Source organism: Coenobita brevimanus, chromosome 66 (assembly GCF_032717465.1).
Source record: "Coenobita brevimanus isolate Jiangsu-jjx chromosome 66, ASM3271746v2, whole genome shotgun sequence".
Classification (NCBI taxonomy): domain Eukaryota; kingdom Metazoa; phylum Arthropoda; class Malacostraca; order Decapoda; family Coenobitidae; genus Coenobita; species Coenobita brevimanus.
The window spans coordinates 3688090-3832268 of record NC_137019.1 but is presented as its reverse complement, the minus strand read 5'-3'; the positions used below and the strand labels follow the sequence as shown (position 1 = coordinate 3832268).

The 144179-nt window shown below is 41.5% G+C and overlaps 2 protein-coding genes and 1 non-coding gene across 6 annotated transcripts in view; all 3 read right to left on the bottom strand.

The window, feature by feature from the left end:
• Nucleotides 1-25149: 25149 nt before the first annotated feature.
• orion (chemokine-like protein orion) lies at nt 25150-114100 on the bottom strand. The gene is made up of 15 exons (XM_080276788.1): nt 113965-114100; nt 92415-92575; nt 84050-84174; nt 78319-78339; nt 70294-70410; nt 68111-68263; nt 59005-59151; nt 56331-56501; nt 53067-53202; nt 50976-51148; nt 46236-46517; nt 40011-40139; nt 38931-39067; nt 32318-32459; nt 25150-28290 (listed from the first exon to the last, which is right to left on the bottom strand). The coding sequence occupies exons 2-15, from the start codon at nt 92521-92523 to the stop codon at nt 27862-27864; spliced, it is 2271 nt and encodes a 756-aa protein (XP_080132914.1). The 5' UTR covers nt 92524-92575; nt 113965-114100; the 3' UTR covers nt 25150-27861.
• On the bottom strand, nt 76041-76159 carry LOC145405394 (5S ribosomal RNA). The gene has a single exon (XR_013898346.1). It is a non-coding gene; the product is annotated as a 5S ribosomal RNA (ribosomal RNA).
• Nucleotides 114101-123171: 9071 nt separating the features above from the next.
• LOC145405374 (inactive phospholipase C-like protein 1) overlaps nt 123172-144179 on the bottom strand; it is a 454317-nt gene continuing 433309 nt past the window's right edge. For 3 of the 4 annotated variants that reach the window (XM_080276781.1, XM_080276779.1, XM_080276780.1), the window contains exons 18-22: nt 143206-143292; nt 135183-135368; nt 131916-131990; nt 129839-130081; nt 128933-129313 (exon numbers count right to left, since the gene is read on the bottom strand). In XM_080276781.1, the coding sequence (XP_080132907.1) occupies nt 128933-129313; nt 129839-130081; nt 131916-131990; nt 135183-135368; nt 143206-143292 (972 nt within the window). Of the gene's footprint in view, nt 124432-128932; nt 129314-129838; nt 130082-131915; nt 131991-135182; nt 135369-143205; nt 143293-144179 lie in introns of those variants that run through there. The other variant, XM_080276782.1, reaches the window with a different exon arrangement.

Below are 144179 nucleotides of genomic sequence, written 5' to 3'. Positions count from 1 at the left end.
TTCTGAGATGCCCTGGGTTGAAAAACGATAGAAACCTGACAGGCAAATTGGTTCTTGCTCATGCTTAGGAAAATAGGGCAAATGACTGAGTGACAGGAAGAGATATATCAAAATAGTTTAGTCTATGGGCACCCTAGGATCTCTCCCTACCTATCTATCAATCTATCTATAGCCTGACGCCCTAATCCATATAGTTATAAAATTTCAAACACGTGGCACATTTTCCACCAAACCAATAACAGTATAACATATTCCAATTCAACATATAACTATAGTCAGTTTATTTCCATCTGACAAAACAAGGCAACTTTTATAACTTCAGTACTAAATCACTGATGTATAAAATTCAGTATGCCTTAGTGATGGGATACGGATGAGTCTCCTTGGTTACTAGTCAAATTAACTCTCCAGTCTGACTACACTTGGCCATAAAGCTAACGGTTATGAATCTCTGTCAGGTGAAGCAAACTGACTATAGAATAAATCAACAGAAATAAAGACACCAAAAAAACACACCCACATCAATATATAAAACATAGTCAGCCACAGGAAAAAAAATATAAAAAACATAAACCGTAGTAACAATAAATGTTCGTATATATGCAGGGAAAAATCTTGTTAATCTCTCACCTAAATGAAGGAATCAATTGCTATGTTTAATGAGGGGAATAAACTCAGAATGATTGTTATTCTTGGATAAAAATGAAGGGAAACGACTCAAGTTGCTCATCAACCTTTGACATAAATGGTCGTTAACTAAGGATGCTTGTTAGTTTTAAAATCTCAGTGCTATTTAGGACAATACATTTTTCTTTTTAATGCAGAGAAGCAGAAACTGAAGAGTGCAAGAAATAATACACAAAAGAGAGCCAAATGCAAGATATCTTACATCTGAAATTCCTGCACACATTGCATTTACAAGACTGGAGGTCACAGGCAGAGGGAAATAGAGATTGAGAAAAATAAATTCAAGTTGAACTGTGGCCAATTACAATCAACCAAAGAAGGACAAGAGTACATATTTTTTTCAGCATATTTTTTCCTGTGGCTGACTGTGCAGTACATCACAATGACATGGTAATAATAATAATGCAAATATAACAAGAAAATGGGCATAACAATTGGCGTACAAATACAATAACCAACATCAACAGTTCAGGAGGGATAATATATACAAAACACCCATTTTTATTGTTGGGTAAACAAGCACTATGGCTTTTTTGCAGAGTCCTTTTATTTGCCACAGTTATTTACGATCTTTTGGGCTGATAATACCTGCTGTTGTGGTGGTCCCTGGCTCATTTTAATTACTAAGAATCAGAGTCAATGCTGGAGAAACTAAATACTCGAATTTAATCATAGAAAAGAGGCAATAGGAGCTTCAAAATTCTTACAACCAAGATTATCCTCTAATATTCTTCAGACGTGTGTGTGCATCTTTCAGGAGTTTACTCTCGAAAATGACACGCATATAACCTTAGCAAAGTTTCATAGCTCATTTAGCCACATCTCATTCAAGAAGGTAGATGATCAGTACACAATGATAAGCTACAACCAACTGACACTGTTTTACTTAGGCAGCAAATACTGTACTGGCAAAAATGCTGAAATTGATGCTATGTTGGTTCAGAGAAGTGGTTTGATTACAGAGCCAGGAATACAGGACCACAGCAACAGCAGCCCACAATTTACTAAACCAAAATACAGGGCTGCCCATATATATCTGGTGTTGTCGGCTCAGTCTGCGGGTATGGGGCAAGCACGTATTTTGACAACTTAATTATGCTCCGTTTAACTGGGTATTAAATTACCATCATTCCTTTGTAAATGCTAGTTGAAACATGACTAATATGGTGCTAGTCATGAAGAAGTGCTATGGAAAGGATGTTGGGCCACAGTGCTATCTTATTCTGCCAGTGACGTGAGGGAAATAAATCTGCATTAGGACAAAAATCTTGTCTCTTTGTGTCATGTTTGTGTCATACCTTGTGCCATGCTTTTGTGTGTCATGTCTGTGTGTGTCGTGTTTCTGCATGTCATGTCTCAGTGGCTGTTCAATTTGTATATGGATGAAATTATAAGAGAGGTAATAGGAAGGAATGTGAATATATTGGTATCTAATGAGGGAGGGTAAGATGTGGAAACTTCCTGAGCTGTTGCTTGCTGATGATACTGTATTGTGAGGAATGTGAACTGCAAGGCTTGGTGCATGAGTCTGAGGATGTAAGAAACAGAATCCTAAAGAGAATATATGTATGGGTAAAGTTATGGTCCTGAGGGAAATCACAGCATACAGAGTGAGACTGGATGGTGAGGAAATAGATAATGAAGGTGCATCCAAGTACTTTAGAGTGATGAGTGAGGATGGAAGGATGTGCTTGAATGGGTACAGCAGGGTAGAAAGGTTGCTGGATCACTGAAAGCTGTGATAAGACATTGAGAAATGAGGCTTAGATCCTGTTGGAAGGGCACAAGAGTGAGAGCAGTGGAAATGACCTGAGGAATGTGTGGAGTTTTATGGACAGACAGATATACAAATGAGGAAGTGGAAAAGTGCTGTGGTGCTATTAGGAGAAATACTTTGAGATAGTTTGGCCATGTAGAGGATGGGGAATGAGAGAATGACTAGAAGGTATGTGTATGATGTGAAGAGGAGGGGAGACCATGGCAGAGACGGAAGACTGGAGTGGAGAGATACAAGGGAGGGAGGTGTGAGTTGGAGAGAGGGCAGTCAAATAGCAGATAACAGAATGACATGGAGTTAACTTGTTTGTGGCCTCCCCTTATGCAATTGAGATGTCTGGCAATAGATAAAAGTCAGTGGAGGGTAAAAATCTATTCTTACCAAAATGAGTGAACTTGAAGCAATTACTGAAGAAAATGCAAGAGGAGATATTAAATTACTTGATAAAAAAATGCAACCAATGGATGCAAACAAGCAATCACTATCAAGTAAGAAAGGGTTATGGGAAACAGAAAATGATGCAGGGTAGTGATGGTAAAGCTGACTGAGCCTCCACCATATCAATCATCAAATAATCAAAATCAATATAATAATCATCATTCATTATTATTAAAATCATCACTGCAATCGTCATCATCATCATCCCAGCCTTTCCTTCCCACCTAAGGATGGGGTAAGGTATGGTTCAAAATGCAACAACAAAACACATGGGATCAGACATGTTATATATGAACCACCCTGTATTTTTTAGCATCTGTGGCACATAACCAGGACTTAACTGCATCTGTTTGTGATGTACAGGTATGTGCAAAAGTATGCCAACAATACTCTGCCAGCACTAACTTGTATTTCATATTTACCACTCTTCCCCAAATGACTAGAGGGTAACATTCCTTCTGTTGCCTGTTTTCCTGATGCCTGGAACAGACACCTTCATATGGCAATGATCAGATATTGAATGTCAGATTAAAATAACAGCCTTCAGTTCCTTTACTATCCCCATACAGGAGAATGGTGGACTAGGAAAGAATAGTAACGTTGATGTGCAGTCCTTACCACATAAAATATTTCAAACAACACCTTCCATTCCTACAGCTGGCAGAGAAGTGTCTACATACTTTGCTCATGCTCAGGACAGGATTTATGCAAAACATTTCATAGTCAATGGTTGTGTACGGCTGGTCAGTTGTCTATAACCTTAGTCGCTTTACTCGAATCTGGCGAAGATGTCTTCGTTCAGAGCTGATGGCAGCAGGTAAAGAAACTGGTTGTTTGATACGATTACTAATCAAAGTGGACATCTCGTGACTAACATGAGTGACAAGCCAAGTGGCTTCTGGCTACCCAGGATATAAGTTACTACACTTGGTGGTAATATAAAACTAGACAGTCACGTGGTGGTGTAAAGAGTTACAGCGCTCCAGCTGGATGTGGCAATATCCGGTATTAAATTAGTCAGTAGCTAGTCCCAGGTCTCTTCACAAAATGGGGAAACAAAAAATTGGTGAATGACTGGGTGGCTGTGAATGTGAGGTCCAGCATCTGATAGATGTGAACAAAGTGTGCAACGTCTGGCTTGCAATATCCACTTAAGAACGTATGCCCAATCCTTGAGGCATTGCCTAGGCCGTAAAAAATAAACAAAAAAACTGGCCATCAAACACAACCCCCTCATAGAGCATTCCGCTCCCTTACTGTACGGCCACAACGTGGTTATTGCAAGCAAGGCCTGAGTGCATGTTTACCTATATAACCATCCACCTGTGTGCCACTTATCCTTCCAACATATGCAATGATGGACTCCTTCTCACTGTCCGACAGCCCCCATTACCCACGTCAAAACGAATATGTATCATGGCACACAATGGTGGGTTGTGTGTGCTGTAAAAGTATTGACCCAACCCCCCAGGCATCCCCAATCCCCCAAAACCCCACTAGTAGCAAAGGGACTTGGGGCCACGCTACACGACAGTATTATGGCAACTAATTCGGCACAAAATTTTTAAAGCTTATTTTTACGAAGCAGACTTTTCGTTCATTTACTCCCGGCGTAAAACTTTAATCTCCTTGGTCTGACATGGCGCATATTTTTACATCCGTACTTAGCGTTCTAACTTCCAGCATAAAACTTTAATAATTTATACATTACTCTGCTGCCTTATGTATTATGGTAGTTATTCCCACACCATACTTGTTACTAATCTTACTCAACCTTGTAGCATGCTTTTATAAGTATGTCCAATTTCCATCTGACGTTAAGAATACAGTGATCACTTTTCCTGCCACACACGCTTTCATGGAACAATAAGGTTAACTGTATACAAAGGGGAATCGACAGGGTCGCGGTTTGTAAACAATGAGCATACAACTAGACAGTCACGTGGTGGTGTAAGGAGTTACGGCGCTCCAGCTGGACGTGGCACTATACGGTATTACATCAGTCAATAGCTAGTCCCAGGTCTCTTGCAAAACAGGGGAAACAAAACATTGGTGAATGACTGGGTGGCTGTGAATGTGAGGTCCAGCATCTGATAGATGTGAACAAAGTGTGCAACGTCTGGCTTGCAATATCCACTTAAGAACGTATGCCCAATCCTTGAGGCATTGCCTAGGCCGTAAAAAATAAACAAAAAAACTGGCCATCAAACACAACCCCCTCATAGAGCATTCCGCCCCCTTAATGTACGGCCACAACGTGGTTATTGCAAGCAAGGCCTGAGTGCATGTTTACCTATATAATCATCCACCTGTGTGCCACTTATCCTTCCAACATATGCAATGATGGACTCCTTCTCACTGTCCGACAGCCCCCAATACCCACGTCAAAACGAATATATATCATGGCACACAATGGCGGGTTGTGTGTGCTGTAAAAGAATTGACCCAACCCCCCAGCCATCCCCCAATCCCCCAAAACCCCACTAGTAGCAAAGGGACTTGGGGCCACGCTACATGACAGTATTATGGCAACTAATTCGGCGCACAATTTTTAAAGTTTATCTTTGCGATGCAGACTTTTTGTTCATTTACTGCCGGCACAAAACTTTAATCTCCTCAGTCTGACTTGGCGCTAATTTTTTTAAAAAGCATACCGGTACTTAGCGTTCCAACTTCCACACAGGGGAATCGACAGACTGAGGTTCGTAAACAATGAGTAACGCCAGAACTGCAGGGTCGATTGGTGTGGGTGATTTAAACGGACAACATAGCGACAATATACACAAGTATCAAACAACTGGCCATAAAAAATCTGTCCACTGTGCATCAATTACAATACAAACATCAACATAATAATCAAGCAATAATCATATGCATATTTCACTTGGGTGTCTTCTAGGTGGCTCAGGAGGCTTGCTAAGAAATCATGTTAGGAAATCACCCCAGCCACAAAGAAGACAAGCCACTTTGACTGAACTAACACCAGACACTGTTCAATTGAGAGAAACACTACTAGTAGTCAAAGGCATCAAAAATAACATGAGGAACCTTTCCATCACAAAATTCTTGCAGTATACCAGGTATCTACCTAGCTAACACTTACTGCAATATATCTACTATCTATGTGTATCTGTGTAGTGTTTACCTATCTGTGTACTTTATCTATCAGCTTGAAATACTGCTGAGCTGAGACAACACCTTAGCAAGGAAACATGCTAATCATGAAGTGCAGGGGAAAGGTTTCAAAACTATCTGCTACTGGTAAACCTGGGGAATTTACTTACTGTACTCTTGTTACTCTACCCAGACATAAAATAAGCATCTAAGCAATAGTTTATCAACCAGAATGCTAGTCATGAAGAAGTGCAGTGGGATGGATGTAGACATGTAGTACTGTGTTATTCTACCACAGAGATATATGAAAAAAGCAGGTGAATGGACAAATCCCAGGCCACGTTACGGTGCAAGAAGTATGATAATTGAGCATAGACAAATATAAATAAGTTAAAAATCCATCCAATCAGCCATCATCCAATCCCACGTCGCCCCACAGAGGAGCGTAGGAACCCGGGGCTAGGCAAGTTCGTCCTGACATTTAAGATGAAAATAAGTTAAAAATAAAGCTCATTATTATCCTTAGACCCCTAATGCATCACTCTCAGTTGAATAAAACCATCTGGTGTTAGTTGGAATAAAGACAGTTGCTCTCCCACTTACGAACAAGAGCTAAGAAGAATTGCTGTTGAGATTAAACACTTATTGGCTTGAGATTTCATTCGGCTGTGTGGTTGCCAGCCTGATAGTGCCAGGGATTGACTCCTGGCACAGCATCATCCTAGCTTATCATCAATCATCGTCGTCGTTGATTGGCCAGTAAAATCAGCACCTAGACTAAGTTAACTGGTCTTCTATATCCTAGTGATGGAATGATCTAGTTATGGAGCCTAGTACTAACTATTCTATCATCAATCATCGTCGTCGTCATCAATAGGCAAGTAAAATCAGTACCTAGACTAAGTTAACTGGTCTTGTATACCCTAGTGGTGGAATGATCTAGTTATGCAGCCCAGCACTGCCACTGATCATAATTAAAATCATCATTAGGCATTATCATCATCATTCCTGACTCCTCTTCCCACCCAACGATGAGGTCAGGAGTTCTCTATTAAAATATCGTAAGTAGGGGAGCAACTGTTATACTCTGTCCATCTCAACTTGGCTTAAAAGTGATCTGGAAAGGATGCAGAGCCACAGTATTGCTAGCCTTGTCTTACTCTGCTTCTGGCCGATGAAATTAGGCTGCCAAGGACAAAACTCTCCGCCAAGTCAAGGTGGACAAACCAAAAATTTTCTAACTCACATTTCAGACGAGTGGTTGTAGCTGTAGTTGTAGTAGAAGGAACTGAGATGTAGAAAGGTTATCAGGATCAACGGCGCTGGGAACCTCTATATCTATCAGAGGTATTTCCCGAGTTTTGAGGCCACTGAGTATTTTTCAACATTCACCACACAATCTTGTATCACCCTATGAGCAGCGAAGGAGCCCAGGGCTGGGTAAGTTGGTCCCGACATTCAAGATGAGAGTGACCAGCCACACTCATCCCCAAGTGGCATTACGTTAACAATAAACCCCAACCACCCTTCGGTATAGACATTGCATGATGAGAAAAATTGAGCCAGCACCGCCGGCTCCAGCAGGCAGCACCACCAGGATCAACTCCAGCAGGCAGCACCACCAGGATCAATGCCAGCAGGCAGCACCACCAGGATCAACGCCAGCATGGCAGCACCACCAGAATCAACTCCAGCAGGCAGCACCACCAGGATCAACGCCAGCACGGCAGCACCAACAGGATCAACGCCAGCACGGCAGCACCACCAGGATCAACGCCAGCACGGCAGCACCACCAGGATCAATGCCAGCACGGCAGCACCAACTCAGCAATCGCAGGAACAGCAGCCTGAGTAACACAGATGGACCCTGAAAATAAGGCAAGGTTTTAGGAGATAATCTCAAGTGTGTTCAAACTTAATCCTTTTGTCTGTGGAGGAGTTCAATATGGATCTTAATTAACCCCTAGTGTATTGGTGCTGGATGGGGGGGGAGGGCTGCCTGACTACATTTACACTTCTCAATGCCACACCTATCCCACAAGAGGAGAATGATGGACTACAGAAGGGTAACTCAGCCTGCAGTCCACTGGGATAATGTTCTGCTGTGCCTGGGGTTGAACTACTACTAGTACACAAGACTTAAGATAAACAAATCCATTTTACATCATCTGTCTGGCTCAATTCCTTGGTTATAGTCCCTCAAGTACTTCCTTATTCCCAGCAGAACAAGAAATTCCGACGGCTCTGCATTATTTACCGAACTCTTCATGACTGGCTTTATTCCTGTGTTAATCTTTTGTTACAACTCAGCACTGAATAAGGACAGATGGCAGTTTAAACAGATAGATAGTGGGAAACTGGGTAGTAGATAGATTCCTTCACAATGATGGCCGTCTCCTAATATAAATGAAAGAGTCTGGTGGTAGTAAGTATATTATGACAAGAGCAGAAGGCCCCATACAACAGGTCCCTTTGGCAAAATTTAAAAAAGTCACAATTGGACGCTTACCTGAGAGTGGAAGCAGATGGTTGGTATTACCATGATTGGGCAGCTGGTTGGTATTAATTTGGCAACTGGTTGTGGCTTTCTTCTCCCCTTTCTCTGTCTCTGTTGGCAGTTTCCACAGCTGGGTCAATTAACACACCTGAAAAAATAGTACACATTAGTCCTTTCCTTCCAAACCTTGATTAACCCCTTAACCGCGAAGCGTCACTTTCGTGACGCTTGGGAGCAAGGGATCATACCGCTGGGCGTCGCTTTTGTGATTCTGTGTTATTTTGAATTCACCCAGGCTTCCAAGTGGGGGCTTGTATCATCTATCAGTACTGCCAATGTCCAACACTAGTCAGCACTCCTAATCTCATCTGTACTCCCATCCATTGTTGACAATTTAGCCATTTCTCCCTGTTCTTGACTCCCCTCCCTACCCCCCTTCCATTACCCTATCCTCTCGCCTGCCCGGCCGTGCTACGCTAATTAAATCTTTCCTGGAATTTTTCACTGATTTCATCCATTGAAATAAGCCCTATGCCCTATTCTTATACCAAATAATATATACAAGAAAGAAATAAGGTAAGTGAGAGTGCCATACACCTGGAATTTGCTAATTATCACCTGACAACACCTCACGTGCACTCGTTCGCTAATTTTCGCTGTTTATTTCCCCTTGAAATATGCCGTATAATCTATTTTCATAATAAATATACATATAAGGAGGGAAGGGAGAAGCCTAAGTGATATTTACATTCACCTGGAACTACCTAATTTATAATGTACTGTCTAGATTTCCTGCCAATCATTTCAGTGCTATACATAGCTGTTTCAAGAGCTAACGTTGGTAGTACTGAATATCCCCTAAGTAGGCCTCTACCCCGGCCCTCCCTTATCAGTTCACTCTCATCTTCCGAAGTGGAGGTACGTCTGTTTCCTCTTGCTGACTTCAGGGACTTTTTCACCCCCATGCAAAGGGCCCTGTGACCTTTACCCCCTACTAAACCTCGTGTGGAAAGAGGTAAATGGCTGACAATTGATAAAAGAGTGACTACGATCTTTCTATTGAGTAAAACAGTGCAAGTGGAATTGTAAATAATGTGTAAACAGCAAGTGAAAGTAATGAATGTAAATATACGTGAACAATGGAAAATAGTTTTATAAGTTACTTCAAGTGACAGTGCATAACACAGTGTAAATAAAATAGAAATGTAAATAACGTAAATAAAATAGAGAACGTAAATAGAAATGTAAATGAGTAGTATTATAAGAATATGAGTATATACCCTAGGAGTAATGAAAGTGAAAGTTTCACTCTAGCATGTCTGAATACTATGAGTTATGAGAGTGAAGATGAAAGTGACATTCACTCTCAATGCTAGTATACAGGACGAGAAAGTGAATGCTACGTATTTTACTGAAAGAAATTGAATCCCTACAGTGACAATAAACTAATACTACTGAAGGAAACTTATGGATAAAGACTGTAGATATATATAAGTGTTATATAGTAATAGAAATATAAAGTGTGAGGGGTTTTATGAATAATAAATGACAGAGTACCAAGAGCGAACTAGCGCAAGTGCGACGGTCAGACGTACTCGTAATTTTCATTGCTTTCACAGTGTTTTTTTTCTTGGAGTATGGATCCCAAACTACTTGAAAATCATAGAGTAGTGTTTATAGTGTTAATATCTGGCTGTGGTAATCATATTACGGGTTGTCGGGAAGTGTAAAGTGGAGACTTCATTACCCAACTTCAGAGGTCTCCACAAGTCCTACAGTAACTGACAAAGGCTCAACAAACATTCCAGGAGAAAGCTGAAGGTATGTGCCATAAGAATATGTAATTTTAATATTCTAGGACTAATAACTGATTTTTGGCAAATATTTTTTGAGAGTCTGTCGGAGCCCGAATAACCCCGCGGCACACGCAAAACATCGGTAAACATGCCCGCGGTGTAGGGGTTAAGGAAAAACTAACCAAACCAAAGAATAACCAACCACAATGCAGGCAGAATAATATATATATATATATATATGTGTGTGTGTGTGTGTGTGTGACAGACCTAAACAGGGAAAAGTATTTGAATCACTAATACTTGCAAAGGGTACCGACAACATAATGGAAAATGCGAAAACACAATCTAGAAATTAAATTTGTAGGTACTGATCTATGCTCCTACAAAACTGAGGTTATACCAGCAAATCTTTTCATGAACTTCCTTTATAACAACAAAACTACTATAAATGACCGTGGTAAGGATTACAGCAGCCTTAAATATACACTCATGGAAAAACTATTGCAGCAGCTGTAACCTACACATACAGACTACGTTTACGACAGCCATAACCTAACCAAACCACACCTATTTCAAACCTAAGTGAACCACCAAATATAACCACAAAATTCTAGTGGTTTAAGCTCAATTGCAGAAGAATTATCCAAACAAAACCTAACCTATTTCTAACCTAACTATATCACCAAACATGACCACAAAATTTTTAATGGTTTCAGCTGAACATTAGCAGTTTTAACCACACAACTCTAGCATTCATTAAACAGCAGCCTTTTATCAAAGCTTAGTAAGTGCCATCATTGTAGTCCTTGAGTGTGTGTATAATTTCAGTCACCATATCCCAAACCACTTCTAACCTAAACTGCAGGTCATTACTTAACAAAGCAACAATTAAAACCTAAGTACATATGTGCACTTTCCGTGCATTTCTCAGTCACCTGACACTTTCTCCTAGGACATTTCCGTGGCCACTGTAGGCTACGTCATTCACCCCGTGGGGATATTATTTCTACAACAGGGATTCCTTTTAACCCCAAAGAGTCAAGGACGAAAAGTGTAACCAAATGTAGACATAAACCAAAGACACTTGAAAATACTTTAAATTCCATACCTAATCTAACCTTGCTTACTCTTTTTTCCTCACCTAATGAGTAAACCAAAGGAAAACTTCCTTACCTGTTTTTCTGTACTCACTGACGATCGCAGACGCTTTCTTCTTAACTAACGACCGGAAATCATTATATTTTTTTCTCACTTCATCTCTGTCTCGTATAACACCACCCACTCCGTTCACTGCCGGTTACTGCTTCCCAAGCATTTCTTTTGGTCTCCACAGTAATACAGCCTCCCAACTTGCCAATGATAATGCCTTTTCTTTTCTCTACCTCCTGAATCATCCAAAAGATTTCAGAATCTGTGAAATTTGTTCGCCTTTTCTTTGGTGTTGGGTCTTCCATTCTTTTTTCGATGCCGCTTGCTTCTCTTCGGTTGGAGGAGTGCGGGGCTGCGGCCTGCGGGCATGAATTTGTTTACATCAAGCCAGCTGATATTTCTGAGCACAATGATTGGCTGAAGCTTCGACGGAGAACGTATCCTGCATTGTGATTGGCCAAACGGACCATCGGCTGAGCAGGGAAATTTTCCCCTAAAACACAGCGAGCTCTTCCCCGCTCGTAGCCTTACGGTCACTGTACGATGGTGAGAGAAATGTTTGTGCATGGCAAAACACTGCCCATCGTACAGGGACCGTAGCGGCGATGGCCTTATGGTAACCTTGCGGTGACGTGTTAGTGCATCCGCCTCTCTACGGCTACGCTGATGGAGCTGAAAATTTTTTATTATCTACAGGGGTCGGGGAAGAGGGGTAAATTATCCCAAATTGGGTAAATTTAAAACTTTTGGGGGCTAATGCGTGTGGTATATTTTTCACAAAAATGCTGTAAGTTTTAGTGAACAAGATGTAAAACCACTTATCATATATACTATACCATATGCAGCAGTTTTAGGAGCAAATAGGCTTGATTTAATTTGAAGTCTGGGGGTAACTTCATCTACTCGAATAAATTTGGGGGGATACCTTAACAAAGTTCCCCGAACTTTGGAGGGACGAACTTTTTACATATTACTACATACAAATTAAAGCATTTTATAAAACTATGTTACACTGTGTAGTATTTTGGAGAAGCTACATGTGAAAAAAAAAAATGGCTATAATCTCATTTTATCCCCTTTTAGATGTAAGGACCCGAGGCTAGGCTACCGTAGACCAGTGCCCAGTGGCAGATGACCAGTCTACTCTCCATGATAATATTACAGGACACTCACACACACACACACACACACACATTTAGAGCGGTCCTGGCTAGAGGACGATGGCCGATATAACCAAGGATGGTGTGTTTCTCATCGTCTTTGGTGCCAACGTATGTGACTGTGCAGACCAATCCTGGATCCGCAAATTTTGTCACACAGTCGGCATGTCACACCTGGGTTTACTGGGAGAACTCTGCTTTGGTTGTGCTTCCATTGTCTATGCTCTTCTCTGGCCAGTTTCCTTGCTTCTTCGACGTGAATGGTTCCTTCATTCCAGAGGGCTCATCGTTGTCCTCATTCCAAGGCACTGGTTTCAAGATCTTTCGGTAACATTTCTTCAGAGTTGTCCTATATGGTCTTTATATCTCTTCTGTCCCCCTGGGTTGTGGCGTGCTGCAGGGGGTTGGCCATGAAGAACCTGTGGGGAAGGCGGTGCTTGGGCATGCAGAACACGTGTCCAACCCATCTTAGCTGCTTTTTAGCCAGTATGGTTTCTATGCTGGCTGGCTTTGCCTGCTGGAGAATTCGTGAGTGAGGGACTTATCTTCTGTTGTGAGTCCTAGGATGCACTGTAGGCATCAAGTGTGAAAAAACTCAAGCTGTTTGAATTGACGCCGGTAGGTAGTTCAGGTCTGGATCTGAGATGTTCAAAAGCGACTGAGGTGTGGTTGATTCGTGCAAGGACTTTTGCAACAATGTTTTTGTAATTCTAGGTGTTTAAGGGTCGGCCTCCCGTCCCTAGAACACCTAGTGAATAGCTGGGTTCTCTTTCTAGACCGGAGCTTAGACAAATAAGAGAGAGGCAGGACACAAAAACTCAAGGCAACACCTTACATGTGTATTACTAAATCTTACACAGGAACGAGCAGATGTCACGTATACAAACAAGCTGGACAGTTATAATTCTGGGGCTGCAGATATTGAATGATAGTATCACGCAGGATACTGTACAGGACCAGATTGGTTTAGGGGAACAACACTTGAGCTAGACACTTATGTTAGTGGGGGAATTTAGATTACCTTGGCCAGTGGTGGTGGTTGTCTGATTTCCCAGAGTAGCGTTAATATTTTACACTGGGCCTAAGCGTGACCTTACCGAGACGTGCCGTCACTGTTGTATAAAGTGTTCACTGTACCTTGCCCGTAGATCACTATAACACTACTTTACTATGTACCCGGGTGGAGCTGGCGGTACTGGAACTTCAGCTTAGGGGCCTAGGTATGGTCTTCACGTGATACGGCGGCACTGTACACTGTGGCAGGCCCGTCCTTCACTGTCTTACTATTGCACCATCTTTTCCACCACTTTCTTTTATGCTCTGATCACCGACCCACTTTACTCTGTCACTCCTACGCTGTCTATATGCTGTGTGTTCACTTTTACTCACTGTCAGGTCGGACGTGTTACGGTCAGGCGCAGGGGCGGCGGCGGAGTCTCAGCCTCCCTCCTGACGGGGCTGGGATCCGCCAGGGCCGGCTAGGTCCCAGGGCTGGGGGACAGTGCATAGGGGCGTCCTCTCTCGTCCAAGGCTGCTGGGGGCGTCGGGGCCGGAGGCTTCTGGGCTCGGGGTGGGAGTCTGGCCCTCTGGGCTAGGGCCAAACAGTTGCCTGAGCTTCTGAGTCAGGCGCCTGATGGAGGATAGGGACCTCCGGCGTCTGGGTGTGGGGAGGTCCCGCCTGGGAGTCTGAGGGGCAGTTGGGAGGCTGCGGTCCCTGCAGGTCAGGGACGCCGTCAGAAGTGAGCTGTGGTGTCGGCTGGCGTTGGGGTCCATCAGGGGCATCTCCACTGGCTGCAGGGAGAAGAGCCAGGTGGTGGTCACAAGGCTTCTCCAATACACCTCCAGGCTGGGGGCTCCCTCCAAGTCGTGGGTAGGTGGACCGGGCTCAGCACCTGATGAAGGAGCGACTTCAGGCCGCCTCTGGTGGTAGGGCCTGGCTACTGGCCGTGGCTGTCTCGGGACATATTTGGAGCGGCTACCGGCCGCCTCCTGCAGGAGGGTAGAGCAGCTGCAGGCCGACTTTCTGGGGGCACCTTCAGAGCGGCTTCCAGCTGTCTCCTGACGAAGACGGGAACGGCTACCGGCCGTCTCCTGATTGGCCTCCGGAGCAGCTTCAGGCCGTCTCCTGTAGGAGGGTGAGCGGCCACAGGTCATCTCTCCAAGGGCCACCTTCCAAGTGGTTTCAGGCCGTCTCCTGACAAAGGCAGGAGCGGCAACAGGCCGTCTCCTCTTCTCCTCCAGGGTGCCTTCATGCCGTCTCCTTGTTTCCTCCATAGCGGCTTCAGGCCGTCTCCTGTAGGAGGGTGAGTGGCTATCGGCCGTCTCAGGGGTGCTGTTAGGAACTGGAGAAAGTCCGCCCCCCCCCCCCGCCTGATCTGTGGGCAGCTCGTCCAGCAGGTAGTCTTGTATTCCTGCTATGGTGGCGGCGGGCGAGCTCCGTGTCATAGGGGCGCATGGCTCGGGTGGACTTTTTTGTTTATCTATGAGCACAAATCCAAGGTAGGTAAACTCTCCACCTGTTTTACATATTCGCCATTTATCTGAAATTCAAAACCTTTTGCTGGGTTGTTTCTCTGAGATATTATTTCTAACTTATTGACATTTATTCTGAGTCCCATTACAAGGTGTATGTTGGAGACAATGGTGAGGCTCTGTTGTAGGGATTCTGGGTTATGTGCAAGGACATCACAGACCGACGGGTAGGTATAGGCCTCGATACAAAGGGTTCAAGTAGTCAAAGAAGGACACTGTTCCCCTGTAGACGGCGTTTGTAGGGTTCTTGTGAGAGAGAAAAAAAATGTAGCTTCTGATTGGTGGAGATGGCAACTTATATCCTACGCCATCACATTCACGGGAGGATCTTCTTTGCTTGCCTGTCTGCTTCCTTTCCAGTCTGCTTACCTTCCAGCCGGCTGCCCTTCTGTCTGTCTGCCAATCTGTCTTCCTACTTGTCTTCCTTATGGCTGCCATCCATCTTACCTGCCTTATTGCCTGCCTGTCTACCTTTCTTCGTGTCTGCCAGCCTGCCTACTCGTCTTGTTTGCCTGCCAGCCGACATTCCTGCTTGCCATCCTGCTAGCTAACCCGCCAGCTGCTCAGTCTGCCTGCCACCTGCTTGTTTGCCTACCAGCAACCTTGCCTGCCTCGTATGCCAACCTGCCTGCCGGCCTGCAAGTCTCATATGCCAGCCTGCCTGTCCATCTGCCATCCTTACTACCTGTCATGCTGCCTGTTTTCCTGCCAATAGGGCTGGAAGGCTGTTTGCCGTGCATCCTGCTGTCTAGTCTGCTTTTCTATCTGTCAAACAGATTTCAAGGCGAACAGTAGGTAGGAAGGGTGTCAGATAGGAAAGCAGGTTATAAAGCAGGTAGGTGGTAAGGCAGGTGAACTGGCAAGCAAACAGGTGGGCGGGCAGGCTGGCTGGTAACAGGCATGCTTGCACGCAAGAAAAGAAGAAGAGTAGGTAGGCTGGCGGGTAGGGTTCTCAGCAGATAGCGTGTCATGAAGGCAGGCAAACAGACAGGGAGATAGAGAAATGCAGGCTGACTGGCATGCACGGTGACTGGCTGGCTGGCTGGCAGGCAGGATGACAGCCGGCGACTTTTAGGATGGCAGCCAGGTAAGGGGGCAGCAGGGTGCTAGGTAGGCAGGCCATATGGCAGGCACACAGCGTGGCAGGATGGCTGGTAGGCAGGGTTTCATGCACACAAGAAGGCAGGTCAACATGATGGCAGGCATTCAGACAAGCATACAAAAAGGCAGGCAAGCAGACAAAAAGGCAGGCAGGTTGGTGGATAGACAGGCATGGATGCAGGCTGAAAGGCAGCCAGAGATGCACAAACCATTCCAGCAGATGGCACTTTGAGGTTTTTATGAAGAAAAATGATATAAATTGGTCGTTTCTGAACAGTGAAGAAATAAAGGCTTATATGAAGTCATCACACACATAGTCACCCTGCTTGTTTGTGCCGGGATGCCAACCACCCTTAACGCTTGACACCACCCTACCTGCTTCCCTGTATGCCATTCTTTCTGTCTACCAGTCTGCCATCCTGCCCGGCAACATACTTGCCTGCTTACCACCCGGCTTTCTGCCTACTTGCATTGTTTGTCTACTTGTCTGTCTTTTTCTAGCTGTCTTCTTGCTTCCCCACCTCATATGCAACCTGCCTGCATGGCAACCAAACTTCTGTTATCATACCTGCCTACCAGCCTGCAAGTTAAACGAGGTGTAAAAACACCTGTCTTCGCCCTTCCTGCCTGCTTGCATTTTTCGTCTACTTGTCTGCCTGCTTCCTCACCTCATATACAACCTGCTTGCTTGGCTACCAAACTTATACTACCGTACCTGCCTACCAGCCTGAAATGTAAACAAAGTGGATAAACACTTGTCTTCACCCTTCTTGCTTGCCAGCCTTCACGCCTACCTGTCAGACACCCAGCAAAAGAGGGCAGATGCAGGCTCAAGCAGGCTGGCTGGCTCGTGGGCAGGAAATATGGCAGACAGGCAGGTAGATAGGTGGAAATAAAGCCGGGCCGGAAGACTTGAAGGCAGGTAGACTGGCAAGCAGGCAGGTAAACATGATACCTTGCGTGCAGGGAGGTAGGCTGAAAGAAAGCATGTATGCATGCATGTAGGATGGTACGCAGGTAGGTGGGCAGGGGGCTGGTAGGCAGGTTGCCTGACATGAAAGATGGCAGGCTGGCAGGCAGTCAGACATGCAGGTATGTTGGCAGGCAGTCAGACATGCAGGTATGTTGGCAGGCAGACTTATATGACGGCAAGCACACAGGATGGCAATCAGGTAGGTTGGCAAGCATGCAGAAAGGCAGAAAATGTTTCCAACAGTCTGGCAGGCAGGAAAGCAGGGCGGCAAGTTGGCAGGCAGGTAGACAAGGAAGGCAGACAGGCAGGCAAGCAGGTAGTTATGCCAGCAGTTACGAATGCAGACAAACATACTCTACCTCTGAATGTGGTGAAGTAACAATTTTCCGACCTCTCCATCAGTCATATGCAACTTATTTCACTCCTATCTTCATTTCGTTTCTCAGAAGCCATCTAAAATGCAGTATAGTGCCCCCGTGAACACCCAGACACCCTCACAAGGAGGCCACAGAGGAGAAGCAGCAGCGTGCGCCGGCCGCCGGGACTCGGTGTGACAATGGCCTAAGTCAGCCAGGGCCGCACGCCCCTATGACCGGGAGCCCACTCGCCGTCACCATAGCAGGAATACCACACTATCTCTCGGGCGAGCCTTCACCAACCAGCTAAGGGGTGGAGCTGCCTATCCAGATCCTGCCAGCACCCCAGAGACGGCCTGTAGCCACTCACCCCTCTTTAAGGAGATGGCCTGTAGCCGCTCTGAGGGTTCTAAGGAGACAGCCTGTAGCCACTCTCACCTTCGTCAGAAGGCCTGTAGCCGCTATGAAGGTGTCTTTCTTGAGACGCCCTGTAGCCGCTCCCGCCTTTGTCAGGAGACGGCCTGTAGCCACTCCAAAGGTGTTCTTCCTGAGATGGTCTGTAGCCGCTCAAACCCCCTCCTGCAAGAGACGGCCTGTAGCCATTCCGAAGGTGTTCCTCCTGAGACGGCCTGTAGCTGCTCACCCCTCCTGAAGGAGACGGCCTGTAGCCGCTCTGAGAGTAACGAGGAGACGGCCTGTAGCCGCTCTGAGGGTAATCAGGAGACGGCCTGTAGCCGCTCCCGCCTTCGTCAGACGGCCTGTAGCTGCTCAACACCCCTCCTGAAGGAGACGGCCTGTAGCTGCTCGCACCTTCGTCAGACGGCCTGTAGCCTCTACGAAGGTGTTCTCCCTGAGACGGCCTGTAGCTGCTCAACACCCCTCCTACAGGAGACGGCCTGTAGCCGCTCCGAAGGTGCCCCTGGGTTTGCTGGCAGTCACCCACTCTCTCAGGCCACGGCCAGTAGCCGGGCCTTGGCACCGGCCTGTAGCCATGCCCCTAGGAAGCCACGGCCAGTAGATGGGCTCTACGGCAGGAGACGGCCTGTAGCCGCTCTGCCGCCTGTAGTTGACGCCTGTTCCCCGACCCTTGACACAGAGGGAGTCTCAGGCGTAGAGGAGTATTGGAGAGGCCCTGTAGTCTCACCTGGCCTCTGCTCCCTACAACTGGCTCTGGAGGAGACCCACCTGACGGACCTTGACACAGACCTGTGCTGCAGCCCCTTTCTGCTGGCGCCGCCAAGCTCTGGGGACCGCAGCCCTCGGGAACCCCAGACCACCCCCCGAACTCCCGGGAGGGAACTCTCCACACCTCGACGGCGGAGGTCCTCATCCTCTGTCAGGAGCCTGAACGACAGTTTCAGGCAATTGTTCGGCCCCAGTCCTGAGGGTCACACTCCTGTCCCCAGCCCTGAGAGCGCTGGACCTTTCTCCACCCACAGCCCTGGACGAGAATGGACGCCCCTGCGTATGATCCCGTGCCCTCTGAGTACGGAGGTCCCTGGTTGTGCCCAGCCCCGTCAGCAGCGGAGCCGTGCCGCCCCTCCGCCCGCACCCCTGGCGCCAGACGCTGACCGGAGTGACCCTAACTGTGCAATATCAGTGATCAAACAGTAGGCCTACCTAGGCAGAACAGTGAATTGACCTTGTCGGAGAAATCAGCGACAATACCCAGTGTTGGAGAGAATAACAGATACAGTGAACAGTGTACAGAATAAAACAGTGACAAGCTCAAGGTGGTAGAGAAAGTGATAATAATTAGTCAAAAGCAGAATACGAGTGGAGGGTAATAAAGTAAATAAGCTGCCATCAGAAATCATCTCGTACTACCATAATCAAAATCAGACCCCAGTGCCTTACACCACCCTCCCCAGAATGAAATAACCTTAACAACTCCACACGTATAGAAACCCTGGACTTCCCTAATTGAGAACTCTCTGCCTTAAATGCTATTCACTGTCACTCCAAAACAATATCCTGCGAGATACTACTAACCATATCTAGATATAAGAGTTTATAATCGCCCAGTATACTTGTGTCTGTAACATCTATTTATTCCCCTGTCGAACTAAGCAATACACGTGTAAGGTTGTTGCCTGGAGTTTTTGTGTCCTGCCTCTCTCTTATTTGTCTAAGCCCCGGTCTCGAAAGAGAGCCCCGCTATACGCTAGGCGTTTACGGAACGGGAAGCCGAGCCTGTAACACCTATCATTACACCATCTATAGGAAGAGTTCGTGTTACCCTGCCTACTTGCAGCTTGCCTGTTTGCCAGACTGCCTACATGCCTGCCAGACTGTCTGTATGCCAACATGCCTGCCTGCTTTCCCGCTGGCCGGCATACCTGCCAACCACCTAGCTACTCTACCTGCCTGGCTACCTTTCTATTTGCCTGCCAGTGTGCTTGCTTCCCCGCCTCACCTGTAAACCAGCCTGCCTGTCTGCCATCCTTTTTTGCCTGTCACACAGGCCAGAAGTCTAGCAGTTAATCAGGCAGGTAGGCATGCAAACAAATTGGTAGACAAAAGGGTGGCAGACAAACAGGAGTGTAGGAAGGCAGATAGGCAGGCTGGGAAGAGAGCAAGAAAGGAAGCAGGAAGGTAAACGAGCAAGCTTACTGGGTGACAGTCATGAAGGAAGGCTGGAAAGGAGGCAGGCTGGCCGGTAGGCATGCAAGGTCGCAAACCAAAGAAACAACAACTCTTCCTAAAGATGGCGCTTTTGAGGCTTTGAAAAATATGAAAAAGTTGATCATTTGCGCTCGGTGACGAGATGACAAGTTGACGTCATTACATTAACAGGGAGAGTGAGTCTACCTGCCTGCCAGCCACCCTAACTACCTTTCTGCTAGTCATTCTTCATTCCTAACTTCTTGCCAAACTGCTAGACATCCTGCGTGCAGGTCTGTCAATCTGCCTGCCTGCCACCCTGCCAGTCTACCTGCTAGCCAACCAGTCCACTTGTCTGCCTACCCACCTGCCTTTCTACCTTTCTGTCTGCCAGCCTGCCTGCATATCTGCCTCTTATGCAGACCTGCTAACTTAACTTTCACCGTTCCTGCCTGATAGCCTGTCTGCATGTCCATCAAATAGGCCTGAAAGCTGTTTACCGACAACCCTTGCTCTCTGCCTTCTTATTAGATAGACCAAATGGAAGGCAGGAAAGGTAGGCAAGAAAGGTGGCAGAGAGGCAGGAAGGCAAAAAGACAGCAGGCAGGTCGGTAGGCAGGCAGGCAGACTAGGAAGCACACAGGAAAACAGATACTGTAATTTTGCACCCAGGTAGGTAAGTTGGAAGCATTAATGCATGCAGGAAGGAAGGCAGACAGGTTGACATGCAGCCAGGCTTGCAGGATGGCAGACAGACAGGATGACCATCAGGCACAATGGCAGTTAGGGTGGAAGACAGGCACACTGGTAGGCAGAAAGGGTGGCATAGTGGTAGACAGGCAGGTATTCATGTAAGCAGGGAGGGTGGAAGTCAGATTGGCAGGAAGAAAGGCAGCAATGGTGGTAAGTAGACTGGAAGGCTAGATGGCAGCCTGGTGGAGAGATGACATCACCACACACAAGGTGTGTGTTTACCAGTCTGACATCATCACACTCATGGGTAGAGTCAGTCTGCCTGCTTTCCAGCTTGCTTGCCAACATGCTTTTCTGCTGGTGTGCTTTCCTCCCAAGCAAATAGCCATCCTGCTTGCCTCACTGCTTTCCTGCTTACCAGCCACCCAGTATGCCTCCATGCATACCTGCCTGGGATATTTCACCTCCAACACATCTTCGGGGGGGGGGGGTTCCACTTCCACCAATTCCAAAGGAATTTCAGCATTCCCACAATTGGTTCCCCCTCTCTGAATGCGTTCCTCTGGGGGGGAGGGGTTTGTCCCATAAGCACCCCAGGGGGACTTTCTATCTTCCATACTCTCCTCAAGAAAGATTTCTCCAGCCTCACCCAAATCCCTCCCAGAATGGAGCTTCCCTCTGTAAAGGGGGGGGGGGGATTTCCACAAAAGAGGATGCACCCCAACCCCTAGGGGAGGCTTCCCCCATAGTGTTGTCCCAAAGGAGGATTTTGCCTCTAATCCTTCCCAAGGGGGGTTTTCCCCAACCCCCTTACCCCAAGTAAGTTTTTCACTCTCAAACCCCGGTGGAGTGCCTGACCAGCAGTGATGGAGTCAACATCTCTCTCCACCCATGGCCTCCTCTCTGCCCCAGCCTTCGACCCATTGAGGAGGGCTAACACTGGCAGTGAACGCCCACAAACCAAAACCATCACGGGGACGGTGAAGTAATACAATGTGAAGGCAGGGTACAGGTTCATCCGGCGCCAGGATACCGGTACTGATGTATTCGTGCACTGCCTCAGAATTGTTGCACCCACTTCATGACGCCTCCAGCGCTCGTTAGGCGAGGGAGAGACGGTTGTGTTCCGTCTCCACCAGTCACTGAGGGGTCCCATGGCTAAGGACGTCACCGGGACAGGGGGTGCAGCTGTGCAGGGCTCCACCCATGCACAGCGGCACCCTACAACCCGGGGTTGCCGGCTCAAGGACCGTCGATGTACCGGGGAGACCAACACTGTCATCACCACATGCATTGTGACGGAGAAGGAGTTCTGTGGCGATGACAGGGATGCATTGCTCGTTCTTCTCCCTCAGATATTTGAGGAGAATGGGCTTTCACACCTTGTCATCCCTCAGAGCTTCGCTAGTGATGCACAGCCAGCCCGTAGTCAGAAAGCGTCGTGCCCTGGAGCTGCAGCCTCCCAAACCCCGCACAACACCGCAGAAAAGGCTGCAGCTTGACACTCCCCTTGACAAAGCGACGGCTTCCTCCACTCCATCCCTGCCCTGCCTATGGACATCGATCATGACAACATTCCTGCCTCTCACTGCCCGATATCAGCAGTAGTGGAGAGGGCTGCTTCTCCCGTCCAATCCATCCACCAGGACGCAGACGTCTCTCCACTCATGGCACCACCACCCACCTCTGACGGCAATCTGCCTGCCACAGCAGACCTCCAGACCATCATGGAGGCAAGTGCTTCTCCTTTGCCCACACCTCTGACTGAAAAGAACAAGGGGGGGGGGGGAAGACAACTAAACAACATTCTGTTGTTTCGTGTCTCGACCTGCCTCCATCCTCCGCCACACCTGCCAGCGACCTTACATCCAGCCTGTCCCCGCCTACCAGCGCTGACATCGACATCAACTGGAGCAAGTTTGACATTGACAAACTCGTCAACAATTTTCTGAAGAAAATCAATGACGAACAACTTGGAGTTGTGTAACGGCCTCAAGTAGCTCCCCCTGATCATCAACTTCAACTTCTAGAAGCCTACTAGCTCACGCTAGTCTTCTTCTTCACCTCAAGCTTTCACCTCTGTTGGGCCCTCTGGCCCAGTCCTCCTACAGAAGGAAAATCTACAACAACAACAACTCAAACCCCTCAATGGAGAAATTCCTTCCCAAGGGTTTCACTCACAAGAGGGTTTCTCACTGTCAAAAGGAATTCCTGACCCCTGGGGGGTTTCCCCCTCACAAGGGGTGGTTTTCTCTCCTTCACAAACCTCTAAAGGGAGGTTTTCCACCACAGACTTCATGGAGAGCTTTCGCTCCCCACAAACTCACCCAAAGTGGGCTTGTCACTCAAAGAAAGGATTTTGTCCCTCCCACATACCTCCTTCCTACCAGTGGGGGGCTTTTCCCCTTGGGTTGGTTTCTCCACCAGACTCCCCAGTGAGGGGGAGGTGGAATCCCCAAATTCCCCAAAAGGGTTCAGCCACCCTAGTGAAACCCCCCCAAGAGGAGTTACTAAGCAATCAAACCCATTTTTGTTCTGACCATATATAACAGTTATCACAATACAGTATTATTAACTCTAAGATTGATGTCTGGATGTCATCATATGATATCACTCTAGGGCTGACCAGGTGCCTACCTCACATTAGTAACCACACCTATACTCCTCTCATGCATCTAACAACATATATTTTTTAAAACAATCCATGTTTTTTGTGCACTTTCCCCTCCCCTGCTTCCACATTCCTAGTCATATTCTAGGTGGCATAGGATTAAAACCTCCTTTATGAGGAGTTACCTACCCCAAACCTTCCTAAGGGGAGTTAACACCAAAACTCACTCTCCTAAGCTTCCAAAACTGGGGATACCCCCTCCTCTACCTCCTACTTTCCCTCTTCTTCCTACTCCCACTTTCTTCCTCTTGGTATAATGACAGTCATACCATCCCTCTCCCTATAGAATACCATAACTGAAAACCAGCATGTCAGTAAGACTTACAGTCGTGGGCAGTGCAAACGAAGAAGGACCTTGCGCAAGCGCAAAGCGCAATCCACAGTTCACTACCTTGCACAAGCACAAATGCGCAATCTGACAAATATTTAGCTTGCGCAATGTCGCAAAGCGCAAGCGCAAACCATTTGCACATATTTTTCAGAATTACCGAAAAATATTGAGATATTTAAATAAACCAGCATACCTACTTATTTACTTTTATTTTTTATTATTGTTTTCTATTATTTGTAATTTGCGCAAGTGCGCAATCTAATATTTAGCTTGTACAATGTTGCAAAGCGCCAGCACAAATCATTTGCATATATTTGTGGGAATTACTGTAAAATATATATTGGTATAACTAAATAACTTACTAAAGTAGCAACCTGCCCACCACCCGCGTGACTGAGGTAAAAACAGCCTATATTTACCAAGGCATTGGCAAAGATCACGTGATTACTGTATCATCAACTCTCTCTCTCTCTCTCTCTCTCTCTCTCTCCGACAGAGGAGGGAGGGAATGGAGAATAAGAGAGAGAGGAGGGATGGAATGGAGAATAAGAGAAAGAAGAGGGACGAAGTTTATGCCTTATCTCCTCATTCAAAGGGACGCTCCTTTGCCATTCCCACGTATTTATTCTTTCTTTCTCTCTCTCTCAGAATAATGCTCTTTATCTCTCTCTCTCTCTTGTCTTGTCAAGACAATTTATTTAATAATTCAATATAGATATACAACAGCATATGTAATTCGTTACAAAAAATAAAAAAAATCATGAAAACAGAGTATTTAAATCAAATATCCACAGCCTAATAAATTATTAGGCTGTGGATGTTTGATTTAAATAATATGTTTTAATGGTTTTTGTAAGGAATTGCATATGCTAATCTTAATAATTAATGTATACTTATTATCATTTACTAATAATAATAATTTAAAAATATTAAAAATACATTATCTGTTGAAGCATATTAATGCTACTACCCCCTTCCCTCCCGCTTCCCCCCACCAAGCACCAACCCACCCTCGCGACCTGCCCCAGCCTCCCCCATCCGTTGTCCAGCCATGCGGGAAGCTCCCACCACGTGTCCCCTGGAAGACCACGTGTCCCTTGGATTGCATAGTGCGTTCCTTTTCATGTGCGCAAGCGCAAAATTGCGCATGGTCTCATGCGGTGCACAATGCGCAAACGATATCACCGGAGCGCAAGGGTGCGCAATTGCGCATTGCGCAAGTGTTTGCGCACCTGCCCAGCACTGAAGAGTTACATACGAAAAAACAAAATGATACCAGTATTTTATATCACAACATTGTTACTACATTTCTTTTTATCAAACTGATTTTATAAAGGTATGGTTATTACTACATTTTGTTTCTATGTATAGTACATGAACTTCATCACAGTCAAGAAAAATTGTGTACAGTACTTTAATTTTTAAACAAAGTCAACAGAAAACTGAAACAAACTTGATACAGCATAAAAGCGTTTCTATAAAAGTTTGGTGATCCCTCAGTTTTCACAGTTACAACTTTGTCAGCTTCATTTATCCATGGGTGAGTATAAAATCATAGTCTAAAGTGTATTTTAGACTGATTTAACTATCTGTCACAAAATAACCAGAAAAAAGAGTTTAAACAAGTAGATTCTAATGTCTAATGATGCTCTGGGGCATTACAAAGAATTTTAAGGCAATCACAGTCAAATTAAGGCTGAGGGAGTTCTTTCAGCTGTGTTTTAATTTATTGCAGATTCTTGTTATTCATAGGTGTGTCCTTTCCCTAACACCCATAAAAACACAAGATGACTGTAAAACTGGATCAATGTAAGTACTACTGAACTATCCACTAAAACTTATTGTTATGTATGGCAACACAGTGATATATTAGACCATAATATCTGTTTTTGTATCAGTCCATATTAGGTCCACTGGAGAAGCAGAGCTTTCCCTCAGAGGGAGACTGATAGCCATAATTAACCTTCCCCACTGTCAATGTACACATGAGGAGATGTCTGTAGGAAGCACGATACACATGAAAGCAGAAGTAAGTGTGTGTGTCTGTGTGTGTGTGTGTGTGTGTGTGTGTGTGTGTGTGTGTGTGTGTGTGTGTGTGTGTGTGTGTGTGTGTGTGTGTGTGTGTGTGTGTGTGTGTGTGTGTGTGTGTGTGTGTGTGTGTGTGTGTGTGTGTGCGTGCGTGCGTGCGTGTGTGTGTGTGTGTGTGTGTGTGTGTGTGTGCATGTGTGTGCGTGCGTGTGTGTGTGTGTGTGTCATCAGCAGAACCAACAGGGTGCAAATACATATGCAAGTATAAGAAAGGACACAAAGTATTATCAACATATGCTTAACAGTATCTGCCTGCCAAGGCATGAGCTTCAACACTGCACTCACAGCACACACTTAATGAGTACACTACCATCAAGCCACTGCAGATCTAGACTATATTACAGTATATCATCATTCACCATCATCAACCACACCTCCTTTACCACCCTAGGGCAGAGTGAGGAGTAGCAACGTCCAGACAGCCAAAGTTTGCCCAATTCAATGGGTATGGCTTCCATTCACCCACCATTCAAGCCACTGAAATCCTGGCTCCATCAGATAGGCCAAAAAATTTCACCACATTCTGTAGCTTCACATATACCTATCTGCCAGAGCCAATCCGAATGCTGCCACATTAAAATTGGGTGCCGGTATATGAGTATGTTAACTGCTACCAAGAAAATAACGTACATGAGAATCTTACCTAAGATCAAATGTGGCCTATATGAATTAGTTCAGTGGCCCCTTGGGTAAAATATCATTCTGCTGTGCATATAAAACTACCATAGTTAGTAAAGTTGTGACCAACCTCACAAGCGATGCAGTCATATCAGGGGTAGTTCAGCCCCTTGTGATGTCATGTCTGGCTCAGTGCAAGCACAATCTCATCATATTCAGTTCTCACCACTTGCAGCCAAATGCTCGCTGCTGGTATGTGGGTAATGATGCACTGCTACAGCTGATTCGAACTGAGTGTGATGGCATCATGCTTGGCTAAAGCAATGATTCATGTTTCAGAATCCTCAGCCATTACAAGCGTAGTCAACACTTCACATCAACTGCTCACCAGGCAAAGTTATTAGATGCTCATCTGCTGTTTAACTATCCCAACACTGTGCAGCTGTTCAACTATCTGTGTGTTGGCAAGTGTGTAGGGTACTTTTAAGTAAAGGCATGAAAGAAAAAAGGGGATGATTTTGGTTGAGTGATCGGATGCAATAATGCCTTCAAAAAGTAATTGTTTTCTATTACCTTCATAGTGCAGTTTTTTGCAGGATGAACCAGGAAATTTTTGAGAAACTTCAGGAGGCTATTCTAGGATATTTTTTTACTATTATGCCATATAAACATGATTCAATTTTCAATTATTACTGAGATACACTTACTGATGACCTTATGGGTTAATCATGAGGGATACTATTTTTGTCCATAAGGTAATTAGTGACTGTACCTCTGTAATAGCTGAGATAATGTGGAACCATGGTGATAAGCATTTATTATTTACTAGAAACTGTCCCTAGACAAACCTGAATTAAAAAAAAAATTAATAACAGGACACCCTGCACAGAAAGGTAACCTGTCAGTAATAATGAGGCACCCTACCCAAGGACCCACTGTATCAGACAAATTACTGAACCATACATCTAGTACATTACAAGTAAAAAAAAAAAAATCTAAAGTAGCAACATGCTGCACTTTGTTACATTATAAGTCTTGTGTCAGGGTGAAACCTGATAATTACTATGCATCTCAAATGTTCTCATAATTGAATTTAAATGCTGGAACACTGAAATTATCAGCTATGTCAAACTGCTATATAACTCTAAAAAGGGACACTCTCCATCACCAATTCCTATCACTCACCTAAGTACGATAAGCTAGCACCATTTCCTGCTCCATTATTCACTTCAGTACAATACCACATTACATCTAGCAACTTGTTATAAGAATCAAATTACAGGGCAGGAATGTCAGGTAAACTGACAGTCTTGGTGGTATCTTCCTCTATATTCATATGTGCTGTTGTATTGTAGGTAATCACTTTAAACCCTAGAAAGCCCCCAGAGCCAATTTGCCCCTTATGGAAAAGCTCAATCCCAGAGAACCATGAACTGGGTGTTGGGGCAACAGTCTGGGCATCAAAGAATGGGACTGTGAGCTGCGCTACATCCTTCCAGGGATCAGTGGGGACAAACCGCATGAATGTGTCTGGTTCACTGTCAACTCTGGATAATGATGGGAATCGTGTTGGGTCATCAGCAAGGTAGAGCTGAAACTCTCTCCTGGGATTCTTTGCCATGGCTGGAGTGTTATCATTGCTAATCCAATAACTACGATGTGGAACTAATTCACCTGTGGTGAAGTTAGCTGGTGTTATCTGCACCTGTGGGAAAACAACTGTCATACGTCAGGGGGTAATTAAGAATAGTGTTGTAAAAAAAAAAAAAAAAAAAAAAAAAAATGTATATAGAATTTTCTGCTGGCATATCTGAGTAATATGTCATTACATGGCTATACTTTGAGCTGTTTAGAGAAAAGTTACTGGAACAAATATGTAATAAAGGAACATAATTTACACAGAGTACCTACATTGGTTTATAGATCTTTCAAGCCACCAAATGAGGGTTTTATCCTGAAAACTATCACATTTCAGCATTATGAATAATATTCAGCATTATGAATAATACTCAATTTAGAAGGCATGTAATTCCAGACAATACTAAAGGCAGAAGAGTAACACTTCCACCTAGACCTCAACATGCAAACCTGACAATGAGATAATACCAGCATATAACCCTCCCCTTGCTGTTGGAGACGTATGTCCTCATGTGGTGGCACTGACATACTGTACCTGGGCAGCTCAAGTGCCTGGTTCTACAAATGTCCTTAATCTACTTCCCTGTCTCCCAAAAGAAGGAGGACAGATGGCAAGAGGGGGACAGCTTCAGCCTACAGCCCACTGGGTTCCCATTTTGGATGAACCTGGGGCTACAACTACTACTACAACTAACCCTCCCCCTTGCTAAAAATGTTGGTCTGAGACACCCTAGTTAATTGCAAAGCAGTCAGTAGTAGCAGTTGTAGTTCAGCAGTAGTTGTGACCCCAGGTTCATCTAAATGTGAGCCCAGTAGACTATAGGCCGAATTTGCTTTCTTCCTGCAGTCCACAATCCCTCTTTCAAGGGATAGTGAAGGAGCTGAGGGGCATTTGCATAACAAGGCAATAGAGCTGCCTAGCTATGTCAGTGCCATTGTACGAAGGCACACCTCTTAAAAAAAATAAATAAATAAAACACCAGTGTTTTATCATACATGGCTGGGAATATAGCACCCTATCTTGCAGAGCATATGAAACTGGGAGAGAGTATAGAAGTGAGAGAGGGGGAAAAAAAAGCTAGTTACCTATAAGATACATCACTGGATACACCCAGCTGCATAGTACTTTAGCATAAAAGTATAATTGCAGGACATGAGAAGAAGATGCAAGACTGGAAGTCAACAAGAAGGAACACTATGATCTTTACATGGGAACAGTGAAAATCCCACAGTGAATATGTAACCTGCATATAAGGAAAGGTGGCCAAAGCTGCATAACACCTAAAGCTTGCTATAAAAACAATCATAATATAATTGAATGAAAATTGTTACCTAGTGAATTCATTCATTCATTCATCATCCAATCCTACATTGCCCCATGAGAAGCGTAGGAGCCTGGGGCTAGGTAAGTTGGTCCTGACATTTAAGATGAAAGTGACCAGCCTCACTCATCCCTGAGTGGCATTATATGAGCAATAAATCCCAACCATCCCTTGGATATAAACCTTCACCGGCTCAATCTGACTGGAGCGCCATAATTACCCACTAAATCACCAGGCGCCAAAATTTGGTTATATGGTTACCACCCAGCGCAGTAAATGGTTTCCTGGTATACAGGAAACCATCTGGCATGTCAGTGTAGAGCCACCCACAGGCAGAAGGAAGAGGAAAGAATGAAGGAAAGAAAGACAGAACAGAGAGTGTAAAGTCACCCATAGGCAGAAGGACAAGGAAGGAATGAAGGAAAGAAAGACAGAAGAGGATGGAAGGAAAGAAGGATGGAGAAGAGGAAAGGGCAGACCCCCGAGAGCAGCACTACATTGAGCGAGTGGATGGTGAGTGCCCCCGCCTACCACAGGTTACCTAGTGTAACTCATGGAGAAACAGAAGACTAGGCCACAATGTCATAGCAAATCTATGATATGAAAGGTGGCTAGCTAAACTTTCCCAAAGTTCCCCAAGGAACTAGAATGAATACAATTTAAAAAATTAATCAAGAGACTACAAACTTTAGGACCTGGGTAGGTGAACAATGGAGAGGAATGCCAATGAGCATGGAGAAACAAAGAGTACAATGGGAGCCAAGAAACAAGAAGTCTGGGTCTGGATAAAAAGAGTCAGGTCCTCCTCCAGAACTACACATTCATATAACTCACCTGAGGAACACAGGAGTGAGAGGGAATGAAGAGATGAGAGGAGAGACTGTGTTAGTACAAGTTCAAGGAGAGGGAGAACAAAGTTTGAAAGCCATATCTCAGAGCTAGTGGCTGGAAGTGCAATGTGGACTGAACAGTATAAATCAAAGACCAAGGGCAAAAAACTGTGAGCACGATGATCTTCATATCTAACAGACTTGGTAAAGCTATGTAACTCTGGCTTCATATGGTTGAGGCAAAGGTCAGGTAGTTCTGACATCTCTCAAAGCTGAAACAGCATTTATAACAGCACAATGTGATTCACTACTCCAAGGTCCCCAAACAATTTAATTATACTGTATTTGCTATTTAAGAACTAATTGAAATTACATCTGGTACTTACTTTCTTCATTTCATTACCCCTGAATTAAGTTTAAAAGCCATCTTTTTCAGCATTTAATCGTAATGAAGTCCAGTGCTTCAAACTAGCAAATTTTCAATGCACTTTATCCACCGCAATGATTGCACTCTCTCTCTCATAACATTTTTTTTTTAGGCAGGCAAATACTGTATAAGAGGCTCATTCTTAAATCCTTTTCCCTTAAGGTTTCACCACAGTCAGGATATAATCTGTTAAATCAGAAAAATTTAAATATGCAACCAGTTATCCAGTATGGCTTGATCACTAGATCAGTGCAGCTGAGCAACTGATGCTGACAAAGCATCACTCTGGTGAGAGAGCAGCATTTAATTTTCAGCATACGTTTCTTAAAGTTCAAATGCTGAGGAATTTCTGATATGTAGTATATAACTGACAAACTGAAGTTTGTATGAACGGAGTTCCATTAAAAATCCATCAATTTATGATAGATATTTTGGCACTAGTCTGGGGCCCTCAGAATAGTGACTCACTCTGAATAAAGGATGCAGAAACTGAACTGGTGATTATAGGCCTCAAATGTAGTCAATCTGTTCTATGCCATCTGATCTTGACATATGATAGTGTCACTGTCGTGTCAGTTGAAGTCTCTTGGAGTTCATTCAATGAACAACTGATAATCAGTAAGATTGGGATATGTATCCAAGTAAATCTTCAGTACAGGAATTAACACCTTCTTGGATGCCATCCTGGAAGTTCCAGCCAGAGAGGAATCCAAGCAACTACACATCAGTCATGGATCCAAGCATAGAGGCAAAATGATGTGAGTCTTGACATCACAAAAACTCCCCAGACATGGGTGTGCATCCGCTATGACACCATCTTAAAAGCCTTGACCAGACAGATCTAGCCACTATGGTAAAGCCAAACTGGCAATGCACCAGAACTGATGCCAAGATAAGACAAGACTGGCAACTTGCATAGAGAAATGCAAGAGACATCCCAGGACACAACAGGAAGCAAGTCTTTAACAATGACCAACCAACATAACAGCAGGAAGCAGCATCCCAGGATAAGATTGAAGAGGGCATATATATGCCCTTGATTGGCTACCCATTCTCTCTTGGTTCAAAAAATAAACACAATAAAAATAAGGAAGTGAAAATTAGGCATTAATACACATAAAATATATAAATACAAACAAAAATAACTATTAAAGATAAAAAAAAAAAAAAATCCAAATAAGAAACTCTGAGAATGCTAGATATGCAATGAATGCTTAAAAGCATCTGGGAGTGGAAACAGAACCATGTGATCCTACAGAAGGAAAAACAAATGAACTGAAAAAGATGACCAGAGCAAATGCAGGAATGCCTTACCCACGCCAAGTAAGAAAGCTAAAGAGGGGAGGGGATGAAGTGAGGAGACAAGGGGAGGAGAAACTAATAAGAAAGAGAAGCCTATGCCATATTTACTTCTTTCAAACACACCCAGAAATAATCTTACACAAGTCATTAACCTATACATACATTTAGAAAGCATTAAGTTACCTAAGTTGCTGAGAATATCCCTTCACTTACCTCAAGATTAAGATGTGTTCCTAGCATCCTGAAGCGCACACCAGTCACAACATGTCCCAATGGGCCCACCAGTCGATCAAGGTCAATGCTGCGATCTTCGAATGACAATTTCTTGTAGTGTACTCCCTCAGTATAGGCTGTGCTGTGTAACAGTGAGGATTATTGTAAAGGAAGAAGCAGCAGCCATCAGCTCTCACACTTTAATATACTGTATATCTCTATCAAAATAATGTAAAAGCATTTAATGGCCTCTTACGATTTAGTACTTGCACAGCTACAGGAACTGTAGTGAATTCTGCATTTAAGGAATACTGTATTAAGGAAAATCAAAAAAAGAATATTATTTTGATATAAAAATGTAAAATCAGCCTACCATTTTCATGCCATTTCCCAGCTTTAGCTATCTATCTGTCTATATACCTAAGCTGCTTCCCCCAAGAAAGGGAGGTAGCCGAGAAAGGACAACATACTCCCAATTTACTCATCCACAGAAACACATTCATTAGCTTTAGCTAACAAACTAAAATCTTACAACACTTCTCCTAAAACCTTTCAAAAGAATTCATCCTTGCTTTGATTAGGTGGTATGCTATACAGTCCTGAGAGGTTTATAGATTAGTTGTCCCTATACCTCTGAGACTGTAATCACAGACTGCCAAAAGGTGCCATGGTGTGGAAAATTTGTGAATTGTAAGATTCCTTAAGGAAGCAGTGCAGCTTGGATGCTTGCACCATCTGTTTACTTAATACATTTTGAATGGCAAAATTTCAATGTAAATACAATAATAATGCCATAAATGTGTAACCTGAATCAGTTTTTAACTTTTATATTGTAAATCTGAATTATCACAAAAAGAGCTGTCATACCTCAAGGATTTGCTGTATAGTCAGTTCAGCACAAATAATGGCCATGATCTTTTGATCAGATGATCTTTTACAAAGATCTGTGTTTACACTTCGACTGGCAGTTGTAATTTTTTGGCTCTGTGTAGCCAGACTGTGTTTGCAGACAGACACCAAACAGCCTTAGATGTGCTTCAAATCCCAAACTCAAGCCTAAACCCAACGAAAATTGAAAGTTTATAGACAAAATGTGTGGCTTGGTAGATATTTGATGTGCTGTCGAAAATCAAGCAGTCCAAATTTAATCACACAAAATTTGAGAATCTACTGTACATATGTGTCCTGTCAGAACGTAGTGCCTTGTAGCAATGGTTTATGCCAAGCCCATCTTGTCGCCCTGGGTTACCAGATTCGCTCAGCAGAACAAGAACTTCGATAAGAGAAACACTGGCTGGAAGGCACTTCATCTGTGTAATCTCCTCCTGATACCTTACAAATACTTATAGTGTATACTGTAGTACTATACTCCCCCGGGTGAACAAACCTCAATCCCATCCTTACGAGAAAGCACCATTTCCCATCTCCTCTGCCCAGTAGAAGCTCTCCATGCTTATATGTCAGCTATTCACCCTCTGAACTCTGCTGCATCATAGATATGGCCTGAATCTCAGAAGCTGTACCACATCTCATATTTCCTAATTAAAGCATTATGTAGGGTTACTGTATTTCCTTGGCTAATCCTGCTGCTACTCCAGAAGCCCATAAAGTTCATAAATTAAATTCCTCAGTTTCCCAATAAATTTATATAGTTTACCTAAGCCTGTCTGCTCAGCTCAAGACTACATGGTAGCGGTTTCAGTGTGCCATCAGAAAGATCCCCTTTATATTTTTTAACATTATCTGATGACATACTTCTGTTTGTGCCAGGAGCTGTATTAAACACCTCATCAGTAATTTTCTACACATGTTTATCTAAATTTTGCATTACCCCCTAAAGGGCAGTCAACGTTCCCAAATGTCCGCTAAGGAAAGGGTGGTTGATTTTCCGGAACCCATTCTTATTCTGCGGGACTGTTTTATGAAATAAATGGGAGATATGGCAACAGTGCCTGTTAGGATGTGAATATATCTCACGACACCACCTTGAGTCACTTCCAGTTGATGCAAGTGGCCGTAAACAACAGTGGAGGTGTGTTGTGTGCAAGAATTCAGTGAGACACGCAAGCAATTACAGAGATGTGACAACGTGGTGCCCTGGGTGTGGTGTGGGTCTCTGTATCAATTGCTTTACAAAATACCACACACTAAAAGACATATCAGTGTGAACAGTTGTAAAATACAGTTGTACATAATATTTACATACGTAAGATTAAAACTGTAGAGATGTAAGATAAGAAAAATTTTACATTATAATAAGGTGTGTGGTGTTCAACATGCAACACAAAGACACAGAACAGTGTACATAATGTAAAAATAATATGTTTTAGGATGCTGTAACAAGTAAGAGCAGAAAACAAGACTGTGCCCGCCTGCTCTCAGCCGCATGCCACCGAGAGTGACCGTGACACACCACCACCCAGCCCGTGCGCAATTTGGAGAAACATCAAATTCTTTGTTTTTTCAGCTATTCTGATCCATTTATGCACGTTTTGCCTGATTTCATAACACTTTATTTTTTCTACAATAATCCATCCCGCAAGGATGTTAAACTAGAAGGCAGCCAGCCATTTAAGGATTGAATTGGCAGTGCTTAGAACAGAGATTAATAAATAATCCAAAGTACAGGGTGAGCTTTATTGCTAATTTGCCATTAATTTTCGTAGTTAAGATTTCAAATCCACCAAGAACAGAATGGATATCATATTTTCAAAAACCATAATCCCTTAATCTACGTGCATCCATGGATATCAGATAAACCGGATGTAGACATCTTTCTTAATACCCTCCTGTATGCAAGGTTTTTGGCATTTGCTCAAGATCACAGGGTGGGGGGTATTATTATAATACAGTACTATACTATTAAAAAGCAAAAAAAATCTTCATATGGTCAATTATCTGAGTTCGCATGAACCTCCTCCTGCAGGTTGGTACTTGTAGCTGCAAGGCGTTGAATTCTAAAAGGACTTGTAAATTGGCAAGTTTTAGTACACCGTACTGTAAAACCTTCTATTTACAAACATAGGAATGTTGCTCCTCACACTGCCCTCAAAAACTGTCTGTCCCCCCACCCTACTTCACATTTCTTCATGCCTACTTGTGGACTGTCATGCATCCGAATGGATACTGGCTAACAAACACAACTGAGGGTGCTTCACACTGCCTGGTGGAGTACTGTACTGTACACAGTAGAAATGTTCTTAGGGTATCAGGACGAGGTTACACAGATGAAGTGCCTCTTGGCCAATGCTCCTCATGTTGAAGTTCTTGTTCTGCTGAGCAAATCTAGTCACCCAGGCCTTAGGGTGGGCTTGGCATGAATCATAGCTACAGGTGCTACATTCCTAAGGCTCACAAATACAGTCTTATTCTGAAACCCATCAATATATAGAAAACTAATTAAAAAGATTAACTATCTATCTATTGCCAGACTCCTCGTCCTGTAAGGGGTGGCCACAAACAAATCGCCTCCATATCGCCGTGTCCCCCGCCATTTCACTGCCCTCCCCCCAGCTCACACCCCCATCTCTCATATATGGTACCTCTCCACTCCATCCCTCTCTCATTCTCGGCCTCCCCCTCCCTCTCCCTCCCTCCACCTCACTCACATACACTCACCTCGTTAATCTCTCGCTCTCTATCCTCCCCACATGGCCAAACCACAGTGTATTTCTCCTAACACTTTCTATCACATCCACATCCACAGCATAATGCTCCATATCTTCCTCATTCGTCAGTCTGTCTCTCCAAGTAACTTCACATGCTCCTCTCAAATAAATTATTTCCATTGTTCTCACTCTTGATTTGTGTCTTTCCAACAATGCCTAAGCTTCACCTTCATAGGTTAGAGTTGGTATCAGTACTGTACTATCATACAGTGACTTTTTAACTTCCATGATCACTTCCTTAATCTTTTCATTGCTTTCAAAGAATCAGCAACCTTTCTTCCTTGTTGCACCCTTTCAAGCACTTCATCCTCCAAACTTCCATCCTTACTCATCACACTACCCAAGTACTTAAATGACCTTACATTTTCCATTTCCTCACCACACAACCTCACTGTGCATTCAGTGACTTCATTTCTCTCGAAGACCATAACTTTACTCTTCCCTACATTCATCCTTAGATTCCGTTTCTTACACACTCTCCCCAGCTCATTCGCTAGGCCTTGCAATTCCCCTTTGTCTTCACCCAACAATACAGCATCTTCCAAGCATGGCCCTCTTTCACTATGGCCCTGCCCTACCTTGTACCTCTTTCCTAACCCCATCTATATACAGACTGAACAACCATGGAGACATGACACATCCCTGTTTCAAATCCAACCTTCAGATAGAAAAATTCACTTGGTTCACTATCTACACGCACTACAGCCTTAGCACCCTCACACATACTCTACATGGGATTCAACAACTTCCCATTTACTCCATATATTCTTAATATTTTCCATATTCCTTGTCTATCACTCTGTCATATGCTTTCTCCAAATCCATGAAGGCCACAAACAACTTCTTTCCCTTCTCAAGAAACTTTTCCCATTGAATACTTCATCTACACAACCTCTTCCCTTCCTAAAACCTTGTTCTTCTCCAAGTAATTCATCTGTTATTTCCCTAACTCTGTCAATAATTATCCTACCATATACTTCTCCTGCTACACTAAGAAGACAACTGGCCCTATGATTACCACACACTTGTTTTTCCCCTTTTCCTTTGTACAAGGGAATAATTTTACCTGACTTCCAGTCCTCCAGGACTCTACCTTCCTCCCAGACCAATCTGGACATCTTCCATATCCATTCTACTACTATATCTCCCCCATGCTTCAGCATTTCACCACACACTTCATCAATTCCAGGGGCTTTCCCCATTTTGACTTTCTTCATTGCTTTCACTACTTCCATCCTTATGATCTCCTCCTCCTTTCTCATCTCCCTACTTCTCCCAGCCATTTCCCAGTCACCTATACTTGCATCATTTTCATTCTCTATGTGTAACAGTTCCTTAAATTGTTCTTTCCATCTGCTCATTTTTTCTCCCTTCTCCACCATCAATCTACCATTTTTACCCGTTCCAGCCCAAGAGAGGGCTTGGGGACAGATATTGTTTTCACCTTTCTCTTTTTTTTTTTTATGCAAGAAGGAAGGAACCAAAGGCCAGGAGCCCACAAATCGTTCCTTCCAAGAAAAAACAATACAAAAGAGAGCCAAATTCAAGATCCGATCATTTCAAGATGGCCGGACACACTGTCTAACTCTCTTTACCTCCTTCCAGAACATTTCTTACATTCCCTCCACTTTACACTCAAATTCCTTCCAAATTCCTCATCCACTCTCATCTTACTCTCTCATACCAATCGTTTCGCATCTCTCCTCCTCTCTACATACAACTCTCTCTTCCATCTCTTAACTTCCTCCACTTCTGCTTCCCATCCACTCACTATATGCTTTCTTCTTTTGTGCCACAGCTTGTCTCACTTCTTCATTCCACCATGCTGTTCCCTGCACCCCCTTACATCTTCTCTTCACCACACACCACCTCACATGCTACACAGATTTCTCCAGTGAAAATCTTGCACACACCTTCCACCTCCTCCATCTGCTCCAAATCATATTTACCCAATTGCTCCTTCACTCTCTCTTATATTCTGCCTTTTGTTCATCCTCTTGCAACCTTTCTATCCTTGTTGTATGAACAATTAGAAAAAAAACGGGTCTCACCTTCATCACTTATACAGGATATCAAGATGCAATGATACCTTGGGCACACAGAACTGAACATAAACAAGGATAAAGCCATAATCATGACTAGCTAGAAGACACGTATTAGTTTCTTGCACCAAGAACCCATGTCGAGTGTGGTGGTCAACACATTCAACCTTGACTATAGGACCTGTTTAAGGTTAGACTTGAGATGCTGAAGTACTATACGGTCTTAAAGCATTAAATGGATGGAGGATGAGGGGTGTCCTGAAAGCTTTCAAAGTGGAAACAATATTAAAGATCAAGGTGCCTGGTTTCAATATCAGAGCGAGGTTCAAATTTGCTGTGTCAGTGCTGATGCCTCCTACCCTTCCACCTAATACTGGGAATGAAAAATTCACAGAATTCATATGACTAGTAATACTGTATGTGAATGTCAACAAAAAAATAATTAAGCTACATGGATGAATTATTACCTTTAAGTTACCTCCAGAAGTCTCATCAAGGGAAGGCATCATAAATGAACTCAAGAGTAGTAATAAATGCAGTGTCTAGACAAATTTTCCAATGCAGTGAAAGGAAAGCAACCCTTTTCTGAATTATCACAGGTGAGCATCTCAACATCAGTAACTTATCAATGTGATAATTACTTAATCTGCGCAATTCTTTACACAAAGTATGTACATGATCCTTTCTCAAGGCGATGTACTAAGGTACATCCTTCAACAATGTAAAAATTGTAATATGTTACTATGATTCCCACAATGTTAAAAAAGAAAAAAAAATCTGCAAAAAGATCTTGAAGGCTTTATATTACCTCTACAGTGACAACAGTCCAACTCTGTGTCAAGCTGGGGTGGAATAAAAAATACAAATCAATCCATACATTTCATCCATTATCAGTCCCAATACCTTATTATGCTGATTGGTTCCACAGGCACCCAGTGTAAAGAGGATGTGTTCACTTGACCTTGAGGAAGTGCCTGGCCCTCCTGTATCTGAATGTGAATTACTCGTCGCTGCTTCATAAACTTCACACCAGTGACGATCTGGCAAATGCATACAAATCAGTTTCAGTAGGTATAATCTTTAACATGTTCTGTAAATTAAGATAGGTTTTTCTATTTTTAAAAAAATGAAGCAATCATACATCACTAGTACAGTAAAGTCTGATTATTTTACACACACACACACACACACACACACACACACACTGGTGAGAGGGCAGAGAGGATAGAGGTCATTACAATACGCACTGGCCACTGATGGTCACTACTGGCCACACCTAATAATATCCTCTCCTTGTCTATCTCTCTATCCATTCTCTCCAAACAATATCAAAGTAGGCTACTCCTCCTAACACACTCCTGAACATCTACATCATCATCACAGCACTCCCCAACTTCCTCATTTATATATCTGTCTCTTCACATAACTCCACAAGGTCCTCTCAGATGTCTGTAAATAATTTTCACTACTCTCACTCTTGCCTTATGTTCTTGGAACAATGTCCAAGTCCCATTTCTATACATTAGACTGAGGGTCGCAATGCTGTACTGTAATGACTTTTTACTTCCATGCTCACTGTCCTGTTCCCTATAACTGTCCTCATTGTACCTTCAACATTCCTTCCTTTGCTTGCACTTCATCCTCTAAAATCCCATTCTTGATCATCACACTAACTAGTTACATGAAAGCATTCACATCCTTCATTTCCTTGCCATTCTGCTTCACTAGGCAGATCCATTCAATCCCTATCTCTTCCCTGTATTTCTGCATTTCACCACAAATTCCATCAATCTCTGGTGCTTTCTTCATTTTGGTTTTGTTCACTGCTTCACACACTTCATGCCTCATGATGTCTTCCACTGTTCTTGCCACTCTTTTTCTTCCAACCAGTCCCCAATCACTTATATTAACAATACTTCTGTTTACCAGATTTAAATAGAGAAATCCTTACTCATACTATCCAAAAATAACTTTCATACTAACCATGTTCCTCTGCGTATCGCTGAGTACTGGTGTGAGGCTGACGTAACGGTCAGTTGATGGAGATGAGGGATCATCACACAGGCACAGACAGTATGAACAGTGGTAAAGAAAGCGCCACCATGAGTCTACCTGTAAACATACAGTGTAAACTGTATGACAATGGTGGAATTCGGCAAGAATACAACTTAGCTTATAATACAAGAAAACTGTATTTTATACAATATTAGAATGCACTCAGAGAGTGCATATCTCTGCCAATGCCACTGCCATTAAAAAATATCTGGATCCACCACTAAATTTAATCCTTCCACAAAATTTCATCAAAATTTGTTCATAACTTTTTGAGCAATCCTGCTAACAGATCCATGTATACTGGATCCGGATCCTCCCCAAAATGTAATAAATTCTTTCTTAATCCATGGCCCACCTTTCCATAAAATTTCATTGAAATTCACTGAGAACTTTTGGAGACACTGTGTGGGATACTCTGGATCCAGATCTGTATCTGCCCCCAAATTTAACTGTTTCTTCCTTGGGCCATGGCCCACCTTTCCACGAAATTTCATTAAAATCCGTTCATAACTTTTTGAGTAATCCTGCTAACAAACAGACAGACAAACAAACTGACAAACATACAAATGCTGGCAAAAACATAGCCTCCTTCGTGGAGGTAAAAATGCAATATCAAACACAAGTTTATTGCATAAGCAAAAATAATTGTTTTCATTCATGGCAACTAAGTTTTTGAGGCACAGAGGCACTAAGGTCGCATTCAACATCATTTAGGCATCAGAAATGGTGACATGAGGAACTATGCCAGTCTCAGTGAGATAAGAAGTAGGTGCTCTTTTTCTGGTTTCCAATTTCACTGAAATGTTTTATAAAGTATGATGGCCCTTGTCTGGGGTTGCCAATCTCTCATCTGTTCTTTGAAACTTAAAGGTGTCATCACTGCACTCAGGTTACACAGCTGGAAGGAACTAATGTCGAACCATTCTCTAGTAACCATGAGTAGTGCCACTGTTGCTTTGTGCAGGACAGTCATGCCTCATGCAAAATGGGGAGGTAAAAAGAGCAGCACACTCTCTAGCTAGAATTGTTAAATCAGGTGCTTTCATATTTTGTTTGCCATGTGTAAAAAATGAGGTTTTGGCAACATACAGTAAAAACATTTCTTTTTTTTTAATTCTACAGTTCCTCCTGTAGAGGTACTCAAGGAAGAGCAACCATGAAAATGGCAAGAAAGCAGAATAAGGAAGTCTGAAATGTCATGCACCTGGAGGGAGGCTAAAGGGTTTATGTCTCCAGTAAGCTCACTGTAAGAGGATAGAAATCATCATACTCTGTAAGGCTCAGCTCATAATCATCTGAACCTATCAATGTTGGGCAACAGAATGCAATGCCAAGAGGAATCTGTTCAGCCAACCAAAATTCTCAAGGCCAGCCTAAGCCTGAAAAAACTCAGATAGAAAATACTAGATACTTATTTGTGTGGCTAGGGTATGGACTGGTTGGAGGAAGTTCAGGGAGCTGTTGCCCATCCTGACACTGAGAGGGCTCTCCTTCTGTGCTATGGGGTCCTATTATGCTGTATAAGTTAGGACTGCAATGCTGTATGGTAGTGAGGCCTGGGCATTAAAGGAAGGGGATATGCCTTGGCTCAAATGTACAGAAATTATTGATTAGATGGATATGTAGTGTACCCTATAATGAAAGGCCAGGGGGAGGGGGGGTTAGGACCAGGGGTCCCCAGGCCTGGGCCCCCCCCTTAGCTCTCTAGGTCCTTGAAAAATTTATATATGTTTATTTCGATAACAGCAAAACATGAAAAATTGGCAAGTACAAACAAAGAGTAATACATGAGCCAGCAGCTCTCTGATTCTAAACCTGTATGTGACCTCCCGGTAATTATCGGATTACCTGACCTCACCTCACCTCAGTACGGCCCCCCCCCCTTAGAAAATTCCTGGGTGCGCCCCTGGTTAGGACTGTGAAGAGTTGAGAGGAAGGATGGGACGTGAATGTATTAGTGTTTTAATGAGGAGGGGTTGATTGTGGTAATTTGGGCATGCTGAGAGAATGCAAGATGAAAAGTGGGTGTGGAAGTGGGAGTTTTAAATGTCAAGGGTAGGGTTGCAAAAGGCAGACCAAAGATCTGAGACAAGGTCTCAGAATGTGACCTCAAGGATAAGGGATTAAACAGAGGCAGCCAGAGATTGAGCAATGTGGAGTGCCACCATTTGGTGACCAAGACCAATGTATGCAAACATGTTGGAGTCTTTATAAACAAAACAGCTACAATAAAAAAAAATCAAATCTGTCTCTGTGTTATGTACTCATGACAATATATTGTATATCAATCTGGGTAACCTGTGATAATTTTTATTAAGGTTAGGGGAAGCCCTTTAGAGTGGAGGAGTCAACCAGAGACAAGAAGTAATGCACCTCCTCCTCAGCTTTCGAGTTTGGGATGATTCATATCACAACCACTTAAAATACCTGGGTGGTGTCATCAGACAGAAGAGTGAGAAGGGTGGGGAGTTTGTGAGGTTCCAAACCCATTTCTCTAACATACCAAGAGATATGGAGACCTGCTATAAATATACCAACCTGAGGAATGCTTTTCTTTCTCCTGCCCACTATACACTCTGTAAGTAACAAGTCCAATACAACAATGGTACCTCACAACTCAGTCTGCTATTTCAGTGATCTTCTTCTCAGGATGCTGTCAAATGGATGGCATCACCCACTTTGACAGGAAGTTCAAAATGAAGATATTTCATTAGAAACCTTGCAAGGGGTTCCGCTGCCTTTTTATGGCATTTAGTAATCTGCCACACTTCATATCTCAGCCTCTCTGGTCTGGGATGTCTCTGACCTCCTCTAAATGCCTATGATGGTCAAGAGGGATCTACCCTCCTTCCAAGTATACCTCTGAAAATGGCTTCTGACCTTGAAAAATGTGTTACTTCTAAACAGTATCTGCTGTAGACATGTTGAAGTCCTTCTTACATGGCTTTTCATCATCATCATTATCATCCAATCCAGTGTTGTCCCACGAGAAGCGTAGAAGCCTGGGGCTGGGCAAGCTGGTCTTGACATTTACGATGAGAATGACCAGCCTCACTCATCCCTGAGTGGAATTACATGGGCAATAAACCCCAACCACCCCTTGGATATGAACCTGCACTGGCTCAATCTGAATGGAGTGTCTTAATTGCCCACTAAACCATCAGGCACCATAATTTTGTTATATGATTACCACCCAGCACAGTAAATGGTTCCCTGGTGTACAGGAAACCATTTGGGTTGTCACTCAGTGTAGAGTCACCCACAGACAGAAGGAAGAGGAAAGAATGAAGGAAAGAAAGACAGAAGAGCCATCCTGGTGTACAGGAAACAATTTGGCTTGTCACTCAGTGTAGTGTCACTTGCAGACAGAAGGATGAGGAAAGAATGAAGGAAAGACAGAAGAGGAAGGATGGTAAGAAGGAAGAGAGGAAAGGACAGGCATCCAAGAGCAGCACTACACTAAGTGGATGGTGAGCACCCCCATCAACATGTCTTTTCCAATACTTTAATTCATATAACTGATCCCTACAGTCCCTACATCTCCTTAAATCTTTCTAATCATTCTCACTGGATATTTTGACAATTTCTTTACCTTCTCTACTATATTTTTTTTCTTTCATATATCTTTCCTTCAATATAAAGATTTATTCCACAAAACTTCGTGCACTCACTTCATAAAGGCATAATAATAATGTTACTTTATTCTCCTCTGGTGGTACAACTTCACTCACTGAACCCTTTTCAGTTATTTCTCATGGTGTACTGCATTCTCTTCACTAAATTTTTAAATTTCTGTATATAGCTCATCAACACCTGCTGCCTTCCCATTCTCCAGGCTACTGACAGAATTCTTTACTTCTACCACTGTCTTAGCATCAGGCAAAACATTCCTTCTTTGTCCACCATAAAATACAATCATGTTTATAACATTCCGCTTTTAACATTTCCTCATTACTTCCCAAACTAACTTACTATAGCACATTCTCCTTCTCACATTAACTCACTCTCATATCTCACATTCACTCATATCCATTCTTGCTTATTCACTCACATACTTAATTTTGTATACTGTACTTAATTTCACTCCCATTCTCATAAGTATGTCCCTTACATTCTCTGTTACTCTCACATTCAATCATTAATTTATTACTCTCTTTCTCATTTTTCTCAATCATCATATAAGTAAAGTCCTAGATGAGCTAAGCCACACAAGCTGATGATGAGCATAGCACCATTTCATTATGATATTCAAAATCTCCTTTGGATTTAATCCATTTGATAAAGTGATACCTTTTCCAGTTTATTCATGCAATTTCCAGACGGTTGTATTTGGTTTGGGTGATGCATTTTGAACTAGATTTATCACTCACCTTTCAATATGAGCAGCCTTTCCTGTTCAATAAAATCATTTGGAGGTACCATGAACAAACTAATATGTATGTCACTAGACTCAAAGAGTCAAGAAACTTATAGGGAGAGTTTTTAAATATAATTTAGTGAGTACAGCAGACTTACAACACCTCTCTTTTCAACTGTTAATTGAGTCAGGATAAATTCCTTGCTCCCGCTACACTTCTGTATGGTGGCACTGTACAGCCGTGGTCATAAATAATCACCTATCTTCCGGTACCCCATGCCTCAGCCTGGCTCCTTTATGCGTGGCAAGCCACAGTGGAGTAAGAGGGACTGAGAAGGAGAGGCCAGACAGAGAAGGGAAGGTGGGGGGGGGGGGATGAGTGATGGTGTGGGGGTGGAGTGAGGGTGGGGTGAGGGAGGGGAGGGAGGGTTGGTAGGGGAGAGAGAATGAAATGAGGAGTGGTGGTCACGTAATTTGTCTGTTTTCTTTTATTCAGGGCATAATATAAAGGAGTTAATATTTGGTAGATAATGCTGCATTACACCTTGTATTGCGGCGTCAGATAAAAAACTTTAGATAGTTGGTAATATCAAGGGCAGACTCATGAGAGAAATATGCTGGCGTGACAGATCAAACATTAGTGCGGAGCCAGATATTTGCTTTTATCCGTGTATTTTGACTTTGGACGCGAATGGAATCTGGATGACTATGACTTCCATTATGTTTATATAAGGAACGTCCTCTGCCATTTGGAAGTAAATATCATATGCAACCTTTGACACGGCTGTGTATACAATAAATATGATCATCCTCTCGCTATATACTCCTTTTATAAAGTCACCACCATGAAAACTATTTTTTGGCATCTCTATATCAAAAGGTTAATCAGAATAATTGTGCATAAAAGGTAACTTAATTTGATGTCTGTGCACATGGGTAGATATAATAATGATATCTGTCATAAGCTGTTAGAAGGAAAAATAAACAAAATCCTACCCAAACCCCCAAAATATATCTGTGTTAATGTTTACTGACATTGCTCAAATCAAAGCAACCAGGAAAGCCTTAGTAAGTAGTCCAGTGGCCTCCTGCCTCAATAACCTCTTGCAGTCTTCGCTGCACCGAGGAAACAATGTTGTTGGTGGTTTGCTAGTTTCGTCTGAACAGCTCCCATCCGTCATTGGCGCGCTGGAGGAGGTGGGCCCGTGTCTTCTCATTCTCTGGCTCCTACGCATTGACATCTGGGCCCACACAGTCTCGATGGCTGTGCCCTAAAGCTTGATCTGTCACGTCAGTATATTTCTCTCAAGAGTCAGCCCTTGATATCACCACCTATCTAAAGTTTGTTATCTGACGCCGCTATACAAGGTGTAATGCAGCATTATCTACTGAATATTAACTCCTTTACATCATGCCCTGAATGAAAAAAAAAAGTGAGACAAACAAATAATGTGACCACCACTTCATATTTCATTTTCCCTTTCCTACCCTCCCTTCCCTCCCTCACTCCTCTCCCACACCATCACTCATCCCCCCACCCACCTTCCCTTCTCTCTCTGGCCCCTCCCTCTCAGCCCCTCTTACTCCAGTGTGACTTGCCACGCATAAAGGACCGAGCCTGAGGCATGTGATACCGAAGGATAGGTGATTATTTATGTCCACGACTGTACATACTGAAGCCTCAATTGGGTGGTGAGAAATGAACTAACACCTAAAAACAACACTATAAGCTTTGTATTATACTTACAATATATGAAAACATTTCATAAACAACAAATGATACATGGAAGACTAACCTTCATGTTGGCTGAGCGATCACATGCCTGATTAGGACCTAAAACAAGGCCATTTTCATAATTAATAACTTCATATCTCCGGTAGGGCTTGCGCGAGAGACAGACAGAAGCATCAGCATCATAGAACTTGCAGTGGTGTAGGGTGCCCATGCAGCGGCGATGCTTTCCACAATACTGAGTCTCAGGTGCATAGCAACCCTCACTTTTGGCATGTTTGTAATAACCACAGTTCTGTGAGCAGGTTCCATATGGGTTCATATCAACCTCATTTTCTATGTAGCCCTGAAAAAGAAGATGCAAATAGGGTAATACAGCTACAAGTCATGGAATAAAAATTATTTCAATCCTCCCTCCATCCATCCAGCATCTAATCTTGTGGTGCCCCATGAGGAGCATAGGAGCCCAGGGCTAGGCAAGTTGGTCCTGACATTTACGATGAGAATGACCAGCCTCACTCATCCCTAAGTGGCATTATGTGAGCAATAAACCCCAACCATCCCTGGATATAAACCTGCAATCTGACTGGAGCACCTTAGTTACCCATTAAACCACCAGGTGCCATAATTTGGTTATATGGTTATCATCCAGTGTAGTAAATGGTTTCCTGGTGTACAGGAAACCATTTAGCTTATCACTCAGTGTAGAGTCACCCATAAACAGAAGAGGAAAGAATGAAGAAAAGACAAAATAGGAAGGAAGGAAATAAGGAAGGATGAGGGGACAGGGCAGCCACCAGAAAGCAGCACTACACTGATAGTGAGTGGATGGTGAGTGCTGCCACTTAACACCATATTTCAGTCCTACTTTTTAAAATTTTGTAAATAATACAACACTAACCTAACTCTCCACAGATACAGATACTGTGCTTCGCTGGCACTGACAAGGAGCCTACATGTGGTGGCAATGAGCATCCTGGATGGAGCTATGTAGCTGTGGTGTCTTCCCAGGAGCCAAACCTCTTCACCTTTTCCTGCACCCTACCATGTAAAAGGACCATGGTCCGACCCTAGTGAGGCACTGTCTACCGCTAAGGGGTGCTGGTTTCCTACACAGTATATGAGGAGCATGGTGGCAGAGGGGCTTACAAGTCACCACGGTAATTTGATTAAATTAAGGTTAAAGTTGTGTTATTGTTCTGACTTAGTTTTAAGACAATCCATCCACCCATCATCCAATCCTTCATTGACCCATGAGCAGCGTAGGAGCCCAGGGCTAGGGAAGTTGGTCCTGACATTTGAGATGAGAGTGAAGTTTTAAGACAAACATATTAATATTATACAGTACATCAATACAATATAAAGGTCTTGGTGATATCTTTTTGATTATAGCATTTTTTTTTTCCTTTTGAATTTTATAAAGGTAAAAAAAAAACTTTCTTTGGCCTCCATAAATTATTAATATACAGTATGTTGACAATAATGTTAACAGAACACCTATATAATAATTAGTAAACTGTGAAAGTTTTATGATGATATTCTTATTGGCTGATTTTTTTTTAATATTTATATTTATAATTTTATCATTATTATAGGATTATTCCTAGGAATGAGCTCTGGAATTATCATACAGACAAAAAGTAACTTGGTGGTGGAATGAGGATGTAGAAGCTGCAGTTATGGAGAAAAGACGACTTTTCCAGGAATGGAAGAAGGGTGGTAACAAAGAGGAATGCCTGGCTGCCAAGAGTAAGGCTAGAATAGAGGTTTACAGGGCGGTCCGAGTCACAGAGACTTAAACTTGATAACCTAAAACATGTGTAAAGGATGCATATGATATTTAAGGTAGCACATCAGATGAAGAGGGAGAATAGGGATATAATAGCTGAGCAGTATGTGAAGAATGATGAAGGAGGGGTAATGGTGAACAGTGAGGATATTAAAGACCCATGGAGAGAGCATTATAGTCGGTTGTTGAATGAGGAGTATGACTGGGACAAGGAAGGTTTGGAGCCAACAAATCCTGTGTTTGGCCCTTGACTTTTGACTGACGCTGCTACTGTGAGTGGCGCAACAGGCAGGATACAGGTGGGGAGGGCAGCAGATGTGTTTGGGTTGACTGCTGAAATGATGAAAGCCTCAGGAGATATAGGAATGAGGTTAGTCACTGACCTGATAAATACATATATATATGAGTGTGTTGTCCCACATGGCTGACTGAAGAGTGAAACTGTAAATGTGTACAAGGGGAAGGGTGATGCCCCGGAAAGAGGAAATTATAAAAGCATAAAGCTTTTAAACTACATAATGAAGGTATGGAGAGAGTTCTAGAAGGTATGATCAGAGAAAGAATGAATATTAATAAGATGCAGTTTGGGTTTATGCCAGGCAAAGGGACCGCTGATGCCATACTCACTGTTCGACGGCTTCAGGAAAAATATTTAGGAAAGAAAAGGGAACTGTACTTTGTTTTTGTTGATTTGGAGAAGGCCTCTGACAAAGTCCCTAGAGAGGTGGTGAAGTGGGCATTCAGAATACCTGCGATCAAGGAGTGGCTGGTCAGGGTGGTTATAGCTATGTATGTGGGTGCTCGCACCCAGGTAAGAGTGAATGGAGATCTGAGTGAAGAGTTCTCCATGAATGCTGGTGTGCACCAGGGGTCACCTTTGAGCCCCTTGTTGTTTATCATGGTACCTGAAGCCCTCTCACGTGACTTCAGAAATTGACTCCCATGGGAGATGCTGTATGCTGATGACTAGGTGTTGATTGCAGAGAATGAAAGGGAGGCAGAGGAAAGATTTAGGAAGTGGAAAGATGGTATGGGGCACAAGGACTTAAGAGTAAATGCAGACAAAACAAAAGTGATGGTATCTAGGGCTGGTGGCGATACTGTCAAATAAGAAAGTGGCCATGTGCGATTTGCCACAAGAGCGTGGAATGTAATACCATCTTGTGCAGTGTTTGTGATAAGTGGGTGCATATGTGATGTAGTGGTAGTAGAAGCAGACTGCGAGATAATGCTGACTTCAAGTGTGTAATGTATCGGGGAGGGCAGGTGGAGATTGTAAGGCATGAAAGGTTTGAACTTGCTGGTGAGTTTCTTGAGAGCGTGGAAGAGTTCTGTTATGCGGGAGGCATGTTATGTGCTGGAGGTGGAACTTGAACTTGCTTTATGGAGGAGTGAGGAGTGGTTGGAAGAGTTCAGGGAGCTGTTGCCTCTCCTGACACTGAGAGGGCCCTCCCTCTGTGCTATGGGATCTCTATTTGCTGCACGTGCCAGGGGTGTAATGCTTTATGGTAGTGAGACTTGGGCAGAAAAGGAAGAGGATACTAGCAGGCTCAAATGCACAGAAATGACAATGATTAGGTGGATGTGCCGTGCGTCCCTGAGTGTGAGGCCTGTGGAGGCTAGGTTTACAATGGAAGAGTTGAGGGGTAGGATGGGACTGGAGTGTATTGGTGTTGTGATGGGGAGAGGTAGACTCAGATGGTTTGGGCATCTGGAGAGGATGGGGGATGATAACTGGGTGCAGAAAGTTAGAAGTGTTAATGTTAGAGGTAGGGTTGTAGTAGACCGACAAAGACCAAGACAAGGTCATTGACTGTGACCTCAGGGATAAAGGACTACATAGGAAAGCTGCCAGAGATCGAGCTGCATGGAGAACCTCCATTAAGTGACCATGGCTGATGCATGTAAGCATGCTGGAGCCTTCAAAAACAAATGAGCATCATTCTGGTCTCCTTTCCCGCTTGTAAGTTCCTTTGCTGCTGTACTCCTCTATTGCACTGAACCTGGTCCCACAGAAGTAGTTGCTTACCTGTGATTGATGAGTCTGGATTTCCAGACTGAGGTTAAGCAACAATGACAACAGCAACTTCAGTGAAGTGAACAGGATCAATAAAAGCAAAAGAGGCTCTGAAGCTATAAAGAGTTTAGGTATCCAGTAAAACTAGCATATATTCATTCAATCTGCAAGCTTTCAATATTCTTACTTCCATCCCATGCAACTGGTGTATAAAGTGGGGAAACTGGCAATTCAGCTTTAAAGGTAGCACTAAAATTTCAGTACATAATTTTCCTGAAGTATGTTGTGGATTTAATAGTAAAAAAGCATTAAAAAAAAAAAGGTTACTTATAATAGGGAGTTACTGTATATGTTATTTATTTGGCCTCTCTGAAATGGAGTGGGATGCTTTCATGTGCTAGTACCAGTATAATCAGGTGGCTCTGCTGCCTGGTTATATAAACATCCCTCACCTCCCTTCCCACACCCCAAGTGAAAGATGGTGGCTTGCAGACGAGGGGCAGCTGTCACCTGCAATCCACTGGAATTACACTCAGATGAGCCTTGGGAAACAACAAAAATAACTGGTCTCTCATACTTTAGTGTCTATTTAGCTAAGTACCCCTATCTAGGCCTAGGTTACCTTACCTCTCTGGCAGAAATAAAGATAGCACTAATGATGAAAAACATTGGTTTGAAAAACCTTAACTGGGCACTCACTACCCCTCAGATTCATTCTACCTGCTTAATAATTAAACTGTTGAGCAATAAGACATGCTGGTACACATATCCACAAATTGCTGTCACTCTATCTGAAGTGCTGTAACAATGATGCTTCCTCTATACCTGCTTTAATTATTCCCCTTTCTGTGAATCATGTGTCTGTTTCAGTTGTTGCCCGGATCACTGCTGCCTAAGTTCCAACTGCCATGGTCCTTTAGGATGCTTTCTGACCAACTTAATGTGGGTGCTTGAGAAGTTCTGCGCGTTTTTGTTTGTAAAAACGTAATCTTACTAACCTGCAGTAGTTCAGTTAGCTGAACAAAAGTCTCCCCTTCACTATGATGCCTAGGGTCACAGCGGTAGAACTCTCGTGATTCATCCATCATAGCAGCCCGTGCCTCTCGCATGATATCTCTAGAGTACTGTAGGTAGAACTGCTCGGACACTTGTTGCTCCACAGTAAAGTTCCCTGTTGGATACATCAAATATTTTTCCCGATTCTTTGTGGTGCTATCTGACAGGCTAATATCATAAAAGAAATATCCTGATACAGCACCTTCACTCCCTTCATCATTCTGAATCCATCTTCTATCACAGAGATGGGCAGGAACGACAAATCATAAAACAAAATAGACCCATATGCAGGTATAATTAGTGTCACAGAATTAGCTATTTTCTCACTGGACATTCAAGCTTTACATATGTCTCAGATCATACATTATATAACATCCACAATAAGGTTAATTAAAAAATAGTGGGACTGACTCATTCTAGAAACTATCAAGTATAAGAATGTAATCCTGCCAACTATACTTCCTTGCAGCTTTCAATCCAGCAATCTCCTTGATGTCATCTTCTCTCCTGGGAAGTCCTTTCAACTTTGAGGGACAAATAAACAGCATCTTACAATGCTACAAAGCCATTTTTCACTTGTAGAAATTGAGTTCTGCTGGCACCCCAAGAAAAAACTTTTCAGCTATTATGTTACACTTCATGCATTAGTCATCTTAGACATGAAGGGATGAGGAGTGGGTGATTATTATTTGTCTCCAGTATGATGTCTAACAAGACAAAATGACCTTCCCTTTGAAGTAATTTATGGCTTGTTCCTTCTAGAAAAGAATTACTCATGCCTTGTAATCTGTGCATACTCTTTGAGCAGTCAGCTATTCATGGGAAGTTTAGTACAGTACCACTATGTCTGTGTGGTCTCACTTGGTGCAATATGGAGAGGAAGAGGGAGTAGTGTATAGTGCAGTATGGTCCCTCGGGTTGGACCAAACTACCAGGTGCCTCCAAAATTCACTCACTATGAGTGAGAATAACTTTTTCTGTTGATCTAGAGCCAAATGCCTTAACTCCAAAAGGAGTGGAATTTTTCTGTTTTTTCCTCCCTCCATTTGAAGGAAGATTGGTAAGAAAGCAAAGTGAGGAGGCTCCAGTGGTAAGACACCTGGAGAGAATTATTAAGGGAACTAGTCTCTGTCAAGTGAACAGAAGCAAGGACAGGCATTAATGTACTGTGCAAGGCTTTACATGCCATTGCTTGTGTATCAGTAAATGACATCTTTTGAGCTCTGTTCAGGTATCATTCTGTATGTCAGAGATGACAAAAACTTTCTATCTTCCCAGATGACTCTACACTGAGTGTCAGGCCAAAAGGTTTTATGTATCCCAGGAAACCATTTCCTATGCTGGGTGGTTTCCACACAACCAAATGACACTTGGTGGTTTAGTGGGTTAAGGTGCTCCAACTGTGTGGAGCCTGAATGGGTTCCATCTGAGGGTTGGTTGGGGTTTATTGCTCATGTAATACCACCCAGGGGCAGGCATGGCTAGCCACTGTTGCCTTAAATGTTGACTCTGAGTAACCCAGCCCCAGATCCCTATGTTTATCTGGGGCAAAATGGGACTGATGGCGATGATGATGATGATGATGATGGTGATGACAGCAGCACACTGTTATGGATGGGCCTCATTTAGTTCATATTTACATTCATACACCTAATCACTAATTTCAACAGCTACCACTGAACTTTGCTACACCCCTTCAACCACTCTCTGATTCCCCCAGTGTTCCTACCTTCTTTACTACATACACTTGCCTAATACAAATAACTGTCTTATATCCACCATAAATAAACCAATTAACCGTACATAATAGTTAAACATAAGTGTATTTTTAAATACCAACAATTTATTTTTTCCCATTCACACATCCTTGTTTCAGACCCAACTTCAGAGAAATTTCATAAACTACTCTATTCACCTGATGATGACCAAAATACAAAGATAAAAATACATGCTCACATTCAGATGATACAGAATTTTTTTAAATACTACAAAAATGGACAGATTTATGCACACTTACAAAAATATCGACTCACCCTCATTGTAAACTCTTAAAATCATCCAGGCAAACTCAAGCATAGCATATCCTCGAGCCTCAGTCAATGCCAGCATCACATACAGCCCTTGAAGCAATTGCTGTGGAGACTGATGAAACTGACACCGGTCACTTGTCTGTCAGGTAATATTAAAGCCACTTATGTATGTTGAATCAAAAGGTTACTATGCTTTATTACTGTCCAATATATGAAAGGAACTGATCTTATCAGTACAGTACTGTAAGGAATATTTACAAAGTATTAGTAACTTGGATGGACTATACTTGCACATCATGAAAATATCAGCATTTGCAATCAAAGCTGAGATATTTCAAAGCTGCCCTCGAAAGATCTTTTCATATCACAGACGACCATTTTATATTTCTTGCAACATGGAAGTAGTAACTAGTACAAATTTATGAACATGAATAAAGTACCTGTATTATAATATGATTGGTCAGGCCAATTTCCTATTAATATTCTGAAGGCATCCATTTATAACAGAACAAAGGAATCTTAGCCTATACAGAGTTCATGAATGATTTTTATTACAGTCTTCTTAAGAACAATAAATGATACAATGGAAACATTTTGAATATCTATGGAGCAATTACCATAGCAAATATTCAGCATTATCAGTGCATAGCAGCAGATATCTGCACTTTTATATACAACATCAGTTGTGATTATGCATATACACACTATATGCACACACATCTCCCTACCCCACATGTACAATATATGTATGCACACCCAAATATATGCAGCCCCTACCCCCACCCAAAACACATATATTCTGTCTCTCTCGGTGGAGATAAAAGTGTGAAGTGATAACAGGAAAACCAAAAAACATCGTCATAAAGCAGAACATTTCAGGTTAACCAATTTTCACTCTGATGACATATTTTGTATTCTATTTTTTTTTTAACCAGAATATTTCATTCAACTTTGGACAGATTTTTAGGTCCATGACAGACTTCCAAAAAGAGCAGGCAGAATCTCTGGGGGATGCCTCAGACATGGGTGGGTAGGGGGTTGGGTCCAGGCCAATGCCAGTATGCATGGCCATACTTTATTTTACAGTAGTACAGGTACTGTGTGTGTGTGTGTGTGTTTGTGTGTGTGTGTGTGTGTGTGTTTGTGTGTGTTTGTGTGTGTGTGTGTGTGTGTGTGTGTGTGTGTGTGTGTATATATACAGCGGTTCCTCGTATTTCGACACATTTTACTTCAACGCCTTGTTCTTCGCGCAAGAAAAAAGTTTCCAAGTTGTCTCACACTTCGCGAATTTCCCTACATTTTGATGCTCCCAGCCGGCAGCCAATGACGCATGCCTGAGGCTACCAACATCCTATCAACCTTGAGTGATCTGAAGTCTCAAGTGATGGCCATCTACAACAGAAACATACAGGAGCAGAGACAAGCCCGGATCACACAGATCACGTGATATTTTCAGGAGAGACAGAATGTGGCTCCTATCCTGCAAGACTTGGACGTGCCAACAGGGGTGGATGAAGGAGGAGAAGTGGACAGAGAGGAAGTGGAGGTGCTGGAGCTTGAGTTTGACTTCGAGGGCTTCGGCCTAGGTGATGGGGCTAGAGGATGGAGGGAATGGAGAATGAAAGACAAGAGGGATGTCATTCATTCATTCCAAGGGAGGAAGGGACACTGTGCCATTCCTCTACTTTATTCTCTCTCTCTCTCCTCCAAGAGAGGAGGGAGGATGTGGACAATGAGAAAGAAAAGAGGAACGGCTGTCACGCCTTATCTCCTCATTCGCGCAAGGGACGCATTTTCTGCCATTTCTTTATTTACTCTCTCTCTCTCTTTCTCTGTCCCTGTCTCGTGTGTGTCTGTGTGTGTGTGTGTGTGTGTGTGTGTGTGTGTGTGTGTGTGTGTGTGTGTGTGTGTGTGTGCAGATTCCCTTTGTCTCTCTCTCTCTCTCTCGTGTGTGTGTGTGTGTATGTGTGTGTGTGTGTGTGTGTGTGTGTGTGTGTGTGTGTGTGTGTGTGTGTGTGTGTGTGTGTGTGTGTGTGTGTGTGTGTGTGTGTGTGTGTGTGTGTGTGTGTGTGTGTGTGTGTGTGTGTGTGTGTGCAGATTCCCTTTATCTCTCTCTCTCTCTTGTGTGTGTGTGTGTGTGTGTGTGTGTGTGTGTGTGTGTGTGTGTGCACAGATTCCCTTAATCTCTCTTTCTCTCTCTCTCTCTCTCTCTCGTGTGTGTATGTGTGTGTGTGTGTGTGTGTGTGTGTGCGTGTGTGTGCAGATAATCTTTACCTCTCTCTCTCTCTCTCTCTCTCTCTCTCTCTCTCTCTCTCTCTCTCAGCGCCTGGTGTGGGGTTGGCGGCGTCACGGGAGGGTAGGGCCTGTTTGGTGTTGTGGTACTTTCTGATAAGGTAGGTGCATGTCCCACCGGAACGCTCTTCTATTTTTCCCATTGATTCTTAACTTCACACTTTGACGTTTCACATTTCACGCGGTTTTGGCGGAACATCCAAGCAATGAAAAACGAAGGACCACTGTACATATATATATATGCTGATATCCCCAGTGAAAAGGGAAATACGAAATATCCTGAAGGCTTTCATGTATCCACATCATCAGGGGAAAGTAAAGTGAAGGAGGTGGAGTACACCTGTCATTTTTATAAAGAAAGAGGGAGGGGCAAGTCCTAAGGGAGCTAAGCCACTGACAATACCAGTTTTCTAATCTTACATCCTTATTTCTCACCTATTCAAGTCTCTCTCCATTCATAATAATGTTACACTTGGAGTCACTTTTTCTCTCAACAAGACTCACTTTACTCTTGTCTACATTTACTTTCAAGGGATGATGATCACTGACATCAACAAAACTCCAAGGCAATATGCAAAATTCTTGTAATAATAATAATAATAATAATAATAATAATAATAATAATAATAATAATAATCCATCCATCATCCAATCCTGTGTTGCCCCATGAGATGAGTAGGAGCTCGGGGCTAGGGAAGTTGGTCCTGACTTTTAAGATGAGAGTGAAATAATAATAATAATACAGTAATAATAATAATAATAATGCTAATGCTAATAATAATAATAACAATAATAATAACAACAATAATAATAATCATAATAATATAATAATAACAATAATAATAATAATAATTCCACAATAACAACAAAAATACTCACTGACAATTTCCTATATTATGACTTTAAAATACTGTATAACAATTGATGCAGCCAATCTCATAACAAAGATCAGACTCCCCTCTTAGTCCGTCTCACCTTCAGTGCATCCTGAAGCATGCGAAAGATGCTGGGCCGAAGGGAGAGCTGCTGAGGATCAGGTACATCAGAGGTATCAAGTCCTATCAGCTTCTCATGCAGCATCATCTTACGTGATACACTGTCAGACACACGGTAGATGTCCTTAGGATCATTCAGAACTGAAAATGTCTGTCATAAAAGAGAAATGTCAAAGGGATGAAATGAGACCATGTCAACACTGGACAACAAACACTCTTCGATAACTAGGTAAAAGGTCAAGAGAAACTCTGAAAACTGTAAGACACTGACTACTAATAATATCATCATCCAACCCATTTGTGTCTCATCAGGAGCATCACAGCCCAGGGCTAGGCTACTCAGTCTAATAATTGAAGGTGAGGGTGTCCTGCAGGTTATAGAGTCTTGCCATTTAAGGTGACAGTGACCAGCCTTGCTCACCAATGAGTATTGTTATGTGAGCAATAATCCCTAATCATCCCTTCGACAAAAATCCTTATGGGCCTGATCCAGCTAAAACACATCAACCCACTAGACCACCAAATGTCATCTGCTCGTATGGCTACCATCGAAAGTAGAAATTGGTTTCCAGGTTACGGGAAACAATTTGGCTTGTCAGTCAGTACAGTCCCCTGAAGGTAGCTCTACAATGAGTGAGTGTATGATGGATGCCCCCAAATAACACAAAAGCTATTGATATACAATAAGGAGAAAATGGAAAATGTGAGAGCATTCAAGTTATTGGGTAGTGTGATAAGGATGGAAGTTTAGAGGGTGAAGAGATTGAAAGAGTACAACAGGGAAGAAAGGTTGCTGGTTCATTGAAAGCAGTGATAGAAACGAGGAAGTGAGCAAGGAAGTAAAAAAGTTACTGCATGACAGTATTGTGATATCAACTCTAATGTATGAATGTTAAGCTTGGACCTTGTTGGAGGGACACAAATCAAGAGTGAGAGCAGTAGAAATGAGTTACCTGAGAGGAGTATGTGGAGTCACATGGAGAGACAGGCTGACAAATGAGGAAGTGAAGGAGTGTTGTGGTGTGGACGTAGATGTGATAGGAAGCATTAGGAGAAACACAATGAGGTGGTCTGACCATGTGGAGAGGATTAAGAGCAAGAGACTGACGAGGAGAGTGTATGTGAGTGAGGTGGAGGGGGGGAGAGGGAGAGGGAGGCCAAGGATGAGGTGGAGGGATGGAGTGGAGAGGTATATGACAGAGGGGAGTGTGAGCTAGGAGCAGGGCAGTGAAATGGCAGGGGACAGGGGAACATGGAGACAATTTGCTTGTGGCCACCCCTTACGGGATTAAGGCATCTGGCAATAGAAAGATAGATAGATAGATAGACAAGAAAATTAAAAAAGAATGAAAATGTACAGGTATTCCACTGCAGTCAGTATTACTAGTTCATAATGAGACACTTGGGTTGGATGCCTTTGAGAAACCGGGTTAAAAAACTTGATGGAATAGCTGATATCACAGCTCTGAGATTATTTTATAAATGTTCACATGTGTGCTGAAATCTGTGATGAGAATTTATACTCTACCCTCGAGAAATGCTGTTCACATCAAAATGTGCTGCCAATCATGACAATCTTGTGCCTTACAAATACAATGAGGTATGAGTATTCGTCACTTAAAAATCTAGTGCCAAATTAAGTGAACGTCATATTAAATGTACATTAAAGTATCAAATCTTGTATGTCAGTATCAAAAACATTCCATTGGCCACATTTTAAATGAGAATTGAGCTGAAGCCAAAAATTCATGCCACATGATATGGTAAGCTGCACAGAGAATGTATATCATAAACATTCCATTGCCTATCTTTTAAATGAGCTGCAACCAAAAATTCATGTCACATGGTATGGCAGGTTGCATGGACAGTGCAATTGGGCTGTATGTAGCATGCAGGCCATAGGTTACCCACCTCTGCTCTAACACATGCACTCTATCTCATATTCCTGCTCTATCATACAATTTCATTACCATACATACAACTTCCTCTTCCAGTCCCAACTTTCTTATTGCTAACTATATGACCATCCTAGGCATCCTATCAAATACCTCCTCAATATCCACAGAAATTAGACAAAGTTCTTTTACTTTCCTTAGAACCTTCTTTAACTGCCAGTCTAAAAAAATAAACACTGCCGAACTTCTGCCTAACTTGAATCCAAAATTTCCTCAATTTTCTCATTTCCAACTCATGATCTCCTACACCCTTTCACCAATTTCCATTACCTAGTCTAAAAGTTTGAGATCCCTATCGCTGTAACACTGAGTGTACCACCATTCCCCTACCCTTTCATCTACCCCTCATCCTATCTTTTACTGCCCCCTCAAAAGTGTAGGAGCCAGGGGCTAGGCTAATCATGTTGGGTGAGAGTGACTGTTCATTCTTGAGCAGTATTGAGCAAGCAATAAACCCCAATCATCCATCGGAAATTGGCCTGAAAGGGCCACAGTTGGTTAAAAGCATACAGTTAGTGAGTGTATAATGAGGTGTTGCCTGCCACCTTGAATGGCCAGTTTGCCTAGGGATATATGGCATGTTGTCCCTTTTGGCAAGCAACTCTACCTAAGTAACTACCATTACGTACTTCACATATCAGTTATGACAAACCTGTACTCTTCAATGTAACTCACTTAACAATACAGCCTCTACTTCACCTCTGAATTAATGTTGAGTGGAGAGTTTACAAATTGTGCAGCTTCAGGGGCAGCCATGCTGTGAAGGTGAGCCATGAGGGACATGATGGAGTGAGGGTGATGAGACACCACTGCATTTGCAAAATCCATCAGTGTATGATCCTCAATCTATGAAAAACAAAACATTAAATGAAGGTGACAGATTTCCATGTGGTTCAAACTAAACCCACCATACATATGTTAAAGGAATAATTCATAAAATATTTTATGAAACTTATGAACCTCTTCAGTCCTAGTGTCTATTTAAGTCTTTGTCTGGTTGATGCTAGATGTCTTTATATTCTTCTCTGGAGACGTGTTCTTGGGCTTAAGGACTTATACATAAGTTCCAATCACAACTTCAACCTGATTGGAGACATGCTCTTGGGCTTAAGGACTAACAACCAAACTCCATTAAGCACTTCAGCCTGAGGATATTACCTGCTATAATCTCCCCCCTGGGGGTAGGGGGGTGTTTCAAGAATACTCCCCCAGTATCCCTGCTTGTCGTAAAAGGCGACTAAAAGGGTTGGCGGAGGGTTAGTGCCCCTCCCCGGAAAACAACTAACTAAAAAAACAAACAATAAGCCTCGGACAAGGACTGACCAAACGATGACGACCAAGGACCGGACAAAGGACATGGTTATCGGAACCTGGAATGTAAGAGAAGCGAATGATGAGGTGAAAGAGAGAGAGATTGTCCAGGTGCTTGAGGGTGCGAAAGTGGATGTATGTGGAATAACTGAAACAAAATGGAGAGGAGAAAATGTGAGAGAATGGGAGTATGGATGGGGTATATGTGTAGGAGTAGGTGAGAATGAGAGGGCAAAGGAAGGAGTATGTATAGTTGTGAGTAAAAGATGGAAGAGGAGCATAAGACAGTATGGATCAGTTGGGTCAAGGATTGTGTGGGTAAAGCTGAAAGTTGGAATACAAATGTGGGCGATTATGTGTGTGTATGCGCCAACGCAAGATCGTGCTAGAAGAGTGAGAGAAGAGTTCTGGACAAATGTGGAAGTGTGCATGGATAAGTTTGGAAGGAATGAGAGAGTGTTTTTGATTGGTGATATGAATGGTAAAGTTGGGAATGTGAAGGTGGATGGAATAGTTGGTGAGTGGGGTGTGTCTGCTGAGATAGATGAGAATGGGAGTGCATTAGTGGACATTTGTGCTGGGAGGGGGTTGGTGATAGCCAATACCCTCTTCAGGCATAAAATGATCCACAGGTATACATGGCGAGTGATGAGAAGGGTGGGTGGTGAACTGAATGAAAGGAAGGCAATGATTGATTATGTGTGTGTGGATGAAAAGATGCAAAGATGTGTAATGGATGCAAGAGTTTATAGAGGTTGGGGAAGTGGACTTTCTGACCACTACTTGGTGGTGGCCAGAATTAGAATTCAAGTAAGATGGAGGAATAGAAGAAGGGAAAGACGAGAGGAAGGAGTAGTTGCAAGGAGAGTGGAAAGGTTACAAGAGGATGAGAAAATGGCAGAGTATAAGAGAGAAGTGGAAGAATGATTGGGTAAAAATGAATTGGAGCAGATGGGAGACGTGGAAGGTGTGTGTAGGATATTTACAGAAGAAATATGTGCAGCATGTGATGTGGTGTGTGGAAGGAAGAGAAGATGGAGGGGGGTGCAAGGAACAGCGTGGTGAACTGAAGAGGTGAAACAGGCTGTGGCACAAAAGAAGAAAGCATACAATGAATGGATGAGAAATAGGGGCGTGGAAGAAGTTGAGAGGCAGAAGAGAGAGTTATATGTAAAAAGAAAGAGAGAGGTGAAAAGATTAGTAAAAGAGAGTAAGAAGAGAGTGGATGAGGAATTTGGAAGGAATTTGAGTGTAAAGTGGAGGGACTGTAAGAAAATGTTCTGGAATGAGGTGAAAAGTGTAAGACAGGGTGGAAGTGAAGTTAGCAGGGGAGTGAAAGATAAAAATGGTAGATTACTAGTGGAGAAGGGAGAAAAAGTGAGCAGATGGAGAGAACACTTTAAGGATTTGTTGAACATAGAGGATGGAAGTAATGCGAGTATAAGTGGCTGGGGAATGGCTGGGAGAAGGAGGGAGGTGAGAAGACAGGAAGAAATCGGTAGGATAGAAGTTGTGGAAGCAATGAAGAAAGTTAAATCGGGGAAAGCCCCAGGAATTGATGGAGTGTGTGGTGAAATGCTGAAGCATGGGGGAGAGATAGTAGTAGAATGGATGTGGAAGATGTGCAGATTGGCCTGGGAGGAAGGTAGAGTCCTGGAGGATTGGAAGTCAGGTATAATTATTCCCTTGTAGAAAAGGAAAAGGGGAAAAAGAAGTGTGTGGTAATCATAGGGGCATTTGCCTTCTTAGTATAATAGGAAAAGTGTATGGTAGGATACTTATTGACAGAGTTAGAGAAAGAACAGAGAAATTAGTTGGAGAAGAACAGGGAGGCTTTAGGAAGGGAAGAGGTTGTGTAGATCAGATATTCATTCTTAGATCTTTAGTGGAAAAGTTTCTAGAGAAGGGAAAGAAGTTGTATGCGGCTTTCATGGATTTGGAGAATGCATATGACAGGGTGGATAGACAAGGATTGTGGAAAGTGTTAAGAATATATGGAGTAGATGGGAAGTTGTTGAATGCTGTGAAGGGTATGTACGATGGTGTGAAGGCTGCAGTGCGTGTGGATGGTGAACTAGGTGAATTTTTCTCTTTGAAAGTTGGGTCGAAACAGGGATGTGTCATGTCTCCATGGTTGATCAATCTGTACATGGATGGGGTAATAAAAGAGCTACAAGGTAGGGTAGTGGATGTTGGAGTGGTCCTGGTGAAAGAGGATAGTGTTTGGAAACTCCCTGTACTGTTGTTTGCAGATGATACTGTGTTGTTGAGTGAAGACGAAGGGGAGCTGCATGGCTTGGTGGATGAGTTTGGGAGAGTGTGTAAGAAATGGAATCTAAAGGTGAATGTAGGGAAGAGTAAAGTGATGGTCTCTGAGAGAGGTGAAGTCAGTGAATGTACAGCGAGGTTGGATGGTGAGGAATTGGAAAATGTGAGTACGTTTAAGTACTTGGGTAGTGTGATGAGTAAGGATGGAGGTTTGGAGGGTGAAGTGCTTGAAAGGGTACAGCAGGGAAGAAAGGTTGCTGGTTCTTTGAAAGCAGTGATAAGAAACAGGGAAGTGAGCATGGAAGTGAAAAAGTTACTACATGACAGTATTGTGATACCAACTCTAACCTACGGAAGTGAAGCTTGGACGTTGTTGGAAGGACACAAGTCAAGGGTGAGAGCAGTGGAAATGAGTTACTTAAGAGGAGCCTGTGGAGTCACATGGAGAGACAGGCTGACGAATGAGGATATAAAGGAGCGTTGTGGTGTTGATGTGGATGTGATAGGAAGCGTTATGAGGAACACACTGAGGTGGTTTGGCCATGTGGAGAGGATGGAGGGTGAAAGACTGACAAAGAGAGTGTATGTGAGTGAGGTGGAGGGGGGAAGAGGGAGGGGGAGGCCGAGGATGAGATGGAGGGATGGGGTGGAGAGGTATATGAGAGAGGGGTGTGTGAGTTGGGAGCAGGGCAGTGAAATGGCGGGGGACAGGGCGACTTGGAGGCGATTTGTTTGAGGCCACCCCAAACGGGATTGAGGCGTCTGGCAATAGATAGATAGATAGATAGATCTCTTGAATAATGCTAAATGGGTTTCATCAGCTAATGAATGTGCTCAGGCTGAAAAGCTAAAGTCACAAGTTACCAATCTTACAGTGATAACAAAAAAGAGGTTCTGCACTACTTACAATTATTCACTTGGTTGGTAAAATACAGTACTAAAATTTTATGGAAAAATTCTCTTAGCCAGTGTTTTCCAAACTGTGGGGTGCACCTCCCTCTCTGGTGGAGTATGTACTGTACTATGGGAACGAGGGGCAAAGCCTCACGGTAAAGGGTTTGAGGATGAGCTTAAATAAAGGAGCAAGCTTGGATTTTGCTGAGGACAATCTTAGAAAAGCATTTTCCAATTTATAAATTATGATTTTTGTAATATGTAGATAAACTGGTGAGGCCAGTATAAAAATACAAATTCTGCAATTCATAAATAAATCAAGGAAGATGGTGTAAAAATATGAATCTATAGTTACCAATTCTACAAAGCATTAGACCATGTATGGCCATTCGCATATAAGCATCAAACATTTTCATTTCAGCTGTGTCATGCTTGGCTTACTGAGAGGTAAAATACTTATTTGTCCTCAGAATATTTGCTTGTGTGTGTGTGTGTGTGTGTGTGTGTGTGTGTGTGTGTGTGTGTGTTTGTGTTTGTAATTCACCGGGTCAGTCAGGATCATGTGATGGTTGTGATCATCAGCTTTTTACCCTCCTGGTAGAGAGCTGAAAGCTCATATAGTCCGATCTAAGGCCAAAGCCTTGACCTTCACACATGCACACACCCATCCCCTTGCTCAAGGGGGACAGTACCCACCCACTTCATCAGCAAAACTTTTCCCATCCCGAGCAAGGCGTGAACCCCTGTCTCAGCAGATGCTAAGAGAGAGCATTACCACTGAGCTGGTGTGTGTGTGTGTGTGTGTGTGTGTGTGTGTGTGTGTGTGTGTGTGTGTGTGTGTGTGTGTGTGTGTGTGTGTGTGTATTTACCTAATTGTATTTACCTAATTGTGATATACAGAAAATGAGCTATGCTCATGTGGTCCCGTCTCTGTTTCTCAGTAAGTCAAATTTAGCTTTAAACTCTTTTAAGTTTTTAGACTGGACGATCTCTTTGTCCAGGCTATTCCACAGGTCTATACATCTATGAGAAAAACTATATTTCTTGATATCCTTCACGCAGCTTGGCTTCTCCAATTTAGTTCCATTTCTTCTTGTTACTCTCTTATCCCATAAAAACAGATCTTCTTTGTCAATTATCTACTCCCATCATGGTCCTGAACACTGCAATCATGTTGCCCCTCTTTCTCCTTTCCTCTAAGGAAGGCAAATCCAGCTTTTCCAGCCTCTCTCTGTATGACAGATCTGCCAGACTGGGGACCATCTTGGCTGCTGTTCTTTGTATTCTCTCAATCTTGATATATCTTTCTTTTTGTGTGAGGACCACAATACTGCTGCATATTCTAACCTGGGGTGGATCATGGCCACTATCAATTTTTTCATCATCTTCTCATCCATATAATGAAATGCTACTCTTATATTAGTCAAGAGTTTATACGTCTCTCTACCTGTCTTGTTAATATGTTTTCCAGGTGACAAACTATCCTGGTCAGCACTCCCAAGTCTTTCTCTTCTCTCGCTTTTGTGATTTGTTCATTACCCATCAAATAATTCAGTGATGGCCTCTTTGTGCTTTTACCCATTTCCAATATTTTACATTTCTTAGCATTGAATTTCATTTCCGACATCCGGCTCCAATCGTGTATCCTATCCAGATCCTCCTGCAGCATTTTACAATCCTCCTCAACCTCTACCTTCCTCAAGATCTTTGCATCATCAGCAAACAGACTTGTATAACTGTTCACTCCATCTACCATATCATTTACGTAAATCAGGAACATTACTGGCGCCAACACCGAGCCCTGTGGGACTTCACTTGTTACTTCCCTCCATCCAGACATCCTATCCATAATTACTGTCCTCATTTGTCTGTCTCTCAAAAAGCCTCTCATCCATTCCAGGAGGTATCCCTTCAGTCCTCCTATATGCTCTAATTTCCACATTAGTTTCTTATGGGGTACCTTGTCAAAGGCCTTCTCCAAATCTAAATACACACAATCCACCCAACCATTTCTCTCCTGTTGCACGTCAATCACTCTTGAGTAAAAGCTCAACAAGTTGGAAACACACGACCTTCCACTTCTGAATCCAAACTGACTATCAGCCAAAACATTCATCTCTTCCGGATATTTTATCCATCTATCTTTCAAAATTCTCCCGCACAATTTTGTGACCATGCTGATTAGGGACACTGGTCTATAATTCTGGGGTTTTTCTCTGTTTCCTCCCTTATCAATTAGTATCACATTTGCCCTCTTCCATTCTTGAGGCACTTTCCCCTCTTGCAGAGAACACACAATTAAACTGTGAATCTTATCCACCAGTTGTTCTCTGCATTTCTTCACTACCCAATTAGAGATTCCATCTGGTCCTGAGGTTTTCCTTACATCTTGAGTTTCCAGTAATTTATACACTTCCCGTATTTCCACTTTTATATCTTTTATCACTACATTTCTAGTCACTCCCTCCCCTCCCACAAACTTCTTTTCATTAGTGAGAACTGATAAAACATTTGTTCATTATTTCAGCTTGCATTGCCACATCTTCATAGATCTCTCCTTTTACTTTCAGTTTGGTGATTCCTTCCTTTTGTTGCAGTTTGCCATTGACAAATCTATAAAACAGCTTGGGTTCATTCTTACATTTGTATATTATACCTTTTTCAAAATTCCTTTCTTCCTCTCTACGTATTCTTGTGTATTCAATTCTAGTTCTTTTATATTCTTCCTTTGCTCTGTTGTTACCTCTCTCCAGTTGTTCCCCACCACGTCTCTCTCTTTTTTTGCTGTCATACACCTTCTATTAAACCACTCCATTTTCCTGTTTTCTTTCTCCCTTACTCTTGGCACAAATTCTTCTACTCTCAAATTATAGAGGTCTATAATGAAATCCCACTTCCACTGCATCTCCCTTGTTTCTCTGCATTTTCTCCAATCTGCATTTTCAAAAAAGTTTCTCCATCTTGTAAAGTTTGCTTTCCCAAAGTTGTATCTTCCCTGCCTATAAAGCTCGTCTCTTGGCTCCACGTTCCCTATTATCATCCGGAGCTCAATGACCACATGATCACTTTTTCCTACAGGACACAGATATTTCAAAGACTATTACATCAGGTTCTTTGGTAAACAGTAAGTCTACTCTTGATGGTGTGTCCTTACCTCGGAACCATGTCTCTTCTTTGACCCATTGCATCATCACATTGTTCATTGTTGTATTTAGTAATATAGTGCCCCATGAATCTTCGTTGCCTCCTGAGTCCCATTCCTCCCAGTTCACCTCTTTACAGTTGTTGCTTTTCTCAATCATTCTCTGTTAATAACCAGCCATATCTGACAACATTTCCTGGCATTCATCATTATTTCATGCTCTCGTCTTAGGGGGAACATGCAGTACCGCCATATCTCTCTTGCTATTTTCTCCAGATTCTAATTTCATATTTATCACTTCAGCCCTGCCTTCTCCCATTTCCACGGTATCCACACTTGTTATTCTTCACTGCTATCATCACTCCTCCCATTTTTTCTTTTCTGTCTCTTCTCCACAGTTTGTATTTACCATCTCCCATATGGACATCAGTATCTTCTCTTAACTTGGTCTCAATAAAGCACATAACATCAGGTTCGTGTACCCTCAAGAAAACATTGATTTCTAGCCTTGCCAATATTAAACCATCAACATTAGTATATGCCACCTTCAAATTATTTTTGATGTTTTTTATACCCTCTTCTCTCTTTCTCTCTGTTGGTACCACTTCCTTAACTTCTGATCCATAACTCTCCAATAAAACACTGTCTTCTCTTCCTCCGTTCTCTGTTCATTTTTTGCCTTTGCTTCCTTTACTAACTCCTTTATTTTAGCTCTTTCTTCCTCATTTGCATCTCTCCTTATCCAAACATTTTTGAACCCTTCCTTGTCGGATATTTTCCATGTTCTCTTGATGTTTTTGTTTACTGTTGCCTGGGACTTAAACTTTACCTTCAATGGCCTCGCCCCTCCTTCCTCGTACTTTCCTAACCTAAACACTTCTTCAATCTCTTCTTGAGCTTTGTTGTTTTCTTCCGTACCTACTGATATTATTTCTTTAACCTTACTCAGTTCTTCTCTTTCTCTTTCTGATGTTACTGTCATACGTTTTTCTTTTACTCCTGAAATTATTACACATTTTTTCTTATCTGCTACATCATTGACTAAACATTCTCTACTTCTCAGTACCCTAATCACTTCCTTCTCCACCGTTTCCTTGCTTTGTTGTTCTATAATCTCTTTCAGATTTACATTTCCTTCTTCCTGAATTTTCTTTCACCCCTTATGTTGCTCCTTGATTTCTTTAATGTGCTCTTCCTGTATTCTTGATTTGGATTCATACTCATCTAGTTTGTTTTTCATCCTGACTCTTTCTTCTTCCAACCTCTTGTTCTCCCTCTTAAGCTCTTTTATTTCATTAGCGGCAGATTCATTACTCACTTTTAATTCTTTGATTTCTCTTTCTTGTTCATCAGTGCATATACAAACTTTTGCCAGTTTATTCCATAGAATTTTGATCTCGTTTTACTGCTCTGTGGTCTGTTCCTGTAACTCTCTAATTACTGCCCATACATTTTTTATCTCCTTGACATTCCTCTCCGCTGCTTTCTCTACTCCTGCTACTCTTGTTTGGTTCAGTTTAATACTTCATTTCCCACCTCATATTCGGACAAGCCCTCAAACTCGCTCTCGCCAGATGTTAACAAAGCACCGTTCCCTTCCCCCATGATGCACCACATGATGACTTTCTACAAAGCACCGTCTCCTTCCGCCAAGATGCACCATATGGAGACTTTCTATTTCCACTATATCGTGTGTGTGTGTGTGTGTGTGTGTGTGTGTGTGTGTGTGGTTTATTACTTTTCAAGTCACTGACAAAATAATATTTAATTGTTTTCACCTTCTTAGGTCATATAATGTTATTATTTTAAGAGCACTGAAAAAAGAAAAAGTATTTTTAAAAATTTCAAATGAAAACTCAGCATGAAAAAAAAAAAAAAATAAAGCCCCCTTTTTGTAATCAGACCTTTAATCATCACTAAACAAGTGATAAACAAAATCATAGTTTGAAGACTATTAAAAAATGCTACCTTTGTTATTACTGTAAAGGCATTTACCTTGATCTTGCAAAGAGTGAGGTAGAGGTGGAAGGCTGGGGACTGTCTTGACTAAAAGTTTGGAAAACACTGCTCTGAGCTGATACACATCATTTCTATTCAAAAACTACTCCGCACTACAACGGGTATCAATATCTTATTTGCAATATCAAACAACCACCTCAACATTCAAAATGAAACACACAGTTCACTAACCTTATCTTTCATCTTCTGGTACAGTAAGAACCGGTTGTACAGAGTATTAATAGGGCGCGTGTATTCCTCCATTGTGTCAAGTGCAATCTCCCACCTGACCATACTCTGCATGCCATCAGCCAACTCACGTAGGGAACTGGCAATCCCATGCACCTGTATAATGTGAAAGTTTGGTTAACTGAGACATTAATCACGTGCAATCTGAGAAAAGAAAAGGGAGACAGATTACCAAGTACGTCGTTATAATAATCCAGTGTATTTTAATGATGCTTCTTTCATCAGAACTCCTTTTTGCATCTAACCAAACCATTTTTTGTATGTGCACCGCTCTTTTAACCTCTACATCCCATCAACTATCCTATTCTTATCAATTACTACCTTTAAAAAAAAAAAAAAAAAAAAAAAAAAAAGGCATGCATGCACACAAACATTAGCATTGCTAACCAAAGCCTCCTTGTTTGCACCCTACAGATTTACCAAACAACTCCATCTCTTCCTAATTCATTAATCTTGACTCCTCCATTAACCTTTATTCATGTGCCTTTCTATCTACTGTATCTATCTGTTGCCAGATGCCTTAGTCCTGTAAGGGGTAGCCATTTGACTTTGAGTTATTTGTTTTATAGGGAGGGGCACTAACCCCCCACCAACCCACTTGCTGACACGTAGGGAGCACGTATGTTTGGTTATATGGTTACCACCCAGCGTTGTAAATGGTTCTTGATTCTCCACATTCAGAATCTCACTCAGAATATTCCTCAAACCTCTGATCGTCTAAGCTTCTCTTGATTTCACTTTGTGTACCTCAGTCATATGGTCAGACAAACCTCAGCACCATCTACTCCCCTCTCACATGTCAATAACACTCTCATGTCTATAAAGACAAACAATCAACCAGGCTTCTTTCAACTATCTCTCTGGTCTCTCTGTTACCAAGTATACAGGTAACTATGTACTTCTTTGCACTTGAAATATGAATTACTAATACATAACCTTCTCTTCTGCTGCCATCCATTATTATTCTCCCCTGGTATTCCAAAATAACCTGTGTTCAGAAGCTGGGATCCAGCAGAAAAATCTAGTATTTAGTCCACTTCTCATGATCTGACACACCAGTTTTCCAATAATCAAATCCAGTCCACTTTTGGTCGCTTCCCTTACAATTGCCACGGTCTACTCCGAATATTAATTCGAGTACAACTGGTTCTTGTGAGTCATTTTAGTCCCAGCACTTGAGGGAGGAAAGGGAGATGTAAGAGTGAAAAACAAATGTAATCAAACATGGAAACTTCCTAGAAAAATATGTAATTAACCTCCCAATCCCATTCTGGTGATTTAGGCTAACTGCACTAGATCTGGACTCAGTAGTCCAGCCCACTCTGACTCAGTGTATACAGCAATATCCATTTTCTCCTTTCTAAGTACCAGGTAAAACCCTCAGTTCATGCATTTCATTACATACAATGAACTCAAGTTCAACCATTTTCTTGGGTAAATAAGTTTAATGTGTATTACATTTTCAGTACAAGCTTATCATCAAATCTATGGATCATCAACACTACCATATTGTTTACTTTCTTCTGAGCAAATTTGTACCTTTGACATTCTGCAATAAAGCATATCCCCTTCCTACCTACAAACAGGTGCTGGAGAGGGATGCCTTCATGCAGTAGTATAAATAACAACTCCTCTGTCCATATATAAATTTCTCGAAATTCTATTCCTATCACCTAAGGATGGATGGTGGACGCTGGAGAAAGACAACTCCAGCCAGTATTCCACTGGGTTCATGTCCAGATAAATCTTGGGTAACAACAGCAAAAATAACCTACTTACATAAGCTTCCACATCCCTCAACTTTTATTAACCAATTTTGATGCAGTACATGAAAAAGAAATTGTCACATAATGCTTCCCCTACAGACTAAACTTTGCAGCCACTCTCAATGTCCCATCTTTAATGTCAACTTAAACATACTGCATGTCCCTGACTTCTATACACTACTTACAATACCACTACAGTGCTAATGCACTGCTACACAGCTCATATTAATGAATGTCTCTGACTCATACACTATTTACAATGCCCATACATTATTGTACTAACCTACTTCATTCCTCACCTTAATTATCTGGCTACCTAAGTTAAGCCTCTCATGCAAACTAAACTTGGACTTTACCTACCCCATGTTCCATCTGGTCAAGACGGCGAGACAGAAACTCAAACATGGCCAGAAGTTTGCGATCAGCCAGTGGAATGTACGATCCAAGGTTCATATCCAAGGCAGTAGCATTGAATATCTGTACAAAGAATAAATCAGTTTTAAACAAATATGATAACATGAACAGTATGGAACTTGACAATAATAACAGTTTCTATTACATAAACTGCTAGGTGTTGGGGAGTACTACGGTAGGGTCATGTGGATGGGCAGTTTATTGAGTGATAAGGGCCAGAAGACAGAAACAAAAAAAGTACAACCTTTGTGTAGATTGCACACAGTTTTTTTTTTCCTGTAAGTAGCTTCCTCACAGTTCATACCACAGTTTTCCACACTTTCACTTACATAATCATGCCATCTTCTTGACCTTGAATATCTTCTCCTACTTCAAACTTTTTCACATATAGGTAGCTTTATAACAATGTTTAACCATATATGACCATGCCATTTAAGCACACACTATCCTTGAATCAACAGTTTTCCTTCTTCCATCTCAAACTTGTATTTCACAATATATTTTGTTCAGCACCAACCTACACAGCCCAGAATGTTCTCAACAGATCTATTGTGACTGTTCTCATTCTTGAATACAATATTCAAATCCTAATGTTAATACTGCCATTTTGTAACCCCTGAACTAATGTTTCTTTGAGAAGGTATAACATATGTCACAATGTTTGGAGAGTGGTGAACAAAGTTGAATTCCACAGTGGCAAGGGATATGTGGATAACATACTTGTAGACAGCAGACAGAAGTGACTGCATGCAAGTAAGATAACACGGTATTTGTGTATTTATGACTCCAGAAAAAGCAAGAAATACGATGTACAGGGATGGATTATGGAAGAAGTTATGTGCACACGGGGGGAAAGAAAATGGCCCAATGTTGTGAAACCTTTTTCCTTTTCTTTCTCAGGAGGTGTTGGTACCTTTCACTTCATCATATCAATTAAATCTTTGCATCTTATTCCTACCACTGAATAACTTTATTCCAATAAAGGCAGGGGTGTTCAAGTAGTGGTCAACAGGCTATGAGTGATCTGCTGGCAATTTCTATCTAGCTGTCTTCAATAAATTATGCTTTATACCTTCATTCTAATTGCATCATAAACACTGGTGTCTAAATTTTGGCTAGTTATGCTTATGACTCTTCTAAATTACTCTTTATATGGTCAGTGAAGTGAGGACTGTGACTGAATTATGGAGAAGAACCAGACTAGCTGTATAACAAATTGTTAGTTATACTGTCTTTGGATGTATGTTTCAATGCTCTTCTTTCTGCTACTATATCTTGTTGATCAATAAAGTTCAGCCCTACTGGAGAAAGGAGTGGGATCCCCAGGGTTTAGGAGATCTTTTGTAGAAAAAGTATAAGTATCCTCAGTAGCCTCTACAGTATGATAACCTTTGTGTTTTACTCTTACTAGCACCAAAATTTTTTATTGAAGACACAGGAGATCCCTTGTAGTGACAGGGCTAATCCTGTCTGGTGAGGATCTGACATCTGCATCCAGGACTACAGTGATTAATACTGATTGTTATTTTACAATGATTGTCTTCTTTTCTTTTCTTTTTCACAAATGCTGTATTATATGACATTTATTCTGGACAGTTTTATTCTTTCTTTCAAAAACATATTTTCCTTGTACATTCTAAAAAAAATTGGTATCATGTACAATACACAAATGATACAAGATGACAGAAGTAATGCAGAACGATCAATAGGCATGCAGCTGTGTCTTCATGGTACTTCATGTCTGACACCAAAGTGTGACTGTCTTAAAAATTTATAGAGAAAAAGTTTAGATCATTAAACAAGAATGACAAAAAATAAACACTTCCTTGTGAAACTATGAAGTGGCAATACTGGGGTGCTTTAAGTACTGCATAAAAATTAAAAGCATGTTAAGTTAGTGACAGTAGTTTTACAGAATAACTAAATACCGTAGAACCTCCAGTCATCAGCAATCAAGATTAACAGCTGGCAAATAAGGAATTATTCTGGTTATTAAAACACCAATATAATAGGATCCCCTAAACATTCTACAATACCCTACAATCCCCCCTAACTGTACATAATTACAGGTATATACAGTCTTTATCTATTCATCTATCTATTCAAAGCCAGATGCCTTAATCCTCAAAAAGGTGACCACAAACACATCACTTCCATGTCGCTCTGTCCACTCTGTCCCCTGCTGTCTGGATGCCCTCTCTCCACCTTACATCCTCGTTACTCATACACTTCCACCCCGTCCCTCCAGCTCATCCTCGGTTTTCCCCTCCCTTCTCCCACTCCACTTCACTCACGTACACAGTCATCTTGTCAATTTCTTATTCTTTATTCTCTCCACACAGCCAAACAATCCCAAGACACTTTTCCTAACACCCTGATATAGTCTGACCATAACAGAGAAGCATGAAAATAACAGGTTTTCAAAAGGCCAAAAACCCATCTTTCACTCACAGTGAGTGAATTTGGAGGTATCCTTACAAGAAGAGGCTTTTAGCCACTTTCATTATCACAAAGGGATTTGTTTCATTTTTGTTTCGTTTATAAAGGCTCCAATATGCTTGCATGCATCGGCCTTAGTCACCTAATAGCAGTTCTCCATGCTGCTTGACCTCTGGCAGCTTCCCAATTCAGTTCCTTATCCTCGAGGTCACACTCAATGACCTCGTCCCAGGTCTTTTTCAGTCTACCTCTCACGACCCTACCCCTAATGTTAACACTAATCACTTTCTGCACCCACTTATCATTCCCATCCTCTCCACATGTCCAAACCATCTCAATCTACCTTTCCTCATCACAACACCAATACACTCCAGTTCCATCCTACCTCTCAACTCTTCCATCATAAACCTAGCCCCCCCAGGCCTCACACTGAAGGACACACTGCACATCCACCTAACTATTATCACTTCTGTACAACTAAGCCTGCAAATATCCTCTTCCTTTACTGCCCAGGTCTAACTACCAAACAGCCTTACACTGCTAACACATGCCACATACAAAGATCCCTTAGCACAGATGGGGAGCCCTCTCAGTGGAAGGAGAGGCAACAGCTCTCTGAACTGCTTCCAGCCACTCCTCACTCTAGCTACAGAGCTAGCTCAAGCCCAACCTTCAGCACATAACATCTCCTCAATGACAAAATTCTTTTACACACTCAAGAGACTCACCAGCAATGCCAATCCCTTCATACCTGACAATCTCCACATGACCTCCCTAACACATCGTACACATGAAATCAGCATTATCTGGCAGTCAACCTCTGATACCACTACATCTTTTATGCACCCACTTATCACAAACACTGCACAAGATGGAATTAGTGTAGTTTCCACGCCCTTGTGAAAAATCATACAAGGCCACTCTTCCTCATCCTTGACAATAACGCCACCAGCCCTAGATACCATCACTTTTGTTTTATCTGCATTTACTCTTAAGCCCTTATGCTCCATACCATCTCTCCACTTCCTGAATCTTTCCTCCAACTCCCTTTCATTCTCTGCAATTAACACCAAACCATCAGCATAACACAACTCCCATGGGAGTCCATTTGTTAAGTAACATGAGAGGGCTTCAAGCACCATGATAAACAACAAGAGGCTCAAAACTAATCCCTGATGCACAACAACATTCATGGAAAACTCATCACTCAAATCTCCATTCACTGTTACCTGGGTGGGAGCACCCACATAAAGAGTCACAACCACCCTGACCAGCCACTCCTTGATCCCAGGTTTTCTCAATGCCCACTTCATCACCTCTCTAGGACTAGAAATGCTTTTGGATTGGGAGGGATCAGAAATGCTTCTGGACTGTCCCAGTCTCACAGAGCTCAAAGGAGATGTGTACTGCTTCTTGTCTTCAGTTATAATGCCTCAAAAGGGATGATGACCATCCCTCAAAGTTACTGATGACTTGTCAGCTCAAGTGAGTGAACTCTTTACTATGCAGGTGCTCAACTCCACAACTCTGTGCACATGACTAAAGTACAAAGACACTGATTTTGTTTGTACAAGCTGATCATGCCACAAATGCTTGTATGTGTGTGGCCTTATTCAGTACAACATAAGGAAGAGGGACTGCTTCCCTTGGGCAGGTCTTGGTGAACTGAGTGCCTCCAAATTCAGTAGTTGTGAGTGGAAAATGGGTTTTTGGCCTTTCAATTTTTGTTTCACCTTGTCCTCCTTATATGGAGTACTTTTACAGGAAGAGTTCCCTCGGCAGATGGAAGGAAAGTGAGTGAAAGGAGTAGGCCCCAAACATCTTGCACCCAGATGAAGAATATGCTTTTGCTGTATCTACCAAGCTCATGGGAACAGGACTGACATCAGTGTACTCTGTGATGCTATAATTGACAGCAATTTTGTGAAGCTTTAATTGAAAGGATGAATGCTGTGGGCCTGCCCTAATGAGTCTGCCCCTGGTCAAACCCTGTAAAGTGATATCAGAATAATGTCCATCAACCTAAATCCTTGTTTCCAACACCAGTCTAATACCAAACCTTAAGTTGCAGGAGTAGGGGCAGAGATATGCCAAATGTAACAGTGTATATATATATATATATATATATATATATATATACACTGTAAGTTGGTCCTGAAATTTAAGATGAGAATGACCAGCCTCACTCATCCCTGAGTGGCATTATGTGAGCAAAAAACCCCAACCATCACTTGGATATAAACCTGCAAGGGCTCAATTCAATTGGAGCACCTTAACTGCCCACTAAACCACCAGGCATCATAATTTGGTTATATGGTTACCACCCAGTGTAGGAAATGGTTTCCAGGTGTACAGGACACGATTTGGCTTGTCACTCAGTGTACAGTCACCCGTAGACAGAAGGAAGACGAAAGAATGAAGAAAAGACAAAAGAGGAAGTATGGAAAGAAGCAAGGAAGAGAGGAAAGGGCCGGCACCTGAGAGCAGCACTACATCGAGTGAGTGGATGGTGAGCACCCCCACCAATCAGGTAAATCATAATTATATATATATATATATATATATATATATACCGGGTATATATATATATATATCCATCCATCACCTAATCCTACGTTGCCCCATGAGGAGCGTAGGAGCCCGGGGCTAGGAAAGTTGGTCCTGGCATTTAAGATGAGAGTGACCAGCCTCACTCATCCTTGAGCGGCATTACATGAGCAATAAACCCCAACCATCCCTTGGATATAAACCTTCACCAGCTCAATCCGATCGGAGCACCTTTATTACCCACTTAACAACCAGGAGCCATATATACTGTATATATATATATATATATATATATATATATATATATATATATATATATATATATCTCCTGTACATACGTACAAGGCATGTTCAAAAAGAAATCAGACTTTTTAAATAGCTCACAAACTAAACGCCGTAGTGTGATCGTGACTGGAGTGCTGTGGACCGACTACTTTGTGCTTTAATCTAACACTAGCTGTACTGTGTCAAGTCACTTTGTCACTGAGGTACAAGTGCTTGAGTGAATGTATGTTTAGTGTACATGGTGAATTTTTTTCTATCTCTTCTATTGTTTGAAATCAACAACCTCTCAGGGTGGATTTCATTCATTCATTCATTCATTGCCAGACGCCATGTATCCCACACGGGGTGGCCAAGGGCTTAGAGTTAATTGTTTTACAGGGAGGGGCACTAATCCTCCACCAACCCCACTTGACACGTAGGGATGCCAACAGCATCTGGTGTTCCCAGGCGGTCACCCATCCAAGTACTAACCAGACCCAACGTTGCTTAACTTCGCTGATCGGACGGGACGCGGTGTACTCAACGTGGTATGGCCGTTGGCCTGTGAAAAAAAAAAAAATGCATGCAGGGGACAAATCTAGAAAACAGGGCAGCTGGGGGATGACAGTCATCTCAGGCTTTGTCAAGAAGTCATGGATGAGGAGCAACACATAAGCAGGTGTATTGTCATGGTGCAGCATCCAGGTTTTGTTTGTCCAAGCATTAGGCCTCTTCCTTTGCACTGCCTTCCTCAAATGGTTCAGCACATCCAAATAAAACTGTTGACTGTCTGGCCACATGAAACAAACTCATGATAAATGACGCCCTTCCAATAAAATATGATGATCAACATCACCTTCATATTTGAAACTCTGACATGCCTTTTTTTGGTTGTGGTGATTATGTTTCAACCAACTGCAATGACTGCCTTTTTGTTCTGACATCGTAGCCATACGCCAATGTTTCATGACCTGTCATGACATTTTTCAGAAGGTTGTCATCAGCATTAGAAAAATCAAGCAGCTCTTGAATGACTGTGGCACAGTTCTCATTTTGCTCATCTGTCACCTTACATGGCACAAATTTTGCGGCAACACAATGCATCTTCAGTTTTTTGGTTAAAATTGTCTGGCATGAACTTTTACTGATACCCACTTCTTTGGAAGTTTCACTGACAGTCAGGCAATGATTTTCACAGACCACAGAACGCACTTTCTCTAAGTGATTGTAGATTCTTGACGTGGAAGGCAATCCAGATCTGGGACGTCTTCTGTGAATGTTCTTCCCAATTTGAACTACTAGAACCAACTGTGACATTGCACACAGCTCAAACAATCCTCCCCATAAGCCTGTTGCAACACTGGAAAAGTCTCTGTAGAAGTTTTTCCCAATCTGAAACAGAATTTCACACTAACATGATGCTCTTCAAGATTCTTCATTATTCAAGTTGCAACAAATTGCCAAGTGCAATAAACATGTTCACTCAAGTATGTGTACTTTAATGACTATGTGACATGGCACGACGTGGCTGGTGTTTGATTAAAGGTCAAAGTTGCTGCTACACAGCACTCCTGTCATGATCACGCTATGCCAGCTAGTTGCTGTGCTATTTAAAAAGTATGATTTCTTTTCGGACAGACCTTGTAGTGTTGAAAAGTGGCTTCAAATATCCCCAAACTTGTTTACTATAAGTGAAAAATGGGGTTTTCATCATCATCATCATTTGTCATGATCTCTTTTCCCATTATTATATATATATACAATTTCTGAGACATGGCATGTTCCTTGCACCAAACCATACAATTGCAGACACAAAGACTAAATGTACCTCTAATATTAGTGTATATGAGAACAATTACAAATCACAGCAAACACAAAACATGGGACAAAAGCTGCAAACTTTTTTCAAGCGGAAAAATAAATTGTTATAACATTACTGTCAATATATGGTGGATATTATGATCACAAAACATAACACAGGCACAATACATGCTGACAAACATTTCCCATCAGAGAATGTAATGGTGGAGGCCACAGAGAATATTCTTGCCCCAGAGCGATACTCACACTATGACTTGCCAAAACGTCTCTGGAGAAACGCCAAAGATGTACCTTCTTTGCTGGGGCTACTATGCTCTGAGAATGAAGCTATTACTGAAGTATGTAACTTCTCAAAAGTGGTGTAAAACTGCTACATGGTAATATGTAAATAAGGTCCAGTGCACAAGAAATCCCACTTCATGTGAACATTTTAAAAATAAAGCTTTATTATTAACCCCTTCAGCCTCAAGAGTCCTTTGATATTTCATTCTTGTTACAATTTCATTCAGCTAAGGAGACAAAATAAAGTTCTATAACTTCTTACTACCAGGCATCAGACAGTTAGAAATCTCTCTGGCTCTCTTTCTCTCTAAATACATACATACATATATATATATATACAGTATATATATATATATATATATATATATATATATATATATATATATATATATATATATATATATATATATATATATCTTAATGTGTCTGACTCTGGGCAAAGGCTTCAGGGCCTATCCCCAGGGCATATATATACTGAATATATATATATATTTGTGTGTGTGTGTGTAAATTCTGAAGGCAACGAGAATAAGATAAAAACAATGTCCTTATGCTGAAGAGGCTAAATATAAAGATTTCTTATTTTTAATAACAGCAATTGCTAATTCAGATACCTACTGGTACTCCACGCACTGCAAGCTACGAATGAAAAGTAATACCATGTCATGAATACAGATTACAGGTATATATATATATATATATATATATATATAGATAGATAGATAGATAGATAGATAGATACAGTATATTTTTTTTTATAAATAACAGAACGGAGGAAGGAAAAACAAATGAGTAAAAAAAAAAATAATCCATACACCAGATTACTGGTGTCCTCCATTCATAAAATATCTGTAACAGTTAGACTTGAACAGTTGTGAGGTGAAATGTGGAGGGAAACATCTCTGGGGAAGCGAGTTCCAGAAAGATGCAGTTCGGGGAATGAAAGAATTCTGATAGGCAGAAGTTCTGCAATATGGCTGAGTGACATTCCAGTCATGAGCGCTACCAGATGCACGTGTAGCACGAGAGAAGGCATGGAGAGGTGGCACCATGGACGCAAGTTCGTCTGAGCATTTGCCCCCCCCAAAAAAATCTGTAAAATAATGCAAGGGAGGCAACATTCCTTCTTACTTGCAGGGGAGGTAGTTTATATGTAATGGCAGGGTTGTTAATGATTCTAACAGCTTTGTTCTGAATTTTGTCTAGTTGTCTTAATGCAACCTCTCCACAACCATTCCACAAGGGTGAGCAATATTCAAGCTGAGAGCGCACATGACTCTTATAAATTATAGCTAACTGCTCATCGGCGAAGAAGTTACGGACTCTGTACAATAATCCAAGTTTCTTTGAGGCAGTTTTAGCAAGTGATCTGACATGAGAGGTCCAGCTGAGGGCACTGTTAAGTGAGACGCCAAGAATTTCAATACTTTTGGAGATGGGAATATTAGTAGCACTGAAGGTAATGTACGAATCTGGCAATATCTGTCTATTAGTAAACTGTATACAATTAGTTTTACTAGCATTAAAAGAGACAAGGTTGTTTTGTCCCCACTCACTGATTGTAGATAGATCTTGATTTATGGAGATGGCTGTAATGAGTTGAGAGGTAGAGATATTAGACTTTGTAAATGGATGTCTGAGTGTGAATGAACTATGCAGTGTTGAGTCATCTGCATATGAGTGAATGGGATTGTGGGTGACAGATAAGAGATCATTAATATGAACCAGAAATAGGGTTGGCGCCAGAACTGATCCCTGCAGCACGCCGGCGGTAACTGAGTGGAAATTGGAATATACATCATCTACTTTTATTTTCCTGTCACTAAGATATGAAGAAATCAAAGGAACAAAAGACGTTAGTCCATAGCAAGGGAGTTTGGACAGTAGGGAACGGTGCCATACTCTGTCGAAAGCTTTAGAGATATCAAGAGCTACTGCATGAGTTTCTCCAAAAAGATCAATTGATTGATGGATGGCATGAGTTAAGAGATTGAGTATGTCAATGGTGGATCTTTCGTGGCAAAAACCATATTGTTTATCACTAGTTAAGTTGTTGGATTCAAGATGTTTAACAATGTGCTTATTAATTAATGTTTCAAATACCTTACCAAGAAAAGATGTGACAGCTATTGGTCTGTAATTGGAGGGGTCAGACGAACATCCTTTCTTCGGAACTGGGTGGATATTGGCTTCTTTCCATGAATTTGGGAATAAAGAAGTACGTATGCATAGTCTGAATAATTTAGCTAGGACAGAGGCAAAGTTCAGGGGAATATTTTTTCAAAACAATTGGCAGAATTCCATCTGGGCCTGGAGCTTTGTTGGCAGGTAAATTGTCTAGGATGGATTTTATGTATCTTGTCTGTATTTTAAGTGGGTCAATTTCGGGAGAATCAAGTTCCAGTACTGGGACATTCTGGCTGGTATCATCTATGGTAGAGTTTCTGGCAAAGGTACTAGCAAAGATATCTGCTTTCCCACATGGGTCATTTGTAATGATGCCATCTGAAGATTTTAGTGGGGGAATGGAAGATGACTTGTTAAAGTTATTATTGAAAGAATTAAGAGTTGACCAGAATATTCTATTCTCATTAGGGTTGTTAAGTAGTTTTGATGCTTGCTTTTGAAGAAAGTTTGATTTAGATAGATTTAATACAGCTTCTGCATAATTTCTAGCAATTTTAAATTGGGAGAGTGATTCTGATGTTTTTGATTTTAAGTAAGAGTTATATGCTAATGACTTTTGGGCTGTTGCTCTGGCAAAGTTGCCATCAAACCATTTTGGAGAGTTCGATCTTTTAGTGAACTGTTGACTTGGTATGAATAAATCCATACCAGCTAGTATTAAGTCGCAATGTGGGACTGGGTAGAATTGGGATCACTAGAGAAGAAAGACTGCCATGGAACATCAGCAAGATAATTTCTAAATCCATCCCAGTCTGCCCTATCAAAGTGCCATCAGGTCATCCTGACAGGTTCAGAACGGGGAGGTGTGGGAGGGTTAACTAATGAGGCTTTGATGAGATTGTGGTCAGAGGATCCAAGTGGTGACAGCACCTCTATCCTGTATTGATCTGGATTATTTGTCAAGAATAAATCCAAGAGATGGGCATTATGGTCAGGATTATCAGGTATTCTGGTTGGTTGCTTTACCAACTGGGTGAGATTAAACGATTCCACAAACAGCTCGCACTCTAGACCAGCGTCGTCAGTCCGGGCAGAATGCAATAACCATTAAACATTGTGTATGTTCAAATCACCCAAAATGGTAATTTCGGTGCCAAAGGCAAGGTCAAGGTTACTCAACTGAGTGGATATGGAATCAAATACACTGGGTTCCGAAGAAGCACTGGGGGAACGATAAACTACACGAATATATTTGGTAATGTTTTGACAATTGAATTTATATAATGAGTAATCAAAACTGGATGAAGTGAAGTTTAAAACAGCGTCAACTGCATATTGGGATTTGATATGACAACAGATGCCGCCCTTGTTACGGAAGTTTGTAAGGAGATGGAAACCGGGAAAACAAAATAGAGATATATCGGTAGAGGGTGAGATTTGTGGTTCTGTGGGGAAAAAGGCCAAAGGGAGTATGGACTGAAGGAAAAAATGAACTGAGTTTAATTTGTGGTAAGGCCGCGGATGTTGGTAAAGAATAAGGCCGCACTGTCACCTCTTCGCCGACGAGCATTCCCGGAAATAGCAACAGTCGCTGCCGGCACAGTCGCTTGATGGTGACCGGGAGGACCCTGCGCCGCCAGCCCTACCCTGCCAGTGGTGGCAATCCGAGGTACCACCTCATTTGAAATGCACACCAATGCTAACAGTTTAAATACTGTGCTGTAGTATATGGTATTATCACAAACTGTACAGTATGCACACCAAGCTCAGCTAAATCAATATAATTTAATCAATTACTGTCATGAATACTGAATATAAAAGATACAAAACACTGTCAATACTGTAATTGAAATGTAATGCAGTTCATACAAGTTGACTGTTGATTTAATGGAATAACTTGGGAATGGTGCTTTGTCATTATTTTGTTCTGTTAAACAGAATCAAGTTCTGCTGAGTTCTTTTTTACTCAACATTGTTAGCTGGAAAGGGTTAATGAAGTAAGAGATGTGTCCTATGTTAGAAAATAAAACAGTAAAGCAATTTTTTCCTGTGGGTGTTGAATGCTGTATGGTACATTCATCTCTGATCCCTGATCAGTTGTTACTGCTGTGTACAGTTTTTGGTGGGGGTTTATTTAAAAAGAAATTTTTACCTTACCCTGAATGACAAAAATTTTTCATTGTTTTCTTAACACTCTCACTGTAAGGTGATGCATTTGCTGAGTGCTTACACAGTCATTGACTTCACCATCCTCTAAAAATCAGTTACACCCAGATATTATCATTACAATTTTTGTTCCCCACCCCAAAAAAAGTGCCCCCAAATTCTATTAAAGCTAGTCCCATTAAATTGCAGTCCAACTTATATACGGTGCTATCACAAAATGCTTACGCATCAAACTCAGCTGAATCTAAATAATTATGAAGCATACTGCAGGGATACTTTGATGATGTTACAAATGCTGCATATCTAGTCTTCCACTTCTCATTTATATATGGTACCGGTACCTGTACATAACCTGGTACATTCATTATCACTTATTTTTTTTTTAATAATTCTCATTTTTCCCTTTCAGTCGCTGTTATTCTAGCATGGCATTACCTCTTTCTCTATTAATACTGCATCTCTCTCTTTTATCACCATTATACTGGTCAGTGCTCTTCTTAACTCTGTATCTCTCACCCATTACAGTGCGCACACATCTGTCTTGCTACACACATGCACACACATGTGTACACACATGTGCACACACACACACACACACACACACACACACACACACACACAAATAGCCTGGACAAAGAGATCATCCAGTCTAAACTCTTAAACGAGTTCAGAGCCAAGTTTGACATTGAGAAATGGAGATGGAACCCCACAAGCATAGCTCATTTCCTGTATATCACAACTAGGTAAAACAGTAAATACACACACACACACACACACACACACACTTTTTTTTGTCCAACTTTATAGCACTATACAACAGTTAACTACACCTCTGATGGCACAACCATTTCATGCCTTGAAATTTACCGCTGACTCACAACCTTCATCTCTGAATGATCTACACCAAATTCAAATAACTTTTTCCCATTCCAATACACAATGCATGTGTCACATTTAATCCAAATTGGATCAGGCATTCATGAGTTATTTTATTTCACTGATAAATACAGAGAACCAGACTTGATCACAATACCTAAGCGTTTGGTGTCATGAACCAGTATTTTCAGTCCTTCATGTAAATCATCATTTTCAGCCTGAGTGAGTCCACTGCAAGACAAAGTTCTATTTCATCTTTTTCTACCCTGATCTAATGGCAACTAGCCTGTTCCATCCAATTCAAGGAAATCTCTGAATCTCATCTCGTCATTCTGTTCTCTGTCTTCCTCTTCCTCTCATATACAGTGGAATCTCCAAAATCATGGCCTTAGGGTACTGAGCACATGCCGTGATTTGAGAATTCCGCAATTTAGAGGTAACTAACATTATGGGGAAAATTACTTATGGGTCTGTCATCACGGAAAAGTTGCCCCCCTTACCCCCAAACCTACATCAAACAGGTCACCAGCAAACACTAACAACCTTCATGCTTTGGATGTGAGGGAAGCGCTGTGATTGGCTTCTGTAAGTGCTATGCTTGAATATGATTGGATTTGTAATTGCCATGTTTGACTACGAATGATTTACGTCCAGCATGACACGTGGACTTCAGGTAATCGTGGCGCATATTACATGAGGCATTGGCAAAGCATCACTTTTGATGACTGCATCCATAATTTTCATGTAATTTCTCTGATTTACTGATGTTGCAGACTTGCATGATGTTGCCACATACTGTATTATGAATCAACAATTAAGAAACACAATTTAGGAGATTCCACTGTACTGTACACAACATGTCAATTTATGAACTATCTTCCACTGTCTCTCTTTATCTCTGCCAATCATTTAAACAAAAAAGTGTCAAGGAATTTCACAATGAAAGATCTTGACTTTCATTTGCTCAACTTCCTCTGAAAGGGATAACTATTGTTCTGGCTCACAGTACAGGTATTTCCTGATTTCCTTTTTTCTGCATTAGCAGAAATCCTCTCTTTCCCTTCTGTTACCATTATATATTTCTATCTAAATCATATAATTTCCTCTTATACAGTAACATAATTATATATTAACCATCCTTTAAAACTTATAAAACAAATCACATCAAATTCAGGCTCACCTGGTCAAAGATAATACTGATGAACTTGGCCACCCCCAGGCCAACCTTGCTAATGTCAATGAATCCTTGTAGAGCAGAGGTGACATCACCAACAAGTGGAGTCAGAAGATCCAGCACAGCTCTCTCTAGAAAAGCCATTATTGTAAGGTGATCACAGTTATAGGTTTGTCGGTACAGTACAGTATTTATTTTAGCCATCTACTAAGACCGTGAAATGTCAATCTCAAAGATAATGGCCATGAACAAATCACCTCTGTGCTGCTCTATCCACCATGGTCAGGTGGCCTTCTCTCCATTTCATACTACAGTGCACTTGTTCATAAACCTCTCCACACTGTCCTTCCACCTCATCCTCAATCTCCCTCTCTTCATCTCTCCTTCCACTTCACTCACATATGCTCTCTTAGTCAATCTCTCACCTGTCAGCACCCCTGACTCATAGCAGTTTGAGGACTATTCTTTCAGCTGCCATGTCACCTTTTACTGTACTACAGTCAAGAACTGGTTTTAAGAGTTCTAGTTACACTCCTCCCAACAACCCCCCACCTGTCCTAGTGGATCACTGTATGTGGATACTGTATCATATCTCAAAAACCAAACTACCTCTTGTTGTGTAACTACACTAACACAAAATTCTCCTATGGTAAACGCATTACAGAAAAGCATCTCAAAAATTGTGCATCTGAGAAGAAAACAGTAGAAAGTCAACCCTTTTTTACTAACATCCCATTGTCCTGAGCCAATATCTATCAGTTCCAAGCATCAGCTCATGACATTATCCTAAGACAGTATCTATCAATTTCTGTTGAGCATTAACAGTGCTATCCACTTCCCCCAACTCTCCCTCCGACATCACAGTTTGCAGATGCTATACGGTACTTCAGTAACTGAGCTACCTCGGGTTCTACTATTTTACATACACATAACTTGTGCATGGCAATGGCCAACCCTATCATTTTTTAAAGTTCTAGATTCCCCCTCAAAATCAACATATGGACAGAACCACCTGAGGATGCTGCATTTTAGTTATGGAGCTGCCTTTGAATACCCAATATTCCATCCCCTGCACCCCATCATGCGTAACAGCTTGTGGGTGCCATAATCTCAGTATTCATTACTATCCATCCATCTATTATCCGATCCTATGTTGCCCCATGAGGAGCGTAGGGGCCCGGGGCTGGGCAAATTGGTCCTGACATTTAAGATGTGAGTGACCAACCTCACTCATCCCTGAGTGGCATTACATGAACAAGAAACCCCAACCACCCCTTGGATATAAACCTTCGCCGGCTCAATCCAAATGGAGTGCCTTAATTAATCACTAAACCACCAGGCGCCATAATCTCGTTAAATGGTTACCACCCAGTACAGTAAATGTCTTCCTGGTGTACAGGAAACCATTTGGCTTGTCACTCAGTGCTGAGTCACCCACAGGCAGAAGGAAAAGGAAAGAATGAAGGAAAGAAAGACAGAAGAAGGAGTGTAAAGTCACCCGTAGGCAGAAGGTCGAAGAAAGAATGAATGAAAAAAAGACAGAAGAGAATGGAATGAAAGGAGGATGGAGGAGAGGAAAGGACAGATACCCGAGAGCAGCACAACATCGAGTGAGTGGATGGTGAGCGCCCCCACCTACCGGAAAGTACTCATTACTACTTTTGGTTATTATGCTTTATGCCCACTACATCTCCATGGAAAATCTCAAGCAATGAACTGGCTGCTTGTGACTGCAATCTTGATGATTACTATGCAAGAACATTTGTGGTTATAATGCTAGATCACCTCCAAGTATTCAAGTGGTATATCAGCAACGAAGTGACCGCTAAATCCACCAACATCAGAAAAGATTGTGTGAAAACATCATAACTATAATGCTGGGCCATCAACAACAAGGCTGATGACTGCAACATGAATAGCAGCTTTGTGGCTGCAAGCAACTACAAAATCAGTGGCTACGGTGCCATGACACTAATGAATATAATGGTGGATCAGCGGATATTATTATATCAGAATATCACGTACAGAATGACTGGTACTGGCGGTACAATCAGTGAACATAACACTGGACCAGCGGCAACTATCCTGCTGGGACACCTGTGATCAGATGTCTGCTGCCTACTATTTCACAGGTCACTAGTGCAGCTGAACAGTTGCAATTATAATACTGTACTGCACAGAAAGTATTAGCCAAACATGATGATCAGATTCCTGGAATATTAAAGAACACTGAACCAAAACTTCTCTCAAATCAAAACAATGTGCAAACAATGAATGGATGCTGATGATTTCAGCACAAAATGCAGGACTGTCTGGAGTCAGATGTGGACATCAATAACAGTCTATGACAATGGATGATGGCCAACAGTGAATCAATAAAGAGGTAGTAACCCAAATGCTGCATCATTGGTAAATATGAAGCTAGAACATTCATGAAGCAGAAGCAGTCAGGAGTCTCTAAGAATGAGTGATATCAGCAGTTAATGAAAATGCTGGAGTGTCAGAGAAAGGAGAAATAAAACATTAATGAGGCAATCACTGTCTGCAACCATCCAAAATGAACATAAATGAATAGTAACAAGTCAGCAACCAAACTGTTGGATGACTGGTAACTACTGTGGCGGTGGTAGTCAGTAGAAAAGTGGTCTGCTGTCTCAATGGACACAGATTCGAATCCAGGCTGGGGAAGGAAACTTTTTAAGGGTTTGAATTTTGTTGAAGCAGAACTACTGATCTACTGAAAAACCTGCTGACATGCTGTAAAAACATCCCCAATACACAAGTCCTGTATGAGACAGCCATAGCATGTATTCAACTTGGATGGTGGGTGTTAGTGCTGATTTCTTTTATGTCTGAAAAAAAGAACCAAAGACTAGAAGCCTGTACTGTCACCTCCATGAAAATACAAAAATAAGATAACAAATCCAAATTCAAGATTCATTCGAGATGCTTCAACACACTGCATCTGAAGGACTGGAGGTCACAGGCAGTAGGAAATACAGACAAAGGAAGACAATGCCAGGGTTGACCTGTTCCATACACGAAGAACTGGGAATAATGGTTAACTCTTGCATTAGAGAGTTGGACAGAAAAGAGATGAGAGTCTGCTGCTAGATGGGTGCTACGTGCTTGCCGTAGTGGTGGTGGGATGCAAGCAGACAGTTCACAGGAGTAGTGACTGCAGTGAAGTGGTGACATGTGAAAGTGCATGATATAAAGGAGGGCTGCTGGGCTCTTGGGAATGAGCTGTTAAAGCCTATGCCTCACAATGATATTACTGAATAATCAAGGGGTTATCAATGCTGATTCACAATTCGCCAGACTCTTCTCATGGTTGCCAGTCTGCATCCTCCTTATGGTAGTATGTGGCTGTTGTGGCAGTGGTGGCACAAGTAAATACCTTGTTTTGTACATGGGCCATCCCAGCATGTCAAATGAGACTTGGGTGTGACAAGTCCGAGCTAGTCTCCTGCTCAAAGTGTGACTGATTTTGATCTCCTCCTGAGGCTGAATCTGCAAAACGGCAGCGATGCACTTCCCGGTCTGATTGTGACTTGGCAACAGAGGGTATGGCACGTGAGGATGTGGCCCAGCACCTGTGCCATCATTCTCTGCAGGGTGATATGGAGGCTGATCTAGAAGACCTTTCTGGAGTGGTACAATGCTAATGTGGGCCTATGAGAGCTCACCTGATTCTTTTTCGAAATGGTGTGAAGGTGTGAGAGTGTCCTTCTGGGAAAAGGAACCAGCAAGGTCTGGCCTCCAAGGCAGAATAAGTGCACAGGCTGCTACTGAAAATGAATCTGAACTAATTTGTAGGGTGTGGGGTAGCTCAAAAGACAAGATAAAATGTCTGTAAGGGAGCATGATGGGCTGTGGCAGGATGAACAGGCCTCAGTGTCACCAAGCATGCTTCCAAGGTAACAAAGATTAATGATGCTGCCACTACAATGAGAGATTTACTAAGAAATATTCTATAGTCAATGGACTCAAACTACCTGTGCCTACAGAAAAATGACATTTGTGATTCCACATATATTCTTCCTAGAGAGCTCTCTTTGCTTAAGTCACTCTGACGCCACGTCAGGGAAGTAAATACCATCCTGTGCTTCCACTGCCTTTTCTAAAGGATTCCCTTTTCACAGCTCTTCCTTCCATTCATCCAACCATACACACAAGCCTACTGTGTTTGATACATCCATCATATGGTTACAAGTTGATCCATCATTGTCCAAGACATTGAGGCAAAAGCAGTAACTTGACTTTTCACACCTGGTGGGTATGAGACTGAGGAGATGGTCATGTACAATACTGGGGCATCACTGGAGCTGCTTCTGGGTCAGAAAAACTGACTGCTTGAGAGATGGTCTGACCGGTCTCAACCTGCCTGAAGGTCCAGCATTAGGAGAGATTTACAAAATGGGTCTAGGGACCTTTTGACAGGACAGACCACAGTCTAACCATCAGGGACTGAAAGAGCATGGAATTAGTGGTCTAACAACCAACAATATAGATCCAGTTGGTTATCATGCTGGTCAGTATCAACAGCCTGGGTTACTGAATCCATTGCAATGGAAAGCCAAAACTGTGTCTACAGATCACCAGAGAGGCTGCTGAAGGATGTAGACAATGTCCTCAGGCTGCCTTGGATTCAGACCAGACACCTGCATCTAGCTTGTAATCCACAGCCAGGATCAACAGGGCTAGTGAAGGGCCCCATACTGGTAACAGTCTCAAAGTAAGGAGAGGACTAGGAGACACTACTGCAGCCTATTCTACAACCTGTTGCTATGTGGCTGACTGTCCTGGGATCAGTTAAGTACCCCATGAATGCTACTTTCAGGAGTGCAATAGAGTATGGCGAGAAGGGTATGCTTAGCTATACTGTGAGGTTCTACTCTCAGTAAAACTATAATGAAAAAGTGCAGTGGTATGAGATGAAGGGAGGGGAGCCTAATGGCAGAGAACATGGCAACATATTGTTTATAAAGATTCCAACATGCCTGCATGCACTGTCCATGGTCACTTATTGGTGGCTCTCCACACTGCCCTATCTCTGGCAGCCCATTATCCCTGAGGTCACACTCTATGACCATGTCCCACATCTTTTTTGGTCTCCATATCGCAACTCTACCCCCGACGTTTGCACTTCTCACTTTCCGCACCCAATTGTCATCCTCCATCCTCTCCTCGTGCCCAAACCATCTCAGTCTACTCCTCCTCATTACAATACCAATACACGCCAGTCCCATCCTACCTCACAACTCTTCAATTGTAAACTAAGCCCTCTGAGGCCTCACATTCAAGGACACACTACACATCCACTTAATCATTATAATTTCTGTACGTTTGAATCTATGAATATCTTCTTCCTTTATTGCCCAGGTCTCACTACCATACAGCATTACACTCCTAACACACGATGCATACAAAGATCCCTGAGCATGGAGAAAGAGTCCTCTCAATGTCAGGAGAGGCAACAGTTCCCTGAAATTCTTCCACCCACTCTTCACTCCAGCCACAAAGCTTGCTCTAGCCCTACCTCCAGCACATAATATATCTCACGAATAACAAAACTCTTCTACACACTCAAGAGACTCTCAACAAGGTCAATCTTTTCACGCCTGACAATCTCCACATGCTCTCCCTGACAGACCATGCACATGAAATCAGTATTATCTCGCAGTCTACCACTAATACCACTACAGTACTGTACATCTTTTATGCACACACTTATCACAAATACTGCACAAAATGGAATTATTTCCCATACCCTTGTTGCAAACTACACATAGCCACTCTCCCTCTGACAGTACTGCCACAAGCCCTAGATACTAAAACTTTGTTTTTTTCTGCCTGTACTCTCAACCCATTGTGCCCCATACCATCTCTTCACTTCCTAAACCTTTCCTCCACCTCCCGTTCATTCTCTGCGATCAACAACACGTCATCAGCTACAACATCTCCCATGGGAGTCCATTTCTGATGTCATGTGAGAGAGTTTGATGCACAAACAATACGGGGCTAAAAACTGATCCCTGATGCATGCCAACATTCACGGAAAATTCATCACTCAAATTTTCATTCACTTTCACCTGGGTGCGAGCATCCTCATACATAGCCATAACCACTCTAACGAGCCACTCCTTGATCTTAAGCTTTCTCACTGCCTCTCACGTGACTTCAGAAATGGACTTCTGTGGGAGATGATGTATGATGATGATTTGGTGTTGGCTGCAGAGAATGAAAAGGAGGCAGAGAAGAGATAGTATGGGGCACAAGGGCTTAAGAGTAAACACAGATAAAACAAAAGTGATGGTGTCTAGGGTTGGGGGTGGTACTGTCAAATAAGAGAGAGAGTGGCCACATGCGATTTGTCACAATGGCATGGGAAGTAATTCCATCTTGTGTAGTGTTTGTGATAAGTGGGTGCATAAGAGATGTAGTGGTATTAGAGCTTCTGATTTCATGTGTGCGGTGTGTCGGGGAGAGCATGTGAACTTGCTGGTGTGTCTCTTGAGTTGTGTGGAAGAGTTTTGTTATTTGGGAGACATGTTATGTGTTGAAGGTGGGGCAGGAGCTAGCTCTGTGGCTAGAGTGAGGAGTGCTTGGAAGAAGTTCAGGGAGCTGTTGCCTCTCCTGACATTAAGAAGGCTCTCCCTCCATGCTATGGGATCTTTGTACACTGCATGTGTTAGGAGTGTAATGCTGTATGGTAGTGAGACCTGTGCAGTAAAGGAGGAGGAAGGGGACATTTGCAAGCTCAAATGTACAGAAATGGCAATGATTAGGTAAATGTGCAGTGCATCCTTGAGTGCAAGGCCTGGGGAGGCTAGGTTTGCAATGGAAAAGTGAAGAGGTAGGATGGGACTTGAGTGTATTGGTGTCGTGATAAGGAGAGGTAGACTGAGATGGACTGGCCATGAGGAGAGGATGGAGGATAATATTGGATGCAGAAAGTGAGAAGTGTTAATGCTGGGGGTAGGGTAGTGAGAGGTACACAGAGAAAGGCCTGGGATAAAGATATTGAGCATGACCTCAGGGTTACAGGTCTAAATAGGGAAGCTGCCAGAGATCGAACACCATGGAGAGCCGCCATTAGGTGACCAAGGCCGACGCATGCAAGCATGTTGCAGCATTCAAAAATGAGAATGAACTGCTCAATTCACTACCTCCCTAGGAACTCTCTCAAATGTCTGCTCCAAATGAAAAAAAAACAAAGTATAGCTCCCTTTTCTTTACTATATATTTGTCCATGAAGCTGATGGACAATGAATATGGCTTAAGTGGTCCCTTTCCTTGGCATAAACCCAACTGCACCTCATCAATATTCATTCTTTCCCTAATCATACCATCTAGAACTCTTTCCATTACTGTACTTTCATTATCTGGTCCAAAAGTTTTATGCCTCTATAATTTCCAATTTCCAGGGCATCACCTTTCCCCTTGTACTCATTCACAATTACACTCTTCAACCAGCCCCTCTGGGACTAAGGTGTCTGGCTGCAGATAGATGGATAGTGTACTTTGCATTGTTGGGTCACAATTCCAGACATGTGATTCTCTAAAATGACAAAATGCCACAAATCTATTTGGAAAAGGCATAGTACATGAAAGACACAGCTAAGAGTAATGTTAATCACACAAAAAGACACATATAATATGATGATCCTACAGTACAGTCCCAATGTAACAAACTTGCAGAAAACATGCACACATGCTTGCAAGAATACACACACACACACACACACACACACACACACACACACACACACACAAACACATACCATCCATCACCCAATCCTATGTTGCCCCATGAGAAGCATAGCAGCCCAGGGCTAGGCAAGTTGGTCATGACATTTAAGATAAAAGTGACCAGCCTCACTCATCCCTGAGTGGCAATACATGAGCAATAACCCCAATCACCCCTTGGATATAAGCTTTCACTGACTCAGTCCGACTGGAGCACCGTAATTACCCACTAAACCACCAGGTGCCATAATTTGGTTATATGGTTACCACCCAGCATATTAAATGGTTTCATGGTGTACGGGGAACCATTCGGCTTTTCACTCAGTGTATAGGTAACCATAGGCAGAGGGAACAGGAAAGAATGAAGGAAGAAAGACAAAAGAGGGACTGTAAAGTCACCCGTAGACAGAAGGACGAGGAAAGAATGAAGTAATGAAAGACAGAAGAGTAAGGACAGAATGGAAGGAGGAGAGGAAAGAGCAGACACTCAAGAGCAGCACTACATTCAGTGAGTGCCCCCACCTACCACAAACACACAATCTTGAAATGAATATCAAATTTGCATAATACACACACATATCTCTCAAAGTATACACACAGTACATATACAAGCACCTACCCAGACTGGATGAGTCAAACAGATCCTCATCAGATGCAGCTTGTGGGGTGAACAGTGTCAGCAGTAGGACCACCACCCCCGTACACCACCACCACCGTCTCCCCTTCATCACACTACACTCTCGTCACCAACTACTCTTGTCACCAACTTCTTGTGGTATCCTGCAAATAGAGGTAGAATTTGGACGTATGTCTTTTTAAATATATGTGTGTGTGTGTGTGTGTGTGTGTGTGTGTGTTGCACAGCCAAAACTGGATAAATGAGTATGATGAAACATGACAGGATGGTTGGAACTGGGTCTCAGATGAGCCAGTTTCAACTTGATGTCAATGATAGTTTCTGAAGGGGTGTTTTGGACCATAATAATTATCATCCCTATTGGTGTCACAATACACACATGTGGAGGAGGCGGCAGGGCATTTCTGTGGAGTTTCATGCGTCTTTGGAGAGAGAGAGAGAGAGAGAGAGAGAGAGAGAGAGAGAGAGAGAGAGAGAGAGAGAGAGAGAGAGAGAGAGAGAGAGAGGATGACATGATGCTACTAACAGACGATTTTATTCAGCAGAAAATGGCGATAGCTGTGGTGGCGGTGATGGTGGGATTTGTGATTATGGTGGACTAGGTGATGGTGGTGGTAGCTGTGATTATGATGATGATGATGATGATGATGGTGGTGGTGGTGGTTGTGGTGGTGGTGGTTGCCGTGGTGATGATGATGGCGGAAGTAGCTGTCACAGCGGTGGTGGTAGCTGTGATGATGGTAGTAACTGTGATGGTGATGGTGGTGGTTGTAGCTGCGACAGTGGTAGCTGTGATGATGGTGGTCTGGTAGCTGTGAAGGTGGTGGTGGTAGCTGTGATAGAGGTGGCGGTGGAAGCTGTGGTGGTGGTGACAGTGGAAATGATGGCAGCTGTGGTGATGGTGGTGGTAAATGTGATGATGATGGTGGTGATGGTAGGTGTGATGGATGGTGGTTGTAGCTGTAATGGCGGTGGTGGTGGTAGCTGTGATGGTGGTAGCTATGATGGTGCTGGTGGTGGTGGTGGCAGCTGTGATGATGGTGGTGGTGGAGACTAGTCAGAAATGGCTGTCATTTGGGCAAGTCTGGACTTTCTTGAATATTAATGGGAGGACTGAGAGGATTTTTTAGGGGGCTTAAGTCCCAAGCTCCCTTCCCCATTAGCGCTGCGACTACCCTCCCATCTCTTTTCCACCCTAACCTACAGGTTGTTTGCCTGTTCAATCCAACCCCAACCAATCTCTGAACCATTTCACCATCTTGTTCTCCATCTGGCTCTTTTACACCATCTTGTTCTCCATCTGACTCTTTCATACCATTTACAGTGCTACTTTATCTTGGTTGTCCGTCTGTTATTCGTTCTACCTGCCGAGATTTATTTTAGGTTTTTGAGTACAGTGATTATATCCCCAACTTTCGTTTGTTCTCTTATCCAAGGAGCTTTCTTTTAACCTCTCCATGTGACCCCCAGCACATTCCTTTCCTCCTCTTTGAGTTCTAAGTTTACGTCCTAATCCATACATCAAAACAGGAAGGACGCAATCATGACGTTCATATAATTACCAAAAAAAAACCCATTTCATTCCTATTCTCGCTTGATTTCACTGTCATGGGGTGGGTTTGCTTGAACTGCCTGTATTCCTCAATACATTTTAGTTCATCTGTTGTTACTGGAAGAGTCTGTACATGTCTGCTACATAACTTTCGTCATCTTTATATTCATTCTCAAGACAACTTACAACTGCCATCAACACTACTTGGGCGAGGAAGATGGAGACCCAATTAGAGAAGGAATGGGTAAGACCACGTCCACTCCGACTGGTGGCGCGGGCACGAGCTCTGCATCACCGTAGTCCTCGCCCGCACCAGCCTACATCCAATGAGGCAACTTGTATCAGTGACGAAAAACTCCCACCCGCACCAGCAAACATTTGCTGTGGACGCGGCCGCAGCGGGGTAAGTTAAAAGGGAGGAGGGGTGGCTCCGACGTGTGCATTAAACTGGGAACTTGGGAGGGAGAGAGAGGAAAACATGATGAAAATCATTATGTGATACAACATTATTGGATTAATCACAGATTTCGAGGTAATGATATGGCGGAAACTTCGTTTAAGCATAAGTTAACCAAAATTCAATCAAAAGTCGATAGCAGAGGGTCCTAAGCTAATGTACAGTTATAATGTTTGTGTCAAAGTTTGAGTTTCAAATCTGTATGACATGTGCAAATACCAACATTTTTAACGATGCCGCATAATAGACTTAGGTCACTCACCCAGCAGGACTGAAGAACGTGTACCGTACTGGGATGCAAACGTTAATTGATATCCACAGGCTGCTATGGTGCTTGGCATTTTTTCCGAAATTAATCGAAAATTAATGTGAAATGGCAGAATAATTTGACAGGGAAGTGTACAGTAGTTAATTAGTCGCCCCATGCCTGTTACTGAATGTAAGGAGAACGGAAGAAAAGCGAACGATTTTCTGCAATGAAGTATTTATCATCAATCCGCCTCCTCTTCCTATTTTCCTTTTCTCTACCTTCATCACGCTCCCACTTATCCAATTCCCACATTTTTTTTCACATTCCTCCTCTCTCCCTTCATTTTCGCATTCTTCACCCCATTCCCTCTCCCATCACGATAAAAAAGTCAAGCTGTGTATGTCTGTGTCTGCCTGTGGATTTGTTCGTTTCATTCACGAGAATGATAATAGATATTGACCTATTTCTTTTTACATCTGGTCGGGTTTAAGTCCAGAAGGTGTCGGAAAACTACCAAAAATTTTGGATATATCGGAAATCACGACACACGAAAATGAGAAAATCATGTTTTCTACTGGTCAGAATTAATCATTGTGGGCTCAATAATGGTATGGAAACAAAGATAATGGTATCTGCAAACATTTGATGATGGGAAAGCTATCAGTTACTCCCGCAAATTTTAGCTGGCATGCACAAGTTTATATTTCTTGTTCATTCTTTTTCTCGGATTATTCCTTCTGTCTTGTAGGTTCTTTTTCAAGTTCTCCCTTTGCCCTCTTCCCTCCTCCCTCACTTTGTAAATTTTTGTTCTGCTCCCTTTATTCTGTATATACTCGAATTTCTACTCTTCATCTATCCTTCACTTCTCAGCCTGGCGTAAATAACTCCCCCCCTCCCACATCCCTCCCTCCTTCGCTCTCTCTCTCTCTCTCTCTCTCTCTCTCTCTCAATGCCATCCCGAGTACAGAAAACAAGCAGTCTTTGATATAAAACTGAAATGTGTTCCATATTTTCATATTTTTAAGTTAGGGGAACTTGCAGATAAGCTTTAGCTACAGGTAAGAATAAAGCATGAATACACAACTGATCTGTATTTAATAGAGAAAATGGGAAAATTTAACAAGCATTTACTGTATCACCATGAGGGTACACAGTGGAGCCTGTAGCCTTGACCTGACTCGCTTTTTCTTAGTGGTTAAGTATATAATGTTACCATGGAAGTATGTGTTATTCAGAGCCATATTAATAGAGGCTAGTTCCTTCAGCTTAAGGCGTGTATATTACGTGTTTACTTATATTCCCATCTTCACTCATACAACTGGTAAACACCACACAACCAAATAGAGTGCATGTGAAAGTAAACCAAAGCAGAGTGAGGTATAAATTCTGAATACCTTATAGAAACACCTGTGAAAGTAATTAAGAACCCTGAACTGGAGTATTTTAACGTTCAAATTTAAGATTCTTTACAAATATATCTTTAAATGAGTATGAACGTCTGCACATGGTAGTGACAACAAACACTCATTCTTGACAGATTTGAGTATTACACGTCAACGACGCAATCTTTTATTTGTGCTCCCTTCAAACGATATTTTCAATGTGACAGACTCTAATAAACAGAACTGTCAAACATAGTTTCCACTAACCCCTTCAGTACAAGACGTTAAAATTAGCTGAATATAAATTTCTAGTAATCGCAGATATAAACGACACGTTATTTGATTAAAGGACTTCACTACAATGATGTCATAATTTAGTTTATTCTTAACGCCTCCAGAAGAGTTTACAGTAAGGTATTACTCATATGTACCATGTTGGAAACACGTCTCATATCCCCAATAAACATGAGTGATTTTGCCAGTAGATACCAAGAATAACAGATGATGTATTCGCGCTGACAGGATTTGGTACTTTCTTGTATGTTATTCAGTCTTATCAGCACTGACAGACTGCATTAACCCCTTCCACACTATGAAGCATTTTTCATAGTTAGCCAAATGATTACCTTAAGACTGACTTATGAAACTGGAAGGGTTAGACACTAACCTACTTACTAATTACCTACTTACTAATAGAGGTTCTGCCTAAGCTGATTCATACTGTCGGTAGATAATAATAATAATAAAAAAAAAAAAGACATACCGTATCGAAGGGACGAAGGGTTAACAGGGAGAATATTAATCCATTCAGGGTGTGAAGTATTTTCAGTCTTATTCTGGCTACCTCTGGACGAATTTATTCACAAAGAGTACCTTCTCGTCTCCTAAATGTTAATAATAATCCCTCTGACCTTTTCGGGACACGAGAACTCTTATCTACATCATTCTCACGCCAAACGTTTTTACGCACCTTAACCTTCTCAAGTTCTGGACAAGTTAGTGTTCTTGATTTTATACGGATGAAAGTAAATATCAAGTGCCTGAATGTTAATACTGCATGGTAATATTAACTATCAAGTTCGGAACAACTCTAGTATTCTTTTCCTAACAACAAACGATTTTGCTCGGCTAGGATCCTGGTTAGTACTGCTATACCGGTACTACCTTTCAAGTTCGGGACATGTACGGTACTTTATCCATTTCCAGCTTACACATTCAACTGAGAGGGAAAGAGAGTGATTTACAGGAGCCTCAGTGTCAGCACTTCTCACACCGAACTTAACACGTCTGGAACAAATCTAGTATGATACCGTAGTCTTTTCTTGTTAAAACCAAACGATTTTATTCAGCTGAGAGTGAGTAACAGGCGTCTGACTATTAATACTGGTACCATTAATCCTCTCACCTTCAGTAGACCTCTAACATGGTACTCTCTCCTGCTGACACCAAACGATTTTATTCAACTAAGGGTAACAGGCGTGTGACTATTAATGTTGATATCACTAAGCCTCTCACCTTCAGCTGAACTCTAGAATGGTGCTCCTTTCCTGTTGACACCAAACGATTGTATTCATCCGCAAGTGAGTCGCAGGAGCTTGGAGTGGTATTCTCAGCTATAGTTACGAACGATTCCTTGCTGTAGCCACGATTCTTCTTCCCCAAAGGAAGGCCGTCGAAATGAAACTAGTCTTTCTATATCTCTTGCACTTACTACAAAAAAGAAATCTTGGTTACCAGTGGAATATAATCGTCTTTTAGTATGAACGACATGGAAAGGGGCGTGCAGAATCCTCCTTTGCTCTTAGTTCTTCCTGCAATTACAAAGCTATAAGTTACGATCGTAAATACTTTTGAAAATCCAACTCGTGGATTTTAAAGAATGGCTTATCATATTAAAGGGCAACAGTATCATACGCTGAAATAAAGTGGTGAGGTACAAGTGTTAAATAAAATGGGAAGATATAGCTAGGTCTTAAATAAAGTGGTAAGGTGTATTTAATAAAGTGGTATGATATATATAGATGTTCAATAAAGCAGTAAGGTACAGGTGTTAAATAGTGGAAAGATATAGGTGTTAATGAAAGTGGTAAGGTATATGTGTTAAATAAAGTTGTATGGTATGTGTTAAATAAAGGAGTATGATGTGTTAAATAGTGGTAAAGTATAACTAAAATAATCTGGTCAGGTATAAGTGTTAAATAAAGTGGTATTGTGTTTAATAACGTGGTAGTAGGCCTATAAGTGTTAAATAAAGTGCTAAGGTATAACCATTAAATAAAGCAGTAAGGTATGAGTTAAAATGGTAAGGCATAGCTAACTGTTAAAGTGGTAAGGTGTAAGTCAAAGTGGCAAGGTTTAAGTGTTAAATAAAGTGGTAAGATATGTTAAATAAAGTGTTAAGAGTGTTAAATAAAGTGGTAAGGTATGTGTTAAAGTCACAATCTATGTGTCAAATAAAGTAATGTACAAGTTAAACAAAGTGCAAGGTATAAGTGTTAAACAAAGTAGTAAGATATGTGTTAAATAAAGTGGTAAGGTGTAAGTGTTTAATAATGTGGTTAGGAACAAGTGTTAAATAAAGCTGTAAGGTATATGTTAAATAAAGTGGTAGGTATAAGTGTTAAATAAAGTGGTAAGGTATAAGGGTTAAATATAGTGGCAAGGTATGTGTTAAATAAAATGGCATGTGCTAAATAAAGTCGCAAGGTATAAATGTTACATAAAGTGGTAAGGTATGTGTTAAACAAAGTGGTAAGGTATGTGCTAAAAATGTGATACGGTGTAAGTGTTAAAGTGGTAAAATGTAAGCGTTAAATAAAGTGGCAAGAACTAAGTGTTAAGGAGCCTCTGAAACCGACGTGTATATGGCGTTATGATGTCATACTTGGGTTCGTTTTATGTTGATGTATAAAAAAGTCTGTTTGAGTAACATTAGCTCGGTCTCTCTCTCTCTCTCTCTCTCTCTCTCTCTCTCTCTCTCTTATACACACACACACACACACACACACACACACACACACACAATCGCTTAAACCACCACCACAATCACAACCTACATCACAACATCTCTCTCTCTCTCTCTCTCTCTCTCTCTCTCTCTCTCTCTCTCTCTCTCTCAAGTAAATGAATGAAGGTGCCCGGCTGACGGACTTCCCAGCAAGCAATCGCCATCATGTGACGTCCACCCACTGAGAGTTCCCACAGCCATCACGCGACGGTCAGCAAAAACATAACTCGCTGTGTTCTACTGTACATTTTGCGACATGTGATGAATTTCTAACTCTTTCAATACAACGATTTTATTTAACAGTAGCGGCGGAGGTACATGATCCCATGCAGTTCGAATAGTCGCCCTTAAGCTAAATAGAACTGTCTGGTGATACCACGAATAAAATGACACGTCTGTGGCCTGATGCGTTTAACTCTCTCTCTGATAGGATTTCTTTCGACTGAACAAAATCCTCTGGGGTTAGCCACAATAAAATTTTTAGGTGTACCGGTAACAATAAAACACACACACACATACACGTGTGTGTGTGTGTGTGTGTGTGTGTGTGTGTGTGTGTGTGTGTGTGTGTGTGTGTGTGTGTGTGTGTGTTTCATTTAGTACATACCTGTATTTTTCACTTAATGATTACGATCAAATATAGCTATAAGTGAAAGACAGTGCTGTTACAAGTAATAACAAAATACGATAATGGTGACAAAAGGAAATGGGTAAAGGCAAGAAAATCGATTTTGGTGATATGGAACGAAGGCAGAGAACAAACTAAATTATGTCCCGTTGTAAGATAAAGAAAGTAAGCAGAGAAGGATAACAACACTTATGTTGGAACTGTTAGATAAAGAAAAATGAACACAACAGGAAGGAAATAAAATGCTGATGAGCTGGAGGAATGAAAGAAAAGTGTGGAAGGAAAGAATTAAAAATAATAATAATAATAATAGAATGGAAAAACGGGGGAATGCAAAGGAGGCAAGAAATATGTTGGTGATAACCGCAGAAAGAAGCACAGAAGGAAGAAGAAAGGGCAGGAAGGGCGATGCTGGTATCCCTCCCACGTGAAGGCCTTACCCTGACCCCAAGGCAGGGTGTCAGCGCGCTCAGTCATTGCGGTTACCAGGAACTACGTGTAAAAAACGATCGCTGGTCTCTATCACATTCTATCCCTCGGCACCTGAATCACATATGGCAGCCTATACTTTCACATACGGTCAGCCGCTTCACAGAATTGGTTATCTTTACAGCACCGTTATTAAGAGAAAAATAATTACTCAGATTAATATGTATGCCATTATCGGGAAAGTAGATTGTGGTCTCATATGGTTCTTCCCGTAGAGCTGCTTCTTATTCTCTCTCTCTCTCTCTCTCTCTCTCTCTCTCTCTCTCACACACACACACACACACACACACACACACACACACACACACACACACACACACACATATCAGGAAAGGAGAAAATAGACATAAATGATTACTTAACATATGGAGAAGCATCAGCAAGAGGACATTGCAAAAAACTGCATAAGAAGAGAGGTGATAAAGACGTAAGGAAATTCAGTTTCCCAAACAGAGCAACTGATCAATGGAATGCACTACCGAATGAAATAGTGTGTGCCAAAACAATTCACAAATTTAAGGATATATACGATAAATATGGTTTAAGACACGGGACAGTACGAGCTTGACTCATTCCTGTAAAGATACAATTAGGTAAGAATAATTAGGTAAGAACACACACACACACAGGATTCGAGTGATGGCTTCGACAAGTCGGGAGGAAGATAATAGGGAAGAAGGATGTGGTATACAGTACAGTATGAGATGATGGTGATGGTGGTGGTGGTGATGATGATGATGATGATGATGATGATGATGATGATGATGATGATGATGCCTACAACCATCATTTAGTTCTTTCCGTTTCACACGACCTACATTTTTGTCCTTTTGCAGCTTATTTCGCGTTGCTCAGTGATAGAAACAGATTATGCTACAGCTCTACATCATTTTTATAGCACTTTTCCGTGTCTAGTGCTATAGTCTTGTGTTAAAATCGTGTTATACTTTAATATTCAAGAGAGAGAGAGAGATGTCTGGATTACGCCAAGTCAAAGTAAAATGAGCAAAGTAAGAGGCAGGTCATATATCTATGTCATCCGTCAGCATGTTGGTGTCAAAAGTGGCACACTCAGCTGACAATCTCGGCCTGTCGCAGCGCATTTAGCCTATTAGAGTTTTGCTCGCCTGCCTGAGTTGCCTCACCAAGAGGATGTGGTGGTGCGGCAAAGAACACTCTACTTTAAAGCAATATTTACCACTCACGAAGGCCACGTCTGAACGGTGCGTACTCAGCGCCCGTCCCTGGATGTTACAGGTAAGCACAGCAGGAACATGATGCAAACGTAAACCAGCCTACATGTATACGTTAAAAAAAAAAAAAAAAAAAAAAGTATGTTCAAGGTGCTTAACATCATCAAGTTTATTTCCGCCTCATCTCAACAACAACAATAATAATAATAATAACAACAATACTAATACTAATACTAATAACAGACAAATTATAAATAAATGAATACAACTGAAATCGCTATATGACTGCTAGCTACTGTATTACAACCTTCGCACTACGCCGGACATGAGTTAACACCTTACCACAACAGTTCGACAACATAGTGGCTGCACTGTGTCACATGAAACGAGTACGTCAATAAACAAAGCAAACTTTCTCCTGCAGGACTGAGGCTCCCTTGTGCAACCTCATTGTCAGTTTTCCTCCTGTGTTGTACACCGGATGAGCAAGGGGTAACGTTAAGGGCACGGTGCGTATCATACCATACAAACTGTGTGTGTGTGTGTGTGTGTGTGTGGAGTGGGAAAGAGAGAAAAAAAAGACGTTACAGTTTTCGATATAACCAAATAACAGAGGATCAACAAATGATTCACTGGAACCGCATACATACCGGAGCATATATACGAGTATTTCAAGATCTGCGGGTCTGTTTCCCTATGCCTCTTCGTCTATCAATGTTATTAACAAAACTGAGCATAAAAAAACATACCATAGAGAACAGCACTGGGTAGGACGAATCGAAACAGAAGTCCAAGTTGCCATTATGTATTATACGTTCGATGGATTCTAGCGACCACACAGGAAATGAGTCATGTTGCAAGAATGTTGCGATCACAAAAAATATTCTCTCACTCTCACAGCAAAACAAACTGGATGACTGCACATTCTTCTTAAACTTGCGCAAGCTGACGATGCGGCGACAAATAAAGCACAAACATATCGAAATAAAACAACAAGTGCAGATGTACATGATACATTCCAAGACTGGCTATATGAATTTATAATTATTTCTTTGTTCCTCTCCCACCGTTCCTTTGTTCCGAGTTGCGCTGGTGCCATTCTCTCTCTCTCTCTCTCTCTCTCTCTCTCTCTCTCTCTCTCTCTCTCGTTTACAGACCTGAGATGGAGCGTGCAATCTTCCAGGAAATCCTTCACAAGGCTACGACGCGGTAATTGGTAGAGAGAGAGAGAGAGAGAGAGAGAGAGAGAGAGAGAGAGAGAGAGAGAGAGAGAGAGAGAATGTTTAAAGGTGAACAGAGAATGAGGACAAGGTGGGGTATGAACGGGGAGTAAGAGGGGATATGAGAAGTTTGATAAAGGAAACATACTTTCGCTGATAGTGTACCTGCGTCACGCCAGCATAACTACTAAAACAACAAATGAAGTACCCTAATATTCATCTGAGTCACCAAATTCGCAATAAAGTAGTCCAGTGATCAATAAAAGTCCTTCACGTTTATTCCGACCGAAACAGGCCAATGCTATGTTTTTTTTTTTTTTATCAGTCCCTTCTACATTCATTCAGACCATAAAAGTCCAATAAAAGTCTATTAACAATATTGGTTATAAAGAAGAAAAAGAAGAAGGAGGAGGAGGAGGAGGAGGAGGAGGAGGAGGAGGAGGAGGAGGAGGAGGAGGAGGAGGAGGAGGAGGAGTACCAAAAACTGACAGCCGGAAGATGCTACTACTTCTAATGATAGGTTCGACGATAATGTAGGAAACTAAAATGAGCAGGACACTTTCATAGCTGACCACTGCATAACTTTCTCCAGGCAGAACAAGAACAAAGTAAGCACGCGCTGCTCTCATATGCCCGACGTCTCTCCACGAGAGAGCTTAGATAAAAATTTTCTCCAAGAACAAAAAGCAGGTACACAAGCAACTGGTACAAAAAAGTAACCAAGAAGAGAAAATATATCAGTAAGCCTGCAGGTATTCAGGTATTGTCAAGGATATAGTGAGGAGGCTGAATGAGAGACGCTAAGCTGACTCGCAGACATAACGAGAGAGAGAGAGAGAGAGAGAGAGAGAGAGAGAGAGAGAGAGAGAGAGAAACCATATTTATTCTTCAAGAGTGATCGTTTCGTGTCAATACATTAATTGTTATTGACCCCTCTATGTTTACGGATCCCCTGAGTCAACAGGTACAGCCCCCCCCACCCCACACACACACACGTCATCCCGGCCATACTGATGCCTCCACACTCTAACCAAACAGTTATTATCGTGGTTAAACCAAAATATCTCGACAAAAATACCGCCCACCTTTGCACAATCTCTAGGGAAAAGTCACAGGCTATGGGGATTGTTATTATTTGCGTTTTGTTGAGAGAGAGAGAGAGAGAGTACACAAGATGGTTTCAATATACCGTAGTCAGTTAAAAGTCTAGGATTGAAGATCATTAAAGAGGAAAGAGAGTGAAGCAACAATGAGTGAGGGCGAAGGACAAGAGGTTTGGCCGAGAATATCAGTGGGCGAGGGCGGGACATATTAGACCGCCAGATGAACTCCTCCCAAGGGCACCCTTTTTATGTACAGTGCGTAGCTAGTAGCTACAGTGTGTTCGCCACTAATAATGATTACCGTACTCTCTAATGTAGTGTTTCACAATTGCATCTTATAAACTAAGAAGTAAACAATTGTGTACTCAGCATTATAAACAAGTAATATCCGAATCTGACTGTATAAGTGGTTACATTTAACCTACAATATGTTGTTGTTGTTGGGCTACCCGTCTGTCTGATCGATCAGACCCATCCACCGCAGGCCAGCAACCACTCTGCAGGAAACTAATGTTCCCATGTGGCTGACAGTGCTTCACTGTGGTGAGATTGGGGATTCCTGAATGGACGCCACATTTGTGTATCTTTACCTAGTTAACAAGGACCCCCTAGTATTTTCCACGGCACCCCATTATCTGGCAAAATAGTTACTGTACCATCCAGCGTTATAATGGTTTCCTGAGTTAAGGGAAACCATTTGTCTTGTCACTCAGTGTAGAGCCACCTGAAGTGGAAAGAAGAGTAATAAGCAGTGACAGGAAGGATGGAAGAACCAGGAGGAGACGAGGTTACACAGAAAAGAATAACAGACATGTGGGAAGAAATAGGCAGCACTGCATGAAGTGAGTGGATGATGGCGTCCTCATCTACCACCATGTATATGGTCACTGAAGGCTAAGTTACACCAGAGATACTACTTTTGATGCATTACACCACAATAAACATACCGTAGTCTTGTGGGCAATTGTCAACACCCTTGTTTCTCGCTGTCGCCTTGAAAGATGGCAAAATCAAATCATTTATTAATTCTTACCATACAATCAGTGAGTGACGCCAGGTAACTAGTTGGGGATTGAGTAGCTGGAAGAAGTAGCCTATATACGTAGGACATGAAAGGTTTGTCATCTCTTTCTAACAATACCGGCGAGGAAATAGCACACATAAAGTGAATGAAAAAAAGTACAGACGGTCAGGTCCTATGTGCCTTCCTCTTTAACTTTCTCAGGTAGCTATTTCGCTCTCTCTCTCTCTCTCTCTCTCTCTCTCTCTCTCTCTCACACACACACACACACACACACACACACACACACACATAGACACACGCACACAACACAATACACACACACACAAAACATACACAAAACACACACACACACACACACACAAAACACACACATATAGACACACGCACTCAACACAACACACACACACAAACACCCAACTCACACACAACACACACATATAGACACACGCACTCAACACAACACACACACACAAACACCCAACTCACACACAACACACACATACAGACACACGCAAACAACACAACACACACACACACACACACACACACACACACACACACACACACACACACACCGCTCGCTGGTGCCGTGGTAACGTTCTCGCTTGCCAACTGGTGGACGGGAGTTCGCGCCTCGCTCAGGTTGCGAAAAGTTTCACTGACGAAGTGGGTGGTTACTGTCCCCCTTGAGCAAGGGGACGAGTGTGTGCGTGTGTGAAGGTCACAGCCTTGCCCTTAGACCGGACTATATGAGCTCTCAGCTCCCTTCCGGGAGGGTAAAAGCTGACGATCACGACCATCAAGTGATCCTGACCGACCCGGTGAATTACACACACACACACACACACACACACACACACAACACAACACAGCAGAGCACAAAACACACACACACAATACAAAACACAAAACAACAAAGCACAACACAAAACAAACACACACACACACACACACACACACACACACACACACACACACACACACACACAAACACTTAGTCGCTGGTCCCGATATAATAGTCTGAGATAATTCTTTGATAACTGTATATTAATTTCCTTGAGGATGTACTGTACATACGTATGCAATGTACCAACGAAAGTTATACACCACTGACACTGGCGGGCAATCCACTATACATGTTCAAGTCCTGTTTTCGGGTCCTGAAGGGCAAGTGTTCGACAGGGCAATGAAACACCACACTGTGTCACTGAAGAAGTAACTTGCCCCCATCCAATGCTTCACACATGGGTACCGTATAAGTGTGGAAGGCTTTTGGAGAACAAGTGCATATGGAAACTGTGTGTTAGTGGCTCTGTTTGTTGGACACGGGAGTCATGTTTTTGTTGTCCAGGGAATTTCGACATGGTATGAACATGTAAGAATACATGAAAGGACACAATAATTCATCCTCGTAACCCCTTCACTAGGATGACGTATTCTTCTCCTGACGGTTCTGTTCAGCTTATGATAAAGTTTTCGAAAGCTACGGCCTTCATTAATCCCTAGATAAGAGAGATATTTCCTAACGTGGATAAAATTGCCTGGAGTTAGTATGACAAAATATAGGAAGACGTCATCTGATTGAAGGTCTTAAACGCTGACCCCCGGATAGGACTGAACTCAAGCCAAGAGAAACGGTAAACCCACAAGTTACCACCCGACCTCCGGTGGTTCCAGACTAAAGTCAAGTATCGCAGCACTAGGCAAAAGTATAGTTTACTGTGTTTTCTTTGGAGGGAACAATGTTTGTGGAAGTACGGCCACTAATCTTTCTTTTTTCATAACAAAAGTGAAGAATTTTCGGTGCCGATGCCAATACTCTCTTGACGGGCATTTCCGGTCATTGCTTGGTGCAACAGCACTCACACAATTGGTTCTGTATATTTTTTACTTGAGGTATTCTTGGGATTCAGTGATCCAATGATGTGTGTTAAGTTACATTTATAAATTTATTATACAACTGACCTACTGTACTGTATGTTCACACATGCTTCAGCTACCGTACATATTTTTTTGTATTTGTTTAGCTCTGCTTCATAGACTAGCTTAGCTACAGTTTCGTGAACATCAGCTTCCATTACCAAAATCCATAAATCAAAGGTCAGTAGCAAACATTCATAACTGTTTCGCACGGTAGCTACTTCTGGTACGTCTTTTAAAGACCAGTTGATATTTACGCATGGGTAGGTCGAGTCTTGTCTTTTGAGAAAAAAAAAAAAAGAATAAGGTATAGGTATTGGTGCTGAAGGAGGACGCCTTCAAGCAGTGACACCACCATAACCGAGCAGGAGTTGCCCGGTTATAAAACGTCCCTAAACTCCTTCCTTCTCGACAGACAGCATCAGCAAGCAGTCCACCGGATTTAATTCATGATACCCTTAAACAACAACAACAACATCAACAACAACGATGAAAGTAGGTTATGGTAGCCATTCACAGAAATTCTCGGCTTACCGCACACTCTAAACGATTCACACAAAATTATGCTTTATAATGCCTGTGGGATAAAGAGTTTTACTGTCTAATGTCAAGTTAACACGAGTGTGTAGCCCTTGTCTTCTAAATCTCCATGCATATCCTACTTCCTCCAACCATCTCAATCGGCCGTCAGATTTTTTAAAATTTGCTTCCACACCTCCCCTATTTACATATTCACTTAGCATTATTATCTTATTCACTTCTTGGCTTTCCACGTCTCCTACCCTCAAATTCACACACACACACACACACACACACACACACACACACACACACACACACACATACATATTCGTCTGTGTGTGCATATATATATACATATATATACTGTAGCTTATATATATATATATATATATATATATACTGTAGCTTATATATATATATATATATATATATATACACACACTGTAGCTATATACCTTTCTCACTGCCCCATTCCCTTTCACTCACTCTGTGACCTTACCCTATGCACTCAATTACCCTTTGGTTATTTAGTACCGGTACCGGGTACTCCAAATAATGGGCTACACGGATCTCTACAGCTCTCACCATGCAGCAGGGTCTCTGTCAAGAATTTTTATGTGTCGGGGGGGGGGGGACAAATATCTGGAGCCTTCCTATGATATAATTATACAGCTGTCTGTATGTTTGAGGTTTAGACCAGAACAATCTACTTTGTTTGAAACATCATTTATTTTCAGATGAAGACAGTTGACTTTCAGGTTCATATGACACACTCTTGACTGGTAAAGAATACTAGTTATTCTGACCATGAGAGGGTTAATGGTGAAAGTATAAACATTCCCAGGCTCCTTACGACTCACTTTCAGCAAAATGCAATAAAATCGTCCGGGTTTTTCTGGATTAATGCACGCGGTGGCTAGCTCCTGAAGAAATGTTCATGAGAGTGTTTTAAAGAGGAAACAGCAAATAGCTTAAAATAATATCTTTTTATCAATCTATCTAGCTATCATCCATTTCCTTTTTGTCCCATCAGGAGCGTACGCACCCAAAGCTAGGCTTTCACTCTCGACATTTAATTCAAGGGTGACCAACCTCACTAACCCCTAAATGGTATTATGTGAGCAATAATCCCCAACCAGTCCTCGGTTGTAAACCCTTACAGCTGCCAACCAGTTGGAGTGCCATAGTCCAATGGGTTATATGGTTACCACCCAAAGAAGTAAATGGTTTCCTGGGTTACAAGAAACAATTTGGCCTATCATTCAGATCTGGGTCACTTGGAGGCAGCTTTACATCCAGCAAGTAGATGATGGACGCTCCTAACTAGCTAAAATACAGTCATGTGAAGTCATTTTATTCATAACAATAAGAAATCCTGTAATGTGTATGTCCACAAAAGTAAGTCTCAGCTTTATTATCAGTGCAACTGAAATATCCATCTGTTAATGGACGATACCATGAAACAAATAAAAACAGTTGCCTACAGTAATACTATATGCTTTACTCCGCAGACTCCTGACCTTTGGTTCCTTCTTCCTTGCATAACAAAAACTAAAATAATGTTCGTACTTTAAGGTTGTCTTCCTATTAAAAATGAGTCAGATTTGTTGGACTGGGAGAATGGTCTCAGTAACGCCTTTATCATGCAATCCTTTTGTAGCCTCTGTCCTCGAGCCTTTATTCTGTATCAAGACCTTCATAGCACCTGCTACTTTACTTCTAGAGCCACTCCAATTTTTTTCTTCTAATGCACATCTAGCACTGCTTTCTATTATACTCCAATGAGGTACTGTCACTTCTACAACGTCAGTCTCTCCCCATCCAACAACACATTACACTGTGCAGTCGTTTCTCTCAACAGCTAGACAGACATCACTTTTACCTACGTTTATTTTCAGACCACGCCGGTAGCAGAAGTTCACAAGTGTCTGCATCAGTTTTCACTTTTAGCAAACAACACATCATCGTCCGCATCAACTCAGTTTTACAGTATTCTATCCCTCACTTTCTATCATCAGTTTCACTCTAGTCTCAGCAGATTTTGCTTTGTAACCATGGTGTTATCACACATTCCTATCTCATCCCAGTACTGATAATGAACCAATCACTCAAACATAAGTCTAGTCGTACACATTCTTCTCCGCCATCTATAGCATTCAGCAATTTGCCTTCTGCATCACACATACACATCTTGCACAACACCTCTCTATTCACTGTCATATGACATATCTAGGTCCACAAGTGTTATAAATTTCTTGCAGTCCTTCTTATAGCCTATATTTTCCACACTACGGTATCTGTTAGCACAAATATTTGATTCACACAGTCTCTACAGCTCCGGACAACACCCTGTTCACACTCACCGGATATTCTGACAACTGTTTTACCAAGTCTATTTTTCGATATATCTTACCCACAGCACTCTACAGATATATTAACTACAGGATAACTGTGGCAAGGGAAGATGTTGCATGAATTATGTTCATTTTATGGTACTATGAAGCACAAAACGAAAAAGTTTAAGAATGGTTGCTTTATGTCGCTTGGAGAGGAATGAGAATTATGAAAGGCAGGACACAGTGCTTGTCGAAGATTGTCGGCGAACATTTGCTCATGGCTGTTCTATCACTTCCTCCATTCCACTCACACATATCCTTTGATACATGCGGTTTTACTTATTTCCCCAAAACAGTTCACTGCACTCTACCACCACATTATACCATTTCTGTATATATCTCATTAACACCTGCTGTTTTCTTGCCTCAACATTATCACAGAATTCTTCACTTCTGCTGCTGACACATTCTCCTTTCTTGTGCACCACCTAGTTCTATTAACCACTGATTCATCGAGTCTTTCTATACGATCCAAAACCTCTTTCACTTTCATTTTTATCCCTTACCTTTTCACAATATAACCCCATTCACTCCTACACTACCGCACCTCTCGCAAAATGTTTATCTTCAGAAAATGTTGAGTTCATTTTTCATCCGAAGTTTTCATTTACATTCTTCCTTTTCTCGTTAGCTTACAAAATCAACTAGCAGGGGTACTCGGCGTTGCCCGGGCCAAAATGGCGAACACTCGAATCCTATTTGTTCTTGTTTAATCTTTCTTTCTACTCCAGAAAGACCATGTACCTCTTATGCTTCTGAAGAGGGGTTATAAGAGGTCCAGGGACCAGGAACTCTCTACTTCAGTTTTTGCAGACTAACGCACAGTATTTGTGCGCAGTAGCCGGTGGCCTCAAATGACCTCGGAGGTCAACCTCACATAGCCTATGTCCGAACTGGAGGTCATGTGACTCTCCATGCCAGAAACTGGGCTGCTGGGTCCAGTCGTTCGAGGTGTATTACCGGTGACCTCAAATGGCCTCAAATGACTTTGGAAGTTAACCTCGCATTGCCTATGTCCGAACTGGAGGTCACGTGAGTCTCCATGCCAAAAACTGGGCTGCAGGGGTATCCAGCGTTGCTCGGGTAAAAAAGGCGAACACTCTACTAGTGACCTCAAATGACCTAGATTTGAATTTTGCCCCCCTCCCCCAAAATTAACCATCCTTGGGTCACCCTGATTCAGGATATATATATGGGTCTAGGGGTCTCTGGCTCTTGGTTTCGGCGTGATTTGAAGGATAAACAAACAACGCGTCTCTTACATATATAGATTTACATGCTTCTTGCTCTCGAAAAATTATCTTTCATCTAATTTCATGTCTTAAATTCATTCTATCCACTTCTGTCTCTTCTCTTCCACAGATATTGTCACTTCCACTGCCCTGTGTCACGACCAACGACCGAATAACTCCGTTTATCAGAAAGTGTTCAAAGTGTATCACCTATCGTTATCTGTACGAAACTCGGACGAATGGGCCCACATCAAGATGGTATGGTGATGTAGCTTCATAATTTCGTAATAATCTAGCTGCTATTCTTTAGATTAAGTTTCCATCTACATATTCACAGCACAATATATATCCTAATAAACTGTTCTTCGCTAATATGTATATAGGCAACAATATGGCGAATGACCAGGACCCTCGGTCCTGGGAACTACCGTAATACCTCCATTGTAGACCACTTCTATTGCCTCGGGTACGGTAACAACACTTGTGCAACAAGTTATGCCGAACTAATCACACACACACACACACACACACACACACACACACACACACAACTCCGTCATCACTGGGTCAGTACGCATGGGGGGGGGGGGAGGCGGTTGGGTGCAAAGGGTGCTTGTGCACTAATCCTTTTATGATCTGCACCTCCTTACTGCCAATATCATTTCGTTTAACTGCTCTACAAGCATTAAGGTGAAGCTCACAAACTGGATGAAGGTGATGCTTAACGTGTGGGAGTGTCTGAGGTGGTCACACAGGCAGTGACTGAACAACAATACCGACATCAATATTCCAAGCAGGCCCCATATGTCCTGAACCTTTTGTATTCGGCAGGTGTCTGTTACCTCCATTAGGGTATCATACGTAGGTGTAAGCTTAATAAAACATGAATTTTCACTTATCTTGTCATCAGTTACTAATTCATTAAAGGTTCTGAAAGAAGGATGAGAGAAACATCCCTCCTACTCCCCCTGTTCCATGACAATGGGCCCATAGGCATGAAATCCCCATGATCCACCACCTCCCCCCTTCAACCATGTGAACTCCATCCCTGACCCACTCACCACCTTAAGCTCCCAACCTCTCTGCCCAACCCCGACCATTCTTTACCCAACCCCCCATTTTTTTTTTTCCATATACAGTAAATCTACAATACCAAACTTTTTAAAGTATATTCGCCTCTTCACTCCCACCACATCATTCCATCCCACATATTCCATTCCATTCTTCCTATAACTCCCACTCATAAATAAAATAGCCAAAATAAATGTATAAATTAAAATAAACTACCGGCGAACTCAACATGCCGAACATTATTGCTGAACAATACCGAACGGAACTGACCTTACTAGACCTCAATGAAATGAAATAGTTATCAACTGCTGGGTGAATCTGAAAACGTGCTACTGACTTCACTGACCCAAATCGATCTGACTCATACTATATTCGTGTAACTTTATATCTGTGATTATTAATCTATTTATATGTTTATTACAATGGTTCAACCCATCAAGGCAATCCACCCGACGTATGTGTTACTAGGGGGTGCGCCATTTGTGTAATTTTTATTATGTAAACCTTACACAATAAAATTTGTAAATAAAAAAAAAAATCAATCTGACGTGGAGTGAGTGAATGCCATCCAAGTGCCAGAGAGCAAAGATCATCTGGCACTATGTTATGATGTAAAGGGAGGACACAGCAGAGGATACCCACACATTAAAAGGGGGAATACAGATTAGGTTACGTATTGTTTGCAGAAATGACTTAATACGATCTACAGAAAAGTACTGGGACTCCCCGAAGGAAGAGAGGAAAGATCGACGTCAATGAGAGGTCCTTCGACTATTCATGACATGAAACCAAATATCTAACCTGACAGGAAAAGAGGGAAAAAGGCTGGATGAAACATGGAAATATTAAGAGCAGCGGCAGGACAGAAGAGGAGGACAGTAAGAAAAGAATGATGAGACAAAAAGGTCCCTTTGGTCGCCTCTTACAAGCAGGGATGCTGGGGAGGTATTCTTCACCCCCCCCTCTCCCTAGGGGGACGTGGCCTGACTGTACGTAAATGAGCATAGAATGGATGAATGGGCTTAATATGGCCTGAATAGACTAAATGAAGCTGCCTGGAGTGACCTGAACAGACCTACACTATATAGCTTATTTCACACGGCATGCTGTTAATAGTTCACCCGAATTCGTAAAATACGAGAGAGAGAGAGAGAGAGAGAGAGAGAGAGAGAGAGAGAGAGAGAGAGAGAGAGAGAGAGAGAGAATGTTAAGTGTAAAATTCAAAATAAATCGCAAAGGATGAGGTGCTACGAAGCCTCCTGTGCCAACCCTTACCTTCAGTGAGGTAATTATTATGTCGGTCTGAGCGATATCCGATGTGCAACAGAGTAACTTCAACATGGGAGCTGAATTTACAAGACTGGAAGATACGTGAAAGTAGCTTAGTGGGAAACTCTGAGGCGGTCATTTGAAGCAATGGATAAGGAGATAAAGGAACTGGCTTGGAGAAGGGATCATCTAACTCTACCGTACAATAAGAAAAAAAAAAATCAGGGCAGTTAATTGATACTAGGAATACCTTCGTTCTGTCGTATTTCTAAACTATATATTTGTTTTACTTTCAATGGAAAGCGTTTACAGTTGATAAGTCCTAGCAAACATTTAAAACAAGCAAATACTACAAGTCCATGGGAGTTAATAAATACGACTCAAGGTAGACCAACGTAGAGGAGTTTTGATGGTAATGCAAGGTGTCCTGGGAGTACCGTTACCATTTATCGATATTAGCCTGCAAATTGAAAAAAAAAAAATAAAGGGAATATGAATCACTACTTAAACATTCCATCGAAAATTAATACAAAGGATACAACATCGTCGCTATTGCCATTCACGCTGTAGGCTACGCGATGAGTGGCCCGGACGCATTAGTACGGTACCTGCCCATTGTCTACTGAAGGTTAATAATTATATTGTACGTCATCCAGCTGTTGACAAATCATCTATTACTAAATTCAAGACGGAATTTCATCATGAATTATAACGGCAGAAAACCATGACAGACAATGATAATTAAAGTAGTAATAACTGGTATTGCAAATATTCGCTTTGTCGACATAAATTTTTACACATTTCTTTGTCTACTTACAGTATTGTAATGGTGCAATTCCAGCTGTAACCTGCTATTAACGGGAACTGCTGCGCGAATCGTTAATCTGGGGCGCTACTGTGTAACCACAAGCTTCACAGGTGTGGAAAGGTGTTTGGGCAATAGGAATGCATCCACCCACCTTCTTCGCCGCGGGAGAACTGACGTTTCGACAGTCCACACTCTCGGTCTGGCACTCGCCTCGGCCATAGCATCCTCTGCGACACACACATATGAACGCACATACTCTTTCTTTTATCCTTATTGACGTCAGAAAGTCACGAATCTTCTTTTGAATTTTCTGATTTCTCTTACGATGGCCGAAGATTGGAAATTAAGCCAAAATAGATCATCTCTAGGGGTAAAGCAGATTGTAAACAATTAGTTCGAATCCACGTAGATGATTGCTTAAGCATGCATGAAAAATAGAGCCTCAGTTTGCGATCAGATCGAATCATTACTTTACAGTTTGTTTGCTGGCGTATGATCGATAATAGTTTTGAAAAACAAACCATTCTTATCAGAATAAATGATGATAGTTAGGACGGAAGTCAGGGAAGACATATCCGGACGCAGGACAGTAGTGCCAACCTACGAATGCCATATTATTCTAAGGGAACACTACCTGTTATTGTGCCTTTCATTCATATTAGTCACTGATATACCTAACTGGTATGTCCACAAAGAGCTAATTTTCCAGGGATATGTGCCATATCCCCCCAAAAAACCATTGTTTAGTTCGATATTGGGAAAAGAATAGTATATGCTCCCTATTTCTCCAGGTATTTTGGATTGATTCTTATTTGTCCTGGCATAGAGATTTGGAGACTCCATAGCTCAGAACTTGTCCTTAAGCAGAGTTTCATGCTTTGAATCCTATCACCTTACTTCTATCTGTATGGCCAGACGCCATAATACTCTGAGGGGAGTGGGGGGGCATCTGTCATGAGATGGTTGATTTACAGGAAGGGGCACTAACCCTCGGCCAACCCTCTTGTTAACATGTAATATGATTAGGTTAAATGGTTACCACAGAGCACTGAAATGATTTCCTGACTTACAGGAAGCCATTAGGCTTGCCACTCAATGTAAAGCAGCCTGAAAAGGAGAGTACAGTAATACAAAGTGACAGGAAAGATGGGAGAAATAGGAAGGGAGGATGGTAGACACAGAAAAAAAGTGATAAAGGAAGAAGTAGGCAGCACATAAAGTGAGTGGATGATGGTTGCCACCACCTACCACATTTAAAAATGGAAAAATATATATGATTATTTGGGTGCTATGGTGCATTGGTGCTGAAACTTTAGGAGAGCTTCCTATGCAGGAAATCAGTATTTCTTTCTGTATAAACCATAAACTAGATATTAAGATAACAGGACTGAAAAGTATTTGAAATCTGTAACTTTGATGTTACTGACTAAAGCACTCAAATTACGTACTGTATAAACCAAACTTCAAGGAACCTAACCTATTCATGAAGCAATGTTCTCTAGTCACAGTGATAGCTATTTCTGTGGAATGTGGGTTTTGTAAATAAATTACACTTTGATGAAATTTAATCCTTGTTATAAACTACTCAGCATCTGTTAAGAAAGTCCTAACATATCAAGTATATTTTGTATGTTATTATTAGCTTGGTGGTAGGTGGGGGCACTCACCATCCGCTCACTCAATACAATGCTGCTCTCTGGTGCCTGCCCTTTCCTCTCTTCTTTCTTTCCTTCCTCTTCTGTCTGTTTTTCTTTCATTCTTTCTTCTTCCTTCTGTCTACAGGTGACTCTATACTGAGTAACAAGCCAAATGGTTTCCTGTACACCAGGAAACCATTTACTACAGTGGGTGGTAACCATATAACCAAAATATGGTACCTGGTGGTTTAGTGGGTAAGTAAGACACTCCAATTGACTTGAGTCGGTGCAAGTTTATATCTAAGGGATGACTGGGTTTATTGCTCACCCTTGTGGAATGGTTGTGGAGAGGTTGCATTAAGACAACTAGACAAAATTCAGAACAAAGCTGTTAGAATCATTAACAACCCTGTCATTACATATAAACTACCTCCCCTGCAAGTAAGAAGGAATGTTGCCTCCCTTGCATTATTTTACAGATATTTTTTTGGCAAATGCTCAGACGAAGTTGTGTCCATGGTGCCACCTCTCCATGCCTTCCCTTGTGCTACACGGGCATCTGGTAGCGCTCATGACTGGAATGTCACTCAGCCATATTGCAGAACTTCTGCCTATCAGAATTCTTTCATTGACCGAACTGCATCTCTCTGGAATTCGCTTCCCCAGAATTGTTTCCCTCCAAATTTCAACCCACAGTTGTTCAAGTCTAACTGTTACAGATATTTTATGAATGGAGGATGCCAGTAATCTGGTGTATGGATTGTTTTTTTTTTTATTCATTTGTTTTTCCTTCCTCTGTTCTGTTATTTACAAAAAAGAAAAAACATAATGCCACTCAGGGATGAGTGAGGCTGGTCGCTCTTATCGTAAATGTCAGGACCAACTTGTCTAGCTCTGAGCTCCTACTCTCCTCATGGGACAACACTGGATTAGATGATGAATGAATGATGAATTATTAATTACTTTTTATTATTTACTTGTCCTAAGTGTTCATTAGTTGCTAAATATTTACAAGTTTATCTCCACCTTAGTTCATGTTAGATATTAATACTTTAAACAAGGGGTTGATTTGAACAGCAGAATATATGTCTACTGTACCAGGCTGCATTATTTTAATTCATTAATTGTCATTGTAATAGCCGTTTTAATGTCAAATAGTCCTCACATTAACATGACAGCCTAAAAACTGGTCTGCAGTAATTACTGGTCTACAGTAATTTCCAAATAAAAACTACTAAATTTGGAGAAATGTATAAGAAGGTAAGGTAACATGTTTGCCAACAAATAACAATACAGCATGTTCATTGTCTTACTCTCAGACAATGCAAAAGCTCACTGGAATTCTTAATGCACTACTTAAATACTGTAGGTTTTAAAAATTTTATGTTTTGATGTAACTGTCTTTTGTTATTCTTTAACTACCATGCTTGTATCTTATCATCAAAGACACTTCAGATTGTACGAGCTCTGTATACTGGATTCTTTAACTTGCAACATCAGGTAGTATTACATTGTATTTTACCACCAAGGATTGAAGCTACTGTCTTAGTTAAATTAAGTTACCATTGGCACAGTATTTCATCATGAATTGATGTAATAGAAATAACTGTAACCAATTCAAAATTTTGGCAGGAAATTCGGACCTCATATGCTACCCAAGTGTAATGGAAGCAAGTTTTTTTTTTTTTTTTTAATGTGTTTGACTCTGGGCATAGGCTTCACAGCCTACTATCAAGGCCCAGCAGTCCTCATACATACCATACACCTCAACATGTCGACACTTCGGCGCTCACACCCACCGTCCATATTGAATACATGCTAGGGCTGTCTCATACAGGACTGGTGTATTGGTATTAGCGGGGGTATTTTTACGACATGTTGGCGGGTCTTCTGGTAGATCAGTAAAGCCTGATTTAATGAAATTCAAATCCTTAAACTGTTCCCTGCCCCAGCGGGGATTTGAACCTGGGTCCGTTAGAACGGCAGGCCACCTCTCTACCGATTGAGCCATGCCTCCCCACTAAGACAGTAGCTATATTTGATTTATTGATTATCTAGAAACAATACAGTATAGTACACAAAAACAGTTATGACTATTGTACATTTCATATTATCTGGGTACCATAATGTATGCAAACTCTGATAACACCAGTATAAGGGGCCCCACACATTTTTGCATCACTACTCTTATTCTACTCATGACTCCCAAAAGGTAAAAACAAAAGTTGCTAATTAAACTGTCCCCTATATGTAGTACTAACCTACTTAGTACTGTACTAACTTAGAACATTTTATGAAAAAGTCATAATTGTTTGTTGATGGCCAGACAGTACAAATTGATGTTGTACCACCTTAGCACTTCATAAGCAATTTTTATCTTTGCTCTGATCAGTCAAAAGATGGTTGAATACCTAAAAAGTATAGCTCGATTCATATCAATAAAGATGATGGCCACTGCCGGAACATATGCATTTAACACACAACCTCTCTACATCCATTTTTCGCTCTGAGCAGACTCTGTCTTTATTCATTATTACGACCTTGTTTGATCTTCGGTGTCAAGTCTAATGCTATCCACCCCATCATTTTGGAGGGTGAAGAGCATTTTTTTTTTCTTTTTTTTTTATACCTTGTCCTCAAATTTTGACTCCTTCATGGACTTTAAGAAAATCAGATTTAGAAATGGCCTTTTTATGGCCTTTGTTGACCTTGAAGGCCAAAGTAACACAACCATTAATAAGATTGGTGAACATTAGGGGGGGGGGTCTATGAAGTGACTTTTTTACCTAGAAAGCCTCCATGTATGGTTTTATTGCATGTTCCCAAATTTTATGCTGGATTTTTTCCGCCACTACCTAGCATAAACTTATTGTGCAAGTCGCTCAGCACATCATGGCTACCGGTCTCCAGTTAAATCCTTCAAATTTGACCTCTTCAGTCCAAGGTTATCATTTTTACTTTTTCAGGGAGGCCATCTGAGGTATCACATCCTTCTAAAAAGTAACATTAGCATTATAAAGACAATCATTTGAATTACCCTAAATCACCTTTCCAGTGGTTAGGATGATCAGAGTTCTTGAGTCTATTAGATTACCCAGGATATCTGAGTGGAAAGACACATGGATAATGGACCCCACACATTATCACTCTCAGCCTTAAAAAAAAAGGTGGCTTTCTGTTGGGATGTCATTGCCATCTGGGTGGAGAAATCTTTGCCTCTGCCCTTGGCTTGAAGCTGTACACATGCTTCATGAAGGTGGGATGTGACCTAGATGAACTGAGGGATTTCTGGAAAGATAGCTTTTAATGACCATGCCTGCAGGATCTTCTGTAATTGAATGCCACCATCATTAACTTTGTTTAGAGGGGAAAAATAGTTTTTTATGTAGCCAGGATATAATTTTTACCTCATACCGAGGTTGTAATTAAAGATGGTGCAGGTATCAATTGCTCATCAACCCCCCCTCTCCTCCATCCCATGGAACTGTTCATTGTTCATCATTCATATTAGATTGAAGGCTTGGCATCCAGTACACAACCTGGGAACACTAGCTTCTTGCCAGGCTATCCAGGGGGAATCTTTTGGGGAGTAGAGATTATAAAAGCTCTCACCCACACATAACATTACGGAAAGATTTTTGTAGAGTTTTGCTCACCTCTGCTTTAGTTAGGGACTGCTTGATGGTGGCTGCAAGCTAGATTTGCCATTTACCAGACTGGGTGCCTCAACTACCTTCAGATGGTGATTTACCAGACTGGGTGCCTCAACTACCTTCAGATGGAGAGGGAAGGAGATCAGTTTTTCATGCTGATTAAAATCCTGTTTTTTCTTGAATTTGGCAAACATTTGTATTTCATCAAACCAGCAATGTAGCTTCCTTAGCTATATGCACTCAGTTACCCTGTTTCATTATACTGTACCTCTGCTACATTGGAAATAAAAGGTATGGTTTGCATCACTTTGCAGCAATTAGTACAGTACAGTACAGTACGGTACTTGTATGGGTAATCAAAAGATACAACTCATAGACTAGCTACTGGTATTCTGTATGTTTATAATGTATCTATATCAGTCCATATAAGAATTGAACTAGTCCTCTAGAGAAAGAATCACAGTCCGAATTAACCTTATACCTATGCTGTCCAAGTATGAACTGGAAAGGACTGTCTGTAATGAGAGCATCATCATCATCATCATCAACATCTTGCTCCTTTCTGGGAACCTCCCTGATGAGGAATGGTCATGAGAGAACTGCCTTCAAGCTACTTTGTCCTTACATAGCTCTCTTCCTCTCAGACACTCCTTTTCATCCTCCCTTCTCACAAACTACTCTATTCTTTACTTCTGTACCATACATGGTCTGCCTCTTTCAACACTACCTTAGTCACACTTTCAAAGACTTTCTTTGCCTTTCCATTCAGCTGTGTCATACTTTGATTCTATACATACCATCTCACTGTATTTTTTAAAATCCGTCCATCCATGAGAAGCGTAGGAACCTGGGGCTAGGCAAGTTGGTCCTGACATGTAAGATGAGAGTGACCAGCCTCACTCATCCCTGAGTGGCATTACGTGAGCAGTAAACCTTAACCATCCCTTGGATATAAACCTGCACTGGCTCAATCAGATTGGAGTGCCTTAATTACTCACTAAGCTACCAGGCACCATAATTTGCTTATATGATCACCACCCAGCATAATAAATGGTTTCCTGGTGTACGAGAAACCATTTGGCTTGTCACTCAATGTAGAGTCACCCATAGGCAGAAGGAAGAGGAAAGAATGAAGGAAAGAAAGATAGAAGAGGGAGTGTAAAGTCACCCGCAGGCAGAAGGAAGAGGAAAGAATGAAGGAAAGAAAGACAGAAGAGACAGGAAGGAAGAGAGGAAAGGGCAAACACCCATAGCAGCACTACATTAAGTGAGTGGATGGTGAGTGTCTTCACCTACTCAGGAATTCCAGATTACATTCCTGTCACCCTTTCTTCCAGTCCAGATTATTAATAGATTTCTTTGTTACTCATACCATCCATCCTGCTTATGACAGCAACTATTATGAGAATGGTTATTTCTGCAGCCTGTAACCTAGCAAGTTTGTTGTCACTACCCAGGTTTCATTCCCATAGAAATACCTGAATTGGCAGTAACACATTTTTATGCAAGGTCCTCTGCACCTTCATATTAACCATTATCCAACATAATACTGCAGGTTCTCCAGTCACTATTCTGCCTTTACAAAGAGTAGCTTTCTTTAACCTCTCATTCCCTTTAGCCATGTTTACAACTGACAATCTCCTCAAGCACCTCACTTCCCATTTGTACTTTGTTGTTCATTCTGCTTCTTCTTTGTCCTGTACTGCATGCCAGGACTTTTTTATTTCATAGTCCATTGCTTTGGACAGCTACCATTACCTGTATACTGTTTTTGTTTGATAGCAGTGAGTGAAAGTCAGTGTTTTATTTAGCTGTGATTCTGTAACAGGAGCCTATAAGTCATCAGTATGACAAAATGAAAACATATGATGTAGTATCAGAACCCAGTATTTCAAGATCTTTATTGTAGGATGGTGTGGTATGAAGTTTCTCAACATCATCATTTGGGGGAGATGGTGATCAAGTGGGTAGAGAAGGTATCTGTCATGAAAAAAAAGGACATGAGTTCAGTCCTAGAATGGGGCTGGGAGTGATTTAATAATTAATTGATTTTGGTTAGTGGTAGGTGGGGGTGCTCACCATCCACTCACTCAATGTAGTGCTGCTCTCGGGTGTCTGCCCTGTCCTCTTCTCCATCCTTCTTTCCTTCCATCTTCTTCTATCTTTCTTTTCTTCATTCTTTCCTCGTCCTTCTGCCTACGGTAGACTTTACACTCCCTCTTCTGTCTTTCATTCCTTCATTCTTTCCTCTTCCTTCTGCCTATGGGTGACTCTACACTCAGTGACAAGCTAAATGGTTTCCTGTACACCAGGAAACTACTATGCTGGGTGGTAACCATATAACCAAATTTTGGCACCTGGTGGTTTAGTGGGTAATTATTGTGCTCCAATCGGATTGAGCCGATGAAGGTTTATATCCAAGGGGTGGTTGGGGTTTATTGCTCACATAATGCCACTCAGGGATGAGTGAGGTTGGTCACTTTCATCTTAAATGTCAGGACCAACTGCCTAGCCCTGGGCTCCTATGCCCCTCATGGGGCAACGTAGGATTGGATGATGGATGGATGGATGGATGGATGATTTTGGTTAAAAGAGACTTTACTTATCTTCTACTAGACCCTCTGACATACCATCAAAGCACTCTTGCAGATACCATTACACTAGTCATAAATGAGGCAGCTCTAACTTATACTCAGTATGGACAGTGGACATTAACTGTACAGAAAAGGTGATGTGTGAAGATGTGGCATGCAGGAGAACTGCTTGGCCTAAAGGAATGGACTGTAAAGTCTGTACCCAGATTAAGACATAGGAAAAAAATAATCCTATCCTATCTACCTATTGCCAGACGCCATAATCCTGTAAGGGGTGGCCGTTTGACTTTGAGTTTTTTGTTTTACGGGAAGTGGCACTAATCCTCCACCAACCCACATGCTGACACATAGGGAACACGCATGGTTTGGTTATATGGTTACCACCCAGCGTTGTAAATGGTTTCCTGGTTTACAGGAAACCATTTGGCTTGTCACTCAATGTAAAGCCACCTGTAAAGGAAAGAAATGCAATAAGAAGAGACAGGAAAGATGGAAAAAATAGGAGGAGAGGAGGACAGACACAGAAAAAGAATGATAAAGGCTAAGGATGAAGTAGGGAGCACTACATCAAGTGAGTGGATGATGGTCGCCACCACCTACCACTAAAAAAAATAATACAGTACTGTATATAAAGTAAATAAATAAGCAAATCAACTGGTCTGCACAATTATACAGCTAGTTCATTTGGCCACAACAGTACTGCCTATTGTTTCTGTGTGGGGGATTTTTGCTAGGATACATAGAGCACTGCCCTCTCCCTACTGGCTCATAGGCACAAAGTTCATAGTTTCAGACATTTGGGTTCCCCCATGATTAACTTTTGAAAATAACAAATTCTGTCCTCGAATAAGGACAGTGGGCCCTAACAGATTAAAAATGCCTGTACTTAGAACCATTGCTCCAGGACATACAAATAAACGCAAACTAATTCACAGTTATCTCAGCCAAGTAGTTCAGGATTAATCATCATCTAATCCATTATAACCCCATCATCAATACAAAGGGACAGTTTAGGCAAGTGACAAGTCACTTGTACCCTTAGTGGCATTATATGAGCAATTAACCCCAACCACTCCCATTTGCATGTAATCCTGTTGGAGTGTCTGAACCCACAAAACAAGCAGGCATTATGTTTGGTTATATAATTACTGCCCAGTATACTGTAGTACTGTCAACAGTTTTGTGGGCCACAAGAAACCATTTGGCTTGTCACTCACTGTAAAATCACCTGAAGGTAGCATTACACAAGTGTACTGACGGTGAGCAGCCCCACCTACCACTTTCAGGATTATTAACATCTAAAATTATATCACATAAATTTATTTACCAGTATATAATTTTCAGCAGAGTAAGCAATTATGCACATTGCTCCTGCATTTTTCATATTACAATATGAATATGAAACCTCTTAACAACAGCAACAATTAACAACTTAGTAACATTAATAATGCTCTGATGTAAAAAAAAAATGTTTTACTATAAATTTTGTTTCAAATAAGTGGAATGTAACATCCAGAGGTTTCAGGTCCCAAGCAAACTGGGGTCACCTCAGCTGTCAGTTGTTCTGTTCCTCATAACTGTGAAAATGAACATAAAATCGTTGTTATCATTGCTTGAATGAATGAATATGCCCTTGAAATCTCTTGAGTCTTGCTCTACTGTAAAAAAAAAAAAAAAAAAAAAAAAAAAAAACATTCTTGAAATGGTGTTGTCACCACAGTTTAAAAAAACTATCTTGAAACAGTGTTGTCACCACAGTTTACAAGACATGTGACTTCGAGCAGACAGGGATTTTCTTTGCCATTTACATGAAAGGTCAGGTAAACCAAATTAACATCCACAGTTATTAAAGATGTTTGCTACAAAGATGGAAGTATAGGAATATTGTAATGCAAAAGGCTTATATGTACAGAAAAATACTGACTGGAATTTCAGTGCTCCTCTTGTATTCACTCCCATTTACTCCACCAGAAAATCTCATTTACAAAACCACATTTAATTTTTACTGAATACTGCATTCATATTATAAACTCACCTATGAAAATCATACATCCTTTTCAAATACAGCATAGATATTTATACAATATATTACTTCTTCCTCTTCTGTCACATTTTGCCTTGAAACAATTATGGAGTGAGACATATACAGTATTAACAAAATTAACTGACTGGAAATGTGATAAGATTTGGTTATGGGAGAAATAACATGAAGGATTCTATTTTCCAATATGTGATGTTTAGCTCTGTCATTCCCACACAACCTATCACACCATAGAATAGAAATATATATAAGATTATTGTCTTCACCTAAACATACATGACTGTCTAAACATACACATCTATTAAGGCATGTGAACAGTTAAGACACATTCTGTACTGTCAGGCATACACCACAGTCATACACAAGTATACTCACTACCATTCTTTTCATATTACAAATAACCCACACTCACAAGCAACATGGTGAGAAAGTGTGAATGTCAACAGCAGAATCAGTAAAAAATATTAAATAAAAGAGTGAAGGATACTGTATTTAGATGGCCACTTGTCAGTTACCTGGCCTGTGGTGACAGAATCTTGTCTGTGGATTCCCTGAAATTCATAAAGAGGATTTGTTTTAGTACAACAATATACACAGACCTTAATCCTATGGAGTGACTAGATTGGGTAAATAAATATACATATACAGTAATTACATTGAGTGAGAAGTGAATGGCCTTTGTACAGATGAGCTGATGAATAATAATTTAGGTTATACTCTCTGATCCAATAAAATAATGCATGTTATGTTGCAAACATTACTGGTATACTCTGAATTTAATTTTTTCATAGATATATAAAATGTTTACATCATTCAGTGTACAACTGATGGATCTCCAACTCAAACTGCTATAAATTATTTATGCTATGTAGAACTGGCAGGATTTGCATGCTTAGGTAACTGTTTCAATTCATTTTAAATATGCTACTGGAAGACACAATGCAAATTTGGTATGGGAATGTGTCCCAAATTATGTACTTTTCTGTGTTCTACATTTTTGGCATTACCATTTCAAACACTGTACACAACTGACCTACCAGGTACTATACAAGATAACATAATTACTGTTACCACTGTGTATCTGTTTCACAACCTTGAAAGACTGCTGTACTGGATACAAAATTTTCTTATACATTTTAGACAGAAAAAAAAAGTACATTTATAGCTGATAGTGGAAAAAAAATACATTAGAGTATTAGCTCTCCATAAGTTGACATATTGGTATTAGTAAATCACAAATAACATACGGCAGAGTAGCAGCAGCTACTGGTCTGAAGAGTAGTTTATTGATCTTTCCTTTATATATTGCATTGTTTCTTTCTTTCTTTTTTTTTGTTTTTGTTTACCAGTTGATATTTTCATTTTTCTCTAAATGCTGATTTTTTTTTTTTTCTACCTTCCTTGTAAATACTGGAAGTACTGTACTAGCAAAGAAGAGGATTGGATTTGTCTAGAGTGTGATATTAATGTGTGTACAGAAAGCTATTCTTAAATTTCTCTGGAGAACCTTCAACATAATTTACCAGTGTACAATATAGGCTACCTTAGAATCTGTAACAGCCTGATATTATACTCATCAGTTATAATAATTATCCATAACCTGCTATAAAATAGTGCTATGTCATTACTATATCTTCATACATACTGTACTTGTATCTGTTTAAGTAATGCTGCACATCTTTAAGTTACCCATTCTGTTTTACTTTATACATGCAGAATACTGAGCTGATATCTGTGGCAGTTGTGGAATGTACAAAATTATTGAAAATTAACTGTTCTAACATAAATAACATGAGCTATATACTGTATATAAAGCTAAAGTCATTGGTTAATGGGGCTTTCCAGTATTATGGGTCTACCAGGGGTTGTATGGAAGGGTTCTTATATATATATATATATATATATATATATATATATATATATATATATAGATAGATAGATAGATAGATAGATAGAGATACAGATATACAGTAAAAGTCCTGTAATCCGAATCGCAGGGGACTGAGGGCCTTTCGGACTATTGTTTTTTTCGGACCATTGGGAGGGATCTTTGAAAACATTAGAAATATGTACATGATCATTAAATAAACACTTAAAATGATATGGGTTATTGTTTTACTCACCAGAAATGCATAGAATTGTATATGAATAGTTGCAGGCAGGTACACCCAAGTCCAAGAGCAAGTCTAAACCAGATAAAGCCTTAGATAAAGCTCCCCCAAATTGGAAAAATCTCAAAGACTTTCAAAAAATTTCGCCATGACAAATTCATAGTATTGGAATTTTTGGATTATTGGTGGCCGGATTAGAGGACTTTTACTGTATATATAAATATACATACAGTATATACAGGTGTTCCTCCCCTAACGCGGTTTACTGTAGTGCAATATTGCTCTAACGTAGCATGATTTTGCTGCAGGAAATGCACATTCTGATGCGGACACTGTTAGTGTAACGCAGTAATTTGAACCAGGCGGGCCGTGATGTGGTATGAGTCGCGCAGCTTCACAATACTTGATGTCACCACCCGCCAATCACGCTTCGCCTTTCTCGCTTTCCCAGCCACCCAACCAATCAGGACCCCCCTACCTCCCTCCCACCTCCCGCATTCCCCTCTTGGCCCACTCCTACCCACACCATCCTCCTCAGCTTGCCTCGTGTTCTCCCCCTCTACTTCATCTCCGGCGATGTGTGTCTGCTCTTCTCCTCACGTAAGGTACAATAAATAAAAAGGTCCTATTGACCTAATGTATTTTTTATAACCATATTAAAGCTTTTAGGAGGTTTAAATTGGGGGATATAAAAATATTTTGCACCACAAGGGGGAAAAAAGTGGACTTTGGGCATGGGTGCGGAAGGAAATAGGGGTTATCAAGAGTCTTTCTAAGGCGACATTTGCCTAATGCGAGGTCGGTGTGGAAGCAAATACCCACGTTAGGGAAGGAACACCTGTGTATATGTATGTATGTATATGTGTAAATATATATATATATATATATATATATATATATATATATATATAAACAGTAATCCCTTAATTCACGCAAACTTTTTTCACACGATTTCGGTTATCCATGAATTTTTTCGTACAATAATTAAAACATAAAATTATCGTAATCAAATATATAATTTTAATTTATGAGAGAAATAAATAAAATATAGAAATGCCTACCCGCTGCCCGTGCGCATACTTGTGTTGTGTGTGTGTGTGTGTGTGTGTGTGTGTGTGTGTGTGTAATTCACCGGGTCGGTCAGGATCACCTGATGGTCGTGATCGTCAGCTTTTACCCTCCCGGAAAGGAGCTGAGAGCTCATATAGTCCGATCTAAGGGCAAGGCTGTGACTTTCACACATGCACACACCTGTCCTCTTGCTCAAAGGGGACAGTAACCACTCACTTCATCAGTGAAACTTTTCGCAAGCTGAGCGAGGCACGAACTCCCGTCTACCATATGGCAAGCGAGAACGTTACCACTGCACCAGCAGTGTGTGTATGTGTGTGTGTGTGCACGTGGGTGGGAGGTTGGTCTACCACGCACCACACAGTCAGTTTGAATCCGACGGTTGAACCGTGCATGACTCGCGAATCGTTATATGTGGCTTATTTTTCTGCCTTCCAGTGATTGCTTGCCTTGTTTGCCAACATAGGGCCTAAGCATAGTGCTAGTGATGCATGTGGTAAAACACCAAAGAGGGATCATAAAGTGATGTTGTTGACAGAGAAAGTTAAAGTGTTGGACAAACTTAGGGAAGGAATGTCGGCAACAATTCGCTGTCAGGAAGATCCCCCGTCATTTATTTACATACCAGTTTATTTAGCAAGTACACTAGTTTTTTTTACTTATATGAGTTATAAAATCCCCCTAAAAATTAGTTATTAAAGTATTAATTAATCAGTAAGTATATTTATAGAATGAAGGGGAATCGTCCAGGGTGCAAATTGTCCTGACGGGGAATCATCCATGTTTTGATGACGAATTGACTTGACAGCGAATTGTCTCGGAATTGTTTGGGGTGAATGAGTCAACTGTTCATACAATAAAGAAGGCAGAAAATAGCATACGGGAGGCAGTGAGGGCCAGTGCACCAGACTGTGCTAAAGTGTCTCCACTATGCCTGTGCTTGTCAGCTTTCAGCAAGTGTTAAATTTCTTACATTTTTGTTGTTTTTCATACTTTATGCTAGTTTATTGGGTGTATGTAGTGCATAAACAGTATTATTCAGATGTAATACACTTAATACACATGCGTAATTACGTGCACACATGCGCAGAACGTATACACGAATTTACCACATATGCGAAGGATCTGGGAACGTAACCCACACGTAAATTAAGGGATTAGTGTATATATATATATATATATATATATATATATATATATATATATTGTATATAATAAAATATGCTTCAATTAAAGCCCTAGTTTCTTGTTTGTCAGTACTATCTTATCAGCTTTGTGTATACAAATACTGTACAAATATTGCAACAACCAACCTACATCAGTGCTCTGAGGTAACTACAAAAGTGGGAATTGTGCTTATGGCAAAGTCAGACAACCCTTTGGTTGGAAGGCAAGTTGGTAAGGCCTGTGTATTTCTGGTATAGTTAAAAATGGAAAATAAAAAGACTGGTGAATAAAAATCTTTCCACATCCTAAAAGATGACTGACCATGCCACAAATTGGACGTATTGTGGGTTTCTTACTTGGGATACAAGGTCTTTCATAATTAGGGCTCTCAGTGTTTCAATGACCTGGGAAAAATACTTATCTTATTTTCAAGATTCTTTAAAAATGATAATGTACATATGTATGCTGGGTAAAGCACAAAGTCTTGCGTACAAGTAACATTTTAGCTGCACTATGTTCTGTTGACGCAGCAGGGCCCTTCCAACTCTGGGGATGCCATAACACTCTGGTACCTTACAGAATAGCAACCATCAACTCCTTAAAGCTGGTGACATCTTACAATGTACAGCAGTAACTACCAACTGCCTCCACCACACTTTATGCACAGCCAAAGTACACAACTCTACACAGCAGGCACACTGATCTAAAGCGCTGTGTTCTGCTCATAATTGTAGCCAGGGGTGTAGCTGAAGGAGTGTAGCAGAGGAGGCTTGAGCAAATCCATGGACTCTCCCTCTACATCATCCCCTACTACATTTGAGGAGCCAGTAGGTGTCACAAGGTATTCCTCATTCACATACCCAATGCTGCTTGATTCCAAATTTGAATTGCTCTTCTTCAAAATGCTCTTAGGCTTACACTCAGCACTTCCTGGAGTGGTCGGTGTGCGGCCAAGACTCCCATATGTAGTGAGGTTGTCAGTGGTGTTGTGGCGGTTGGCAAGAGTGAGGCGGGGTCGTTCTCTCACTGACGGGGAGTGGTCACGTGTGTTCAGGGTATCTAGGGTGGTTTTGGTTGACTCAACCTGGGGAATATCCAGTAAGAAGTGGTCAGTCTAGAAATATTAACTCTCTCACTATGAAGTACCTCCTCAAAACTAATACCAGGTAACTGGTGTCAAGAGCAAAGCAGAAAGTATCACCTCTCAATAATAAATGATATAGCAGAAGCATGACACCATTTAAAAGGACATCACTATCTTAAGAGCATCAAGACTTAAAGTATTAAAACTTCGATGTTCAACGGTGAGTGTTCTATCTTGTTACTGTATTTAGATGTCATAGTCAGATCATAGTTATGCAATCTGTGTTATTCTAATGATGTATTTTAACCTCTGCCCAAGTCTCAAAAGCAATGATGTTGCTCAACCTTTGCCTTTTAATGAATTATGCGAGAAGCTTCATTATCTGTCTGTTAACTTCCAAATTTAACTGTACTGGCAAAACATAAAAGGCTACCTTCTTCAAATCCTCACAGTTCTTTACAGTCATTTAACTCTATGATTCTTCCCCTACTTTCATTATCATTGTATTTTCTCTATACTACTAACTTGTTCCATGGCCATCTTGCACTTCTTCCGTAAAGCCAGAAGGCAATCAAGCTGACCCCTAATGATGCGGACATTCCAGGCAAAGTTCTCCATGGCTCTGTTAGCTTTCTTCCCCTTGATACCAGCTGATGAAAGGAGGGACTCTAGCTGATCATACATAACCAGGGCAGGCTTCAGTCGGGACTCCAATGAATGTCGCAAATCCTCTCCCTGCTGTAGAAATTGATGGATCTCTACCAACACCTGCAGAAAAAGGGTTGTAAAGATATAAACAAATAATCTTAGTATTTGAGAATTCTTAGTATAAGAAATGTCAGCATTAATGAGTTTTCAGTTGTTTGTCTACAGGATGGATAACCATATGCTGAAATGAGTAGTAGTAGTTGTAGTAGTAGTAGTAGTAGTAGTAGTTGTAGTAGTAGTAGTTGTAGTAGTAGTAGTAGTAGTAGTTGTAGTAGTAGCAGCAGTAGTAGTAGTAGTAGAAGCAGTTGTAGAGTAACTACAGTCTGTCTGGCTAAGCAGACCCATCAACTGCAGGCAAACAGTTGCCCTTGCAAGTTCATTCCATGCAATGAACCAATGTTCCCTTGTGGTTAATAATGCCTTGCCACAGCAAGGCATGGGGAAGTGCCTAAAAGTTTGGTTCCTGGTTGGATGTCACATTTGCTTTTCCCCATCTACTTTTCATGGTCACCATAGTAGGCTCCACATCACCCTGTTTTTGGTTATATGGTTACTACCCTGCACTGTAAATGGTTTCCTGGGTTACAGGAAACCATCAGGCTTATTCAATGTACAGTAACTGATGGAAAAAGGTAAGCAGCAATACAGCAAGTGAGTGGAGGATGATTGCTATATTCTACCACTAAAACAATGTGTATAAAAAAGTGCAGTGTAAACACTGGCTAGCTGAAAAACTGTGGCTTGCATAAAAGGCTGGTCTAGTTTGGTGCTCGTATATTTATCACTTACCTCTTATTTATGGAAATAAAGTACCTGTAATGGTACAAATGAAATACAGTATATTTGCTGTCTGTCATTAAATGCTTGCATAATCAAAAGATCTACCCCTACTCAAGAAACAAAGGTATTTCATGAAACCATTACCTGTATTTGACTTGACTTGCTCCCAGCACAAAAAGTGAGTAAATACTTCCATTGTACATGTCCCTAAGACTTGTGGGTGTTTGGTATATTGTTGTTTACCACTGATCTTTTATTTATCTATAGCCAGATGCCATAATCCCATAAGGGGTGGCTGTTTGTGCTAGTTGTTTTACGGGGAGGGGCACTAACCCCCTGCCAACCCACTTGTTGACACATATGGAACATGTATAGGTTGGTTATATGGCTACCAACCAGCGTTGGCAAAGGTTTCCTGACTTACAGGAAACCATTAGGCTTGCCACTCAATGTAAAGCTACCTGAAAAGGAAAGAAGAGTAATACAAAGTGACAGGAATGATGGGAGAAATAGGAAGGGAGGAAGGCAGGAAGATAAAAGCACAAAAGGTAATGTTATAAGCAAAATTATTAATTATGTAAAATCACATTTCTCTGCTGTTAATGAATTGCCCCGGGCATTAAAGGTGAGTAAAAACTATCACAGTACATATTACTAGGCCTTGTAAGTGTTCAGTTGTTGGTATTTACCTTCATCCTCCTATTATGAAGATAAGATTACAAGATATAGTTTTATGAATAACATTATTTACTGTATTGTGTATAATTAAATGTTTACAGAGAAAATGAGATGACTCCCAGCAACAAGGGTGAGTGAATATTCCCTTTCTGCATATTCATAACCTGAAGTATTCCATCTATTGCTACATACAGTACTATTAACAGCAGTTGATCTGCATCATATAAAAAATTAGCATGATGCTTAAAACTTGTATCAAGGTGATGGAAATGAGCCCAAAGGGGAGATGCTATATATCACTTTACTATGCCATGCAGAATTTTATGCTATCACTGGGAGTGCCCACCAAACCTTCTCTGATAGTTTAAAGCAAAACCTATGAAATGTGAATGAAATAACCAGTTCTTGGAGACAATAGTATGAAAGACTGACAAACCTTCTCTAGCGCAGTTTCAAGCCGATGGAGATGTGTTGGGAGTGGAACAGACCGTGAGCATCTCAACACTGGAATCTAGAAGGAGTAATATTTTAATACTAGTCATTGGAATGATTCTAACCATATTTCTAAAGAAAAACAAAAAAATGAAGATGGTTATGTATGGAGGAGCCAGGATTCTGAGGGGCTTGAATGATGTGTCAATAACTGTGTGGCCCATTTCACTGACTTGCCATTGATGGGTTTCCCACTTTCATACTTTCTCCCTCCTTGTTTCTGGAACCTACCTCATCCCACCTTGTGGTGGGAACAAGGTTGAGGATGAAAAGGAGATGCTTAATAATTGCTAGTACTGTACTTTTTTCAAACACAAAATGATCCACAGGTATACATGGAAGGGGAGGATTTGACAGACCATTAGGCACTGGCTGATAACATGTATGTAGATGGTTAAACAGGAAGGTAAATGCTTAATACAGTACTACAGTGTATAGGGTAATAGGTGGTCTTTCTAGCCAGTATGCAGTAGTAGCATGGATAAGCGTACAAAAGGGATGGGCAAGTAGAGGCAGAGGAAGGCAGATGAAAGCAGGTGTAGCAAAGGGAGTAAGAAAGCTAGGGTAGGAATGAGGAGGGAAGAAGAAAAGAACAGGAGGGAAGTGGAAAATCAACTGGGTAAACATAACTTGGAGCAGATGAAGGAAGTGCAATTGTTGGAAGAAATCTGTGTACCAAATGAGGTTCTGTGTAAAGGCGTGGATCCATCCTAGCATACATGCCGATCCACACTCTCATTCTGTCACACATGTATGATACCCCTCCACTTGGTCCCAGTCAGGCTGTACAGTATATATCTACTTTTGCATCTTTAAGCACCTGCACAATCTTCCTCATTTTCTTTTTCATCATTTTTGCCTCTAATATTTTAAGTTGCTATATGAAGACAGTCTTTTACATGGTCCATGATCATTAACTGTGGGTCAAGTGATTCAGAGGCCATTTATTTCTTTTTTAGTTGGGCATTTTTTACATACAAAATTGGTCATCAACCCATCATAAACCCTGTTAGTCACCTAACATGACATGTAGGAAATACGGAGGTAGTACAGCGGTCCTTTGGTTATTGTGCATAACTGATATGAAGCATGGCGTGGGGTAACAAAATTGCACAATAATGAAAGCACAGAACCTATGGGATTTATCCTACTGTAACTGGTACCAGGCATCCCAAGTGCAAGACAAAAATTTCACTTTTAAAACATTAAAGACACTTTAAATACATACCTACTGTTCTGGTAAGTATCAGAAACACACACAGGCCTGGTTAGGTTAATAGAAAGTGATGAAAAGGGCACAGTAAGGAAGAAACATGTCCCATATGGAGACCTGAGATGGGCTTGAGGTGAGGGGCTCTAAGGCTAGGAGGTGAAGAGTTAGTGGTTTCTGCCACCTGGGCTTAACTCCTCGAGTAAGGCCTCATTTCTGAATCCCTTAAAGCCAACAGAAACCACAGACACCACACCATCACTGTCGGCATAAACCAACTCCAGTGCACAATAATGATTTATTTATTTTGTTGTTGTTGTAAAAAACTGTGTGATAACGATAGGAGTGCAGATTTTCAGCTTGCACTGATAACAAAAACTGCTAAAACCAGATGCATGATCACCAGGGGATCACCTGTATAAAAACCTCTCATCCTTGTCCCCAGATGAATCTGAGGATTCATGTATTATTATAGTGGGTATACACTTGATTTCTCAGTAGAGGCATTTGATGAGGTAAATTTGTAGGCACTTGCAACCAAAATGGTAAAAAATATACTGAAGAACTTTCTGTTGTTGCTCTAGGCTGGCAATGCCCATGATTGGACGAGTACCATGTTACGAAGAGGGAACTAAAGCATCACTGGACCGGGCTTCTCTCATCTTAAAAAGCTGAATTGGTGAGGCAGAAACATTACAGAAAAAAGAAGGATGGGTGAACAGTATCTATTCAGATTTCATGAAAGCATTTGACAGAGTACCACACCAAAGACTTTTATGGAAACTGTACCATCAAGGAGGATTCCAAGGCAACTTGTACTGTTGGATGCAAGATTTTCTCAGAAAAAGGGAAATGAGAACAGTACTAAGGGGAAATTACTCATCATGGAGGGAAGTGACTAGTAGAGTTCCTCAGGGATCAGTGCTGGCACCAGTTATGTTTTTAGCATATATAAATGACATAGACAGTAACACTGGAAATGGATGCTATCTAAATATGTTTGTAGATGATGTAAAAATATAAAGGAATATTACTAGCACTGTTTCTTGCAGACAGCTACAAGAAGAATTAAATAAACTTCATGAATGGAGCAATAAATGGCAAATGGAATTTAATGTGGACAAGTGTCATGTAATTAAGTTTGGTAAAAGTGAAAAAAGACCAGATTGGGATTATAAGTTAGGATGATCAACCCTACATGTATCAGAAAGAGAGAAGGACCTAGGAGTGATTATCAGAAACAGACTATCTCTGGCTGACCACAGCAGCGAGAAGGTACACAACACATGTACACTGCTTGCTAATATGAGAAAGCATTTACGTATATAAATGAAGACATGCTGAGAAAGATAATAACATCATTAATCAGACCAACCCCGGAAAATGCATCAGTAGTCTGGAATCCTCATCTCAAAAAACATAAATAAGACAGAAAAAGTACAAAGGGCAGTTACAAGATGGGTACTAAGCTTAAGGGATCTAAGCTACGATGAAAGACTAGAAACACTGAATCTACCAACACTACAGAAGAGATGGAAAAGAGGAGACATGATTATGCTATATAAATTAATGCATCTCGGGGAAGGAGATAATACTGTAGACATAAATGAAATATAACCTATGGGGAAGCATCAGCAAGAGGACACTGCAAGAAACTACATAAAAAGAGGCAATAAAGATGTAGGGAAATCCAGTTTCCCAATTAGGGCAACTGATCAGTGGAATGCACTATCGAATGAAATAGTGTGTGCCAAAACTATTCATAAATTTAAGGATATGCATGACAAAATTTGTTAAAAACACGGGACAGTACGAGCTTGACTCATTCGTGTAAAGATACAATTAGGTAAGAAGACGCTGCACGCACGTGTGTGTGTGTGTGTGTGTGTGTGTGTGTGTGTGTGTGTGTGTGTGTGTGTGTGTGTGTGTGTGTGTGTGTGTGTGTGTGTGTGTGTGTGTGTGTGTGTGTGTGTGTGTGTGTGTGTGTGTGTGTGTACTTACCCCATTCTCCTCCTTGATGGCCAGATGTGAGGTGTCTGGTGTAGCCATGTAACGGGAGATGGCAACTCCAAGACACTGTTTCATGTTGGCTGTATGGTCAAGGCCACACTCATCTTGCAAGTCTGTCCATGCCCCCTCTACCTTATCTTGTTCCTGCTCAGCATCTATAAGAGCTGATGATGCTTCCTGAGATAACAATAGAGATAAGTTATTAAGATGAAAAAGAAGACCTGAAGAAATGAATGAAAGGCTAAAGTTACCTAAAATGTGTACACTTTCAACAGAAGCAAGAATATCCTATAATGTGTTAGCAGAATGTATTTACCCTTATTTATGTAGTAACTGTATGCCACTCTGAATGATGTCTTTATCAGTACTGTACAAAAACAACCACACTCCATCTGAAGACAGAATATGAAAGTACAGTACTGAACAAGAAATTATATACAGTATTAGTAGATGGAGGTGTTCACCATCCACTCACTCGATGTAGTGCTGCATCAGGTGTCTGCCCTTTCCTCTCTTCCATCCTTCCTCTTCTGTCTTTCTTTCCTTCAGTTTTTCCTCTTCCTTCTGCCTTCGGATGACTTTACACTCCCTGCTCTGTCTTTCTACCCTTCATTCTTTCCTCTTCCTTCTGCCTATGGATGACTCTACACTGAGTGACAAGCCAAATGGTTTCCTGTACACCAGGAAACCATTTACTATGCTGGGTGGTACCCATATAACCAAATTATGGTGCCTGGTGGTTCAGTGTATAATTAACGTGCTCCAATCAGATTGAGCCCGTGTAGGTTTATATCCAAGGGGTGGTTGGGGATTATTGCTCACGTAATGCCACTCAAGGATGAGTAAGACTGGTCACTCTCATCTCAAATGTTAGGACCAACTTGCCTAGCCCTGGGCTCCTACACTCCTCATGGGGTGACACAGGACTGGATGATGGATGGATGGATGGATCTACTTAGAAAGAATCCTGAATAAAGATTTTCATCATCATTATCATCCTATCCCACTTAACTATTAATTCCACGGTGTGTATTACGTCCAGCTGTCATCATCATCATTATCATTGTATCCCAATCCTCCCCCTCCCCCCCAAAAAAAAAGGATGGTAGGATCTTGAAACAGGAGAAAGAAACCACTGAACAAGAAGAACTATTAACAGATTGCCAAATGAAATGGGACATACATCCATTCACTCATCATTCATACAAATTTTTGGTTCTGTCTCACAGACAAAATCATCCAGACAATTTTTACCTAGTTTTTGATGCACCGCATAAAATGTTTGTGAGATGTAAGTACAGTATTCTATCAGCTGTCAAGTTAAAGGAGTGCAGACATTGTTATGTGAATCTCCATAAATACATCATCCATTCACTTTGTCTCTTATGAATCCTTTTACTCTCTCACATTCCACTTGTTGTTCCTATGTTGCTTCACCATATCCAACCATCTTCTTCATGGCCTTTTGTGCATCCCCCTACCCTTGGACTCACTCAGACATATAAATACCCTTTTCACAACCTTATTCAGGCACAGTCCTTCTTTATGGCCATATCGTTTAAAGATCAATTACAAGATGGAACTAAAATCTGTGTTCAGTATAGGATCAGATACTGTCAGACACAGAACTGGGGGAGAGGGGCATGAGGGCCTATGCCCATCCTATTTTCAGCAGACTAGTGATTACTTGTAATAAAAAAAACAATGTAGTTCACTAAAATGTATGAAATAAGTATCTTCATAAATATTATAAACAAAAATAATTTCAGTGGAAACAGGGATGCAGTAATAAATTTTTAGGAATTTAGCAATGATTCAACATGAATTCAAGGTAGTGGTCATTCAGCTGGGAGTCATGCCCCCACCCCCTCCTTTCCAGATTGATGAGTCTGGCCCTTTATCTTCTGACATGATCCCAAGTGAAAATCAATATTTATACCCTAGTCATCCACAGTAAATGAAATTTATTACAGTATTTAGTAACTATTTGTGGTAGGTGGGGGTGCCCATCATCCACTCACATAGTGTAATGGTACTCTATTTCAGGGTAGCTCTACACTGAGTGGCAAGCCAAGTGATTTCCTGTAAATCAGGAAATTATTAAATATGCAGGGTGGTAACCTTATAACCAGCCAACACGTGTTCCCTATGCATCAACAAGTGGGTTGGCAGAGGGTTAGTGCTCCTCTCTGGAAAACAACTAACTAAAACCCAAATAAGAAGCCTCAGACCAGGACTGACAAACAGGTGACGACCAAGGACCAAACAAAGGGCATGGTACAGATTGCAACATGGAATGTAAAGGGTGCGAATGATGAGGTGAACGAGAGATTGTCCAGGTGCTTGAGGGTGCAGAACTGGACATATGTGGATTAACTGAGACTACAGGATATGGAAAGGGTGTGAGTGTGAGGCAGTGGGAGTATGGATAGGGAATATGTGCGGGAGTAGGTGAGAATGAGACGGCAAAAGAGGGAGTATGTATCACTGTGTGCAAGAGATGGAAGGAGAATATAAGAGAGTATGGATCAGTTAGTTCATGGATCATGTGGGTGAGATTGAAAGTAGGATTACAAACATGAGTGACTGTGTGTGTATGCACCAACGCAAGACTGTGCAAGCAGAGTGAAAGAAGAGTTCTGGGCAAATGTACAAGCATGCATGGAAAAGTTTGAAAGGAATGAGAGAGTGTTTTTGATTGGAGATATAAATAGAAAAGTAGGGAATGTGAAGGTGGATGGAGTAATTGGTGAGTGGGGTGTGGTTGCAGAAGTGGATAATGGCAGTGCTTTAGTGGACATTTGTGCAGAAAGGGGATTAATGATAGCCAATACCCTCTTAAGGCACAAAATGACTCACAGGTATATTTACATCTCACAAGCATTTTATGGTGAGTGATGAGAATGGTGGGTGGTGAGCTGGATGAATGGAAGGCAATGGTTGAATGTGTGTGTGTGGATGACAGAATGAGGAGGTATGTAATGGATGAAAGAGCATTCAGAGGTTGGGGGAGTGGACTTTCTGACCACTGCTTGGTGGTGGTGAAAGTCAAGGTTCAAGTTCGATGGAGGAACAGGAGGAGGGATGGACATGAGGAAATTGTTCATACAAGGAGGGTTGAAAGTGTGCAAGAGGATGGGAAAAAGGTGGAATATAAGAATGAAGTGGAGGAGCGATTGGGTAAATATGATTTGAAGCAGATGGGGGAGGTGGAGGATGTGTGAAAGATATTCACAGAAGAAATCTGTGCAGCATGTGAGGTGGTGTGTGGAGTGAAGGAAAGATGAAAGGGGGTGCAAGGAACAGCATGGTAGAATGAAGAGGTGAGACAAGCTGTGGTGCAAAAGAAGAAAGCATATAGTGAGTGGATGGAAAGCTGAGGCATGGAGGAAGTTGAGATGGAAGCGAGTGTTCTATTTAGAAGATGAGAGAGGTGAAAAGGTTAGTAAGACAGAGTAAGAAGGGGGCGGATGAGGAATTTGGAAAGAATTTGAGTGTAAAGTGGAGGGAATGTAAGAAAATGTTCTGGAAAGAGGTAAAGAGCGTTAGACAAGGTGTTAAAGAGTTCAGTAGGGGAGTGAAGGATAAAAATGGTAGATTGCTAGTGGAGAAGGGAGGAAAAGTGAGCAGATGAAGACAACACTTTAAGGAATTGCTGAACATAGAGAATGAAAGTAATGCAAGTATCAGTGGCTAGGGAATGGCTGGGAGACAGAGGGATGTGAGAAGAGAGGAAGAAATCAATAGGATGGAAGTTGTGGAAGCAATGAACGTTAAACTTAGAGACTGAAAGTAATGCGAGTAAAAATGGCTGGGGAATGGCTGGGAGAAGGAGGAAGAGATCAGTAGGAAGTAGTGGAAGCAAAGAAGAATGTCAAAATGGAGAAAGCCCCAGAAATTGATGAAGTGTGTGGTGAAATGATGAAACATGGGGGAGATATACATGTAGTAGTAGAATGGATAGGGATGATTTGCTGATTGGCCTGGGAGGAAGGTTGAGTCTCAGAGAATAGAAAGTCAGGTATAATTATTCCCCTGTACAAAGGAAATAGGGAAAAACAAGAGTGTGATAATCATAGGGGCATTTGTCTTTTAAGTGTAAAAGGCAAAGTATGTGGTAGGATACTTATTGGCAGAGTTAGGGAAATAACAGAAGAAATAGCTGAAGAGGAACAGGGAGGTTTTAGGAAGGGAAGAGGTTGTGCAGATCAGATATTAATCCTTAGGTCTTTAGTGGAAAAGTTTTTAGAGAAGGGAAAGAAGCTGTAAGCTGCCTTCATGGATTTGGAGAAAGCATCTGACAGAGTGGATAGCTAAGGAAAGTGGAAAATATTAAGAATACATGGAGTAAACGGAAGTTGTTGAATGCTGTGAAGAGTATGTATGTGGGCGCTAAGGGTGCAATGCACATGAATAATGAACTGAGTGAATTTTTCTATCTGAAGGTTGGACTGAAACAGGGTTGTGTCATGTCTCCATGGCTGTTCAATCTGTATATGGATGGGGTCATAAAATAGATACAAGGTAGGGCAGTGGATAAAATGGTCTTTGAGAGAAATGAAGTCACTGAATGTACAGTGTGGCTGGATGATGAGGAAACAAGGGTTTAAGATAATTAAGGCATGCACAAAGACCACAAATATAAACCATTTACACCAAGAAATAAAACATACTTGGGTAATGTGATGCATAGGGATGAAAGTTTGAGGATGAAATGCTTGAAAGAGTACTTCAAGGATGAAAGGTTGCTGGTTCTTTGAAAGTAGCAATATGAAACAGGGAAGTGAGCATGGAAGTAAAATAGTAGTTGCATGATAGTATTGTGATACCAAATCTAACATATGGATGTGAAGCTTGGAACTTGTTGGAAGAACACAGTTAGTCAATAGTGAGTGCAGTGGAAATGAGTTATTCGAGAAAAGCATGTGGAGTTACATGGAGAGACAGACTGATAAATGAGGAAGTGAAGGAGCATTGTGGTGTGGATGTGAATGTGATAGAAAGCATTAGGAGAAATACACTGAAATGGTTTGGCCATGCGGAGAGGATGGAGAGCAAGAGACTAATGAGGAGAGTGTATATGAGTGAGATGGAAGGGGGGAGACAGAGGGGGAGACCGAGGATGAGATGGAGGGATGGAGTGCAGAGGTATGCGAGAGAGGGGGGGGTGATCCAGGGGGAGGACAGTGAAATGGCGGGGGACAGGGCGACATGGAGGAGATCTGTTTGTGGGCACCCCTTGCAGAACTGAGGCTTCTAGCAATAGATAGATAGATAGACAGGCAGATAGATACATAGATAGATAGACATAGAGATAGATAGATAGATAGACAGACAGACACATAGATAGATAGACAGATCGATAAACAGATAGATAGACAGATAGATAGGCAGATTGATAGATAGATGTAGCAACTAACATTAAGAAAAATATACTGCCTCAGTGACACCACAGAAGCCACTTAGATACATTGGGATAACTTATCAAGGAGATATATTATTTCATTTTTCAACACAGTATACCATTTTCCATGACTGGACGCACCTATTACACTTTTGATTTCCATACTTTGTGATAGGGTTACCTAGACCAAAAAACATGTAAGTCATGGGATTTTTTGTTTTTATACATATATTTCACTGCCAGACACTGCTTTTTGATCAGCTTTGTGATATTATTTTAATAGTTTTTAATAACACTGAAGTATACTATATTGTTTCAGTTCCTGATTCATAAAGAAGGATATGTGCTGATGCTGAGCTAAGGAATTCATGCATAAACTCATCTCCATAACTGATCTTTAGGTACACTCTTTTGCTTTTAAAAACACAAAACAAGGGTTTAAGATAATTAAGGAATGCACAAAGACCACAAATATAAACCATTTACACCAATGAAAAAAACACTCATCCAAATTACGGGCAATAAAAACATAAGAAGTACACAGTTCACTGTTTCAGCACATGATTATATAACTTCATGCTGTACCACCCCTACTGGAAATAAACAGAATACTGTCCTGTATATGGACAGCCTAGCAACATCTAAATACCTGAACAACATCCCTCCTCTCCCACCCAAAATCATACTTCACAAACACACAGACACATAGTCATTCCAAACCTCCAGCTGAAAGGCATCCACTACGAACCACCACTTTAAATCTATCCTTCAGAAACTACCCTACCCAAAAAGAAATGATTACAACTGGCCAGGTTATGATACAGCAGTCACCTTCTCTTACTGCAGTACCAACAAAAAATACAACAGATACAGTCCACATTGTTTCCACTACAGTGCACCCCTCTGCACCACAACATACTGTACTTACAGCACTCATCCCATGAACCTCACTATCACAATTCTTCAATATAGCCTCAATAAATGATCTCTGGAAGCACCCAGATGAAAAAATTGACTTCTTGAGGTCCACTCCATTCATGTCCAGATGAGACTGAAGTTACATCAACAACAACAACAACAACAATTCATCTCTGTGCCTCTTTCAAGCACCATCACTCTGCTCATCTGTAAATTTACTTTTAAAGTTTGTCTTTCACACACAGTATCAAAATTCAAAGTCAGACTCTGTAATTTCCACTTCACATTTGCTATTACCATTGCATCATCCGTAAAACACTTACTACTCATAATTTTCTCTCTTCAGAAACAATCCCTTACCAAATGTCCTCATCTTTTTCATTATTCCATTTATGTATGTATGCATTAAACAGACATGGTAACATGACACAACCCTGTTTCAGTCACACGGCTGAGGTGAGTCTCTCACTAAATGCACAATCCACTCTCACAGAGTCTTTTACTTCATAACACATACTCTGGATAGCTTTGAGTATGCAAACCTCTACCTCATAGGCATATACCTCTAGTAGCTTCCTCAATGTCTCCTGATCTACAGTATCAATTATGTTTTCCTCCAAATACATAAATGGTACAAGCAAAATTTAGGTCTACTTCTAAGAACTTCTCTGCCAGACATGTTTGCAGAAATATCTAGTCATCACATCTCTCGCCCTCCCTGAATTCACCCTGATCCTTCCTTACCAACTCGTCTGTAATTTCCTCCACCATCTCAATCAGTATTCTACCATACACCCATACATGCTCCCTACGTGTCAACAAGTGGGTTGGTGGAAGGTTAGTGCCCCTCCCCGTAAAACAAATAACTCAAAGTCAAATGGCCATCCCTTGCCAGATTGTGAAGTCTGGCATTAGATAGATAGATAGACCTGTATACACCTTTCCTTCCACAGTCAAGAAGCACATACCCAATGGATTTCACATGCTCTCCTATCACCCTTTCCCTCATACAGTGGTACTATTGTACCTTCTTTCAACTTTTCAGGCACCCTTCCTGATATTCTGGCTAATCTATACAGCTTCCAGGTCCAATCTCTTGCTATCTCCCCTCCCCAACTCAACATTCCTCCACCAACACTATCCACTCAATTTCACCACTCACATCATCCACTCCTGAAGCCTTTCCTGTCAGTAATTTTTTCTTTACTGCTGAAAGTACTTCTCTGCTGATCTCACTTTCCAATCTCATTCCTTCCTCAGGTCTAATCATCCTCCAGTTCGACATTACATCATTTCTTTCACATTCATCATTCATTGAGTGCATGAAATGTTCTCTCCATATCTCTAGCTTCTCACCTCTTTCCACTAACACCTTACCATCCATTCCCTTAAATCCTCTGTTACTCTCACCTCCACCTAAAATTTTCCACATGTCTTTCCAAAACAACCTTCTTATTTTCTTTCTATATGTACTGCCTGCCAAACTCCTCATTTACTATGTTTTATGTTCTCTTTAAAATGCTAATACAGTAGTAAATGGCAGTACTTGTATATGTAAATTACTGGCACTGTACTAAGAACCTGAATACACAGCTGTATGGGCAAAACTAGTACAGTACAGCACTGACTGCATGTGTGGTAAATCATGCATATATAAACACAACACCATTAACAATACTGTACAACAGTTACCTTAAAGATATCGTCAGCTGCTCTAAGACCTATAGGCTTGATGTCTGGTTTCACTTTGTCTGCCCTTTTGCCCTTCACACGCTGAACCTGTGGCAACAAGCAGTCCAGTTAGATTATGGATGGGCAATTATCAACTGAATAAATTAGGTAAAAACAGAATGAAAGGAAGAAGCAGAAAAAAACAAACAAACAAAGTGCTTTTTTTCTCTCTCTCTTCCTTGCTGTTCCCTAGGTCCAGTAATCCACCATGTACTGCACATAGCCCTAACCCATCACCTGGCATCTGACCACTAATCCTCACAACTTCTATTGTAATATTGTACAATGAGGATGTCACATTCAATTATACTGTTATGGTATTGGTGGGGGAGTTTACATGATGTATCAGTGGGGCCATATGAAAGAGAAGTGAGCATGGTGATATCAATTTCAAATCCAAAATTGTGGGCTGCTTTATATTACAATAAAATTGCAAATATAGATAATTCACAAGGGAATCCTCTTTGGGCTATTGCTAAAACAATTGATATAATGAAAATGGGTAAAGCTGAGGTTGTACCTGGTGTGCATGCCTAAAAGCTGAAAGTCTCTGAGGATATTGGAGTGAGATTAGCAACTGATTTGATAGATGCTGTTATACATGAATGCATGTGGCAAATAACCAGCTGAAGAGTGATTATGAATGTTTATAAGGCGAATGGTGAAGCTCTTGATCAAGATAACTAAAGGGACCTGAAAATGTTATATAAAATACTGTAGTGATAATCAAGGGAAGAGTACTGTAATGGATAATTAAGAAGAAAATGGATATTTATGAGAAGTTATTTGGTTTCACAAATTGCAGAGGAACTACTGAAGTAGTATGTATTGCTAGGCAACACCAGGAAAAGTTCTTGGGTATGAAAAGAGAAATGTGCAGTGCTTTTTTTTGTTGACTTGGAGAAAACTATTAACATGGTACCTAGAGAGGTGGT

What these genes read in the sequence shown, in the direction of transcription:
- orion (XM_080276788.1), bottom strand. Translation starts at nt 92,523, where the DNA reads ATGAAGGGGAGACGGTGGTGGTGGTGTACGGGGGTGGTGGTCCTACTG. An exon ending in CACTCAACATTAATTCAGAG is followed by an intron (nt 56,502 to 59,004) that starts GTGAAGTAGAGG and finishes CTTTTATGACAG; the next exon opens with ACATTTTCAGTTCTGAATGA. An exon ending in TTTAAGAGTTTACAATGAGG is followed by an intron (nt 51,149 to 53,066) that starts GTGAGTCGATAT and finishes TGTATCCAACAG; the next exon opens with GGAACTTTACTGTGGAGCAA.